The sequence below is a fragment of the Bos javanicus genome, chromosome 25, assembly GCF_032452875.1.
Source record: "Bos javanicus breed banteng chromosome 25, ARS-OSU_banteng_1.0, whole genome shotgun sequence".
NCBI classification, from domain to species: Eukaryota; Metazoa; Chordata; class Mammalia; order Artiodactyla; family Bovidae; genus Bos; species Bos javanicus.
The window spans coordinates 20707778-20828111 of record NC_083892.1 but is presented as its reverse complement, the minus strand read 5'-3'; the positions used below and the strand labels follow the sequence as shown (position 1 = coordinate 20828111).

The following is a 120334-nucleotide window of genomic DNA, read 5'->3' as shown; positions in this document are numbered from 1 at the left end:
GCACACCAGGCCTCCCTGTCCATCACTCTGAGAGTTCACTCAAACTCATGTCCATCGAGTCGGTGATGCCATCCAGCCATCTCATCCTCTGTCGTCCCCTTCTCCTCCTGCCCCCAATCCCTCCCTGCAATGAGTCAACTCTTCGCATGAGGTGGCCAAAGCATTGGAGTTTCAGCTTTAGCATCAGTCCTTCCAAAGAACACCCAGGACTGATCTCCTTTGGAATGGACTGGTTGGATCTCCTTGCAGTCCAAGGAACTCTCAAGAGTCTTCTCCAACACCACAGTTCAAAAGCATCAATTCTTCAGCGCTCAACTTTCTTCACAGTCCAACTCTCACATCCATACATGACCACTGGAAAAACCATAGCCTTGACTAGACGGACCTTTGTTGGCAAAGTAATGTCTCTGCTTTTCAGTATGCTATCTAGGTTGGTCATAACTTTCCTTCCAAGGTGTAAGTGTCTTTTACTTACTGCAATCATGGCTGCAATCACCATCTGCAGTGATTTTGGAGCCCAGAAAAACAAAGTCTGACACTGTTTCCATTGTTTCCCCATCTATTTCCCATGAAGTGATGGAACCAGATGCCATGATCTTAGTTTTCTGAATGTTGAGCTTTAAGCCAACTTTTTTGCTCTCCACTTTCACTTTCATCAAGAGGCTTTTTAGTTCCTCTTCACTTTCTGCCATAAGGGTGGTGTCATCTGCATATCTGAGGTTATTGATATTTCTCCTGGCAATCTTGATTCCAGCTTGTGTTTCTTCCAGTCCAGTGTTTCTCATGATGTACTCTGCATATAAGTTAAATAAGCAGGGTGACAATATACAGCCTTGACGTACTCCTTTTCCTATTTGGAACCAGTCTGCTGTTCCATGTCCAGTTCTAACTTTTGCTTCCTGACCTGCATATAGGTTTCTCAAGAGGCAGGTCAGGTGGTCTGGTATTCCCATCTCTTTCAGAATTTTCCACAGTTTATTGTGATCCACACAGTCAAAGGCTTTGGCATAGTCAATAATGCAGAAGTAGATGTTTTTCTGGAACTCTCTTGCTTTTTCCATGATCCAGTGGATGTTGGCAATTTGATCTCTGGTTCCTCTGCCTTTTCTAAAACCAGCTTGAACATCTGGAAGTTCACGGTTCACGTATTGCTTAAGCCTGGCTTGGAGAATTTTGAGCATTATGTTACTAGCGTGTGAGATAAGTGCAATTGTGGATATAGTTAATTTAGGCTAGATTGCCTTCTTTTTAAAAATCCAGTTGAATGTATATACAATGAAATGCACAGATTTTATGGTTGCCATGAATTTTGGTAAGTTATATGCACTATGTAAGCTTCACTCAAATCAACATATAGTGCATTGCCCCAGAGAGTTCCCTCAGCCCATTTTTACTCGCTTACCACAGACAGCCAACATTTCTTAGGGCAAATAATAGATTCACTTTTTTGGTTCTTAAACTTCATATAAAGAGAGTCACACAGTACGTGTGTCTTTTTGTGTCTGGTTTTCCCCCTGAATTCAGTTGTGACTTTTGTTTTTCTACTATGCTATCGCTGCCTCTGCTTATGGAATTATTATTACCCCAGTTTTACAGATGAAGGAACTGAGACTCGGAAAGCTGAAGTTTACCATTTGTAAGTGGCGGAGCCAATATCTGCATACAAGTCTGCTTTATAGAATACAAAACCTACACACTTACCCCCAAGTCTGCATAAGAATCTTGCTGTGAGTAGGACCAAGCTTCATCCTTCCAGGTTCCACGTGAAGGATGATAAAACATCCTTGGAACGGCTGAGATGGAGAGAAGCCCCTCACTTCCTAGGCCATGGGACTGCAAGCCTTCTGTCAAGGTGCTTGCATAAGGTGGCATGGTTAATCAAAGTTATAAAAACTGAAACAACTCTATCATCATTAGACCATGCATGCATGTGTGCTAAGTCATTTCAGTCATGTCTGACTCTTCATAACCCCGTGGACTGTAGCCTATCAGGCTCCTCTGTCCATGGGATTCTCCAGGTAAGAATACTTGAGCGGGTTGCCATGTCATCCTCCAGGGGGTCTTCCCAACCCAGGGATGGAGCCGTGTCTCTTTGTCCCCTGCCTTGGCAAGTGAATTCTTTACCATTAGTGCCACCTGGGAAGCCCTTATTAGACCATAATCCACTTCTTTTCCCCCTGAAAGCATATTCATGAATAGTATCTACAGTCTACTTCTCACTACCTCTGGGGCCACCACTGTGCTCCAATCCATCATCTTTCTCCTGTGGATCGTTACCATAGCCTCCCAACTAGTCTGGATGAGTCCATCCTCTACAGCCTGATGTCAGTACACTGCCCACTGGGATGCTGTTATATTAGCTGTATCATATCACCTTCTGTTTAAATCCATTCGGTGGCTTTTTACTTCATTCAGGGTAAAAGCCAGTCTTCACGACACCTACAAGGTCCTCCATGACCTGACTCCTGTTATCAAGCGTCCTTTAACTCCTAAGGCTTATACTCTGGTTTATTCTGCTTCTTTCTCATTGACCTCCAATTGTTTCTTGTATATGATGGACACACTGCTGTTTCAGGCCTTGTGACAGGTGTCCACTCTATCTGAACTCCTCTCTCTCTCTCTACATATCTCTATACACACACACACACACACACACACACACACAGAGTCATTCAGATAATTCCATGGATTATCCCCTTGCCTCCTTCAAGTTTTTGAATTATTATTATTCTATCGGCTACAACTTCCCTGGTTGCCCTATTTTAAATCACAGTGTTTCCTATCATCCCAAATGCCTCATACCCCCTTCCTTTGTTATTTTTCGATATGACAGGCCCAATCAAGATCAGGAGGACTGTCACACTTCCTCCCCTCCCCAGCTGATTCCAGCTGCACCAGTCATTCAACATTGATGTGGCAATTGATAACTGGTATAACTTCACTCATACAGAAGCTTTGAACGACCCAAGCATCTCAGGACTATTGGGACTAGTGTCAGGCTCAGTAGCCAGAGCTTGGAGCCTAGAAAATGCGACCATAGGGGCCAAGTTCAGAGAAGAGTGAAATTGCTTACACCCAAAACCAGCTACTCCTTTCTCAATGGTACTGGAAAACTTGTGAGTGGAATTAGTCTCAGTAAAGTCACTGTTTAAGTGAACAGAAATAGATTTAAATTAGTATCAGCAAAACCAAGAAATTATTAAATGATGCAGGCAGAAGTCTTTTAAATAGGATCCAAAGAAACATAAATAAGGCCTCAGGAGAATGGGAACCAGGAACTTTCTGGATCTCTCAGCAGGAGGATTTTGTGGGCTTTTTTTGGAGTTCCCCAACCCCTCTCAGTCTCAGGGGAGCCCATGAAGAATTTGATTGTCCACTATTATGTCAATGACCTAGATTTTGGGGGTCAGGTGTCTTCATGTCCAATAAGCCAGCAGCATGAGAGTAAGATTAAACATGACAGCGGATGTCCACCACTGTGGGAGAATGGGCAATTTTCAGAGCGTGTGGTTATGAGTAAAGAAGAAATCCTAAAATGAAGTGAACCAACACTTCCTTTTGAGTTAGTAGTACTACTTCCAGGCCACTTAGGAAAAGATACATTTAGATAAGACTCCCCTGCTTCCTTGATGCCTGCTTCCTCGTGGCTCAGATGGCAAAGAATCTGCCTACAATGCAGGTAGACCTAGGTTCAGTCCCTGGGTTTGGAAGATCTCTTGGAGAAGGGAATGGCAACCCACTCCCGTATTTTTGCCTGGAGAATTCCATGGACAAATGATCCTGGTTGGACTATAGTTCATGGGGTCTCGAAGAGTCAAACATGACTGAGTGACTAATGGTACTACTACACTGTCCCCTGGGCTTCCCCAGTGGCTCAGTGGTTAAAAGAATCTGCCTGCAATGCAGGAGATGCAGGAGACACTGCTTCAACCCCTGGGTCGGGAAGATCACCTGGAGGAGGGCATGGAAACCCACCCCAGTATTCTTGCCTTGGAGAATCCAATGGAAAGAGGAGCCTGGTGTGTTACAGTCTATAGAGTCACACAGAATTGGACGTGACTGAGCCAACTGAGCATGCATGCACACACATTGTCCCTTAAATGCACAGATTTTATAGATTTGCTTGCCCAAAGCACAGGTGTAGTGGTCATCTGTTTCTTCTATTTTTTAATCAACATTTATTTCCTCTTGTTCTGGGGACATCCTGAATTTCCTTTGGAGAACAACTCAGCCGCCTTTCCTAATACTTGAACTGTGGTTCAAGCTGGGTTGATCCCACCTCTGGCTCTGGGCCTGGCCAATCAGCTTATCTTACCATACAGGTCACAGTGTTTTGTTCAGGAGTGGGTATGGGCCCCAATTCAATCCAGTGAGGGTCAGGCCTACCCAGGATGTTTTCTGAAAGATGGAAATGGAGAACTTTCTTTACTGTTGGAGCTAGTAGCAGAAAGGACTGTGTAGTCTAAGAAGTGCTGGGAAAATCACATGAGACCTGGAAGCAATGCCAGAATAAAGAAAAGGAGAGCTAAGAGATGGAAGGTGTTCCAGCCCTGATGATAACATGTGAGTCTCAGGACCCAGCACAACCCAAAGCTGGGTTTACCTTCTAAATTTTTCAGTCGTGTTAGTTAATACATTGGCTATTGTGCTTAAGATATTTTGAGTTCAGTTTCTCTCACTAGAAATCAAAGGAGTTTCAACCAACAATCTACTTGGTTAGGGTAATGCCATCTTCTGCTCCTTAAAGTAAGTGTATTCCATATCCAGTAGCAGATGCAGGATCTACAAACTTTCTGGGGAACATTATTTTTATGTCAAATCACTCCAGTGAGGGCCATCTTCCACAACTTGAGCTCATGAAAAGTGGTGACATAATAGAAAATCAGGGCTTCCCTAGTGGCTCAGACAATAAAGAATCCACCTGCAATGTGGAAGACCTGGGTTCAATCCTTGGGTTGTGAAGATCCCCTGGAGGAGGGCATGGCAACCCACTCCAGTATTCTTGCCTGGAGAATCGCCATGGATAGAGGATCCTGGTGGGTTACTGTCCATGAGGTTGCAAAGAATTGGGACATGACTGAGTGACTAAGCACACATGCACACATGTGTGCGTGTGCACACACACAACAATCATTCTTATTTCTTAATCCAACCCTAGCTTCCCGTGACCTGAATACTGTTTCTGTACATTGACTTACCTTGGGCCAATAGCATTACTTTTCATAATAAGAAAGAAATGCAAATCTGGTTACATTAATTTTCTATGACATTTTTTTCTCCAAGGGACATAAATGCTTTTAACAAAAGTTAGCATCATTTTCTAGTATAAGAAACATTATTTTGTTAATCAGATTCTTTAAGGCTCAAGAGACATGCTTATGAGGGGACTTATTGAAAGCATTTACAAGACAACTATTTCAGGAGAGTTCTTGATGGAATCTATTTCTCCTGCCTGCATGGAATCCATTCCACTTTCTACTGGCAACAGAGCCTGTATTTTCCTTTGGGAAATCATCTTCCCCTAGCTTATAGCCATATGATTCTGGTAGGAGCCCCCCCACCCCACTTCAACACCAACCACAGCATTTTTCTCTCTGGCCATCATTTGTTCAGGAAGTGTGTGCTTCCTGAGCCAGGTGATAAAAACCATCCCCTTAAGAGAATTTAATCAGCATTTTGCTAACAGGAGAAAAGGTTTACCAACTTAATAGCTATGTCAAAAGGGTTTTCACTGCCCTGTATCCAACTTACTTGGCCTTCATGAATTTCACATTTTATCATACATCACCTAAAATATTTTAGTCCACTTCTAGTACTTATTTGTAATCTAAGTAGAACTCTGTATTTTGAAAGTATCTGAAACAAACAACTCTCAACTAGTTTAGTTTTAAGATGGAACAAATCATCTCATATACTGAGGAATTTGGTTTCAGCTTAGCATAAGCCTGGATTCGAAAGATGTCACACACACAAAAAGATGTCACCAGGACCTGTTTTTTCTTTGATTAAGTCTTGGCTCTACTTTCTCAGTGTTCATGCCATTTTCTGTCCAGTTTGATCATAAGAGGATTGCATTAGCTTCAGTCTCTAATGTACATAACTGAGTCCAGGAAGACTTGTGGCTCCAGAATAGATTGTAGAATTTGTTTTGAATTGTCCTTGCTGTTCAGTCACTCAGTCATGCCTGACTCTTTGTGACCCCATGGACTTCATCATGATCTCTTTGATCGTGAAGGAGTAGAGGACAGGATCCTTAGGTTTACTCATGCTAATTTCATAATGATTTTTCTGATGCTTCTTCTCTTGCAGCACGCTTGCTTTAGATGATCAGCACCATGGACAGCAGCTATGGGTGCAGTTGTGGGTTCTCCCTGTATGCAGGAGGTCTCTTATGATACGTTCCTCTCCCCCAAAATGCCACTTGCAGCTTTGAGATGGAAACTGCAAGAAGAATGAAATAGTGAGTGACCTCCTCTAGCCAGCACATGACTGATAAGAGATGTCACAGTCAGATTACCTTTAGAACTAAAAACGTAGAGTTTTTCTTGATATTTGCACTTGAAACTACGAAGTCATCACAAACACTGAATTAGCAAATACTGAACCATTACTCTTAGGAGAAACTGAGAGCTAAGTTCCTGTGAGCCTCTGGTCACAGTGTATTCATCAACTGATCAATAAATACATTTTAAAAATGTGTGTTTCTGTTTTAAAATATCTTATTTAATATATATTGTTGGGGCTTCCCTGGTGGTCCAGTGGTTGAGACTCTGCTTTCCAAGACAATGTACATGGATTCTATCCCTGGTTGGGGAACTAAGATCCAACATTCAGTGGGGCAAGTAAGCCCACACGCCACAGCTAGAGAGTCTGCATGCCAAAACTACTGAGCCTGTGCACTCTGGAGCCCACGCATTGCAATGAAAAGCCTATGTGCAGCAACTAAGATCTGACACAGCCCAAATAAATAAATAAATATATAAAATATTATATATATATAGTTAGTTCATCAGCATTGATGGACATTGTTCACCTATGGCATATGTCTCATGCATGAACAAAGCTTATCTAACGCACATCTTTTCTTTGAAAGGCATATCACAGCCTTCTTGTGGGTAGGAACAGTGGACAGCACATCAGCACTACACTTGGAGGCCATCTTAAACAGCAAGATCACCAACAAAAGGCACAAAAGTGTGAAAAACTGGCACTAAATAGGCTCCAAAAACAGTAGTTATTTACAGCATGGGTGCTCAAAGGCAGAGAAGATGGACATCCCAGCTCAAGAAGAGAGAAACACCCCCCCCTCCTCTTTCTTGTCCTTCTCTTTGGGTCCTCAGCAGATTAAATGATGCCTGCCTACCCTGGTGAGGATGGTCTTTACTTGGGCTACTGCTTCAAATGCTAATGTCTCAGAAAGCTTACTCAGAAATCATGTTTTATCAGGTGTGTGGGCATCCCTTAGCCCAGTCAAGTTGATACATAAAATTAACCATCTCAGGATACAAAAGGTACTCAAAAGTTATAGACACCAAATCCCATATGGCTGTCCATGATTTAGTTTGCTCTCCTTTTTCTGTGTCTTAGGGTGGAAAGTTAGATTACTGATTTGATGTGTGTGTGTGTGTGTGTGTGCGTGCTCAATCATGTCTGACTCTATGGACCCCATGGGCTGTTAACCACTAGGCTCCTCTGTCCATGGAATTTTCCAGGCAAGAATACTGGAGCGGGTTGACATTTCCTCCTCCAGGGGATCTTCCTGACCCAGGGATTGAGCCCACCTCTCTTGTGTCTCCTGCATTGGCAGGCAGATTCTTCACCACTGAACCATCTGGGAAGCCCTTGAATTGATATCTTTCTTTTTTTTTTTTTAATATGGGTGTTTAAGGCTATACATTTTCCTCTAAGAACTACTTGAGCTACGTCCCATAATTTTTGATATGTTGTGTCTTCATTTTCACTCATCTCAAAGTACTTTCTAATTTTCCTTGTGGTTTCTTCTTGATCATTAGTTATTTAGAAGTGTCTTGTTGGGACTTTCCTAATGGTACAGCGGCTAGACTCTGTGCTTCCAATGCAGGGGGCCTGGTTTCAATTTCTAGTCAGGGAACTAGATACCACAGGCTTCAACTAAGAGTTCACGTGCCACAACTAGAGATCCCATCCATTGCAACTAAGACCCAGCACAGCCAAATAAAAGAAAAAAATTTTAAGTGTCTTGTTTAATTTCCACACTTCATTTTCCACAATTCATGTGTGAATTTCCCACATTTATTTCTGTTACTGATCTCTAATTTCACTCAACTGTGGTCGGAGAACATATGACATATGATTTCAATCCTTTTAAACATATTGAGGTCAGCTTTATAGCCTCCCATATGGTCTTTCCTGGATCCCTGCATGCTTTAGTGCCACTAAAACCATTACCATACTGACCTCATATCCCACTACTTTCTGCTCATTCACTCGCTTCCAAACTGCCTTCAGCATCACTGTTTCTCAAAGAACCCAGACACATATGTATCTCAAAGCCTTTGCATTTGTGCTCCCCTCTGCCTGAAATGCCCGTCTTCCTAATCTTTCCTAGCTCATTGCTTCACTGCTTTGAGCTTTGCTCAAAATTCACCTTTCCAGCAAGTCTTTCATGGCCACTCCATTTAAATCAGGTTTGTTCCTCCTAACTGAATTCTAGATGTATACTAGAAGCTTTCATTTTTTTTTCTAATTGTATATTTTATTGGTTTTTGAAGACAAATCGTCAACCTGTATTGTCATCAGTTAACCTATTTTACACTCATTTCAGAATTGCTAGTGCTTATTACAAAACTCTAGACCATGAGGTTAATAACGGCCCCCTGGAGTTGCACAGGGCAGAACTGATTAAGATTTCATTCAGCTTTGAGTATTAGAAGAACTGATTAACAGTGGCTTAAACAACTGAGTCTCGAAAATCCAACCAAAGCAGTGCTCAGATGGAAATGTGTAACTCTAATGCGTGTATTTTAAAAGAATACTTCTTGGCGAAGATGCAGAGAAACTGGATCTCTCATACATTGCTGGTGGCAATGTAAACTGGTACTCTGGAAAACAGTTTGGCAGTTCCTTATAAAACCAAATGTGCACTTACCATAAAGCTTAGCAATCACATCCTTGGGCATTTTCCCCAGAGAAACGAAAGCTTATGTCCAGACAAATATCTTAATGGAAACATTCATTACAGCTCTATTTGTAAGAGTCAAAAACTGGGACTAACTCAAAAGTTCTTCAGAAAGTGAATGGTTAAACAAAGTGATACATCCATACAGTGGACTCGCCCTCAGTAATAAAAGAATGAATGTTGACAAATGTAACAACGTGGGTGGATCTCAAGGGCATTATGTTTAATGCACAAATCTAATTTCAAAAGATCATACATTAGAGGATCCCATTTATATAGCATTCTCAATTGACAAAACTATGGAAAAGGAGGACAGACTGATGGTTGCTAAGAAGCAGGGATGGGGGTAAGAGAGGGTGAGTGGGAATATAGCTGGGCAGTGGGAGCGAGTTGTTCTGTGGTGGTAGACCAGTTCTGTGTCTTTATCGTAGCATGGTCACTTAAGTCTACCCATGGGATTGAACTGCACAGAATTCCCTCCTCTCACATATACAAATGAGCACATTTGAAGCTCATTGAAAACCAAATGAGGTTTGTGGTCATTCAACGATGTACCAATATCAGTTTCCCGGTTTTGATATTGCACTTTAGTTCTATAAGACGTAATCATAGGTCGAAGCTGACCAAAGGGATCAAGGAACTCTGTGTACTAGTTTTACAACTCCTTGGAAGTCTTGTACTATTATTCCTTTTGGAAAATATAAATATATTTACTTATTTGGCTGTGTCGGGTCTTAGTTGTGGTGCGTGGAATTATCAATCTTCGTGTCAGCACGTGAGATCTTTAGTTGCAACATGAGGATCTAGTTCCTTGACCAGGGATCAAACCCCGCTGTCTTCACTGGGGGCACAGAGTCGTAGCCACCGGATCACCAGAGAAGTCCCTTGTATTATTATTTCAAAGTAAAAAGTTAAAAAAATTTTTAAAGACTATCTGAAAATCAACACTCTATGCTACCATCTCAAGAAGCTAGAAGAAGAACAGCAAAGTAAAACCCAAAGAAAGTAGAAGGAAGGAATGATAAAGAGCAGATAACAATGAAGTAATGCAAACAAGCTAATTATAGAAAGGTCATAATTACTCTGATGGTGTAAAGCCTCATTCTTCAAGGTGTTTTTGGTAATTCTAGGTCTTTTGCATGTTCTTATAAAATTCAGAGTTAGCTTGTCAAATTCTGTGAAGAAATCTTGCTGTGATTTTGATAGGGAATGTGTTGAATCTATAGACCAATTTTAAGAGAATTATAATATTGAGAAATTGACATTACAATTGACATTGTAATGATAATGTAATTACAATTTTGTCATTACAATTGACAAAATTGACATTACAATATTGAGTCTAACTGTGAATTTGGTATATCCTTTCCTTTATTTGGATTTTCTTAATTTCTTTCAACTGTATTTTGTAGTTTTTAGTGTAGAGGTCTTATGTTTCTTGTCTGATTTATTCCCAGGTATTTGATGGGTTTTGTCATAAGTGACAAAAATTTATTTTAAATTTCATTTTCTGCTTGTGTTACCAGTACCTAGGAGTTAATACAACTTCTCAAGGGTGTCAAGATCCAGCCTTCTGTTTTCTTTGACTCCATCATCTTTAGGATCTCAGGGTTGAAAGATGACCTCTTCATCTCTTGGTCTGGAATATACTTTCCTGGGTGGAAGAAGGAAGTGACAATGTGGAAGGGTGAGCACCTAGATTGGTAGAGAAAACTCTTCCAAGAAATCTCTACCGAGACGTTAGGCATGAGAATGCTATCTGGCTACTTTCCGGAGGTGAAAATGGTATTTTTAAACCAGCTTCATTGCTAACGCCCCAAAAATCAGAATTTTATTGTTATATCATGAAGGGAGGGCTTCCTTGGTTACTCAGTGGTTAAAAAACAACAGCAAAAAATCTGCCTGCTGGTGTGGTAGACATGGATTCAATCCCTGATCCAGGAAGATCCCACTTGCTGTGGAGCAACTAAGCCCTTGCACCAAAACTACTGAGCCTGTGCTCTCAAGCCCATGAGCTGCAACTACCAAAGGCCCACACCCTAGAGCCTGTGCTCTGCAACAAGAGAAGCCACCACCATGAGAAGCCTGTGCACCACAGCTAGAGAGTAGCCGCTGCTCAAGGCAACTAGAGAAAGCCCACACGCAGCAATGAAGATGCAGTATAGCCAAAAAATAAATAAATAAAACATTTAAAGGAGAAAAAATCATAAGGGGAGAATAGATATTAGGTAGTCAACTGGCACTGACAACCATATATTTAGCATCTTCATGCTAAATCACTGGGTATTCTTACCAGCCTCTCAATATGGCTAATGGACAGTCTTTTTTATTGTTGTTGTTTTTTAAATTTTTATTGGCTTATAGTTGCTTTACAGTGTGTGTGAGTTTCTGCCGAACAGCAAAGGGTGTCAGTTATCTGTATACATATATTCACACTTTTTTAGATTTCCTTCTAAGGGAAATTAGGGACAGTTTAACTCAGTGTTTTGTGTTATTTGGTGTATGTAAATATTACTCCATGCTGGCCTGTAATTTTACTCCTTCTGAACTAGCCCCCTAAACCCCAAACTCCTTAAAGGATATCAGCAAAGCATTTTTAAAGAACAGGTGAGGGAGGGATGTCCCAGAGTCTGTGATCAGCTCATACACAATTCTCTGATTGGGTGATGGTGGGATGATGTTACTGGGTGAGGTCACAGGGTTGAACATTATCAGCCCTTAGGCTTCAGGAGGCTATGTGTTCATGGTCATCAAGAAGTTAATATCTTCCATTTGGTGGCAGTTTCCACCTCTGTAAAACAATTCAGGAAATTGGCATCCGATATTAATACTATTATCTAGCTACTTCAGAAAGGAGCTAAAGCAGAGAATATGGGGGAAGGGTTTGTCTCAAGAAGGCCCCACAGAGTCTTGTTTGGTAACAATTCAACTTCCTAGGAAATTTCTGCAACTTTATCTTCCAACACTTATGTTAAGTTTTAAAATTACCAAAACTTTAATTCCCCAAAGTAATTTATATTCTAATTAAAAAAAATCATGTTATTGTTTCATAGATGCAATATCTTTTCTTATCTCTTTGAGTATGTTAAGTGCAATTTAAACATTTTTTTCTTTAGCTCTCCGCTTTGTCTCAATTCCCTCCAAAGGAAGGAAAATATCCTACTTACATGTCTGATGATCCTGAATTATTTATCTATTTAAAAAATGTTTTTACCTATGGTCACCTTATCTTTGACAAAGGAGGCAAGAATATACAATGGATTAAAGACAATCTCTTTAACAAGTGGTGCTGGGAAAACTGGTCAACCACTTGTAAAACAATGAAACTAGAACATTTTCTAACACCATACACAATAAACTCAAAATGGATTAAAGATCTAAATGTAAGACCAGAAACTATAAAACTCCTAGAGGAGAATGTAGGCAAAACACTCTCCGATATACATCACAGCAGGATCCTCTATGACCCACCTCCCAGAATATTGGAAATAAAAGCAAAAATAAACAAATGGGACCTAATTAAACTTAAAAGCTTCTGCACATCAAAGGAAACTATAAGCAAGGTGAAAAGACAGCCTTCAGAATGGGAGAAAATAATAGCAAATGAAGCAACTGACAAACAACTAATCTCAAAAATATACAAGCAACTCCTACAGCTCAACTCCAGAAAAATAAATGACCCAATCAAAAAATGGGCCAAAGAACTAAATAGACATTTCTCCAAAGAAGACATACAGATGGCTAACAAACACATGAAAAGATGCTCAACATCACTCATTATCAGAGAAATGCAAATCAAAACTACTATGAGGTACCATTTCATACCAGTCAGAATGGCTGCGATCCAAAAGTCTACAAATAATAAATGCTGGAGAGGATGAGGAGAAATGGGAACCCTCTTACACTGTTGGTGGGAATGCAAACTAGTACAGCCACTATGGAGAACACTGTGGAGATTCCTTAAAAAACTGGAAATAGAACTGCCTTATGATCCAGCAATCCCACTGCTGGGTATACACACTGAGGAAACCAGAAGGGAAAGAGACACGTGTACCCCAATGTTCATCGCAGCACTGTTTATAATAGCCAGGACATGGAAGCAACCTAGATGTCCATCAGCAGATGAATGGGTAAGAAAGCTGTGGTACATATACACAATGGAGTCTTACTCAGCCATTAAAAAGAATACATTTGAATCAGTTCTAATGCGGTGGATGAAACTGGAGCCTATTATACAGAGTGAAGTAAGCCAGAAAGAAAAACACCAATACAGTATACTAACGCATATATATGGAATTTAGAAAGATGGTAACGATAACCCTGTATGCGAGACAGCAAAAGAGACACAGATGTATAGAACAGTCTTTTGGACTCTGTGGGAGAGGGAGAGGGTGGGATGATTTGGGAGAATGGCATTGAAACATGTATAATATCATATATGAAACGAGTCACCAGCCCAGGTTCGATGCACGATACTGGATGCTTGGGGCTGGTGCACTGGGACGACCCAGAGGGATGGTATGGGGAGGGAGGAGGGAGGAGGGTTCAGGATGGGGAACACAGGTATACCTGTGGCAGATTCATGTTGATATATGGCAAAACCAATACAATATTGTAAAGTTAAATAATAAAATAAAATTTATAAAAATAAATAAAATAAAAAATGTTTTTAAAATGAATTTTTAAATTTTTGGCTGAGCTGGATCTTCATTGATGTGCACAGGCTTTCTCTAATTTTGGCGAGTGGGGGCTACTGTTGGTTGACCTGCCCAGGCTTCTTCATTGCGGTGGCTTCTCTTATTGCAGAGCGCTAGGAACACAGGCTTTAGTTGTGACTCAGGCTCAGCAGTTGTGGTGCATGGACTCAGCTGCTCTGTGGCATGTGGAATCCTCCTGGACCAGGGATAACCTGGATCCCTTGCATTGGCAGACAAATTCTTATTCACTGTACCACCAGGGAGATCCCTGAGCTATTTACCTTTAACAGTAAGATATTAAAGAGTTGTGAATGTGAGGTGTGACTTGTCAACTCAGAGGGCTTCCATGTTGGGTAGGAATCTACCAGCCCTTTGTGTCAGACTCCCCAAGGTCACTGCATGCAGAGCTTTTTCAGAGCCCTTCTTCTCTAAAAAAGCATGCTAATTTCCTGCTGATGGTCCCCTGTACCAGTCTGGGACCAAAAGTGGGTTAGGTTAGGGATGGTTTCACAGTTTTTAGGTGGCTGTCTCTTGTGTGGTTCCCTACTTCTCAGAAGAGTTCCTCTTGCCTGCCCTGTACTGGGCCTTGTTTCTCTGAATTTGGAATCTCTCTTGTTTAATGTCTTTGTCAAATATACTTCATGCTGAAAGTTGGAGCTAGAAGCATCTTTGCTTTGACTGTGAGTGATAAGTGAGGGTACCTAAGGATCTAAATACACAGTCTTCATCCAGGCTCTCTATTTTAAGCCCCATGTGAAAGTCACTCAGGCGTGTCCAACTCTTTGTGAGCCCATGGAATAGACCATGGAATCTTCCAGACCAGAAGAATGAAGTAGGTCAACGTTCCCTTCTCCAGAGGATCTTCCCAACAGAGGGACTGAACCCAGGTCTACCACATTGCAGGTGGATTCTTTACCACCTGAGCTACCAGGGAAGTCCTTACGCCCCATGCTTTACCCCATCTTTTGTTATGTCTGATGCCCCTCAATCCTAACTCTATTAGTTTGCTAGGGCTGGTACAACAAATTACCCCAGGCTGGAGGGCTTGAACAACAGACATTTATTTTCTCACATTTTTGGAGGCTGGAAGTCCAGGATCAAGGTGTTGGTGGGGTTGGTTTCTTCTGAGGTCTCTCTCCTTGGCTTGTAGGTGGCTGTCTTCTCCCTGTGCCTTCACATGATCTTCCCTTCGTGTGTCTGTGTCCTAATCGCTTCTTACAAGGATATCAGCTGTATTGGACTAGGGCTTACCCTAAAGATCTTGTTCGAACTTAATTACCTCTTTAAAGAGCCTATCTCTAAGTATGGTCACATTCTGAAGTCCTGGGGTTAGGACTTAGGAAGTGAGGAGAGGGGCAATTCAACCCATAACACTGAGCTTGTAGAACTGTAGAATCTCTAAGATTCGGCAGTTTCGTTTGCTTATTGTTTTCTTCCTCTCTTTAATGCATGTGTGCTCAGTCGTGTCTGACTCTTTGTGACCCCATGGACTGTAATCCGCCAGGCTCTTCTGTTCATGGGATTTTCCAGGCAAGAATACTGGAGAGGGTTGCCATTTCCTCCTCCAGGGGATCTTCCTAACCCAGGGATTGAACCCAGGTCTCTTACATTTGCAGGCAGATTCTTTACCACCTGAGCTACCAGGGAAGCCCAGAGGTGTGTGTTCGTGAAGTTGCTTCAGTTGTATCTGACTCTTTGTGACCCTATGGACTATAGTCCACTAGGCTCCTCTGTTCATGGGATTCTCCAGGCAAGAACACTGGAGTGGGTTGCCATGCCCTTCTCCAGGGGATCTTCCAGACCTAGGGACTGAACCTACAGCTCTCCTGTGTCTCCCATCTCCTGCACTGGCAGGCGCGTTCTTTACCACTTGGAGAAGGAAATGGCAACCCACTCCAGTACTCTTGCCTGGAAAATCCCACGGATGGAGGAACCTGGTAGGCTATACAGTCCATGGGGTCACAAAGAGTCGGACTCGACTCAGCGACTTCACTTTCACTTCTTTACCACTAGCGCCATGGTATTTCTCAGTTCTGCTAATAGCTTTACCTGATTTACAGCTATTGAAACATCCTCACATCTCTCTGCTGGGTTATCTGTTAGTAACTTGACAGCACCACCTCTCTTTTATGGTTTCCTCTGCACCACAGGGAAGAAACCTAGAATTACATTTCCAAGAATCACTTTCATAATGTTTGCTCACGAGAGGTACCAACAAAGAATTCAGAAGATAAAAGAGAAATTGCTATTCTCTGTCAACATTTATGGGCAGACGGGTGAGCTGACAGTAGACATGAAGTTCTCAGTATCTTCCTGGTAGGGACAATAAATCACTCCTCTTAATATTATGGGTAGCTGAGCAGACTGCAGGTCCTCCCAGAGCTACTGAGCAGGGCTGGGAAGAGGGTGAAGTGGGCAAGGCAGGATTGTGTAAATGCAGGACCAGATGTTTTCTGTTAAAATGTTTTTGATGAAAAAAAATTAAAAAAAATTCTGTTGTGAAATTTTGACATTTTACTCATGATAGATTTTTTTTTCTTGCATTGTTTGGCTTTTAAAAAAATATGGTAAAAAAACACTCTTCATTTTGCTAAATGAGTTGTGATGGTTAATTTTAAGTGTCAAGTTGACTGGGCTAAGAGCTGCCCAGGTAGCTGGTAAAACATGATTTCTGGGTGTGCCCGTAAGGATTAGCATTTAAATCAGTAGACTGAGTAAAGATCCACCTTACCAGGGCAGTTGGGCATCACCTGCTCCATCAAGGACCTGATTGGAACAAAAAGGTGGAGGAAGGGTAACCTGGATATTTTTTTGCTTGAGCCAGGCTATTTAACGTCTCCTGCCCTTGGACATCAGCACCCTGGTTCTTGGGCCTTCAGATTTAGACTGGGAGTTAAACCATTGGCCCCTGAGATTCTCCAGCATTTGGACTCAAACTGAATCATGCCACCAACTTTCCTGGTTCTCTGGCTCACAGACAGCAGATTGCAGGACTTTTCAGCCTCCGCAACCATGTGAGGCAAATCCGACAATAAATCTTCTTATACACACATATCTATTCCGTTGGTTCTGTTTCTCTGGCGACCCCCTAATACATGAGTGTTTTGGTACCCTCTTAAAGCTGGTGTCCAAGGTGACTGTCTCACTAGTTCCACCCTATGCCCGGCCCTGCCTTTGGGATGCACAGAGCTGTCAGATTGTTCCAGAGAGTCACTCACTCTTGTGCCAAGGGGTGAGGTTGATGACAATGGCTTGCCTGTCCTGTGTTCCCCAGCCTTACATTGGTGGGGTAACTGCTACATTTCCACTTTCCAATCAAAACACTCAGAGTGGCTTCTGTTCTTCTGATGGAACTTTGATTTACACAGTCTATCACTGAGTGTATGCTCTTGTTTTTTTTTTTTTTCTAGTTAGAGTATAACTGCATTGCAATGTTGTGTTAGTTTCTGCTATACAACAAAGTGAATAAGCTATATGTTTACATATCTTAACCTCTCTTTTGTAGGTTTATATCTTTTTTATTTTCTTTATTCCCTTTCTCTCCCCTCACCTCCCTCCACACACACACACAGACACACACACACATATCCTACTTATTGGTTATGATTCTCTAGTATCCTGAGTAATACAAAGCATTACTTGATATCAACATGACTTATCTGAGTGGTGTTAACCTTCATCACTTGGTTTAGGAAGTGTCTGCCGGGTCTCTCCATCACAAATTTACTATTTTCCCCTTCCCACATTTTGTTCTTTGGAAGCAAGTTATTAAGTCTAGCCCACACTCAAGAAGTACATGTGCTTAAAAAGAAAACCTCATATCATTGCAGCAAGTCGAAAATTAGTGTTGCCACAAACAGAAAGTGAATGTAAAAACAAATGGAGGAAAACAAAATGATGCAATTGAAATCTATCTAGACAGGTGTTCAGTTATCCAGTCATAACAAATCACCCCACAACTTAATGGATTAAAAACACATAACAATTTATTTTGCTTGTGAATCTGTAGTCTGGGCAGGGCTTGGCAGGTAAGACTTGTCTTTGTTCCATGTGTCTCAATGGGTGGAAGGACAGAAGGGTGGGGGACCCTTTTCTGAGTGCTCACTTATGTGGCTGGCAAATTGGTGCTGGTTGCCAGCTGGAGTTCAGCCAAGGCCCAGGGCTCAGGGTCTCAGGCATGATCACTTTCCATGTGACCCTGCCAGTGTGGCTTGGGCTTCCTCACAGCATGGTGGCTGGGTTCCCAGGGTGAGCATTCTGAGAGAGAGAGAGACAAGAGGAAGGTATATAGCTTTTATGATATGGCCTCAGAGTCCCATAGTTTCACTTCTGCTGAACTCTCTTAGTCAAGGCTGTCACAAAAGTCATCAGGTTTCAAAAGGGAGGGGACGTAGATTCTACCCTTGATGGGGAATAGCGAGGTTCTCAAAGAGCGTGTGGAATAAGAACCACAAACTACCCGAACTGTGCTGCCTGCTGAAGGCTCTGAACTTGTTTCAAAAGGGAGAGAAAGAAAGAGATTAGCAAGTGGTGGAGGGGTTTACAAAATGTACTAGTACCATGGGGAGACTTTTCCTTTCAAAAGGAAATGAGTAACAGGAACATACTTTCTTATCATGTATTTCTGAGTCGGTAGAGCTACCTTGAACTGGCATTTCCTTGACACACGAAGACTTTTCATGCCTTTGTGTCATTACACGTGTGACCATGACCTTTTTTAATTAATAAAGATGTGCTTGAGCCTAGTTACAATGATTTAAAATTCCCTGTCGAAAACTGTAATTATGTTTGTTGTTGTTGTTCAGTCGCTGAGTCGAGTCAGACTCTTTGCAACCCCATGGACTGCAGCACGCCAGGCTTCCCTGTCTCTCACTATCTCCTGGAGTTTGCTCAAACTCATGTCCATTGAGTTGATGATGCCATGCAATCAACTCATCCTCTGTTACCGCCTTCTCCTCCTGCCCTCAATCTTTCCCAGCATCATGGTCTTTTCTAATGAGTTGACTCTTCACCTAGGTGACCAAAGCTGGAGCTTCAGCTTCAGCATCAGTGCTTGCAATGAATATTCAGGGTTGATTTCCTTTAGGATTGACTGGTTTGATCTCCTTGCAGTCCAAGGGACTCTCTAGCGTCTTCTGCAGCACCACAATTCAAAAGCATCAATTCTTTGGTGCTCAGCCTTCTTCATCATCTAGTTCTCACATCTCTACATGACTATTGGAAAAACCATCACTTTGACTCTACAGACCTTTGTTGACAAAATGATGTCTCTGCTCTTTCATACACTATCTAGGTTTGTCACAGTTTTCCTTTCAAGGAGCAAGCATCTTTTGATTTCATGGCTGCAGTCACCATCTGCAGTGATTTTGGAGCCCAAGAAAATAAAATCTGCCTCTGTTTTCATTTTTTCCCCCATTTATTTGCCATGAAGTGATGGGACTGGATGCCATGATATTAATTTTTTGAATGTTGACTTTTAAGCCAGCTTTTTAACTCTCCTCTTTCACCTTTATCAAGAGGCTCTTTCATTCCTCCTTACTTTCTGCCATTAGAGTGATATCATCTGTATATCTGAGGTTATTGATATTTCTCCTGGCAATCTTGATTCCAGATTGTGCTTCAACCAGCCTGGAATTTCACATAGCGTACTCTGCATATAAGTTAAAGAAACAGAGTGATGATATACAGTCTTGACATACTCCTTTCCTAATTTTGAAGCAGTCCATTGTTCCATGTCTGGTTCTAACTGTTGCTTCTTGACCTGCATGCACATTTATCAGGATGCAGGTAAGGTGGTCTGATGTTCCCATCTCTTTAAGATTTTTCCACAGTTTGTTGTGATCCACACAGTCAAAGACTTTAGCATAGTCAATGAAGCAGATGTTTTTCTGGAATTTCCTTGCTTTTTCTATGATCCAGCTGCTGCTGCTGCTAAGTCACTTCAGTCATGTCTGACTCCGTGTGACCCCATAGATGACAGCCCGCCAGGCTCCACCATCCCTGGGATTTGCCAGGCAAGAACACTGGAGTGGGTTGCCATTTCCTTCTCCAATGTGTGACAGTGAAAAGTGAAAGGGAAGTTGCTCAGTCGTGTCTGACTCTTAGCGAGCCCATGGACTGCAGCCTACCAGGCTCCTTGGTCCATGGGATTTTTCCAAGCAAGAGTACTGGAGTGGGTTGCCATTGCCTTCTCTGATGATCCAGCAGATGTTGGCAATTTGATCTCTGGTTCCTCTGCCTTTTTAAATCCAACTTGTACATTTGGAAGTTCTCAGTTCATGTACTGTTGAAGTCTAGGTTGAGGGATTTTTGAGCATTACCTAGCTAGCATGTCAAATGAATGTAATTGTATGATAATTTGAATATTCTTTGGTATTGACCTTCTTAGGATTGAAATGAGAACTGACCTTTTCCAGTCTTGTGGCCATTGCTGAATTTTCCAGATTTGCTAACATATTGAGTGCAGCACTTTAAGAGCATCATCTTTTAGGATTTTAAATAGCTCAGCTGGAATTCCATCACTTCCACTAGCTTTGTTCATAGCAATGCATCAATCTAATACTTCACTCTGTATGACAATCTTTACATCTATCTGTGTCTCTGCAAATGGCATTATTTGTTTTTATGGCTGAGTAATATTCCATTATATATATACACCACGTATCACATATATACCACAGCTTCTTTATCCATTTCTATGCCAATAGACATTTAGGTTACTTCTATGTCCTGGCTATTGTAAGTACTGCTGCAATGAATAATCAGGATGAATGCATCCTTCAAATTATTGATTTCCCCAGATCTATGTCTAGGAATGGGATTGCTGGGTCATATGATAGCTCTATTTTTAGTTTTTTAAGGAATCTGCTTACTGTTCTCCATAGTGGCTGTACCAATTTACATTCTCAACAACAGTAGGAATCCTTTTCACCACACCCTCCTCAGCATTTTCTCTGTGACCTGTTTGGCTTCCCGACTTCATTCACTACATTCTGAATTCCTAAAGCATAGGAGCCAGGTGTTGCTTGTAATGGTAAGTTTTTGGCTACTTTTATCTCTGCTTGTAACACCCCATCTTCACACTGTATTTCCTATCTGTCCAATTCCTATTCATCCTTAAAAACCCAGGTTTGCAGAACTTCCCTGGCAGTCCAGTGGTTATGGCTCCATGCTTCCAATGCAGGGGGTGCAAGTTGAATCCCTCATTGGGTAACTAAGCCCCCACATGCTGTGGGTCTGACAAAAACAACAACAACAACAACGAACAACCCAGATTGCCTAACACTTTCTATGTGCTCTGTTTTACTTTCTCCTCCCAATTGAATTATTAACTTCCTCTCTGCTGTCACAGGTATGTCCATGACAATGTCCAGGTGTTATCGTATAATTTATTGGATGGTATATCAGTCTTTAAAGGCAGGGAATAAGTCAAATTATCTTTGCTTTAAGCCAGTTCCCCAGAACCAGACCAGAGATGAGAACTCACGTCTAAGTTTTTGAGGAAGGGCTCTTACAAGAAACTCATAAGGTATGAGGGATCAGGTCATGGAAAAGGAAGACATGGAGCAAAGATGGGATTTGGAGCATGGTCTCAGAAAGGGTGGGTTTCCTTGGTGGCTCAGTAGTAAAGAATCCACCTACCAATGCAGGAGACTCAGGTTGGATCCCTGAGTTGGGAAGATCTCCTGGAGGAGGAAATGACAACCCACTCCTGTATTGTTGCCTGGGAAAGCCAAATGGACAAAGGAGCCTTGTGTGCTATGGTCCATGGGGTCGCAAAAATGTCGGACTTAGTGACTTAAAAAAAACAACCTGGAACGGGCACTTTCATCCTAATCCTGCAGGAAACTTTGGATGTAAGTTATGTCTCAGAATTCATGATGATGAAGGCAGAAAAGCTGGCTTCCATACTGCTGCACTCAACAGTCACTGGCTAAGGGCCATCCTGGCTCCAGGCACGTCCTCTCTCTATGCATGCAGATGGGGCAGGGACAGTAACCCGAAGGCAGAGGTCAGAAGAGAGTCCCAGGTGCAGCCATTCAGGGCAGAGCACACAGGTGGGGGGACTGGCACACAGAAAGGGCCAAAGCATCCCGTGCATCTGGGTGGGGCACTAATAGTGCCTGCCACAACCCTGGAGCTTAGCGACTGTCCGGGCAAAGAAGGACTGGGGCAGTGGAGGCCATTGCCACACACCAGTGATAAGAGAGTCACAAATGGAGGTTCCATGGTTCTGAGCCAAAAAAAAAAAAAAAAAGACTCTTAAGATAATCTTTGTAAGACTGTGCTAGGAAATTGGAAAACAAGTGTGATTTTCTAGCAAAATAAAATGACTAAAATTAATTATTCAAGAGAAGAAAATTTAGACAGACTAATATTTTTGTTGAAGTATAGTTGATTTACAATGCTGTGTTAATTACTGCTGTACAGCAAACTCATTCAATTATATGGATATATACATTCTTTTCAAAATATTCCTTTTCAAATGGTTTATTATAGATATTGAATATATTCCTTTGTGCTTTACAGTAAGATCTTGTTGTTTATCCATTCTATATATAAAAGCTTACATCTGCTAATTCCAATATCTCACTCCATCCTTCCCCAACCCCCTCACCCTTAGCAACCATCAGTCTGTAACTCAATGTCTGTGATTCTGTTTCTGTTTAATAGATGGGTTTATTTGTATTATATTTTAGATTCCACTTGTAAGTGATATCATACGGTATTTGTCTTTCTCTTTCTTACTTCCCTTAGTATGATAATATCTGGCTGTCTCCATGTTGCTGCAAATGCATTATTTTGCTCTTTTTTAGTGGGTGAGTATATATGCATTACATCTTCTTTATCCATTCATCTACACAGAGCAATATTAATGGATGGAAACTAAAAACTATTTCAAAGAACTCTCCACCCTACTAGATCCAGAGAGTAAATGGGAGAATTCTTAAAACCTTTGAAAACAAACACATCATTTAAATTGTTTCAGAGCCTAAGGAAAGTAAAGCTGCTTCGTGGTTGTTTTTTTTTTTTTTTTAAGCTGGTAAAGGTGAAACCTGACCAGGATAGTCCACACACACACATACACAGACTGCAGGCTGGCTTTCTTACAAAAATAGATTTAAAATTCTATGTAAAATAGTAGCAAGTAGATAAAGCAAGATATTTAATGCTGTCAGCAAGACATACCATGAGTAGGTTACAGTGGACATCTGTCACTTTTGCTGCCTAGATTTGAGTAGTCCTCCTTTTGGAGGAAATCTCAAGATGAACAGAAGGCAGCTCTTTATCCCACTATGGAAGCTGTAGGAAGATACGGTCCTCTTCCTAATTTCCAGGAGCTAGTAATCAGACGTAGGATTTAACCCAGCCAAATGGATACTTTCACTTCAGGCTTAGAATTTTCAAGATATGATAGCAAAAGTTCAAGACAATCAGAAATTATTCAGGATTGTTTGTATCTGGTATAGCAGAACCAGGACTTCCCAGGTGGCTCAGAGAGTAAAGAATCCACCTGCCAATTCAGGAGATGCATCCGATCCCATAACTTCATGGGAAATAGATGGGGAAACAGTGGAAACAGTGTCAGACTTTATTTTTTGGGCTCCAAAATCACTGCAGATGGTGACTGCAGCCATGAAATTAAAAGACGCTTGCTCCTTGGAAGGAAAGTTATGACCAACCTAGATAGCATATTCAAAAGCAGAGACATTACTTTGCCAACAAAGGTTCGTCTAGTCAAGGCTATGGTTTTTCCTGTGGTCATGTATGGATGTGAGAGTTGGACTGTGAAGAAGGCTGAGTGCTGAAGAATCGATGCTTTTGAACTGTGGTGTTGGAGAAGACTCTTGAGAGTCCCTTGGAGATCCAACCAATCCATTCTGAAGGAGATCAGCCCTGGGATTTCCTTTTTTTTTTTTTTTTTTACATTTTATTTTATTTTTAAACTTTACATAATTGTATTAGTTTTGCCAAATATCAAAATGAATCCGCCACAGGTATACACGTGTTCCCCATCCTGAACCCTCCTCCATCCTCCCTCCCCATACCATCCCTCTGGGTCGTCCCAGTGCACTAGCCCCAAGCATCCAGTATCGTGCATCGAACCTGGACTGGCAACTCATTTCATACATGATATTTTACACGTTTCAATGCCATTCTCCCAAATCTTCCCACCCTCTCCCTCTCCCACAGAGTCCATAAGACTGTTGTATACATCAGTGTCTCTTTTGCTGTCTCGTACACAGGGTTATTGTTACCATCTTTCTAAATTCCATATATATGCGTTAGTATACTGTATTGGTGTTTTTCTTTCTGGCTTACTTCACTCTGTATAATAGGCTCCAGTTTCATCCACCTCATTAGAACTGATTCAAATGTATTCTTTTTAATGGCTGAGTAAGACTCCATTGTGTATATGTACCACAGCTTTCTTACCCATTCATCTGCTGATGGACATCTAGGTTGCTTCCATGTCCTGGCTATTATAAACAGTGCTGCGATGAACATTGGGGTACACGTGTCTCTTTCCCTTCTGGTTTCCTCAGTGTGTATACCCAGCAGTGGGATTGCTGGATCATAAGGCAGTTCTATTTCCAGTTTTTTAAGGAATCTCCACAGTGTTCTCCATAGTGGCTATACTAGTTTGCATTCCCACCAACAGTGTAAGAGGGTTCCCTTTTCTCCACACCCTCTCCAGCATTTATTATTTGTAGACTTTTGGATCGCAGCCATTCTGACTGGTGTGAAATGGTACCTCATAGTGGTTTTGATTTGCATTTCTCTGATAATGAGTGATGTTGAGCATCTTTTCATGTGTTTGTTAGCCATCTGTATGTCTTCTTTGGAGAAATGTCTATTTAGTTCTTTGGCCCATTTTTTGATTGGGTCATTTATTTTTCTGGAGTTGAGCTGTAGGAGTTGCTTGTATATTTTTGAGATTAGTTGTTTGTCAGTTGCTTCATTTGCTATTATTTTCTCCCATTCTGAAGGCTGTCTTTTCACCTTGCTAATAGTTTCCTTTGATGTGCAGAAGCTTTTAAGATTAATTAGGTCCCATTTGTTTATTTTTGCTTTTATTTCCAATATTCTGGGAGGTGGGTCATAGAGGATCCTGCTGTGATGTATGTCGAAGAGTGTTTTGCCTACATTCTCCTCTAGGAGTTTTATAGTTTCTGGTCTTACATTTAGATATTTAATCCATTTTGAGTTTATTTTTGTGTATGGTGTTAGAAAGTGTTCTAGTTTCATTCTTTTACAAGTGGTTGACCAGATTTCCCAGCACCACTTGTTAAAGAGATTGTCTTTAATCCATTGTATATTCTTGCCTCCTTTGTCAAAGATAAGGGGTCCATATGTGCGTGGATTTATCTCTGGGCTTTCTATTTTGTTCCTTTGATCTATATTTCTGTCTTTGTGTCAGTACCACACTGTCTTGATAACTGTGGCTTTGTAGTAGAGCCTGAAGTCAGGTAGGTTGATTCCACCAGTTCCATTCTTCTTTCTCAAGATCGCTTTGGTTATTCAAGGTTTTTTGTATTTCCATACAAATTGTGAAATTATTTGTTCTAGCTCTGTGAAGAATACTGTTGGTAGCTTGATAGGGATTGCATTGAATCTATAAATTGCTTTGGGTAGTATACTCATTTTCACCAGCCCTGGGATTTCTTTGGAAGGAATGATGCTAAAGCTGAAACTCCAGTACTTTGGCCACCTCATGCGAAGAGTTGACTCATTGGAAAAGACTCTGATGCTGGGAGGGATTGGGGGCAAGAGGAGAAGGGGACGACAGAGGATGAGATGGCTGGATGGCATCACTGACTCGATGGACGTGAGTCTGAGTGAACTCTGGGAGTTGGTGATGGACAGGGAGGCCTGGCGTGCTGCGGTTCATGGGGTCGCAAAGAGTTGGACACGACTGAGCGACTGATATGATCTGATCTTTCCCAGCTGAGCCACCAGGAAAGCCCAAGAATACTGGAGTGGGTAGCCTATCCCTTCTCCAGCAGATCTTCCTGACCCAGGAATTGAACCAGGGTCTCCTGCATTGCAGGCAGATTCTTTACCAACTGAGCTACCAGGGAAGCCCCTCTTTTTTAAGTTAGCTGAAAGTAGTTTGTATTGTTTGCTACTAAGAACTTTTGATGGGTATACAGGTCAAAGGTAAAAACAGCATATGCTCATTTCTGTGGACGCCCAGAGGCATTTGGTAAGCTTCAAGACCCATTTCTGATAATAACTTTTTCTGAAGTAGAAATAAATGGATACCACTTTAATGCAATAAATAATATATATCTCAAACCAAAAGCAAGCATCATGCTTAATGGTGAAGCATAATGTCAGGAACAATGCAGGCTTTCCCACTCTCATTGCTATTACTTAACAGAGTTCTAGAAGGGCAATTAGACAAGAGAAAGGAAAAGATGAGGTACAAATATTTTAAAGGAAGAGGCCAGGTTATTATTTCATGCACTGATATGAATTCCTGAAAAGCCCAAGAGAATCAGTTGAAAATTATCAGAAACAACTAAAGTACATCAAGATGGATGGTTACAAAAATAATTTTTCCCTAGAGATGAAAAGCAGAAAATATAATGGCACAAAAATATCCTATTCATAATAGCAACAAACAGGTACAAACTTCTTAATGTTATGCAAACCTATGGAAGGAAACTAGTACTCTGAGAGCCCTTGTCTAACTTCTAAAAGATATATTTTATTCTCAGGAAAGATGATAAATATTATGATAATGTCAATTTCCCTCTAAATTAACCTATATAAATTAACCCCCCAAATAATTAAATTCATTTGAGAGAATAAGTGAACAAACAATAAAATACTAGGAGATATTACCCTACCAAATATTTCAATACATTCTGTATCTATATTATCATGGAATATAAAGACACCTCAACAAGAAGAGAATTTTAAAAATTTAAATGCACTGGGTCTCCGTCATGGTATGTGAGATTTTTTTTTTAGTTGCAGCAGGCAAATGCTTAGTGAGGCATGTGAGATCTAGTTCCCTGACTGGGAATTGAACCTGCATTGGGAGCACGGAGGCTTAGCCACTGGACCACTAAGGATGTCCTGAGAAGAGAATTTTTTAAAAACCCTACATGTATGTGGAGTTTGACATGTGATAAAAAGTGATATTTCAAAGATCATAAAAAAAAATGGTACTTGGACAACTGGCTAGCCATGTGGGTGGGAGAAAAGGCAAGATCCCTACCTCATTTCTTATACAAAAATAAATTCCAGATGGAGCCAACATTAAGAAAAAGGAAAAAAATAGAAACCATAAAGTACTAAATGAAAACACAGATGAGTAATCTTTTGATTTTAGTGTTCCTAAGCATGTAAAAAACTTAGACATCTTTAGAGCAATAACTGATCAATCTAACTTAGATAAGGTAATTTAAACTCACTATTTGATATAAAAACACTGCAAAGATGGTAAAAGATAAATAACCAAACGAAATTGCTTAGACTAAGGAATAACTCATATACAAAGGGCTTTCACTAATGACTATTTATTAAAACACCAAAGAAAAATAGGCAAAAAATGCATCCAGGTAAATCACAGCAGCAAAAATACAAATTGCTGATAAAAAGGCACAACTACTCATTTTTTGGTTGCAAACGATGGAAGCTGATAATGGTTAGTTTCAGCAAGGAAGAAATTTATAGGAAGCCTATCAGCTTAGCTTACAGAATCAACAGAACTGGAGAAACAGGCTTGGGCAGAAATGCAGGGAGGCAGATTCCAGTAAGAACTTGCCACTAGAGCAGTCAGCTGGACACTCACCGCCACCATTCCAGGCACTGCCACCACCAGATCTTTTGTAGACTATAGAGCCGCTGCTGCTGCTGCTGCTAAGTCGCTTCAGTTGTGTCCAACTCTGCGATCCCATAGACAGCAGCCCACCAGGCTCCCCCGTCCCTGAGATTCTCCAGGCAAGAACACTGGAGTGGGTTGCCATTTCCCTCTCCAATGCGTGAAAGTGAAAAGTGAAAGTGAAGTCGCTCAGTCGTGTCTGATTCTTAGCGACCCCATGGGGTGCAGCCTACCAGGCTCCTCTATCCATGGGATTTTCCAGGCAAGGGTACTGGAGTGGGGTGTCACTGCCTTCTCCAAAGGAGGTGCTATGGTTCCCTAATTTCTTCAAAGCACATGACAGCCATGGGATTCCAAGTGGTCGGACAAGCAAGGAGAACCAAAAGGAGGGCCCAGGCAAAGTGTCGCATTTTGCCCAAGAATGCAGTATAAAGAAGGGGGGCAGGTGGTACACTTCCTCTGGTCTTTGACTACTCTCCGTTTTATACACTGAAAAAAAGAACTCGTTAATACTCACAGTCTGCTAGGCATGCATGGCAGTAAAGGAAGGAATGATGTTCCGGAAAGCAACTCTCAGGACAGTCACGTGGACAAAGTTCATTGGTGGAGAAGGCCAATGGTTGTTTGCAGCAATCCAGTCTGGACCAATTCCGGAGCTGTCTTGGGTATGAATTCTCCAGCTCTATTTAAAGTAGCTCAGTGTCTCAGTTCGGGTTCCCCTTAGATTAGAGCCTGAGACAAAGACCTGGGTGCAAATAGTCTGTTTGGGAGCTGATTCTGGAAGCAGGACTGTGAGATTAGGAAGAGTGAGACGGGGAAGTAAACAAATCCAGAAAAGGGAGCCTCACGGAACCAGCTAATATGGAGGACAATTGGGCTCAATCTTGCTGGAGACTCTGAAGAACTCTGTTGGATGCACCCCACAGCTGCCCATTCAGAGGACGGGAGGCGGGGGTGTTTTCCCACCAGCAGGTAGTTCCCACTGGTTGAAGGTTGCCCCTGCTCAGGGGAAGAAGGCTTATTAATTCAACTCCACCTTGCGAGTTCCCTGGCTTTAGGGAGACCTCTCAAGCAGACAAACAAAGGAACAGCAGGTGTCTGAAGTGTGGTGGTTGGGGTGTGTGTGTGTGTGTGTGTGTGTGTGTATGTGTGTGTGTGTGCTGTCACATGGCAATGACTTACACAGTTTATAGCTGTGGCTGAAATTAGAGCTGGGCTCAGGGCATAAGATGTGAGGGATGAAAAGCTGTTGCTATGCTCAGTTTCATTCTAAAGCAGTTTATTCATTCAACCAAACATTTATTAGAACCATGGTCAGTGCTGGGTTATCTATGGTCAATAAAACAGAGCTAGTCCCTGCCTTAAAAGCTGACAGTCTTTTGCAAATTTTGAGCAAGTGTGATTTGTGCTATGCACGTGAGTTCAAAATGGAGATGTGCTTTAAAATAAAAAACCAAAGCAGCAGCATAGGGAAGTAACCTAACTTCCAAGTTAGATTGACATCTACAGAGACCAAAACACCAAGACCACTCCCATATACTAGAAACAAGCAAGCAAGCAAACAAACCTTCAACATACTGGCCCAATATTGTGATACAATGCTGTCAAACTGCTTGAAATTCCACCACAAGCTACTTCCCCCCTCATTTTTGGTCCCTCCCTGGTTTGAGGGCTATTGTGTTCACACTTTAGTGTGAACGATCAGACTGCTTTCTTCCTGATGTCCAGATGAGCTCAAGATGCAGTGGGAATGGAGGTGATTTGGGGACTAGGGGGACTAGTGCGAAGAACCCACTGAGTGTCACCATAAGAGTCCTGCTTAATACTAGTGGGAGGTCAGAGGCAAAAGCCATTTACTCCAAAACATGGTGTAAGGTGGGATTTAGGTTTTACGAAGGGGACAGGCTCTCCTTTTCCTGATTTCTCCCTTCTGCAGTAACCAGGACTCGGGCGAAGAGTTAGCAAAGAGGAGAATCTACAGAGGTCATAAACCAGTGTACTGGGCATCACAAAGATGTACTTTTTTTTTTGCATTGTTTTTTTCCTTTATATATATATTTTTTTAAAGTAAAAAAACAATCTACATAGAAAATGGACAAGACACATGGAAACATTTCACCCAGGATGGCAAATAGGCACCTGAAAAGATATTCAGCAGTACCAGGTAGGAGGACAATGAGATACACACCTATTACAACAGTTAAAAGGAAAAACAGTGACGGTACCAAATACAGGCAAGAATGTGGAGAAACTTGTTCTCATATATTGCTGGTGGGCAGGTAAAAGGGTACAGTCACTCTGGAAAAAAAGCTAAACATACACTTATTATGTGATCCAGCAAATGCATTCCTGGATATTATCCCAGAGAAATGAAAACAAGTGTTCACACAAAAACCTGTGTATGATTATTCATAGCACTATTATTCAGTTCAGTCACTCAGTCGTGTCTGACTCTTTGGGACCGCAAGAACTGCAGCACGCCAGGCTTCCCTGTCTATCACTGACTCCTGGAGCTTGCTCAAACCCACCTCCATCAAGTCAGTGATGTCATCCAACCATCTCATCCTCTGTCGTCCCCGTCGCCTCCTGCCTTCAATCTTTCCCAGCATCAGGGTCTTTTCCAGTGAGTCAGTTCTTTGCATCAGGTGGCCAAAGGATTGGAGTTCAGCATCAGTCCTTCCAATGAATGCTTAGGACTGATTTCCTTTAGGATTGACAGGTTTGATTTCCTTGCTGTCCAAGGGACTCTCAAGCGTCTTCTCCAACACCACAGTTCTAAAGCATCAATTCCTTGGTGCTCAGCTTTCTTTATAGTCCAACTCTCACATCCATACATGACTACTAGAAAAATCATAGCTTTGACTAGATGGTCCTTTGTTGGCAAAGTAATGACTCTGCTTTTTTTTTTTTTAATTTTAAAAGTAGACTTTTCACCTTCCTTTAAAGAATCATATGATCTGAGCCCTCATTTCTGCATGGAAACAACTGGCTGGAGGTGAGTGGCAGTCACCCCTTTAGAAGGATGTTGATTTGCAATTTGCCAGTGTCCCCACCGTTTCTTATATTCTCTCCAACACTGAGTTAAGTCACTTAAAGTAGTAATGGTCAATATGATGATTGAAACGCCAAAATTCTTTACTCACTGATATGCCCTTCTGATATTTGTGTCTGTGACCTTTTGTTTAGAGGTCAAGTCTAGGGGCTTTGGAACATACTTGGGTTTGAAATGGGTTAAGACTCTACCAAACTCAAAGGGGACAACAGAGGATGAGATGGTTGGATAGCAACACCATCCAACCAATGGACATGAATTTGAGCAACTTCGGGAGATAATGAAGGACAGGGAAGTCTGGTCCCTTTTGCAGTCCATGGGGTCACATAGAGTCAGGCACGACTTACTGACTGAACAACAACAACAATCTCAAAGCAACTGAATGGAAGATTGAAGGAGATACTGCACTGCTTAGCACAATGCTTGTAACAGCAGCTACTCTCAGCACCCACTAATAAGAGAGCAAGCAGAAACCGTGTTAGCTTCACACGTCGTACTCCCAGTGTCTAGCACGGTGCCTGGCATATAGAGCTCAACGGGGTCTGGGAAGAAAGGTAAGTGGCGCCGTAAGACATGCCTGCAGAAAGGTGTTAGGCTCTGCGATGGCGTTCGAGGGGCATGCAGACGGTCGGGGTCCCTCGGGAGCCGGGCGGGGCTGGCTTGCCCAGGATCCGTCAGGACCATGTCCATCAGCTCTTTCAGGATCTAGTTAAGAAACGGCATTCTCATCCATCCACTTTCCCAAGGCCTTCACCATCACAGCAGCCAAGACCGAGACCCGCCCCGAGGGTCCACCACGCTGCGCGAGCCGCGCGCTCCCCGGCGGCGCCTGGACCTTGCCCACACTAGACATGGCCTCTCTCGGGCTTCATGCAGAAGGACCGCGCCCGGAGCCGCCAGTCATTGCATTTGACTGAGGAGGCAGCTCCGTTCCCTCAGTCAACATGGCGGCCGCAGCGGCTTCAGCGCAGGGCGGGCAGCGCTGGAGGCGGGTCACGTGAGCGACCCAGCTGGGCGGATCTCGCGCGCACCCGCCCGCCCCGCCGGCCGCGGCTGGCTAGCTGGCTCGCTGGCTTGCTCGGCGGCGCTCTGAGGTGTGTGGGGCATCGAGTCCCCCGGCCCGGTGAGGCGCGGCGCGGCGGGATGCGGCGGCGGCCGTGGCGGGGCCGCGGGCCGGGCGGGCGGGCGCGGTGATGAGCGTCGGCGGCCACCGCCATGTCCAAGGTAACGGCGCCCGGGCCCGGGCCGCCGGCGGCGGCGGCGGGCGGGAAGGAGAAGCGCTCCTTCAGCAAGCGGCTGTTCCGGAGCGGCCGCGCGGGCGGCAGCGGCGGCGCCGGGGGCCCCGGGCCGGCCGCGCCCTCCTCGCCCTCGTCGGCGCGCTCGGTGGGCAGCTTCATGAGCCGCGTCCTCAAGACGCTGTCCACGCTCTCGCACCTTAGCTCCGAGGGCGCCGCCCCGGACCGCGGTGGCCTCCGCAGCTGCTTCCCGCCCGGGCCGGCCGCCGCGCCCACGCCGCCGCCGCCGTGCCCGCCGCCTCCCGCCTCGCCCGCTCCGCCCGCCTGCGCCGCGGAGCCGGTGCCCGGGGTGGCGGGGCTCCGGAACCACGGCAACACGTGCTTCATGAACGCCACGCTGCAGTGTCTCAGCAACACGGAGCTCTTCGCCGAGTACCTGGCGCTCGGCCAGTACCGGGCGGGGCGGCCCGAGCCCTCGCCTGACCCCGAGCAGCCCTCGGGCCGCGGCGAGCAGGGCCAGGGCGAGGTCACCGAGCAGCTGGCGCACCTGGTGCGGGCCCTCTGGACCTTGGAGTACACCCCGCAGCACAGCCGCGACTTCAAGGTGAGCCCTTGGGCAGCCGCCCGCCCAGGGCTTCCTTCCCCGCTTCCGTCGCGGCCGAAGGACTGATGCTCTGGGTGCCTAAAGAAAGAGGAGTGGGCGCGAGTCCGGGCATATGGTGCGGATTGCAAGGAGAGCCGTTCACTCATTGATTCATCGCGCATTTAAGGGCTTGCTGCGTGCGGTGGGCCCAGGGGAAGGATGGAACAATGGGCAAGACCGTCCGGTTTCCTGGGAATTTATATTCTTGGGGATGGGAATGTTGAGCTTGGGTTCAGATAGATCCTTGTTTTGCCAGTTTCAAGCGGTTGACCTCGGGCAGGTTTCTCAGCCTCTCTGGGCCACAGTTTTCTGCTCTGGTACCTACTTCATAGATGGTCGTGAGCGGCTTACAAGTTGGTTTGTTGGGTTGAACCCTATGAAGTTACCCATTGTTGACCGTTCTGTCTTACAGATTGGCAGTTTTATAGGGTTCAACCTGGTACGTAAAGTGTTTCCATTGTGTGTAGTACTATGAGTGCTGCCATTATTATTTTTATTATTAAAAAGTTTTATTATTAATAAGTTAACGAGGTAATGTCAGATAGTGGTTTGAAGGAGGTACAAGCTGGCGATGTGACTCATGTGCTGGCGGGGTACATTACATGGGAAGGGGAAAGGATTAGGGCGACTTCTAGGAGGAAGTGACTTTCTGAGACTTGAGTAACCACAGGGAGAGCCCTCCTTGAGGAGCTCCGGGGAGAGCCGTTCCCAGGAGTAAGGAAAGTGCGGACGTCCTGAGATGGGAAAGAACTTGGTGCACTTGATCGAGAGGGTAGCTCTGGGATGGGCGCACTCTTTCTGTAAAGGGCTGCATAGCAAGTGTTTTAGGCTCTGCTGGTCAAAATGCAAAATCAGGGATAGGAGGTAGTTACTTATATAACAACAGAAAACACATTTCTACTCTTTTTTTTTTTTTAACTGCCTAAAATAAAAAAAACATGATAATTGAATACAGTATTTTGTGATACAGCTCTACCAAGGAAAAGAATGGGACTTTTTTTTTTTTCCGGAGAGGACAATGATTAGCTTAATTGGAGTTCAAAATTAATGTTCCCTGTCATCAAATTGATTGCAAATATTCATCTCTACAAACTATTCTTCGCTCGTGGGCTGTACAGAAACAGGCAGTGGGCTCGATGTGGCCCTTGGATCTTTTGGGTGCGTGAGACCCGAGAGCAGAGTGAGTGGAGGGCTGGGGCCAGATGGTGTAGGATCATTTAGGCTGTAATAGGAAATGGATTCTTATTCTAAGCAAAAGGGAAAGATGATTTGGGATTGTTGGGATGATTTGGGATTCAGGTGAGAAACGGATGTAAATAGAAGGAAAGCACACAGTAAGAAAGTTAATTCCTTTTCTGTTCTCTTTCTTTTTTGATCATGCCAAAGAGAAGGTCTCAGCTTGGTGATAGCACGTCTTTAACAGTTCTTGCTCACTCCCCCATCCTTTTTTTTTTTTTTTTAAATAACAGAACAAGCTTCCAGTTTAAAGACTTGAGTAGGCAACAGTAGCTAGAATTGAATATGTTTTCATTGGATTTGTTTTACATTTGTCTTCTATTTATGGCAGATGGTACTGGCTTTCCGTTGGTGCTATGAAGTTTCTTTCTAAAATACATCTATTTAAGCAAATGATTTGATTAAAATATAAAAGGGTCAGCTATCTAAGGAATCAGCTCTTGGTTGAGGACCTACTTTCTTGCTTTGAAACGACACTCTCCTCCTCTTTTAATACATTTTACTTACATTTTATTTATGTTTCTCTGCCCTGTTTTACTTTAAAAAAGTGGTCGCTATTTGATCTTGGAAATTTGAATGGAAATACTTGACAGGGATAGGGACTGGAAAAAAAAGAGATTCATGTCAGAGATCTCAAAATAAGAAAATAGGAGGGAACTCCAGCCCACCAGCTACTATCAGTCTTTTTCTTTTTGCATGTGCCTGAAAGTAGCCACAGCAGTTGCCAACTTTGCAAGGTCATGGCCCAGTGTCTTAAATTTGGTTTTCTATTCCAAAATGTGAAAATCAACTTATACAGCGTTTTTGTATGTGAACATTTTCATTGCTTTTTAAGAGGTTGTGTTCACTTTTTTATCCATTAAGAAGCGATCACTAAATGGGTCAATAATTCTGGAAAAGTATGCTTTGGCAAAGTTGAACAGATTCTTAGAGACCCTATTTTAAAAAAATGTAATCTTCTGAGCCCGTAGTAGATTTCACTTTGCATGCATTCATTCTCCTCCGTCTTTTGAAGGTTTATTCAGTGAGTTAGGAATGCGTTTAGCCTAGAAAGAGCGAACCCCAATGAGGGTTCCTTAAGCAGTGTGTGCTGTGCTTAGTTGCTCAGTTGTATCTGGCTCTTTGCTACCCCATGGACTACAGCCTGCCAGGCTTCCTTGTCTATCAGCACCTCCCGGAGCTTGCACAAACTCATGTGTCCATGGGGATTCTCCAGACAAGAATACTAGAGTGGGTTGCCATGCCCACGTCTAGGGTATCTTCCCAACCCAGGGATTGAACCCAGGTCTCCCGCATTACAGGCGAATTCTTGACCGTCTGAGTCACCAGGCAAGCCCAAGAATACTGGAGTGGTTAGCCTATCCCTTCTCCAGGGGATCTTCCCGACCTAGAAATCGAACCAGGGTCTCCTGCATTGCAGGTGGATTCTTAACCAATTGAGCTACCAGGGAAGCCCTTGCCTTACGCAATAAAGATGCTGAATTAGCTCACCTGTGAAAAGTCTAGAGCTAGGTGGTTCTCAGGTGGTGCAGTGACTTTATGGGCCCACTTAGAACCCAGACTGCTTCTGTGTTTCCATTCTGTTGTTCTTACTGGCTGTTTTTCCTTAATGTTTGTCACCTCAGGGCATTCTACCCTGGCAAGGCAGGAAGTCATTAGGGAAATAAAAGTTCCTCCAGAAGCCCCCTCCACAGGCTTCTGCTGACATCTCATTAACTATAATCATGTTGCTTGACTGCCCCTGGCTGCCATGGAGGCAGGAAGGTGGAATGTGATTTTCCTGGCATAATAGAAGAGAGGAGTAAAGGAGGGGGTTTTCTCTTAGGCGGCCTACCAAAGTGGCTCACCTGCCTCATGCCAGGCACTCTCACTTGCGGAAGACTCTGCACCTGTGAAAAACAAAGACCGTGGAACAGGAAGCCAGTGGATGCTGACATACCAGTCACCACGCCCCCCTCACCTGTTGGTGGCAGACATCGCTATTTGAGGCCGATTCGTTTCTCTCGAACTCACATTCAGAATCCTGCTGAATTCTGGGCTCCAGGCAGCCACTACCAGTTGACAGAGGAGATAAAAAACAATTTACCATCTTGAGATAATTTGCCTTGCGAGTGCAAAAAAAAATGCTTAATATGTCTTTGAATGTATTTTTGTTGACTTACGATTTCAAGTTACTAACAATTTTGTTTGTAAGATTTTCAATTAGGAGTCTAACTACATTGATTTCAGCCTTAGGAGCTTGCCAGGAAAACAGATTTTTGGTTTTGGGTAAGCTGGATGGTTGTTAAGGTTGGATTTCATTTTCCAGAATGACAGAAGTTGAGTGGTCCAGTCTTGGTAAGCTTTAAGAGACTTCTCTAGCAGCCACTTATATCTTTTTCTCTTTTTGCGCAGACATTTTTCTCCTGCTCTTACAGTAGTGGTTCTCAGCCAGGGCACTTCTGCCTCCCCTGTCCCCCCAGTCCTGGGGACATTTGGTGATGTCTGGAGACCCATACTTGGGTGTCACAGCTGGGGTGGGGCTGCTGCTGGCAACTAATGGGGTGATTCCAGGTTTGGGGCTGTCATACAACATGGGTTTCCCAGGTGGCTCAGTGGTAAAGAATCCACCTGCCAGTGCAGGAGACACGAGAGACACAGGTTCAATCCATGGGTCAGAAGGAGCCCCTGGAGTAGGAAGCAGCAACCACTCCAGTATTCTTGCTTGAAAAATTCTGTGGATAGAGGAGTCTGGCAGACTACAGTCCTGCTGCTGCTGCTGCTAAGTCACGTCAGTCGTGTCCGACTCTGTGCGACCCCAGAGACGGCAGCCCATCAGGCTACCCCGTCCCTGGGGTTCTCCAGGCAAGAACACTGGAGTGGGTTGCCATTTCCTTTTCCAATTCATGAAAGTGAAAAGTGAAAGTGAAGTCGCTCAGTCGTGTTCCACCCTCAGCGACCCCATGGACTTCAGCCTTCCAGGCTCCTCCATCCATGGGATTCTCCAGGCAAGAGTACTGGAGTGGGGTGCCATTGCCTTCTCCTGGGCTACAGTCCATGGGATGGCAAAAAGTTAGACATGAATGAGCACACACAAACACACACATCATACAACATGTAGGACAGTATCCCTCAAAAAGGATTATCCAGCCCCACATGTTAATAGTGCTGAGGTTAAGAAACTGTTGGAGAAGTATTTTGAATTTCCTTAGTGCAAGTTTTCCTTCCTTTCCCAGCCTTTAATGTTGTCTTGTTACTTTTTCTTCTCTGTTTGCTGCAGCTCTAGAGTAAAAGTTAGACTTTACTGGCAGGATCCTTGGATCACTGTCTTCTTAGTAAAACTGTGAGGGTAAGTAAATCATTTTGAAACTTGAGTGCTCAGTGTTCTAAGAGAAAATAAGTGTATTGTCCTAACTTTCATAGGATGCTCACTTGGGTGTTCCAGGTTTGTACAGATGCTCTCTGATTTCTAGTACTCACTGCCCTTTTGCAGTAAGTGAAAGGCGGATGGTCATCTTTCAAGTAACAAAGATAGGTTTTATAGCAGCAGTTTTCAAATTGTGCTTCCAAAGAACAACTGGAACAGAGTGATCTACTGATAAAAGAACTATGGGGGACTCCTTCCAAATCTGCTGTAAAACAAAAAGTAATTGATAAATCGAATTTTCTCTCCTACATTTTTCCCCTTGAACTTTGGTGCCTGGTGGTGCTTATTTATTAGTGAGAGTTCTTGGGTTACAAAGGGAGTATATGTGTATAAATGGTTACAAATGGAGTGTATGTGTATAAACAAGTCGTGGCAGACAAGCTAGCCATCAGGCTTCACTGGCTCAGATTCACAACTTACTTTGTCACAGACTTATACTAGGGAGCTCTGATTTTACGTACAGACCTATGGTGAAAGTTTTCCTGGTTGTATGGAGTGGTTTAGTACCTTGACATCTCACAGTGGTTCCTAAGAAGTAATCTGACTTCAGGGTGTCCCTCAAATTGATTTGAAAAGTAGGAAACAAAATGAAATTGTGTTGATCACCTTCCGATTTATGTCAGTATTAAATAGAAAGACTGTCTCTTCCTGGCCTGTTTCCTTGTCTGTCAAACGCGGTCACCTCTGTTTATGAATTCCAAAGCTTTGAAGGAGAAAGGCACTGAGATTGTCATCAAATTGTAGACTTGGAAGAAGACGCGGGTGAGGTGTGAGGGATCCTCAGCCTTTCTGGGTGAAGAGACTGAGGCTCACCTGCTGGCTAGAGGCTGGGGGAGAGTTCTGACTGCGAGTTTGTCACCACCCGCCACCCCCCATGCCGGTCGGAGCTCTGGTTCTGTGTCTCTTTATCAGCACAGCCACTGAAACAACAGGTCTCAACGTAAAATGTACCAACAGGCCGGGTGGACGTGCTGAAACATGTAGCATTTTTTCCCTCTAAGCTTGCAGTGCCAAATCGTAGTGAAAATAAGGTCAGCTGCAGCTAGCTGTATGCATGTGCTCTTGCTCCTGAGGCTTCGGTACTTTTGGAAGTCTTCCTTAAAAAATTGGCCTCTCAGACCATTTAAATGCATATAACAGACACATCTTCTGGTGGATGGGCTCGAAGTCCCCATAGAGTCCTGCAGCTTACTTTCCTCTATGTCCCTATCCTGGACTTGAAATTATATCACAGATAGCATAGCTTTTATTGTTTTTTGTTAATAACATCCAGGTCCTTGTTATTCTTTTTAACAGTTGTATAGATGCCCTGGTGGCTCAGATGGTAAAAAATCTGCCTGCAGTGCGGGAGACCTGAGTTCAATCCCTGGGTCAGGAAGATCCCCTGGAGGAGGGCACAGCAATCCACTCCAGTGTTCTTGCCTGGAGAATTCCACGGACAGAGGAGCCTGGCCCGCTGTAGCGGGTCCATGGGGTTGAAAAGAGCCGGACATGACTTCATGGCTGGCACACACAATGGAAGCCCACTCATGTGTTTTGGTTGTATAGTTTTTAGCCAGTCTAGCCAGTCCTTCACCATGGATCTAGTCTCCCTTTCTAAGGAGTAAGTCTTGGCTGTGGTGTTGCTGAGACAAAGGAAACGTGCGTTTACACTGATGATGGCCCTCTCCAGACTGCCCAGTCAAAGCCTGTGCAGGACAAGACTGACCCATCCATGCTACATGCTAGGGCCTCGCCCCTGATATATGCTTCCTCTTACAAGTGGCTGCCCTATTCATCAATTTTCAAACTTACTTTCTTTCACGTGGGTTAGGCTTGTTTTCTGGGTATGCCTATTCTCCACGCTTCTTCAGCATGTGGCTCTCTCTCCAGTACATGCCCAGCTGATGTGTGCAGCTTCATGAGAAAGTGCAAGGAAAGCGTAAAGACGACTAGTTGGGGAACAGAGATACACAGGGCAGCTGTGGAATTTGCTGACTTACACCATGTTTACTGAGCAGTTATTGTGTACAAAGGGACTGGTTTAGGGGAGGGGTTGGGAATAGAGGATTAAGTGTGAGGATTCTGGGACAGAGTTCTAGCCATCAGAGACCTTACCAGTATTATAGGGAAATTTTTAAAAAATTGTATTGACTGGTAAAGTTCGGGGGGCGGTTCAGAGAATGGTGAAATCGTGGTGAGCAGAAGTGTAAGTAGAAGATTCATTCATTCATTGCCGGCTGTTAAGCTTCTGCGAATGTATGAATGTATGGAGCTCCTAACTCATGTCACATGCTGCGCTAGTCATTGGGTACACGTGCATGTTCTGTTGTGTCTGACTCTTTGCGACTCCATGGACTGGAGCCAGGCTCCTCTGTCCATGTGATTATCCAGGCAAGAGTACTGTTGTGGGTTGCTGTTTCTTTCTTCAGGGGATCTTTCTGACCCAGGGATGGAACCCTCATATCCTGCATTAGCAGGCAGATTCTATACCACTGAGCCACCTGGGAGCCCCAGTCATTGGGTATATAGGGGTAAACCAAACAGCGTAGTAATGTAAAAAACGGTGCCGGATCCCATGGTCCATTCCTTCCTGAAACTGTTATTGTTACAGAGGAGGCAGATGTATTCATCAGCACACACTGGTAAATGTGAAATTTAAAATTTATTAGAGGACTTCCGTGGTGGTTCAGTGGTTCAGAGTCCGCCTGCCAGTGCAGAGGATACAAGTTTGATCCCTGTTCCAGGAAGATCCTACGTGCAGCGGAGCAACTATGCCTGTGCACCATGTCTGTTGAGTCTCCTCTGGAGCCTGGGAACTGCAGGTCCAGAAACCTGTGTGCTCTAGAGCCTGTGCTCTGCAGCAGGAGAGGCACCCCAGTGAGTGCATCTAGAGAGCAACCCCTGCTCACTGCAGCTAGAGAGAGCTCTCACACAGCAGCATAGACCAAGCACAACCAAAAATAAATACAAAAGTAAAATAATTAGAGCTAAGAAGATAAAGCTAAGGTGTATGAGAGAGAGTAATGACCAGGTAGGGAGATTAAAATGTATTCAAAAGGCCCTGCAGGGGCAGGGCTGGGGGTACATTTGAAAGTCTTGACAGGCCTTTTTCATGGCTTAGAGAGCTGGGTGGGGCATCTGATAGATGAAGCTGGAAAAGGGGGCTGGGTGTGCAGAGGTGGGGCCTATAGGACCCCCTTGTAGGGCAAGAGGAAAGGATTAGGTTTGATTCTAAGAGCAGTGGGGAGCTGTTGCAGATTTTAAGCAGAGTTCTGGCATGATCTTGAAATGTAAAGTGATCACGTTCTGAGTCTGAATAGTTAACACAGACTGGAAGCAGGGAGGCCAGTTAGGAGGCTTTGCAAAGGTAAAGCTACCTACCGGTGGGGCATAGGATGGAGAACCAGGTGGAGTTGAGATGTATCTGGAGGTAGACTCGACGGGACTTGCTAAAGGATTGATTCCAGGGAAGGCGCTGAGGCAGAGGGGAGCAGTCAGGGTAAGTCCCTGGCATTTGTTTTGAGCAACAGGGTGATTACTGGTGCTGTGCACTTACTTGAGGAGCAGCAGCTCTGGAGTTCAGTTTCAGATGGGTTAAATAGGACACTCGAGAGGTGTCTAGTTGGCAGGTGGATAAGGGAGTCTGGTGTTCAGAAGATCGGGGCTGGCTAGAGATAAAGATTTGGGACTCATTGGTCTGTAGGTGATATTTAAAACTGTGGGAAGTAGCTTAGAAATGGGATTTGAAGATAAATAAAGCTTGGTCCATTAAAGGAGAGAGAGATGCCATTTCAGACTGTTGGGGAATAATCTGAGTAAAGGCACAGCGTCTGGGGTCAGGAGGCCCTGGGCTCTCTGCTGCAGGGGCCTGGGGTTTGGAGCGGTTTTCCCAGCCTTGGCCCTGTTGACATACCTGGCATTATTGGCTGGGTGAGTCTTTGCTGTGGGGGCTGTCCTGGTGTTGCAGGATGCTGAGCAGCGTACCGGTCCTCTCCCCACTAGGCGCAGGTAGTACTCTCCTGCCCCCACCCCAGTCGTGACAATCTAAACTGTCTCCAGACTTTGCCAGATGTCCCCTGGGGGGCAAAATTGCCCCTGGTTGAGAACCACTGATTTGGTGACAAGGGGAATTAACTGTAGATGGCTGAGGAGGTGAAAGGGGACAGATTAGGTGTGGCCATGAAAGCCTGCCACAACTATTTAGCCTTGAGGCAGTAGTCAGCAGTGATTCAGTGGAGGCTTCTTGAGCTGGGCAGACTCTGGTATGATGGAAAAAGAGGTTTCAGAAAAATGGGTCTGATGGTGAGCAAAATTGAATACAATGGAGGAGAAGGTAAGGGTTTGGAGAAGGCAGTCACAGAAGCGACGTGAGGTGGAGGAAAGGGTGAATCCAGAGACATTTTGGAGGATGTCGTGACATCATTAAGGAGACTCCATTAGGGCTTCCCTGGTGGCTCAAATGGTAAAGAATCCACCTGCAGTGCAGGAGACCTGGGTTTGATCCCTGGGTCCAGAAGATCCCCTGGAGAAGGGACTGGCTGCCCTCTCCAGTATTCTTGCCTAGAGAATGCCATGGACAGAGGAGCCTGGCAGGCTGCATTTCTTTAAAATACAGAGTGTGACACGACTGAGCGATTAACACCAGCTAAGAGATGGAGAGGCAAAGGAAACACCAGGCTCAGACCTGGGTGATGGAGACAGTAAGGGGAGCGCTGGCAGAGATGGAGCAGTCTAAAAAGGGGCACTGAGGGCAGAGAAGATCATGACTGTAATTTGAACATGTGGGGTTGGGGTCATGGGATATCTAAGAAGGAATCTTGATAGCTTGAATTCAGCTGCATAGAGGTGATAACTAAAGCCAGGAGTATTGAGTGTGTAGTCCGAAGCCCACAGCCAGCCCCTTGGGGGAAACTAAAAATAAGGGGATAGGAGGAGGGAAGGACTTGTTGGACTTGTTAAAGGGGCAGAGAGAGAGGCAGAAAACCAAGAAAGCTGAGTCATGAAGCTTGTCTTATTTTGGTTGACTTCCTGCTCTTAGCCCTGAATACAGCTCTGTACAGAGCTGCAGAAACATCAGTTTATATCCATTAAGAGTCAAATTCAGGTTGAAGTATTGTAGACATAATTCATTAAGCCTGCAGATTTATTGAGCACATTGCTTGGGCTGGTCCTGTGTTGGGAGGCACCGGGCTGTACGAGGATGAGTGAGATGGTCCATGCCTGTAGGGAATTCTGGGTCTAGAAGGGAAGGCAGGGGTAAAGAATCAATTGCAGTAGGTTTGGATGAGTGTTGTGATAGAGGTGTATACAGAAGTGCCGTGTAAACCTAAAAGGGGAATCTGAGAGTGGTGGGGGACTGAAGACATGCCCCCTGGGCTGAGTCTGGAAGGATTTGGTAGGAATCCTCTTGGTGGATAAAGGGAGAGGTGGGAAAGGCCTGTTGGAAACAGGGTGGAAAACCCATCATGTTCAAAGACTTAGAACCTCAAACAACTTGGTTTATTCAAAAAATTTCAAGGTCTAGTGTGGTTGGAGCAGAAGGGTAGGGTGGTGGATGGGTGGGGAGCAGGTCACTGAGTAATGCTTTAGGCAAGGTTAGATCTCTGACCTTGATGTAGTTTGGTTCTCTACATGTTCCCAGAGACAGAACTTGAACTTCAGCTCAGGGCAGTGTGATGATAACATTCATGTTCTCACTCTACTTACTGAACACATTGCCTTGAAGTGCCATCAGTCTACATTTTTGTACTTGTCTACATTTTGTACTTGTCTACGTATATGGTACACATTTTACGTAGCTTCTGGCCAAGCTGCTTTGGATTATGATTTTTTTTTTTCATGCAATCTATAAAACTTTTCCCCATGTTTCTAAATTGTAGTCGTTACACTGTTTAAAGTTTAATGATACATACGGTGTCATACTGCTAAGTGATAATTTAATCATCCAGTCCTCTTTTATTGGGCAATTTGCCCTGTGAAAATGAAAGTTGCTCAGCTGTGTCTGACTGTTTTCAACCCCCTTTTTGAGAAACTGTAAAACTGTTTCCCGCGGTGACCACACCTTTGTACATCGCCACCAGCAAAGCATGAAGGTTCCAATTTCTCCACATCCTTGCCAACACTTGCTGTTTTCCATTTTTTTTCAAATAATAACCATGTTATGCATGTGTGAAGTGTTACCTAATTGTTGTTTTTATTTGCATTTCTCTATGACCTAAATCAAATCCCTTGTGACTACAGTGGAAGTGAGAAATAGATTGAAGGGACTAAATCTGATAGAGTACCTGATGAACTATGGATGGAGGTTCATGACATTGTACAGGAGACAGGGATCAAGACCATCCCCATGGAAAAGAAATGCAAAAAAGCTGTCTGAGGAGGCCTTACAAATAGCTGCGAAAAGAAGAAAAGAAGAGAAGCAAAAAGCAAAGGAGAAAAGGAAAGATATAAACATCTGAATGCAGAGTTCCAAAGAATAGCAAGGAGAGATAAAAAAGCCTTCCTCAGCGATGAATGCAAAGAAATAGAGGAAAACAACGGAACAGGAAAGACTAGAGATCTCTTCAAGAAAATTAGAGCTACCAAGGGAACATTTCATGCAAAGATGGGCTCGATAAAGGACAGAAATGGTATGGACCTAACAGAAGCAGAAGATATTAAGAAGAGGTGGCAAGAATACACAGAAGAACTGTACAAAAAAGATCTTCACGATCAAGATAATCACAGTGGTGTGATCACTCACCTAGAGCCAGACATCCTGGAATGTGAAGTCAAGTGGCCCTTAGAAAGCATCGCTATGAACAAAGCTAGTGGAGGTGATGGAATTCCAGTTGAGCTATTTCAAATCCTGAAAGATGATGCTGTGAAAGTGCTGCACTCAATATGCCAACAAATTTGGAAAACTCAGCAGTGGCCACAGGACTGGAAAAGGGCAGTTTTCATTCCAATCCCAAAGAAAGGCAATGCCAAAGAATGCTCAAACTACCACACAGTTGACTCATCTCACACGCTAGTAAGGTAATGCTCAAAATTCTCCAAGTCAGGCTTCAGCAATACATGAACCGTGAACTTCCTGATGTTCAACCGCATTTTAGAAAAGGCAGAGGAACCAGAGATCAAATTGCCAACATCTGCTGGATCATAGAAAAAGCAAGAGAGTTCCAGAAAAACACCTATTTCTGCTTTATTGACTATGCCAAAGCCTTTGACTTTCCACAATAAACTGTGGAAAATTCTGTAAGAGATGGGAATACCAGACCACCTAACCTGCCTCTTGAGAAACCTATATAGGTCAGGAAGCAACAGTTAGAACTGGACATGGAACAACAGACTGTTTCCAAATAGGAAAAGGAGTACGTCAGGGCTGTATATTGTCACCCTGCTTATTTAACTTACATGCAGAGTACATCATGAGAAACGCTGGACTGGAAGAAGCACAAGCTGGAACCAGGATTGCTGGGAGAAATATCAGTAACCTCATATATGCAGATGACACCACCCTTATGGCAGAAAGTGAAGAGGAACTAAAAAGCCTCTTGATGAAAGTGAAAGAGGAGAGTGAAAAGGTTGGCTTAAAGCTCAACATTCAGAAAATGAAGATCATGGCATCCGGTCCCATCACTTCATGGGAAGTAGATGGGGAAACAGTGGAAGCAGTGTCAGACTTTATTTTTTTGGACTCCAAAATCACTGCAGATGGTGACTGCAGCCATGAAATTAAAAGATGCTTACTCCTTGGAAGGAAAGTTATGACCAACCTGAAGTGAAGTGAAGTCGCTCAGTGGACCCCTTGGACTGTAGCCCACCAGTCTCCTCCGTCCATGGGATTTTCCAGGCAAGAATACTGGAGTAGGTTGCCATTTCCTTCTCTAACCTAGACAGCATATTAAAAAGTAAGTCTCTGACCTTACTTTGCCAACAAAGGTCCGTCTAGTCAAGGCTATGGTTTTTCCAGTGGTCATGTATGGGTGTGAGAGTTGGACTGTGAAGAAAGCTGAGCGCCGAAGAATTGATGCTTTTAAAGTGTGGTGTTGGAGAAGACTCCTGAGAGTTCCTTGGACTGCAAGGAGATCCAACCAGTCCATGCTAAAGGAGATCAGTCCTGGGTGTTCATTGGAAAGACTGATGCTGAAGCTGAAACTCCCAGTACTTTGTCCACCTCACATGAAGAGTTGGCTCATTGGAAAAGACCCTGCTGCTGGGAGGGATTGCGGGCAGGAGGAGAAGGGGACGACAGAGGATGAGATGGCTGGATGCCATCACCAACTCGATGGACTTGAGTTTGGGTGAACTCCGGGAGTTGGTGATGGACAGGGAGGCCTGGCGTGCTGCGATTCATGGGGTTGCAAAGGGTCGGACACGACTGAGCAACTGAACTGAACTGAACTGAATGACTAAGGATCATTAGTCATTAATGACTTAACTATTGACTTGGATTATCTTATCAAGTGCTTCTTGGCATTTGTATATCTTCTTTGGAGAAATGTCTGTCCAAGGACTTTCCTCATTTTTGAACTGGATTGTTGTTATTGTTGAGTTGTAGGAGTTCTTTATATATTATGGATGTTAATCCCTCATGATATATGATTAGCAAGTATTTTCTCCCATTCTGTGGGTTGTTTCACTCTCTTAATAACTGTCCCTTGGTGTACAAAGGTTTTAATTGTGATGAAGTCCAGTTCATCTTTGTTTTTTCTTTTGTTACCTTTGCTTTTGGCATCATATCCAAGTAATCATTGCCAAATTTAATGTCATCAAGTTTTCCCTGTTTTCTACTAAAAAGTGTGTATTTTAGCTCTTATATTTAGACCTTTGATGCATTTTGAATTAACCTTTGTGTATGGTGTAAGGTTCTTTGGTCTGTGGGTATTTAGTTTTCCCAGCACCATTGTTGGAAGGACTGCTGTTTTTTCTTTGTTGAATGGTCTTGGGGCCCTTGTGAAAAGCCAGTTGTATAGAGGAGGGTTTATTTCTGGGCTCTCTGTTCTGCCCCATGCGTCTGTATATCTGTCTTTGTCTCCTATCAGTTTTCAGCACACTGTTTTGTTTACTGCAGCTGTGTAGTAGGTTTTGAAATCAGAAGTTTGAGTCCTTCAGATTTGTTCTTCTTTTTCAAGATTGTTTTGGCTTTGGAGTCCCTGAAGATTCCATATGAACTTCAGAATAGGCTTTTATTTTTGCAGAAAATGGCAGTGGGATTGTTATAGGGATTGCACTGAAGTCTGTAGGTTGCTTTGTGTAGAATCAGTATCGCAACACTATTCTTTCAATCCATGAACTGCAGTGTCTTTTATAAATGTGTTGTCTTTAATTTTTGTCACTTAAGGTTTACAGTTTTCAATGTATAAGTTTTTCACATCCTTGGTTAAATTTATTCCTAATTATTTTATCCTTTTTGATGTTGTTATATACTTGAAACTGTTTTCATAGTTTCCTTTTTGGATTGTTCATTGCTAGTGTATAGAAATGGAACTAATTTTTTTTTAATGTTGATATTATATCCTGCACTTTGCTGAATTCATCTATTAGCTGTCTCAGTCTTCTGTGAATCCTCAGGGTTTTCTACATATAAGACCATTTTCTTTGCAAACAGAATTTCATATCTTTCTCTCTAGTTAGGATACCTTTTATATATATATATATATTTTTTTTTTAAATAAAGCTTAGTTGATTTACTTTAGTTTCTGGTGTACAGCAAAGTGGTTGTTACATATATATGTTCTTTTTCATTTCCTTTTCATTATAGTTTACTATAAGATATTGAATATAGTTCTCTGTGCTATACAATAGGATCTTGTTATTTATCTGTTTGTAACTGCCAATCCCAGGCTCTTAATTTATTCCCCCTTCCACTTTCTTGCCTAGTTGTTCTGGCTAGAAATTCTAATATTCTATTTAATAGAGGTGGTGAAAATGGGCATCCTTGTCTTGTTTCTTCATCTCAGGGGAAAGGCTTTCAGTGTTTCACAATTGAGTATAACGTTAGCTGTGCACTTTTTAGATACTGGTTTTATCACATTAAGTTTTCTTCTTAGTTTGAGTGTCTTTGTCATGGGAGAGAGTTGAGTTTTGTCATGTGCTGTCTCTGAATCAATTGAGATGATTGTGTGGTAGTTTTCTTTCATTCTATTGATGTGGCATTTTGAAGTGAAGTGAAGTTGCTCAGTAGTGTCCATGGAATTCTCCAGGCCAGAATACTGGAGTGGGTAGCCTTTCCCTTCTCCAGGAGATCTTCCCAACCCAGGGATCGAACCCAGGTCTCCCACATTGCAGGCGGATTCTTTATTAGCTGAGCCATAAGGAAAGCCCAAGAATACTGGAGTGGGTAGCCTATGCCTTCTCCAGAGCATCTTCCTGACCCAGGAATTGAACTGGGGTCTCCTGCATTGCAGGTGGATTCTTTACCAACTGAGCTATTGATGTGGTGTATTACATTGACTGATTTTTGTATGTTGAACCCCCCTCATTCCAGAAATAAATCCTGCTTGATGGTCATGGTGTCCCTTGGGATTTTGAAGGTTCTTTTCTTTTGGGAAACTTTATAATAGCTCTTTATAGAATAGTGTAATGTGTGTAAGGCAACACCTTCATAAACCTTGAGACATTTGATACAGACACTTCTCTCAGTCTATTGCTCTTTTAGTTTTGTTACTTTTGTATATTACAGAAGGTTTTAATGTTTTTGAACCTGTCCTTTTTCCTTATTGTTTTTGTTACTATATAGCTGAAAAGTTACGCTTTCATACAGGATAATTTTTCTGTTTTATTTTTTGTTTTTTCCATTGTGTTCTGAAATATTTCTCTTCCAGTAGTTTGGGGTTTGGTTTAGTTTAGTGCATGTGGAAGGTGGGGATTTATTTTCAGGTTTGAGATTTCCCATCTTATATAGTGTAGTGAGTGGTTGAGAACCTGGACTGAGGAGCCAGAGAGCCTGTGTTTCAGTCATGGCTGCACCACTTACTAGCTACGGGACCTCGAGCACTTAACTCTAGGCTTAGTTTCGTTATTTGTAAAATGTGGATAAGAATATATCTACCTCATTTTTAAAAAAAAAAAAAGAGAAAAACTTGGCCGAGGGCCTGACATGTCGTCAATGCTAGTGAGTGTTAACTGGTATTGTTACCCCAACCTTATTATCACCCTGCTTATTTATAGAGGTCTTCTCCGTATTTAGAGTTTTATGGTCTATTTTGGAATTCTGTATTCTGTTTCATCAGTACTTTTATTGGTACCACATGGCATTGTTGTTGCTTGTTCTTTTCATGCTATTCTTTTTTCCCTCCCACTGTGGAACATTTATTTTTGTTCTGCAATAATAGACATGATTAAAACCAGTGCAGAGAAGTACTGAGTTTATTGGGTAAGAAGTGTTATCTTGCTCTTTACAAGTTCTCCAGAAAGATTTTTGAATCATTTTTGTCAAGTTTCAGAAACTAATCCTGTGTGAATTTTAGGGTAAAGTATCTATATTAATTCGGGGGAAAAAACCGTTTTTGCTGGATGTCTGCCTGTCACTGATAAAATCCACAACTTTAAACAAAACAAACTAATAATAATGTTACAGTAAGAAAACCTGGCTGACTGATAACTGAGGGAGAAATTGAAATAGTTATTAAAAGAACTGCCTGTTCCCCCAGAAGATAACAGAATTGGATGAATTTAGTCATACATTCTTCCAAGGATCAGATAATCCTCATATTGCATAACTGTCAAAAGGGTAGAAAAATTTCCTCTCAGAGGCAAGAGGATTCTGTTTCCTAAACCTGTTCATGTCTGTCTCCTCCACGCCACTGAGAGACCCTCTAGGGCAGCGAGTCTGTCTTGCCCAGCACCTCTTGGAGGTGCTTGGTTAATCTGAACTGAAAGCGCCTCAGCAAGGAAGGACAGCTTGCAGACCCGCCTCAGCTGTAAACATCGAGGTGCCGGTGATGGGTCATTTCTGTTGTACACAGATGGGCCAGACCTCTGAGGACTGTGAGTTAACACTTAGGCTTTAGGCCTTGAGAGAGAAGGGGAGAAATTGGAGAAGGGGGTGGTATACCTCAGTATACAGAATTTTTTGAGCAAGTTGTCTGAAAACGGAATGAACTGCCTCATCTCAGTGTATTTTTATTATTGGACAGGTTTCACCAGAGGCCCAGGTGGTCTTGTAAGGGAGAGTTACATACCCCATAATAGACTGGATTGCATTCAGTTTATTTCTCATTCCTTGTCTCCTGCTCCTTTCCTCTAACTTTTGAACATATTAAAAAAAATGCATATTAAAGCAGAGTTGACAGTGTTTGGCAGCTTAACATGAAGGGTAGAGAGATGGAGAGATGAAGATAAGGTGGATGATTTGTAAGTGCGCCTTAGGACGGTGCTTTTCAAGACTGAAAGCCCAGTGGAAAACCATTCTGCAGGTGGATGGGTAAGTTCAGTTTTAGACAGTTCACATAGTATTGGAGTTTCAGCTTTAGCATCAGTGAGCATAAGAGCCCTAGGAAGTCTCGTGTGGTGGTTTTACATTTGTTGAATGTCTGTCATCTATCAGGCGGGGACATAAATTGAATCACCTTAAGTTTTCAGTGACCCATGTAGAAAGGCGCTGATATGGTCTGAATTGGAAATCTCTCTGAAATTGATACAGATGTAGTACTGCAGATGCTTGTCCCGAGCTAGCTGTTTTCTGTCTTCCTTGGTGGGGTGTAGAGTGTTGCGGTTGCCTCTGCCACTTCTGTTTTGTTATTGGTGTGTGGTTCGGTGGATTCTTCCTGTGGCCATCTGTGCGCTCGTCACAGTGCGGGGCTGCTGAATGGGACAGTGAGCTCTGTGCCCTTCTCCACAGCTGTTTCCTATAGTGAAGACTGGAAAACAATGACCTCATGATTTCCACAAAAAAACCTTTTATATATAGTCACGGAAAAGAAACCATTCAAAATGGAGTAATTTAAAGTTCTGTCCTCTGTAGCTTTTTCCTTCAAAATGATTCTTGTTTGTTCTGCTAATTAGTTGTTCATTGGCGGTTCCTCAAATGACCTTTTATGTTTCACAAACAATGTTTGCAGTGGAGCACATCGGGATATCTTGTTTTTTTGTTTGATTGTGATCTTTCTCTGTTTAGAAACCATTGTTTTATGCCACAAATTGTGGCAGTTCCTAGAGGAACTGGCCAGTCACCCGACATCTGTTGCTTCTTCCCTCCAGTTGTTGAGCTTGGATGGTAGCAAGCAGTGTGTCCACAAACAAACAGTTCACGCTTCAGAAGACTGTGTAGGACTGGTCAGGAAATGCCCTTATTGCTATTCCATTTAAAACATTAGGATACAGGGCTTCAGTGCTAGTAAGTAGCAGAGCCAGGACTCAAGTCTTGGGTGGTTTTTATGAAGTTAAAGGAAAAGATGTAAAGTAAGTATTGTAAGTATTCCAGAAGTAGAAGGTGCTCATTCCAAGTCTGTGGACACCCAAATTACCCTTTCCCATTTCTAAAGTCTGTCCTGTTGACAGTTTTTATTGCTGCCAGATTAATCTTAAAGGTTACCTTTAATTACATTATTTCTGTTTTCAAAAGTTGCCTTAGTTTTTCTTTTGTATACAAAATGTATAAGTTTCTTAGCTTTGCATTTAAACTTTTTTTCACCAGCCCAAGATGAGAGAAGTACAAAATTTTCCAGGAAAAAGGCATACCAGGTGCATAAAAAAATTTGTTATAAAGTTTCTAATGCTTACTTTGAATTCTGCACCTGTCTGTGGACCACACTTTGAAGAGCACTGCTGTGCAGCTTCTCAGGGTCTGATTTTGTTTGTTTATTCCTTTAGTTTCAGTGAAAATATAGTCTATGCTTTTCATGTAAAATGGTAGTTAGATCTAGAGGCTTATTTTTTTCTGGTAAAGCTAGTTTCTGAAAAGTGTTATGTTAATTTTGACTTTAAGAGCAAGGCAAAGCTGTCTGGTTCTCAGGAATTTAAGAAACTGAGCCTCACAAAACCAAAAAAATAAAAAATAAAAAGAGAAAAAAGAAAAATGTTGCTCAGTACACATGCATTTATGTTATCAGCTCCATCAGGAAGCCTGTCCTATCTGGTTGTGTCCCTCTCAAAGTTAGCAGTCACTGATGGTTGGTCCTTGGTCCATTTGTTCATTAAGGGTTGAAAAATGGCGGTTTTAATTTTAACATGTCTCTGGAATACTTCTGTAGAGACTCTTGCCCTTGTTAGTGATTTGGTTACTTCAAAGTAACTTTTGAGAAGAAAGACAAGATAAATATTTGGTGGGTTTTCCCCCCTTATTTTCTAGTTTTCAAAATAATTAGTGGGTTTTTTGTTGTTGTTGTAACTGTGTGGAGTTAGATACATGTTTGAAAGGTGTGTATAGTCAAAGCTATGGTTTTTCCAGTAGTCATGTACAGATGTGAGAGTTGGACCATAAAGAAAGCTGAGTGCCAGAAGAATTGATGCTTTTGAACTGTGGTGTTGGAGACTCTTGAGAGTCCCTTGGATGGCAAGGAGATGAAACTAGTCCATCCTAAAGGAGATCAGTCCTGAATATTCATTGGAAGGACTGATACTGAAGCTGAAGCTCCAATACTTCCGATGAGGTGGCCCAAGTATTGGAGTTTCAGCTTTAGCATCAGTCCTTCCAAAGAACACCCAGGACTGATCTCCTTTAGGATGGACTGGTTGGATCTCCTTGCAGTCCAAGGGACTCTCAAGAGTCTTCTCCAACACCACAGTTCGAAAGCATCAATTCTTCGGCCATCTGATGCAAAGGGCTGACTCATTGGAAAAGACTCTGAGGCTGGGAAAGACTGGCAGGAGGAGATGGGGACGACAGAGGATGAGATGGTTGGATGGCGTCACTGAGTCGATGGACATGAGTTTGAGCAAGCTCCAGGAGTTGTGGATGGATAGGGAAGCTGGAGTGCTGCAGTCCATGGGGTCACAAAGAGTTGGATACAGCTGAGCAACTGAACTGGACTGAGTCAGTTATTAACCTTATTATGCCCAACTTGTCCTGTTTTTGGCCATTGGGATAAGTTGCCTACCGAGTCCTTTTGGCACTATACTAGTAGTCTGTGATGTCAACCCAAAATACAGGAAGTTAAGATTTTCCAGGCTTATCTTACATGTTTCCTGCTCCAGATGTGGAATCAGTCATTTCTTTAAGGAGACTTAGTTCCTTTTAGTAGCAGATGGTTCTGAGAGGCCACAGTCGAGGCCATAGGGGTCTACCTGGTTTCCTGGGTCTCAGTAGACAGAGTGAGGAAACGTGTGATTTATAAGTCAAGAATTCATATTGATAATTTCATTCTTGATAAAAGTGAAAGAAGAGAGTGAAAAAGTTGGTTTAAAGCTCAACATTCAGAAAACTTAGATCATGGCATCTGGCCCCATCACTTCATGGGAAATAGATGGGGAAACAGTGGAAACAGTGTCAAGACTATTTTTTGGAGCTCCAAAATCACTGCAGATGGTGACTGCAGCCATGAAATGAAAAGACGTTTACTCCTTGGAAGGAAAGTTATGACCAACCTAGATAGCATATTCAAAAGCAGAGATATTATTTTACCAACAAAGGTCTGTCTAGTCAAAGCTATGGTTTTTCCAGTAGTCATGTATGGATGTGGGAGTTGGACTGTGAAGAAAGCTGAGTGCCAAAGAATTGATGCTTTTGAAGTGTAGTGTTGTAGAAGGCTCTTTGAGAGTCCCTTGGACTGCAAGGAGATCCAACCAGTCCATTCTAAAGGAGATCAGTCCTGGGATTTCTTTGGAAGGACTGATGCTGAGACTGAAACTCCAATACTTTGGCCACCTCATGTGAAGAGCTGACTCACTGGAAAAAACCCTGCTGCTGGGAGGGATTGGGGGCAGGAGGAGAAGGGGATGACAGAGGATGAGATGGCTGGATGGCATCACCGACTCAATGCACATGAGTTGGGTGAACTCCGGGAGATGGTGATGGACAGGGAGGCCTGGCGTGCTGCGATTCATGGGGTCGCAAAGAGTCAGACACGACTGAGCAACTGAACTGAACTGAACTGAATTTCATTCAGGAATTCAGGGTTTTTCTTTAACCTCATTGATCGTATGTCTATATTTCTCCTAAGCTGAAAATCGTATTCTTAACCCTAGTGTAAATTCTTGTTTACATTATCTCACAATGCATTTATAGTCTCATCACAATAATCTCAATATTAGCACCAAACAGGATGAATATTTAAAAGTTTAATTTTTGTCCCTAGGATATGTCCTACTAGGACTGTGCAGTCATATTTTAGTTTTAAAGTTTCTTGGAATAGTTCTCAAGTGTGACTTAGTCACCAGTGTGATATATACATTCGTTTGTTCTTTCTGCTTTTGGTTTTGAGGAATTGTTTTTTAGAATTTAGTTTTGTTGTGTAATTATATAAAAAATAAAATTCATTTGCCTGAGTCAGATATACAAAACAAGATCTGTTCAAAAAAGTCTAGTTTCTTTTTTTTTTCATTTCTTTTTTTTTAAATTTTATTTTATTTTTAAACTTTACAATATTGTATTAGTTTTGCCAAATATCAAAGAAGTCTAGTTTCTGATGACTGTATTCTATTCCCTTCCTCTGTAAATTTTATGATTTATTCTTTCAGTGTTTTAGTAGAAGCAAATATGTGTATTCATAATCTCTCTGACTTAAATAAATGTTAACACACATACATACATGATTTTCTTTATCTTGTTTTCTTCTTGTAGGTAACATGGGTGCTTAGCAGTTGCCCTGCATAGCGGGTTATTTTGTGTACTCCTAACAGTGTAAGGTGGATATACATATTTTTTTCTGTTTTGTGGATGAAGAAACAGGCGTTTCTCCAGACCTTTCATCCTCTAATTCTCGTTATTCCCATAGTGTCAGGTGCTGTCCTTCATGTGTATATTCATGAGCGAGTGAATGAGCAGGGGACTAACTTTTGTATCTTCTCTGCTTTGAGCAATAATGGGAGCAGAGAAAGGACTGTTTTTAAACTGTAGGAAAGGAAATTCAGCCTTTTCTTTGAGGTCAATAGCTCTCTATAACTGGATAAGAACACATTGGTAGAAAGAATCTTTTTCCTGATTAGAGGTGGTCCCAGCATATTATAATGATATGTTTACTTGAAACATTATTTAATGTTACCCTAAAATAAGACTTCCTTTTTGACAGTGCAGTGACAGCTTGGTAATTGTCCCTCATTTTAGAGTCTTTTATGAAAATTATAATAAAGTAGGATAGCTAAAGAAAATGCCTTTAAAAGCAACAGCTCATGGGAAATAGCTACTAGTTAATGATTTCAGGATTTTAATAGTGACAGGAAGGAAGGAGGGTAGCCTCATTTCCCTGCAGGCAGGAGAGATCGAGGAGCATTGGCAGCTTTTTATCTCATATCCAGTAGGAGGAAGGGTTAGCTGAGTTAGAGACCTGTTGGTCGCTGCCCTTTGAGCCTTTATTGTGACGTCAGGCAGCTGGTTAGGCTGTAGTTACCGCCCCACCCGCTTTCTGACGTCTCTCTCCGGCTTCAGTGTCCGAGGTCAGTGCTGGGAGGAGGGTAAGGGCAGCCAGGGTACAGGTCTGCTTCTTTCTTTTTTTTCAGTTTTCCAACCAGGGATCAAACCTGTGCTCCCTGCATTGGAAGCACGAAGTCTTAACCACTGGATTGCCAGGGAGGTCCCTACTCCTTTCCTTTAGAAAAATCTATGAACCCATGGATTTTGAGTTTAGTCAGAATCCTGATATGGTTGAGATGTTGGGGTAAGCACTGAGCCTCAGCTTCCTTATTTTCCTTTTTGTTGCCATGTGATCGTATCAGTCTCACAGACTGTGGTGTTTAACAACCTTTGGTTCCTTTACACCTGAGTGATGGAAACACTTTAGCAGGAAAACCCCACCAACCCAGCTTGTGAAAGCAAGCCTCAATTCACTTCAGTCGCTCAGTCGTGTCCGACTCTTTGCGACCCCTTGAATCGCAGCAGGCCAGGCCTCCCTGTCCATCACCAACTCCCGGAGTTCACTCAGACTCAAGTCCATCGAGTCGGTGATGCCATCCAGCCATCTCATCCTCTGTCATCCCCTTCTCCTCCTGCCCCCAATCCGTCCCAGCATCAGAGTCTTTTCCAATGAGTCAACTCTCTGCATGAGGTGGCCAAAGTACTGGAGTTTCAGCTTTAGCATCATTCCTTCCAAAGAAATCCCAGGGCTGATCTCCTTCAGAATGGACTGGTTGGGTCTCCTTGCAGTCAAGGGACTCTCAAGAGTCTTCTCCAACACCACAGTTCAAAAGCATCAATTCTTCGGCACTCAGCCTTCTTCACAGTCCAACTCTCGCATCCATACATGACCACTGGAAAAACCATAGCCTTGACTAGACAAACCTTTGTTGGCAAAGTAATGTCTCTGCTTTTCAATATGCTGTCTAGGTTGGTCATAACTTTCCTTCCAAGGAGTAAGCATCTTTTAATTTCATGGCTGCAGTCACCATCTGCAGTGATTTTGGAGCTCCAAAAAATAAAGTCTGACACTGTTTCCACTGTTTCCCCATCTATTTCCCATGAAGTGATGGAACCAGATGCCATGATCTTAGTTTTCTGAATGTTGAGCTTTAAGCCAACTTTTTCACTCTCCATTTTCACTTTCATCAAGAGGCTTTTTAGTTCCTCTTCGCTTTCTGCCATAAGGGTGTTGTTATCTGCATATTTGAGGTTATTGATATTTCTCCCGGCAATCTTGATTCCAGCTTGTGTTTTTTCCAGTCCAGCGTTTCTCATGATGTACTCTGCATATAAGTTAAATAAGCAGGGTGACAATATACAGCCTTGACATACTCCTTTTCCTATTTGGAACCAGTCTGTTGTTCCATGTCCAGTTCTAACTGTTGCTTCCATGGGAAAGGGAGCTTGGTAGGAAGAAGATGTTGATGCTTTCCAACTGTGGTCTGGAGAAGACTCTTGAGAGTCCCTTGGATAGCAAGGAGATCAAATCAGTGAATCCTAAAGGAAATCAACCCTGATCATTCCGCTGGCATACTTTGGCCACCTGATGTGAGGAGCCAACTCAGTAGAAAAAACCCGGATGCTGGGAAAGATTGACGGCATAATGAGAAGGGGATGACAGAAGATGAGATGGTTGGATGGCGTCACTGATTCAAAGGACATGAGTTTGAGCAAACTCCAGGAGATAGTGAAGGACAGGGAAGCCTGGTGTGCTGTAGTCCATGGGGTCGCAAAGAGTCAGACACAACTGAGTGACTGAACAACAACAAGGAAGAAGATGTGGAGACTTCTTCAAAAGGCCACTATAGTTAAGTGCTGAGGAAAAATAAATGTGTTCCACATAAAATTTTCTCTGGGTCTGGCCTTGTGACTCTGATTGTTTTGAGCTCACCTTTGATGATGTGTGCTGACCTCTTGAATTGTGGGTCGTTTTTGAAGGCGTGATATTTAAATCTCCAGTGTAACAATGCTGGATGATTCGCTGAAGTGTCTGTTCCCCAGAGGGACTCTCTCTGTGTGATATATTCTGCAACATTTTGTTGTCACCCTATGATCTTTTTTGAGTAACAGTAATAACCCATTCATCTGACTTTTTGAGGGAATAAGTGTTTTATGTAGGTTATTTCCTGGATAATTATTTAAATATCAAGTCTTTAAAAGGTAAGTTTTCCCTTTTTGATAAATGGCTTGATAGCATGTTTTACATACTCACTTTTTCAGGGAGGGAGTCCTGGACATAGTTTACTCTCTGGTGATTTAGAGTATTATGACTTCATCTGTTGCACTCTTCTGTAACATGGAGATATCTTTGGGGACAGTGGGACTGTGCAGGAATTGATAAATGGTCCAGAATTGCTTAGATTGTTTGAATTCTTTCTTCTGCTTTTGGTAATACTCCTTCTTGCTCTCTCTCATCCTCTGTCACGGTCCTTCCTTAGTTTTCTCTTGCTTTATCTGGTTTTACTTTATCCTGGGCATCTGTACATTCCCCTTCCTCATTCCTGTGTCTTGCAGTTTCTAATCTGCTTTTAGTTAACTAACCAGATAAATAGAATGGACTCAAGTAACACTAAATATTCTGCATTAGGGCCTGGGATCTGGCTAAATTAAGAAATCTTAGTATTTCCTTTTTGAAGTCATTAAAAAAAAACCTTTTTAGTGAAGTATGGCATACATACGGAAAAATGCATAACATCATTAGTGTACAACTCAATGAATATTAAATTCTAAAGTGATATTGAAAGACAGAAATGGTATGGACCTAACAGAAGCAGAAGATATTAAGAGGTGGCAAGAATACATAGAAGAACTATACAAAAAAGATCTTAATGACTCAGATAACCACAATGGTGTGATCACTGCCCTAGAGCCAGACATCCTGGAGTACGAAGTCAAGTGGGCCTTAGGAAGCATCTCTATGGAAAAAGCTAGTGGAGGTGATGAAATTCCAGCTGAACTATTTCAAATCCTAAAAGATGATGCTGTGATGGTGCTGCACTCAGTATGGCAGCAAATTTGGAAAACTCAGCAGTGGCTACACGACTGGAAAAGGTCAGTTTTCATTCCAATCCCAAAGAAAGGCAATGCCAAACAATGTTCAGACTACCACACAATTGCCCTTATTTCACACACTAACAAAGTAATGCTGAAAATTCACCAAGCTAGGATTCAACAGTATGTGAACTGAGAACTTCCAGATGTTCAAACTGGATCTAGAAAGGCAGAGGAACCAGAGATCAAATTGCCAGCATCCATTGGATCATCGAAAAAGCAAAAGAGTTCCAGAAAAACATCTACTTCATTGACTACGCTAAAGCTTTTGACCATGTGGATCACAACAAACTGGAAAATTCTTCAAGAGATGGGAATACAAGACCACCTTACCTGCCTCCTGAGAAATCTGTATGCAGGCCAAGAAACAACAGTTAGAACCAGACGTGAAACAGCGGACTGGTTCCAAATTGGGAAAGGAGGATGTCAAGGTTGTATATTGTTACCTTGCTTATTTAACTTATATGCAGAGTACATCTTTTGAAATGCCAGGCTGGATGAAGCACAAGCTGGAATCAAGATTGCCAGGAGAAATGTCAATAACCTCAGATATGCAGATGATACCACCCTTATGGCAGAAAGCGAAGAGGAACTAAAGGGCATCTTGATGAAACTGAAAGAGGAGAATGAAAAAGCTGGCTTAAAACTCAGCATACAAAAAATGAAGATCATGGCATCTGGTTCCATCACTTCATGGCAGTTAAATGGGGAAACAGTGGAAACAGTGAGAGACTTTATTTTCTTAGGCTCCAAAATCACTGCAGATGGTGATTGCAGCCGTGAAATTAAAAGACGCTTACTCCTTGGAAGAGAAGTTATGACCAACCTAGACAGCATATTAAAAAACAGACACATTACCTTATCGACCAAGGTCCATCTAGTCAAAGCTATGGTTTTTCCAGTGGTCATGTATGGATGTGAGAGTTGGACCATAAAGCTGAGCGCCAAAGAATTGATGCTTTTGACCTGTGGTGTTGGAGAAGACTCGAAGGTCCCTTGGACTGCAGGGAGATCAAACCAGTCAATCCTAAAGGAAATCAGTCCTGAATATTCTTTGGAAGGACTAATGTTGAAGCTGAAGCTCCTATACTTTGGCCACCTGATGTGAACACCTGACTCGTTTGACAAGACCCTGATGCTGGGAAAGACTGAAGGCAGGAGGAGAAGGGGATGACAGAGGATGAGATGGTTGGATGGCATCACCGACTGGATGGACATGAGTTTGAGCAAGTTCTGGAAGTTGGTGATGGACAGGGAAGCCTGGCGTGCTGTGGTCCATGGGGTCACAAAGAGTTGGACCCGACTGAACTGACTGAACTGAAAGTGATATTATCAACCAGATCAAGAAATGGGTTGTCACTAGCTGTCCAGAAGCTCCCTTTTTTGGCCCCTCCCAAAACCTATCCCCTCCCTCCTCCCCAAAGGTAACCACTTTCCTGGCTTCTAACATCATTGATTAGTTTTGCCTGATTTTGAATTTTACTATAAGTGAAATAAAAATATGTTTTTATTAAAGACACTTTACTGAGATATAATTTATATACTGTGTACTTGCCCATAAAGTGTAGATAGAATTCAGTGATTTTGAATATATTCACTGAGTTGTGCATCTAGCATCTCAATTTTAGGAGATTTTTATTATCCCCAAAGAAACCCCATATCGATTAGCAGTCATTGTTCGTTGCCCCCAACCTCCCAGTGCTAAATGTTCACTAATCTGGTTTTCCTATTCTGAACATTTCATAGAAATGGAATCATTCAACACATGGCCCTTATATTTGACTTCTCTCACCTAACCTGATGCTTTTCAAAGTTATGTTGTACCATGAATCGTAACTTCATTCCCTATGATGGCTGAAAAATACTCCATTATATGAATACACTATGTTCTGTTTATGACACTTGTTGATTGACATTTAGATTGTCTCTTCTCTTTGACTATTAATGAGTAATGAGGCTGTGGTAAAGAATCCACCTGCCAGTGCAGGAGACACAAGAGACTCGAGTTCGACCCCTGGGTCAGGAAGATCCCCTGAAGTAAGAAATGGCAACGTACTGCAGTATTCTTGCCTGGAAAAGCCCATGGACAGAGGAGCCTGGTGGGCTACAGTCCATGGGGTTACAGAGAGTTGGACAAAACTGAGCGACTGAGTGCACACACACACAAATACTTAACTACAAATTTTTGTGTGGAAATATGTTTTCATTTCTCTTGGATGTACACCTGGGAATAAAATTTCAGGGTCATATGGCAACTCCAAGTTTAACTTTTTGAGCACCTACCCAACTGTTTCCACAGCATCTGCACCATTTTACATTCCCACCATCCCTTGTGTAAGGGTTCCAACTTCTCTACATCCTCGTCAATATTTGTTATTGTCTGTCTTCTAGTATAGCTATCTTAGTGGGTGTGAAGTGGTATCTCATGTGGCTTTTATTTGCAGTAGGGAGTCTTTTGTGTCTGGTTTCTTTCGCCAGAATTCATTATGAGTAACCTCTCTTCTGGTAAGCGTAATATCTAAAATATTGTAGAAAACTTGGAAAATATGTAACAGTTGAAAAAGGAAAATTGAAAATGTATAAAAGTTGTTTAGCATGTAACTTTTTCCCCCCTTTTTTATGTGTTTTAACGTAATTGAGATCAAACTATAATTTTGCACTGTGTGATTGTCTTCATATTGTATTATGTGAGTCATTTTTTTTAAACAACTCTTTAGATGAAGGTTCTAGTACCTATTTTTGGATTGTTTCTGGTTGCAGCAAACGTATTTTTAACATAAATTTTTGTTTTTACTTTTTTTTCAGGATATTTAGAAGTGAAATTCCTGTCAGGGATTATCTATTTTGAAGGTTCTTAAATCATGTTGTTCCTTCATTTTTGGAAGGGTTGTGCCATTAGCAGTGTAAGAATGTCTGTCATACCCCACTTTTGCAGGAAAGAAATCCTGAAGTTGATAAGTGGGAAAGAGCATTGTATTGTTTTAATTTGCATTTCTTCATTGATAGTGAAGGTCACACAGCTTCATGTTCTTTAAAGTGGGAGGACGCCTATATGAGAGTGACACTGAGAGAATTTAGGGAATTACCCGGTTTGAATTTCACAGACTTCTTTTGTTTGCTCTGTGTCTTCACATACTCTTTGAGTTAGCTTTCCTGTTCTACAGGTAGATGAACGAGTCCTGTACCGACTGTGCGTGCGTGCATGTGTGCTGAGTCCCTTCAGTCATGTCTGACTCTCTGCGACCCCATCCAATGTAGCCTGCCAGGCTCCTCTGTCTGTGGGATTCTCCAGGAAAGCATACTGAAGTGGGTTGCCATGCCCTCCTCCAGGGGAATCTTCTTGACCCAGGAATCAACCCTTGTCTCTGGCATCTCCTGCATTGGCAGGCGGGGACGCCTCCCTGTACTGACTAGCATTGGCTGAAATTGGGGCATGTCAGACCAGGTCTAGACTGGAAAGGTTCTAGCACTTTCCCCGGGAAAGCACAGAGCCCGAATAAGCTGGAGGCTGCCCCTGTGGTGGTTGTGTGCTGCCTGCTTCCCGAAGTGAGGTTGAAGGAACCCGCGGAGGCTGGCCAGATCTGGAGGCTACAGCCGTGTGTGGCTTCCTAGTCAGCCTGGTTTAGCTGTCAGGCGTGCACAGTGCTGGGCGTGGAGGAGAGTGATATGGCAGGTCCGTGACTTGAAAGCCTCTTTAGCCAGTTAAAATTTATTTGGAGTGCTCTAGGTTTATGGCAATATGAATGTGTAATTCATAGTGAAATTTACTGGGTCTCTGCTTATGAATAACATCTCTTGATTACTAGTAATTGATGTTTTAGTTATCAAAATGCAATCAGAATATTGATTCAAAGCAAGATTATTTCCAGAATAGTTTGAATCCCTTTATAAAATTGTCTGTTTGGTGAAAAACATTTGAGATCTGATTATCATCAAATACCAACATATTCAAAACCAAGAGGACGTATACTTTGCTAGTGAACACACACACTGATTATGGAGGAAGTTTATTTGGCCTTGGAGTAGTTCAGGGCCGCGTGCCTCCCCCACTCTTGTCTTTCCCACACTATTCCACCTCCAATTACGTGTAGGTCTCGTTGTTGTTGTTGTTCAGTCACTAAGTCATATCCGATGCTCGTGACCCCATGAACCATATGGCATACCAGGCAAGAATACTGGAGTGTTCAAGAATACTTCTCTGTTCATGGGGATTTCCAGGCAAGAATACTAGAGTGGGTTGCCAGTTCCTTCTCCAGGGGATCTTCCTGGATCAGGGATCGAACCCCTGTCTCCTGCATTGACAGGTGGATTCCTCACCACTGAGCCACTAGGGAAACCCATAGGTCTCTTTACTTCCACCCCAAAGGGGAGTGACACTCGGTTGAGAACATCACTGGCCTCTGTGAAGGTGAGCAGGGCCATGTGCTGAGTTCGTAAGCCAAGCCCCTGTTGCCTCCTTGTCTTCCCACCACTTCATCAGGAAGCTGCGGCTGCTGCTCTTTTTTTCTCTTCTTAGAGCTGAGCTTTCACCTCCCACCCCGCAAGCCGGGAGGCCTAAAAAGGCCCCTGGTGGGTGGCTGGAGGCATAAATTCTTTTTTTTCCTTTCTCTTTCCCTCATTTTTCCTTGGTCCTGGTTGCTTTTACCCCCACTGGTAAGATCCAAAGGTTGATTTTGGTTTTGGGTTTATGATTAATCAGGCAGGAAACTTTAATTTAAAACTCCCAAGATCTGTCTAGCCGAGAAAAAAATTCTTAGCATAGTGCAGCCTGACTGTCAGGGATTTGGGGCCAAAACCTCAGCTAGATGTAAGGTCTGTGTTTGTTTTGTTGTTGGTGTGTTTTTTTTTTTTTTCTTGCCAGCCCTTTCTGTGAATGAGAGTTGGTTCCTTGGCCAAAATACTAGGGTGTACTAAGATCACCCTGTGTACCACTTGGTTATCGTTATCAACAAATTCATTTAGAAAATGTGGAAAGCGGTGAAATATGTAAAGGAAAAATCATTCCAAACTTGCTCCTTTATATTTACAAGGATAAAAAGCTAAAAGGTCTTTAAAAAATGTTTTTTCAGAGTTTGAAATCAAACTCATATGTAGTTTTGTATCTTCTTTCTACTTAATTTTATTATATATTTACATTTTTGTATTTTCTAAAACTTTGAAACGTTTGTAATGTTCTGCAGGAGAAATATATAGTAACTTCTTGGATATTTAGATGGCTTTTCCAGTTTCTGTTTTGAGTGCATTGATTTATTTTGGTTGTGCTGGGTCTCTGTTGCTGCGAGAGGGCTTTCTCTGGTTCTGAGCGGGCGCCCCTCTCTAGTTGCAGTGTGCAGGCTTCTCAGCTGTGGCTTCTCTTACTGTGGAGCATGGACTCAGGGCCCGTGAGCTTCCATAGCTGTCGGCACAGGGGCTCAGTAGTTGTGGCTTGCCCGGTTTAGTTGCCCATAGCGTACGGAATCTTCCCAGACCAGAGGTCAGACCTGTGTCCTCTTCACTGGCAGATGGATTCGCCTCCACTCTACCACTAGGGAAGTCCCTGTTTTGAATTTTAGCTGTTGAAGATTATTGCATTTCCCATATGATGACCTTTTAGTCACATCAGGGCTTGGGTGTTTCCTTTTTTGATTGTGTTGATAGTTAGCTAAAATTCTCCCTCTTCCTTCTTCTTCTTCTTTTTTTGTTAAGTTTTTTAAAAAGTTCTATTTTACTATAGTTGGGAAGAATCTTAGATTGTGTAGGAAAATGTCGAGGAGACTAAAAACAAGACACTTGAGTTTCTTGAGTTAGTTGATCGGATGCATAAACACATTTTGGTGACCCAAGTTGACTTTGGAGTTGGCTCGGCTTGGCCAGTTAGAGGGTCCTAGGACGGATGGAATGACGACATCAGAATCATCTCCATCAGCAGACCAGCCTGAGCGTTATAAGGTGAACGCTTCCCTTTATATTTGCTATTGACAGACAGATGCAGCTCTCCCAGGGCAGATGGTCGACTCTCTGGTTTGCTTTCTGTAGCAACCGGGGATTCTCATGCAGGGCATATTTCTTCACATGCTGCAAGCTGATCTGCTGACATAGTCCGAATTCCTCCTTACTCCTTAAATAATAACATTTCAATTAGATAGACTGCATTTTTGTTTCTGGGCCATATTTCAGTCATAGGAAAAAAATGCTAATTAGAACAAAACAGACACTGATTAATACAGATTTATTTAAAAGCAAAGAAGCTCCCAGAAGCCTCAGGCTTGGTGCAACTGTAGGTCAGTCTCCAGCACATGTTTTGTCTGCATTGAGACTGGCGCTCAGAATGAAGAACCGTAAACCCTACATGATCCTGAGTTGTATAAGGGAAGAAACCATTCATTGGAAAAAATAATTATGGGCAAAAATGTTTCAAGGCCATTTTAATCATATGTGGGCTTCCCTGGTGGCTCAGCTAGTAAAGAATCCACTTGCAATGTGGGAGACCTGGGTTTAGTCCCTGGGTTGGGAAGATCCCCTGGAGAAGGGAAAGGTTACCCACTCCAGTACTCTGGCCTGGAGAATTCCATGGACTGTGTAGTCCACGGGGTTGCAAAGAGTTGGACAGGACTGAGCGACTTGCACTTTAATCATATGAGGCTGGAGAATAGTGATAACATTGGACAAGTTACTTTACTGAGCCCAAGGTTTTTTGTCTGTAAATAATGATGTTAATATTGTACTTAACAGCCTAGGGAATTTCTGGGGATTAATTTTTATAGGAAATAACACCTATAAAACAATTAGTACAAAGCCTGATACATTAAAGGCTCTCTAGTATTAACTTGTTATTATTCTTTGTGTCACATACTGTATTTGCTAGGTTTCTAGGAAATAATATTGAATAAGACATCCCCGAGCAGTCTAGTGGTAGAGACAGATATGAGATTATGTATCCCGGTGTTTTGAATAAAATGCAGTAATTGATATAATGCAGTTAGGACAGAAGAGCCTCCCGTAAGTTTTTAATGCTTTTGGGACTGAAAATTTAGTGTTTTTTTTAGCATGGCATGCTCTTTCTCAGTCTTGGCTTCACATTAGAAATAGAATTGTTAAATCACATTTGAAAAACAAAACTGTTGATGAACAGGCCCCACCATTATCCTATGGCTGCTGCCACTTACGGTTTTTATTTGTTAAATAAATTTTCCCAGGTGATTCTATTGTACCGCCATGGGTCAAGAGCCAGTGCCTTAGGTATTTCCTTCTCTTTTTCTTTGGCATTTTCCGGGATTATACTATACCATAGGCTAATTCTTTGCTTTTTTCTTGACTTTTAAAACTTACATGATGATAGGTATTTAGAGTTTAAAGTGCTTTTGTGATTTCATGGAAGCCTCACAATGGTAAATTTAAAAAAGTATTATCATCCCCGTTTTGCAGAAAAGATAGTCAAGGCTCAGAAAAACTACACATTAAGTAAAAGTTGGGCTTAAACCCAGGTATTCAGAATCCAGTCTTTCTGTTTCTACTGCATTTCTACCAGAAATATTCAACCAGTGTTTAAATACTTGAAGGTGTTCTCTTGCTGCTGTGTTTTCTATTGATACAGCTTTATGATCTGTTGAAAAATCTTGCTCATTGTTCATCTAGCTGAACCACTTGTGGTCTATTTCTTTTATTCTGGCTCTAATGCTCTCGACCATACTTCCAGCCTTAGCTATAATTTCTTGAAATGCACTAGCCATTTCTCAGTCCTTCTATTACAACTTTTTCTTTTATAAAAGAATAATAAACCCTTTCCTAATTTTTATTTCATCAGTGAGTCCCTGCCACCAAGTTGTTCTGGTATATATTAATTTAATACTGAAAACTGGTAACTATAAGTATCCCTTGCTGTCCAAATCTGTTTTCGTTTCTAAATTTGGAACTTGAGAACTTGGACATAGGGTACACCTGTGCTTGAGCTACGCTTTGTTTGGCTGTCAGTCTGGAAGGATCAAGGAGCTCTGTACCAGAATAACTCACTCTTCCTTATGGCCAAACGTGAGCACGTGAACAAGTGGTATGTGGTGGTCTCTACAATTCTCCCCGAGTTGTCTTTCCATCCTAGAAGGAAACTCCTTTCCCGTCGCCTCCTTCCTCCTCTTCTCCACAGGGTCCCAGCTCCATCTTTCTGAGGAAGGAGAGGGAGCAGAGAGAGACCTTGTGGGGGTGGGAGTGGAGGGCATTCCAGGTGTAGGGACCATGGAGGCCGTCCAGTCTCTTTCAAGGGTGGTAGTTGCCCCGGCTGGCTTAGTCCTGAGGGCCTCTCTGCCTCGTTTGCGCTGTTATGTGAATAGACCTCCCCACCAAAGGTGAAGACACAAGGAGGAAGGGCTGGATGAAGGTCACAGAGAGCCCTGTTGAGTGTGGCTGTGTCCTATACCCTGGCATGGAACACTGTTTTTTTAATGGGTCGTATCTGCTTTTACGGTTTTCATCAATTTGTACCAATTGCATCCCCTATGTTTTTAGTTTGTTTTTCATCAGCTTAAGTGTCCAGAAGGTCAGATATAAGAGCTGAAACTTTTCTCAGGACAAGTGCTTATCGTTCTGTTCTTTCCAGCACAGCCCAGAAACCAAGTTTCAGTTTTAGATCTTTCTCTTAAAATGTAAATATATTGTCCTCCCAAGTTTTTCTGTTCTTTTCCAGAATCACTGAAAGTAAATTCTATGTTCCTTCTGGCATAGAACCAAGGAATGTGAGTGGTGATTTGGTTTGATGAGTTTTGGCAAACTACCTTTTCTCCAAAAGAGTAAGCCAACTCCTAATCGTTCATGTCAGATATTGCCACATCCATTCCCCATGGAAGGAAGTCACTAATAGCCATTGCTTTGTCATCTTTTTGGAGTCAGTTAAAGGATGTCTTAAACCAGTTACTGTCTTTTCCCTGGAGCCCAGGATTCTGCTGCTTCAGTCCTACGGCTATATGGAATGAAAGAACCTCATGTCTAATTTTTTTTTTTTTTAACTCCAATTGGATAGACTTCATTCTTTTTCTTTTCTGGGCCATGCTTCCAACTCATTTTTCCCCCCCTTTAAGGGAGAAAAAACATTCTCTGTAGTTCTAGACCTTAAGGTTTTATTTGAAGGGTGAAGAAAATTTTTAAGAGGTTTGAAGGCCCTAAAAATGTGTTTTGACTTTTACTCATTGTTTAGTAACTAGATGTTAGGGATCTTCTAGAATGAAAAATAGGAGTGATGGTTAGATTTATTTATAGTGGTACATAAATATTTAAAGCAGCAGTTTCCAGTTTAATGTTTTTACAAATCAGCCTCATACCCAGATTCTGCAAAGTAGACACAGATGTGTAAGGTTAATTTTAAGAAGGTTCATACTCTGTCATAGAAGTGGCAAATTTATGTGATTTCTCAGATGGTAGAAATATTTACAGATGACATATTCTAGTGATAATCAACTTTTAAAAAACCTGCAAAACTAGGGAAGGATTAATTTTATGACATCAAATAAACTAAGACTTAATTAGGAAAAAAAATGATAAAAGACAAACCAAAACAGTGTCAGATGAGGCCCCAAAGAAAAACCAAATCACTTGCTGGTATTCTAGGGGCAGAGTTTGGGTGAAGATGTGAGATGCCAGGGTCTCTCTGCTGGTGCAGCTCAACTGCTTCATTGTGTGACCAGCAGTCAGCTTCAGTGAGTTCCCCAAGATAGCCAGCGGTGTGGGGCAGAGCCGTGCTGGAGCCCAGGCTCCTTGACCCCTATTGTGTTTCTTCTTCTGTAACACACGTCAAAGGATGGTTACTAGATTATTCTGTGTTTTGGTTTGTCTGGGGAAGAAGTGAAATGGTCCCAGCAGTCCCTTGGGTCTCTGCAGTGGGAAGAAGTCACCACTGTGAAGGGGGAAAGGAGCCTTTATGTTGTGTTTGTTCAGTGAGGTTTCCTGTAAAATCCCCTTTAATTTGAGATGCAGTGATTTAGGATGGGCTTGGCCCTAGAGCAGTTTTGGCTGTAGTTAGAGAGGGCTGTTGCTTGTCGAGTCGTGCCCAACAAGAATCTTGCTGAGCAGCTTCAGCACGGCACCTTTTACGCAGTGATTGGAGAAGTGCTGGATGAGTCGAAGTGATAATGGCAGGAAGCGTAAATCAAGTTTCATGCAATCTTGATAAAGAATTGAATGTTGTCCCCACCCTGAATTTGATGGACACTGTGCATAAAATATCTGTTTTGACACATAGAGAAGCGTTTTATTTCCGCTAATTTGTCTCTTAGGACGCATATGCTGGGAACTACCCCTCCTCTACTTTGGAAGTAAATAAAGGAGAGGGTCTTGAGCAGAAGCTGGTTATGCTGCCAGCATTTTGTGTGCCTCATCTATATGCCAGGAGGCTTGTCTTTATCCCTGCTGAACCTAAAAGTTCCTCTTGGCAGTTGGCCTCTGCTTCCTCCACAAAACAAAAACAACGTTCCGTGCCGCCCTGTCTATAACGTCTCTGAATCCGTAACTATCCTTGCCTCCTCTGCTGTCTCTCCCCACTCCTGTTTAAGGCAATTCCTCTGCCTCTTTTCTGAGTCCTTCCTTCTCCCCTTCCTGGAGAATCCTTGCTTCAAGTATGTCCTTTCTGTTAGCTTCTTCCCTCAGCACTTAAGTCCCTCCATCCCGTTAGTGCCCCCTCTGGAGAACTAGAGCAGCTTTCTTCCTTCCTTTTATAATGAAGCTTCTTGGATACGAAGAGTGGTATTCTTGATACTGTTCGGATGCCTTACCTTTTCTTCTCCTTGACCCTCTCTGATCTGTGTCACTGAAATGGAGCAGGAATCAGTCTCTCAATTTGCTGTTCCGAAGTGTCCCCCTCTGTGTTTGTCGTACTTGGCTTTCCTTCGGTGGTTTGAGTCGTTTCCATCTCCTTTAGGGTTTCTTCTCCCTCAGCTTGTGTGGTGCCACTCTCTTCTGGCTGCTCCCTCTGATCATCTTCTTGGGCTTCTTTTCTGGGACTTGTCTGTTCTATAATATTTGGTCCCAGCTGCCCACCTTTTCTCATTAAATGTTCCCTGGGTTATTTCTTCCATGCTCATAGGATAGGATGTCTTCCCTGTGGCTCAGATGGTAAAGAACATGCCTGCAACATGGGAGACCCAGGTTCGATCCCTGAGTCGGGAAGATCCCCCTGGAGAAGGGAATAACAACCCACTCCAGTATTCTTGCCTGGAGAATCCCATGGCCAGAGGAGCCTGGAGGGCTACAGTCCATGGGGTTGCAAAGAGTCGGACACGACTGAGTGACTGACACTTTCACGGGATAAGTGTACGTGCTCTGATTGAACTTACCAGCTCAGATCTTTTCCCTGAGCACCAGACCTCTCCTCACTGGGGATCCTGTGAGTCCCTCAGACTTAACTTGTTCAAAGTGCCGCAGCCCCCCGTCTCTTCCTCTGTTCCCAGTTTCTTTATCCACTGAAGTCAGAAGCGAAGAACCTGGTGTCGTCCGGGTTTCCTCTGCGTATCACCCAGTATAGTGCCATCACTCGTGGGTTTCTCTTCCTGCCTGAGCCAGCTGCAGGCTTACCTGCTGCTGCTGCTGATTCCTTTTCTTTCTTTCTTCTTTAACTGATTCATGTTTCTTTGCTAGGAGGTCTCTTTCTTCTGTGGATCACATTCTTCCACTGTCCATCACAATGACTCTAGTTTTGATTCTGCTAAATGAGAAAATAATTATGGCCACAAGCCAAACCATTTCAAAATGGAGTAAGATGTGAAGTATATGAAATGCTACGGGGGGATTGAGGAAAATGAAGACTGAGAAAGAAAGAATTAGATTCGGTGACTGGGTGGTGTCAGACCTCTGGGTGAGTTCTGTAGTGCAGTGATGTCTTTACCCACACCCACTCCCCCTTTTTTATACCTGCTTCTGAGGTGGTGTCCGCATGGTATCCTTCAGGTCACACCAATTCTTGTTTGTTACCAGGGTCCTTCCTCTTCCTTGTTCACTTTATTCAGTCAGTGAGCTTTGCCCATGACACCTCCATCTTCTCTTCATTTGTGTCCCTTTAAATTTTTTCCTCCTTAAATTCGAATTTTATAAATCATCTTTTTGTTACTCACGTTGAATTTGATCATCAGTTTGTGATGGTTCTTCTTCCTAATTAAAGATTTATCCCTTTTCATCTGTTATCATTATCTTAATTAGAAAATACAATGGACAGGTGTTCTTTGACTTACTTTGTCATTCTTCAACTTTTAACACTGTTGATCACTCTCTCCTTAGCTGTCTGCTCTTGACTCTTGGGACTTCATTATCTTGATTTTCTTGCCACATCTTTGATGGCCTTTTCTTGGTCATCTTTAAGGACCTCCTAAATAGAGCAGTCCTCTGGATTCTGTCCTCTGGCGGATGGATCTCTCATGATCTTGTCTGGACAGTGTCAGTCATATTCATGATTTCAAGGACCACTCATCCCTTCACCCTGAAATCCTTGTCCTGAGCACAGACTCTTTCATTGAGTGCAAGACCTGTTTTTTTCAGTTGCTTACCAGGTATGTCCATTTGGAGGTTCCAGATAACTTCAGATATAGTGGATTCTAATCCACTATACACATACACACATATACACTAAACACATCACTCTCTTTTCCAGACTTATTCCTTTTTTTTTTTTTTAATCTTGTCATGATGAAGGGAACCAGCAGTGGCCCATCATCCAGATAAAGACACGTGAATGACTCTAATGCCTCCTTCCTCATTTTGCACATTCGTTAGGTCACGTGCTTGTGTGTGCCAAGTCACTTCAGTCGTGTCCAACTCTTTGTGACCCTACGGACTGTAGCTGTCCAGGCTCCTCTCTCCATGGGATTCTCCAGGCAAGAATACTGGAGTGGGTTGCTGTGCTGTCCTCCAGGGGATCTTCCTGACCCAGGGATCAAAGCCCACGACTCCTGTGTCTCCTGCATTGGCAGGCGGGTTCTTTACCACTTGCACCACCTGGGAAACCCTCATTAGGTCACAAGTCTTATCAATTCTGCTGCCCCAGTTTTGAAATCTCTCTCTAATTTGCCCTCACAAACTTAGCTTAGACCCGTATTCTCGTCTCGTCGCTTCATTTGTCTTCTGACTGTGCTTCCTTTGTGCAGTTGTCTCCCCTTCTTTCTCCCTGCTTTCAAATCCATTACTGATAGCTCACATTTGAGTGCTTACTATATGTCACTTATTTGTGAAATGTTTTGCATGTATTCACACTTAACCATCACACTAAACATTTATTATCCTTTTTACTTTGGAGCAAAGTAGGCCCGGCCTCACCAATAGTGAGCGGCAGGACAGAGATTGAATTCAGGCTATATGCTTCAGAGCCCGTGATCTTAATTTTACTTCACTGCTTTACCTGCAGCCTTTCACTGGCTACTCCTCTTTGCAAAGACTAGAATCTTTGGAAGCAAGTCACTGTCATGGTCCATATTCAAGGTGGTAGGGTTGGGGTTGTGGGGGTTAAGGTCCAGCTCCTGGAGGAGAGATTCTTGACACATTATTTAGAATTCTTCTTTAAGGGAGATTTGTCTCTTCCTACTTATTTACTCAGTCATTTACCTTATGTGGACTTACTTTATACTTTGGCTTATCATCCAACACTGTAATACTTTTACCAATTCTCATTTTTTCTTCTACTTTTTAAAAAATTGAAGTTATAATTGGCATATAACATATTAGTTGCAAGTTAACAATGATTTGGTATTTGTAACAGTTCTTATATTTAAGATGTTCAGGTTTTAACCATGTTTTTTTTTTCTGTTAGTGGATTAGAAGTGAATTTTTTTTCTATTAAAAGTCTTAGCATGCTGTTTTGATGGTTTCCTTTAGATCCATGTTCCTAAAAGTAGGATTGTTGGGTTGGTGCATTTAAAAGTTTTTGGTGCACAGGTGGGGCTTTTATGAGTGTCTGGTTTCATATTTACTGTCTTTACAGGAAGTACTCACTAACACCCTTGAGATCTTGCATTCCTCTTTGGGATTATGGATGCTTTATCTTTAAAGCCAGAAACTCACTATTCATTCTGATTTATCTACCCGTGTAGAGTATTGTGTCAAAGAATGCACTGCAGTATCGGGGAAATTCCCAGCACGATGCCCAGGAGTTTCTGCTGTGGCTTTTGGACCGAGTTCACGAAGACCTCAATCACGCTGTGAAGCAGAGTGGCCAGCCTCCTCTGAAGGTAAGGGCACGCCCCCGGGGCAGTCAGGGAGTGCTGAGCTGAATGGAGGAAGGAGTGAGTGCAAATTCTTCCAAACCTCTTCTGAGTAGTTGTAGCAGTTTGTATTTAGTTAATACTGTGAAATTGACTGAGTTTCGTGGATACTTAGAGGTTGTCTCCCCCTGCGCCGCCGCCACCACCACCGCTGCTGGCAGTTGTCAGGAACGAGAGTCACTGTCTCCAAGGAGCTTACATTCACGAGAGGGGACACATGTGCCTGTATATCTTTAGACTGACATTAAACTCAGTAAACTGTCTTTAAACTGTCTTTAAAGCAAAAATTTGCCTTCTATTCCAGTGAGACATAGTCTGTAGATCACTGGAATGTGATCTCCACACAATCAAAGAGGAAATGTATGGATGTCTCTGCTGTTAGGATTAGATTTGAGTGTCGGAACTGAACCCTTAGAATCTTCTTACTGAAAATCAGTGATTCATTATCAGTTTTTTTTTTAATGTAGTCTTAATATGACAGACAAAATGATTTATGTAATGGAAATAAAGTGAAAGTGTTGTTCTCCTCTCATAGCTTTAAAAAACTTTTGATAATTCTATTCTGTACCTCAAATTTTAAATTTCTAGTTTTGGTGAGCTGTCAGATTATTCTGATTCAAGGTCCTTTGTCCCTGAACATTCTGTACTGTCGTATGACTGTGCGCTTGTGGCTGCCTCTCCCTCCAGACAGAGACGCACCCAAGATCAGGCGCTGTGTCTTACCTCTCTTTGTATCCTTATGCCTTTTGCAGCGCTCTCTGCACGTGGTACCTGATGCTCAGTAACTAACTGTGGTGGCAGGGAGGGGGATGAAAAGCTTAGGTAAAATGTGAGTAGAATGATTAGGCCTAAGTAGGCAGCAGAGCTAATAGGTGCTAGAGAGCAAATTCCCTTTAGGCAGGAATTGGTACTTTTGAATGGTTGAGATTATTCCCTGGATGAGGTTGGAGGGAGCCTGTTGAGCGCCGGAGGAGGATTGCAGCGCTCGGGGGAAGGACTGCCCAAGGGCCTGGATGGTGTGGCGAGACGGACAAGTGCTGTGTCTGGGAGAGCCTTGTGAGGCCATGAGTCCATGTGACCCACGTCCTGGCAGCTGTGTTCTGGTTCCTTGAGCAGATGCCTTTCCCTGAAACATCTGGATCTGATGCAGATCTGGTAAAGGAGGTCTGGGACATTTGTGACATCATCAGTCAAGACCTGGCGCTTCTAGTCTGTGAAGTTGTACTTTACTTTTTTTTTTAGCCACCATCAGAGACTGATATGATGCCTGAGGGACCATCTTTTCCTGTCTGTAGCACTTTTGTACAAGAACTTTTTCAAGCCCAATACAGGTATGAGCAAATTAAATTTCCCTTATGTTGTCTGCTTATATAGTTCGAGGTGATCTTAATGGGAGTGTCTTACATTCTTATTTTTGAAGATCTTCTTTGACGTGTCCTCATTGTCAGAAGCAGAGCAACACTTTTGATCCTTTCCTCTGCATTTCTTTGCCAATTCCTCTACCCCACACAAGGTAAGAACAGAGTTAATCAAATTAAAACTGTGTTCCTATATGTTCCTTTTCTTCCGTAGCCGCCTCTATTGGGGCTTCTTATGTATTTAGACAAGTAATAGCATTAGTGATAAATTGAATACAGGCATTATTAAGGCCTTGCAGAAATTTATAAATGCCAGTCTGAGCCAGTAGGGTCGACAGGTACACGGGACAGGCAAGTCTTTTTGGTTGGTCTGGTTGTACTCTGTTCAGCTGGTCGTCCACCTATAGGATGGGAGCTGGAGAAGGTTGTCGAGTGCCTCCTAGAGCCTCTAGAGACCTTGCGTTACACTTTTAAATTAGCTGTTTTATTTGAACTGTTCCTCAAAATTTCTAGGAGTTAGGCTGTTTTAAAGAAACCGCAAAGCACAGGACCAAGTATTGGTACGCTGTATGGTTGTTTTATAAATACTGCCCTTTCCAAAGCATTCTTTGGTGCTCTCACAGGAGTCCGTGGGCACACGTCCATCTCCTCCACCATTGTGAGCCAGTTCTCTCGAGTTATTGATTATCGCTGGATAGTTCTGCATAGGTCCAGCTGAAGGTGTGGGTTTGCTTTAGTGTTGTTGATTTTATGTCAAAGTTGTTTTGCTCGTTCATTTTAGTTGAAGTAAGCGACTAATGAGAAGATCTGACTTTGATCTGCACAGGCCTCTCTATGTCACCGTAGTGTATCAGGGGAAATGCTCTCACTGCATGCGGGTTGGCGTGGCCGTGCCTCTGTCTGGGACTGTCGCCAGACTTCGGGAAGCAGTGTCCGTGGAAACAAAGATCCCCACTGATCAGGTAATAAGCTTGCTAAGGCCGATGACACAGGAGCCACAAAAATGTTGCTTTCTCTTCTTCTGGAACTTTTTTTTTTTAACAGTTCTCAGTCAAACATGATTGGATAGAAATTTAAAACTATGTTGCTTCTACTGTTAAAGGAAAGATAAAAACATCAAGATCCAAAGGAGAAAAATACACACAAAAACTTTTAATTCTTCATTTAATTGTATATATATATATTTAAAAGGAAAAGCTGTGACTTTACACCAAGACCTTCTTTCAGCTTTGTTTATAGAGTATAATTAATTAAACCAACACCACCTTAAATCATTCTGTGGATGCTCATGTGGGCCACAGGAAGAGCATCCTGTGGTATTTGAAGGTCAGAGAGGCTTAGAAAACCCAGCCAGTTGTTCTTGAAAATTCCTTCCCATTATGGTGAAAAGAATGAGCCTATTGCTAGTACTGTACGTACAGGGGTCAGTGTGGTTTATTTTCTGATTAGAGTGTTTCACCTTGTTTAGATAAGAGAAAGGAAAGTTGTAACCCCCTCCAACCCCCCACCTTTCTTTTTTGAGTGAATATTTGATACACAGTTGTATTGACCCAGAATAATTTGGCCTGTTTGTGACTTGACATACTTTTACATACCTCTTTTACTCAATTCACTGTTAAGAGTTTTATTGGGGTAAAAAATTCCCTATTTAATATTTACCAAGGAAAGATAATTCAGTGGCTGAATGGCTTTTCGCTAGATAACTTCTGAATGCTGCTATGTAATCATGTAAATAATGAAGGTGTTTTGTATTTTGGCCTCCTGTGACCTCATCTGGGAAGTATTGCAGTAAAACAGATACCACCAGCAGTGTTGCCCTGATGCAGCAAGTATTTCATATTTTCATAGGCCAAGTCCTCGCAGATTGATAAAATGTTCGTGATTTTCCTTACTTTGAAATGCTCGTTCATTCTTTCTTTTTGTTGTAAATTCAAGATGAGGGGAGAGAGAGAGAGGGAGGCTTCGGTGTGTGTCTGAGGCTAATCTGGTTGTATCTTTAAAGCCTCCAGTGCTGTCTGGCTCTTTTTGCATTGTTTAAGTGAGTGATATAATTACAGATTTGTTTTGACCTCAGCTTGCTGGAGAAAGTGAAGTGTACTTGTGTGTTCACCTGCAGGAAGACAGTGTGTTCATTAAAATTGTTAGAAGAAAAATACGAGAGGACTGTTTTTCCTGGATTGTGGACTATGCCACCAAGCCCTTTTCACCTCACTGACTCCTAGTATATTTGTGATAGTAGAGGGGGCCTTAGGAGCCCAGTCCAACCTCCTCATCTGAAGGAGGCCCAGAGAAACCATGTGACTTGTTCAGGGTCACGGGGCTGGTTGGTGGCAGGCCGGAACTGGAACCTCTTGAGGCCTGGCCCAGTACTTTTTCACTGGACGGGGCTGCTGAGCATGTCATGAGGTCTCTACATGTCTCCATTGTCTTTTTCCCCATCTTTTATTTTTCTTTCTTTATGAAGTAGTCAGCCATTTCAGAAGCTTAATAAAAGTTAGTAAAAGTGAAAGTACCTTGTATTAGGATCTTAGAACTAAGGCTTATTAACTTTAATACTGTGTTGTATATTCATTTATATTTTGTCTTGTGCATATACTTTATTTACTATTTTATGAAAATGGAACCGTGTACTCATACTTTTCTTTTCTGACTTTCACTATTTACTTAGGAGATCTTTCCATGTTAGTGCAAATATATGTAGCTTATTCTTTGAAAGAACTTTATAATTCCAGTAGAACTATAGTATAGTTAACTAGTTCCTTTTGTTGGGCATTTGAGTCGATTTACTTTTTTTTCCAGTACAAATCTCCATGGTTATTTGACATTTTTTAATCTGAAAAGAAGAAAATTTAATGGTAGAAAATCTCAGAATCAGATGTAGACTCTTATTGCTATGAGGCTGGATAGTTGTATAACCTTAGGCAAGTCACTCCATCTCTCTTTAGTTTCTTCTCCCTGTGAAACAAGGGCTTTAGACTTTGTAAGCGCTGACTCTCTTCACCAAAGCTGGATTTAGTGCCCCAGCACTCTGAAATCAGTTTGTTGTTATAAAACCACAGAGGATATTGTGCTTCCAAGATTCTCTTATTAAAGGCAGATCGCCCGGGCGTGATGAGATGTTTCCAAGCCCTCAACTCCCCTGCAGGCCTGCTGATCTGGAGAAGTTCACAGCTGGATTAGGAGATCAATTCTTACTGACTTTCCAGTTACCCAACTATTTGCATTTTTCCCGTTTTTAGATTGTGTTAACAGAAATGTACTATGATGGGTTCCATCGTTCCTTTTGTGACACAGACGACCTGGAAACAGTCCATGAAAGTGACTGCATTTTTGCCTTTGAGACTCCAGAAATATTTAGGCCTGAAGGAATTCTCAGTCAAAGAGGTAAATGAGCATCTGTTTCCATAATACCACCTGGGTTTGCAGGTTTAACAACTGTCTACTCTTTTAGCTTATTGTATGATGGTATAATTTTTTGAAATTGTGGTGAAATACACTTAACATATCTTTTTATGATGGTATCCATTTTAGGTTACATATTTCCCTGGAAGAAGGTAATTCTTGAAAAGAACTTTGTTCCTGGCCTTAGGTTCTTCAGCTCCTAGGGCTTCTGTTCTTTTTACTCTACTCCAGTGGTTGTCAAGGCATCAGTGTCACCTGGGAACTGATGAGAAATGTAAATTCTTAGGTGCCCCTCCAGACCTACTGAGTGACAGACGCTGGGGGCAGAGCCCGGCAGTCAGTTAACAGGTGATTCTGGTGCAGGTGAGAGTTGGAGAGCTGCTGCTCTACCCAGTCTTACCAGTTTTTTGCACTGGTGATTTTTAGAACTAAACTCTCCTCTAGCCCCTACTCATCTTCTGGTTGCGTACCCTGACTTTCAGCGGCCCACTGGAATCTCTGCTTGGAGCCCCACGGCCATCTCACACTGAGCGTTTCTTTCTTGCTCCTCTTGTGTTTTTTCTGTGGAGTATCACTGTCCTTCTTCTCACCCAAGCTTGGCCCAAGCACTTTTCTCTTGGATTTTGACTTAAATTCATAACTGATCAAATACTCTGTAGTTTTCCTGTTCATTCTACTGCTGCTGACACAGTGCAGACCAGTCTCAACTGGGCTTTTCTAGAAATTTCTTTACCCCTGGGCTTTCTCCTGTTCAATTATTTCTTCACAGTGCTACCAGGCTTATTCTTACATAGAGTTCTGATCATGTTACATGCTTATTGATGTCCCAGTGGTTCCCCTTTGTCTGCAGTTAAATCTAAATACCTTGGAAGAATGCCTGGTCCCTTTTGTCTGCATTTAAATCTAAATATCTTGGATGAATGCTTTGCTTTTTTTCTAGCCTCTCTACTATTAGGTTGGTGCAACAGTAACCACAGTTTTTGCATTGTTGAAATTGTCCATTTGATAAATTGGAATACATTCTAAATAAATGTGGTGGTTACTTTATACATCATTTTAATATGTGTTTCTTGCTTTGTGTTTTTTTGTTTGCTGTTTATTTTATATTTATTTTAGACTATGGAAAGCATGTTAGACAAAAAGCAAATTTGAGCAATTTTCTTATTTGAGGTCAAAATGGGTTGTAAAGCAGCAGAGACAATTTGCAACACCAACAGCACATTTGGCCCAGGAACTGCTAACAAATGAATAGTGCAGTAGTGGTTCAAGGTGTTTCGCAAAGAGGATGAGAGCCTAGAAGATGAGCCTAGTGGTCAGCCATCGGAAGTTGACAGTGACGATTGAGAGCCATCATCAAAGCTGATCTTCTTACGACTACATGAGAAGTTGCTGAAGAACTCAGTGTTGACCATTCTATGGTCATTGAGCATATGAAGCAAATTGGAAAGGTGAAAAAGTGCAATAAGTGGGTACCTCATGAGCTGCCTGGAAATCAAAAACATCGTTTTGAAGTATTGTCTTCTCTTATTCTACACAGCAATAACGAGCCATTTCTTGATCAGATTGTGACTTACGACGAAAAGTGGATTGTAAATGACAGCTGGTGACGACCAGCCAGCTCAGTGGTTGGACTGAGAAGAAGCTCCAAAGCACTTCCCAAGGCCAAACTTGCTCCAAAAAAAGGTCATGGTCACTGTGTGGTGGTCTGCTGCCCATCTGAGCCACTTGAGCTTTTTGAATCCCGGCGAAACCAGTACATCTGAGAAGTATGCCCAGCAATTGATGAAAACTACAATCCCTGCAGCCAGTATTGGTCAACAGAAAGGGCCCAGTTCTTCTCCACAGCAACAACTGACCACACTTCGCACAATCAACGCTTCAAAAGTTGAACGAATTGGTCTACAAACTTTTGCCTCATCCACCACATTCACTTGACCTCTCGCCAACCAGCTACCACTCGACAAGCATCTCAACAGCTGTTTGCAGGGAAAATGCTTCCACAACCAACAGGATGCAGAAAATGCTTTCCAAGAGTTTTTATGCTACAAGAATAAACAAACTTATTTCTTGTTGGCAAAATGTGTTGATTATAATGGTTCCTATTTTGACTAATAAAGATATATTTGAGCCTAGTTATAATGATTTAAAATTCATGCTGCTGTTGCTGCTGCTGCTAAGTCACTTCAGTCATGTCCAACTCTGTGCGACCCCATAGACGGCAGCCCACCAGGCCCACTGGAGTGGGTTGCCATTTCCTCCTCCAATGCATGAAAGTGAAAAGTGAAAGTGAAGTCGCTCAGTCATGCCCGACTCTTAGCGACCCCATGGACTGCAGCCTACCAGGCTCCTCCGTCCACGGATCTGCCAGGCAAGAGTGCTGGAGTGGGTTGCCATTGCCTTCTCGCAAATTCATGCTACAAACCCTTAATTATGTTTGCACCAACCTAATATATTCCATCTTCTTTCCCATGTACCCTATCCAGATTTACTCTTTATTTCTTGAACATGCCACATGCTTTTATACTTTCCCTCCTGTTTGCTCTGCTGAAAATTCATTTCTGCAGCTCTCATTAACACCTACTCTGTCTCCCCTAAGCACACATTCCGATCTCCTCATCCCACTCGTCCTAAGCAGCCACTATTCTGCTTTCTGTCTCTGTAGATTTTTTTAGTCTAGATGTTCATATGAGTGGAATCATATAATACGTGGCCTTTTGTGACTTGTCTCTTTCACTTAGCATAATGTTTCCAGGTTCATCCATTATAGCATATATCAGTCCTTCAGTTCTTTTTATGACTGAATATTATTCTGTTATGTGTATATACCACATTTCCTTGATCCATTCGTCTGTCGATGGGCATTTGAATTTCCACCTTTTGTCTGTTACGAAGTAGTGCTGCTGTGACCGTTCGTGTACAAGTATTTGAATACCTATTTTCAGTTTTTTTTGGGGGGGGTATATACCTAGAAGTGTAAATGCTGGGTCATATGATAATTCTGTGTTTAACTTTCTGAGAAATTGCCAGACTGTTTTTAATAGAAACTGCATCATTTTTTCCTTCCCACCAGCAATATATGAAGGTTACAGTTTCTCCACATTCTTACCAATAGCTGTTATTTTAGCCATCCTGGTGAGTGTGAGGTGATACGTCATTGTGATTTTTTATTTGCATTTTCCTAATGATAAATGATGTTGGTCATCTTTTCATGCAGCTTTAGGCCATTTCTTCTTTAGAGAAATGTCTATTCAAGACCTTTCCCTCCTTTAAACTTGGCTTGCTTACCTTTTTGTTTTTGAGTTATGTGTTCTTTATGTTTGCTGGGTACTAGACCCTTGTCAGATACATGATGCAGATATTTCCTCCCATTCTGTGGGTTATCTTTTCACTTCCTTGATACTATCTTTTGAGGCATAAAAGTCCTTAATTTTGATGAAGTCTAGTTTTTCTTTTCCTTCTTTTGTTGCTTTTGCTTTTGATGTCATTTCCAAGAATCCAACACTAAGGCCAAGACCATGAAGATTCATCTGTTTTCTTCTAAGAAAGTTTTAGCTCTTAGATTTAGGTCTTAGATTCTTTTGAAGTTAATCTTTGTGTGTGGTGTGAAGTGCCATTCTTTTGCGTGTGAATGTTCAGTAGCTCCGGTACCATTTGTTGAAGAGATTTTTCTTTGCTATTGAGCCGCCTTGGCGCCCCTGTTGGCGATTCTCTTGTTCCTCTTTTCTTTAGCTCTACTTCCACAGGTCTCTGGGGCCTTTAGTCTCTGAACCTGTGGTGATTCTGTATTGTGGGTTGCTCAGCTTTCCCCACTGCCAGCTTAGGATCCAGTTTTCTCTCTTTATTTTCAGGCATATGCTTTTTTTTTTTTTTTTAATTGTTTTCTAATTTTAATTGCATTATAGTAAAATGCTGAAAGCCTGTCCTCACTTCCCCAACCCCAGATTGGCTGACTGACTCCTGCTCTTCCATGTTCCAGTGTGGCTTCTGCTAATCTCTGACACTAGCGTGTTGTGTGGAAATGCTGGTTTCTTCTCTGTCCTTCCTACCACACTGTGAAATTCTTTGTAGCTGGGACTGTATTTTGCTTCATCTTTCTGTACCCAGAAAGATGAGTATAATTCCTAATACATGGTCAGAGCCTTTCCGCAAATCCCCCTTCATCTCCCAGTTGCTTAGGGTTAACACTGTTTCTATTTATAAGTGAATTTGGTGAGGTCCATGGTTATATAAGTGCCTTTGTTGGAAGAGTATAGCACTTAGCGAATATGGTAAGCCTCTGCTCTTTACAAAGGCCTCATCAGTATTTCGTTGATGCCTGTGAGGCTATTCTTTTCCCCATTTTACAGGGGAGGGAGCTGAGACTTAGAGAGGTAAGGTCAGGGGCCCAGGTCACACAGCTGGTAATGGTGGGCCTAGACTTTGAATGTGGAGCTTGATTTTTCAGCAGCTGAGTGTTTCCTCTCATCTCATTAGGAATCCTGATCACTTTTAGCAGAATAGGTCTTCCCAACCTTACCTCTGCTAAGAACCTAGGAAATGAGCCCATTAATTGTCTCAAATTCAGTATTTTCTCATACCAAAGTTTAAAATGGTTATGAAGTGAAACCTGCTGCTCTTTTGTGATTTCTTTATGGTATTTAAGCTTAAAAGGTTTTCTTTCCTCTACTAGCTTGGTGAAGATTCAATTCTTCCTTATTTCTAGTTTCTATGTTCTCTAATTAATTTGGAATTTATTTTGGTATTAACTAGATTCAACAAATGCATAGTTAATACCAAAATAAATTTGTTGAATGCTTACTGCTGGGTATTTAGCTTATTGCTGGAGTTTTGCCATGAATACCTTTGTGTAAAGCAGCTTTTATTTTATTCTCCTTCTGGTAATACTGTTATTTCTTTGGTGTGGTGGCAGTGGAAGGCTTTTTTTCTCCAGTTGGTGTATCATTTCCTTAGGCTATCCTTCCAAAGGATTAAGGAAATGAGCAGTTATTGAGCTAAGTGTAAGACCTTGGCTAGATGCTAAATTCCTTAGCACCTCTGATTGACAGATAGCTCTGCCTTGGGGCATGTTCGAAGACCTGGATTTTGAAGACCTGCACAGGCCAGCACTGTGCCTGTCAAACATATATTTTTGTTCACTTCATTGTAGGTCAATCCAGTCTAGTTGATTAAAGTTCTATAATGGCTGTGAGCCTTAGACCCCTGGGTCTAAATCAAAGAAAAGGAACTACCTTTGGAATATTGAAGATTGTTCCACATATACTTGTCTTTATTAAAAAAAATTTGGTTGCTGGTTGTATGGACTCATTTTAAGTCTGTCCTGGAGGGTCATCCTGCAGACTTGCCATTCTAAAACCAATATTCACTGGAGTGAATCATTTTAATTTTCAGTTTTTAAGGTAGGTAAGGCTAGTTTAAATGATATAATGGATGCCAAGAATTTTTTTAAGGGCTGGATGAGTAATCTCAAAGTCAATCATTTGTTCCTCATTCAGTTGCAGTGTAAATAACATAATGACAACTTAACTTCTCTGATGCGTAAATTTTTTATAATGAAATAATAAAGACATTTGAAGAGATAAAGTAAGTTTTCATTTTATTTTAGGAATTCACTTAAACAACAACCTAAACCACTTGAAGTTTGGCTTGGATCACTGTAGACTGTCTTCTACACAAGCCGCAGCAAAGCAGGGGAAAGCGGACTTGCCCCCCTCAAGAGCAGGAAGCGACAAGATCGTTCTGTTAGTCTGTAACCGAGCCTGCACGGGGCAGCAAGGGAAAAGGTGACAAGCAACTTACTTTCCAATGAGTATTGAGACTTTAAAAGCCTAACATTTTCAAATATTTTATAAAGTAGGGATTAAAAAATCCTTACTCTTGAGTACTTAATTTTTGATTCTGATATTTTAGGAAGAGCATGTGTATAAGTTGACCTGATCTGAGGGGTTGACACGGGGAGAATATAAAATTAGGATGATAAGATCTGAGTTAGGATGGCTTTCAAGCTCACATAGTTTTCAGGGGCACATTTCTTATCTGTATTTTCAGCTCAAGATCCTCCTGGAGCTCTAGACTTCTAGACCTGTATCCAGCTACTTTCTTTACAGCTTAAAAAAAAATCTTAACCAAGCTGCTTGGATGGCATGTGCACCTCAGTCTTGTGTTCCAAGCTGAACTCATTGTCTTTGCCTATAAACCTGACCCCTCCCATCATTTCCTGTCTCGGCAAATGGCACCACTATTCATTCAGCTGTATTTAGTCAGACATTTGGAAGTTAGAAATCTCTGTTAAATCTGTTTCCCTCTCTAAGGATTTATGGGAGTTTTAGACTGTCTTTTTAAAGTAACTTTATCACACTAGTAATGTAACTTGAGTAATAACAACATATGGATGTGTTTCAGGGAGGAAGGATACAGTGTTTCTAATATTAGAGTAGCATTTATATTAACCTTTTAAAATGTTGCTTTGAAATAAGTTTCTTATTTAAGAATGGAAAATAACATAAATGCAAAATGTGTTGATTTGTATATTTATGATGTTCATTAGCGAGTGTTTGTTGTGTGTTGGGCACTATTCTAAACACTAGGGGTACAGCAGGATCTGTGTTCTCTTGGTGCTTGCAACCTAGTTAGGCCAGAGCCACTAAAGACAAGTAAGCATTTAATTTCAGACAGTCACTGTTACTTTGAAGATATTAAAACATGCTGGTATGATAGAATGCACTGGTGGGGGTCTGGCTGCTGCTGCTAAGTCGCTTCAGTCGTGTCCGACTCTGTGCGACCCCATAGACGGCAGCCCACCAGGCTCCCCCGTCCCTGGGATTCTCCAGGCAATAATACTGGAGTGGGTTGCCATTTCCTTTTCCAATGCATGAAAGTGAAAAGTGAAAGTGAAGTCACTCAGTCGTGTCCGACTCTTAGCCACCCCATGGGCTGCAGCCCACCAGGCTCCTCCGTCCATGGGATTTTCCAGGCAAGAGTACTGGAGTGGGGTGCCATCTGGCAAAACTACATTAATGAGGAAAGTGAGGGAGGGCCTCCCTGAGGAGGCGGTAGCTGGGCCAAGCCAAGTGAGAAGTTGTGAGCTATGTGAGCCTCTGGGGAAAGGATCGCATGAAGAGGGGACATTGAGTACAAAGGTGCTGAGATTATGGCTGAGTAATATTCCATTGTATGCATATACTACATCTTTATCCAGTCCATGGACATTTAAATTGCTTCCATTCTTGGCTATTGCAGATGTGCTGCAATGAATATTGGGGTGCATGCATCTTTTTGGATTAGAGTTTTCTCCAGGTATTACTGGCTGAAAGGGAAGGGGAGGAATAAATTGGGAGATTGGGATTGACATACACATACAACTATCAATATGTTTATAAAATAGATAGCTAATAAGGACCTACTGTGTAACACAGAGTTCTACTCAATACTCTAGCCTATGTGGGAAAAGGATTCAAAACTGAGTGGATATATGCATATGTAAAACTGATTCATTTTGCTGTACACCTGAAACACAACATTGTTAATTAACTATACTGGAATAAAAATTTTTTTGAAAAGATGCTGAGATTAGGAGGAGCTTGGCATGTTTAAGGACAGAAGGAAAGGCAGCTCATCAGATTTATATAAAATAAAGGACTTATGGAATCCCTTTCATGATGCTGGTCTCTTAAAAGTAGAGACATCGTCATATGAACAATATGGCTGCCGATTTACACATCATGCTTATAATGTATTTCACATCACAGTTGTTTTTAGGCAGGTAGGCTTACTGTTGAGTACTACTGTGAATAAACTGGTACTTGTTAGGAGCAGGTTTCTCAGTGACATTAGCACCTCTGCTTTGGCCTAAGTCAGGGTCAGTCTGTGTATTCATTTGTTCATTCATTCATTCAGCATCTACTGTTTTCTAGGCATCGGCTCTTTGGGCTAGTAAGATAAGTCAGTCATAGTGCCTGCTATCAGATAACACAGTCTGTTGGTGGAGGCAGAATAAGCAGGTGGTATTTGCAATGCAGTAGTGCCTGGAGAATCCCAGGGACGGGGAAGCCTGGTGGGCTGCCATCTATGGGGTCGCACAGAGTCGGACACGACTGAAGCGACTTAGCAGCAGCAGCAGCAGCAGTGCTTGGTCCACAGAGCTCAGGGAATGCAGCCACGGGTGCCACTGAGTCCTTATATGGTTGAGTAGGAAATAGCTTAAGAGTGACAAGGCTTTTCCAGGCTGAGGGAATTGACTGCCTGTTCAGGGTGTGAATTGGATGCATTCAGGGCAACAGCAAGTAGATCTGAACGGCTGAGGCTTGGGTGAGAGTTAAGGCTAGACCAGTGCTCCCCACCGTGGCTGCATCTTAGAACTACCTGGGGGGGGGTGCCCTAAAACAGTCTCAGTACTTAAACCACAGACCAGAGTGATTACAGCAGAATCTCATGGGCATCACTGTATTTTAAAGTTCCCTTGCTGATACCAGCCTGTACGCATGGCTGAGAACCACAGCTCTGTCTCTCATTCTCTAACACCTGTGAGTTCAGCGTGGGATAGGAAACCTGGCAGGGGCCACGTGGCTTCTCCCCTTGACTGGAGCTGACTTTTAGTGTCACTTGCTTGCCAGTGTCTTCCTCGTCAGACCACCAGGATATGGCCGTCCCTGCTAGACCTCCCAGCCCTCTCTGTCTATTCCTCTGGCACCTAACCCCTTACGCGTTTGATCCATGCTATTTGCCAGACACACGTCCACACCCACCTGCCTTCCTCACTGTCTCCACTAATTCTGTCATCTTACTACCTAATATCATGGTACCATACTTTTTTGGAAGCATTTTGGTGTGTAAGTTGTTAAATTTCATTTACAAATCTCAGTTTCTCTTCTGACTCTTTTCATCCACTTAAGAGTGTTAAATTTCCTATTTGCTTTCTTTTGAAAACTGCCCTAAAACTAATTGTGTTGTGATTCTATTTAAAAAGATCGTGAAAAAGGAGTTACAGTATTGAGAGAATTGTCATACTTTTTAAGGTGATGACAGTTGTTTATGTATGTCAGATTTGGACTTCCTTTTGTGCTGCACTTAGAGAAGACAATAGCATGGGACCTTCTGCAGAAGGAAATCTTGGAGAAGATGAAGTACTTCTTGAGGCCCACAGTTTGCATTCAGGTGTGTAAGCCTTTTGACACTCCAGAACAGCGTGTGTGTACCCCCTGCAGAAACAGTCACCACAGTGAGATGGGGAGTTCAGACCTTTGACCTTAGGGAAGACTAGCCACTGTGCTGGAGTGTTGGGGAGCCCCGGAGAAAAGCTCCTTAGCAGAATCTACATTCAGGTTTTCCAGACTGAGAACTTATCCCTCATTTTATGAAGGGAGCTGGCTCTTGCAAGGTTTTCTGTGAACTGCCGGGTATTCCTTTACGTTTGTCTAATAAAGTTTAGCACGTGACCCGCTTTTGTAGAGAGAGAGATTTTGTAGACAAACTATATATTTTCAAAATTCTGACTACTTTGTTAAGGTATCTGTGGAAAACTTAATGTTAAGCTAAAGCAGCATGTTACTTGTCTTGCATAACATTTGATATGTAAATTGCATTTGGGTCAGTCATATATAAAGTGTGTTAGAGTGGCTCGGCAACCTCACGGAATATCGCAGAGAAGTGTTTTGTAGAACAGTTTGCTTTCCCGCTAACCTGGTTGGGAAATGCCCCTGTGAATCGCATGCCCTGGAGGAGAAACCCAACCTGACTCGCCTTTGCCGTTTGATGCAGGTGTGTCCGTTCAGTTTGCGTGTGGTCAGTGTTGTGGGAATAACGTACTTGCTGCCCCAGGAGGAGCAACCTCTGTGCCACCCGACAGTAGAAAGGTAAAAAAAAAAAAAAATTACCTTCTAGGATTTCAGGTATGCTTGTGTGTAAATTTCTAGTGATGTCTGATGTAATTTCCATAGAAGAGTGGTAGGTTCTTCAGGCTCATTTAGAAAGTAAACCCTTACTTTACTTTTGATTCATATTTGAGTGGAATATGTCTTATGATCATTTTTAGAATCAGGAAAACCTAGAATACTTATGTTAGGAAACTAAATTGGTCTAAGTCTCAGGATGATAGATGAATTACACTTGCATATTCACCATGATTGAAGTTTTCCAAAGTAGAATTCTAATCATAACAGTTTCCTCCTTGAAATCCTTAAATGATAAGCCCAGTTTCTCTACAGTTTCAACCCTGACTGCTTCTGTTCTGTCAGGCCTCATCCTTCTCCCCACTGTCTCAGACCTTCGGCAGCATCAAAGTGCTGAGGGTTGATTGAACGTAACAGCACGGGTTTACATACGCCTTCCCACATGCAGCCTCTCTGTTGATAATTCCTTCCCTTTGGCCTCTCTTCACACTGTCCCCTCCCCCTGTTTGCCCCCAGAATTAGTCTCTTCCCGTGCTACTTCTGTGCTTTCTATACACTTCTGTCCTCTTGCAACACTCTACTGTATTAATAAAATAATAGACATATGTGTACATAGACACACTACACATATATGGATACATATAAAACACAGTACTGCCTCTATTATAATGCCTTTTCCAATAAATATTGAAGTGCCTGCATTTCAGGATTCCAAAAAAGTATACAACATAGTTCTGTTCGAAAGGAATTCACTGTTTGGCTTTAGAAATTAGAGTTAACAGATTATATAATGATCTAAAACATTGCAAAAAATAAAAAGTACTTGAGAAGTAATATTGACTGTTAATGCTGAGTGTTTCAGAAGATGACTGAGGAGCCAAGGAGCTCAGGGGCAATAAATGAGGTAAAACTTGAGGGGTCCCTTGCAGGAAGGCACAGTTTACATCGGTGTGGGCACAGTCCCGGGACCAGCCACGGTGTATGGAGGGAGGTGGAGAGAGGCAGACTTGGTTCTCAAAGAGGTTGTTGTCTAGTCTCTGGTTTGATGAAAAATTAGACAAAAATTGGAAAGGTCATACCCTCTAAGAGTTACATGGATAACCTTATAGTGTGGTACTAAATTTCTTGCCGTATCTTTATTTCCATGTTGAATATTTTAATTTAAGGATTTTTCAGTCCAGTTGTAGTCAAATCATTAAATATGAGGTTATAAAACCTTTTCTGATGGGAACCAATGACAAAGATTTTCAGCAATCACACTATGATTTCAGACGGTTTGAATATTTAATTAAAATCATTTATTTAGAAAGTAATGTGTGACTCTCTTCTCTATCCTATAGGGCACTAAAATCTTGTGGACCAGGCGGTACTGCTCATGTGAAATTAGTAGTAGAATGGGACAAGGAGACAAAAGATTTGTAAGTATTTTCTGACTTAGTGTTTATATAGTCAGTTGTCTTGATGGTTATTTTAATAGCATACGTTTGAGCTTTCAAATTAGCTGAAACACAAACCTCTGTTTTCTTTAGCTAACTATCCAAGTGTGTTGCTAATCCTTTATTTAAGCGATGTATTATTTCTCTCCTATACATTCTGTTGTCTGGATCCCCAAATCTTAGAACATTTATTTACTGCTAATGAGACAGAAGGTATATATTCAAATTACTTTGATTATTATTACAGGCCCATTAACTCTAGCAAGTTACACCAAAGGCATGCCCTTTAATACAAAAGGATAAGAATATATGAATTAATCAGCATAGTGTGTGGCCAGGCCCAGAAAAACCAACTGCAAATTATTTCTTGAAAATGATGTTTTAGATTGAGAACTTTTCAAGAACGTTTTGGATCCTAGAAGAGTTGGATTGCCCCTTTGCTGTCTTACATAGTGATCTTTTCAGTTTTGAGTTAGAGTCGTGCTGTGCAGCCGCTGATTTTGTTCTTGTGTCAGTTTCGCCTGACCGCCTGGCACATGCTCTTCCGCCCCTCGTTGCAGTTTGTTTGTAAATACTGAGGATGAGTATATCCCTGATGCAGAGAGCGTCCGGCTGCAGAAGGAGCGTCACCACCAGCCTCAGACCTGCACTTTATCCCAGTGTTTCCAACTCTACACCAAAGAGGAGCGGGTAAGGGTGGGCAGCGTCTGCTGGGTGATGGGGGTAGTAGGGAGGCACCAGGCTGGGATGGCCCTGGAGAAGAGCAGATTGCGCCCGAGAGGCCTCAGGAAGTGGTTGCATTTATGTAGGTTCTGCACATGTGATGCGTCTTAGTGTTAATCCTTTTACGGCTTTAACAAAAAGCAGTATAAATTTCTGGAGTTTCTGGAAAAAAATGCTCTAGACACCAACCTTTGTATAGTTCTTTTTTTCCTCCTTTTTAATGGTTAATGATTAAGTTATTTTTTGGTTTTAACTTTGACATTAAATTATTTTCCTTTGTAACTAGATCAGTGGTTCTCAACTTTTTGGTAGTGAGAACATGGATGCCAGGACTTATTAAAATTAATTAAAATTGAAAATTCATTTCACGGGCTCAGGAAACACTGTGGCTGGTTGCTCTTGCTTTGGACAGTGTAGATACAGATGTAAATCTGCACAGTGTAGAACAGCATGGTTTAGACCACTTAGCATGGTGCTTTGCAGGTTATAGGGATTCGGTAATTGAGAGAGTGGATGGGACCCTTGACTGTGTGTGTGTTTTCAACAGGAATATTTAATAGCAAGGTAGATAACATATGCTTATCTAACATTTTTATGTAACTAAGTTAAGCTAAACATCCTGTTCATTGGATAAATATAGCCTGCTGTATGTGTGTATAATTCAGAGCAGTTTAAAATACACTGTAATTTCAAAACTTCAGAATTTGAATAGGTGCCAGTGTTGTCTTATTTTTTCATATGAAAAAAGAAAATTCCTTTCATTTGAGGCTTGGATCAAAATTCCATACCTATATTCTTAGGATCACTCTATAGAGTCTTCATGATTCAGATGATACAAGGGAAGCTTCAGTTCTACTTTGCTTTTAGAGGAGACATCTCAGCTCTCACAAACTCATCAACCAGGAGAATGTTGGTGGCAGTTACAGTGCAGGAGTGATGAAGCTGATTCTTTACATAGCGGTCATCTCATATGCCTTCCATTGGCTCGTCTGCATTCAAGTCCGCACCCACAAGCTGACCTGATTCTGAATATTCTGGTTGAACTTAAACTGGTGTTTCCTGAAGGTCAAAACCCAAGTTCTGAGCAGGAACCTCGTGAATAGTGAGCAATTCATCAGCAATACTTGGACTCCCGAGTTGGGCCCTGCCCCTTACACACTGGACTTGTACACAATTAAGGCTGTCATCTGCCATTGCCACGCCCACTGCACCAGCACTGGGGGTGACACAGCCATCATCGACAGCCTTTGTAACAGCCCTCCAGCCATCTTTTATTGCCTCTTTGATTTGCATGAGTGTGTGCTTATTTTGTCCTTTGACCGGTAATGTCACAGATGTTGCATTTCTCAATAAAGGCGAACTTGTCTTCTCCCAGTGTGTAGTCATGGACAAGTTCAGCATGTCCCAAACAGTCAGGATTCGGGTCATCAAAAGAATTTAGAGCTATCCCACCACAGGCCAGAGTCAGCTTTTCCACCTTGCTCTTAGCTCTGTGCAAAGCTACTAGGCCTTCTTTTGCAAGAGCATTTAAGGCAAAGGAGTCAGTTCCCTTTTGATTAACAATAGTATACCCTTTAAGTCACAGCCACACTATTTTGTAAAGTTTTATTACTTTTAAAACTCCATCTTTAGTGAATTTTCTTTCAGCCTTTACTATTTTCTCTCTCCCCTGCACTCTTATTTTTAAAAAGCCAGAATTCACTTCTGAATTTTTGTATTCTAATGGCACATTGCATATAAGGATATATGCATCTTTTTCTTTTCTTTTTCCACGTCAGGATGGCATGTCCCATCATCCAAAACAAGACCTCTGATTAAGCTTACGTAGTTTCGGGTTTATGTTTCATCTCCATGGTCTCAACCATGAAGGGGTCACTATGTTTATCTTTTTTGTTAATGACCAAGAGGAATCTACTGCTGCTTCTGTTAAACATCAGCAAGTTTAGCATGAATCTTAGTATATAGAGATGTTTTGGCCATGTCAGTAAGTGTTTCCCTGTCCATCTCTGTGTATTTTGATTCGTTGACAAAGCTAAAGTGCCTTTTCCTTTGCAGTTTGGTAAAAATCCTTCTGTTATTATTCTGGGATGAAAACCCTGTATTAAACACACAGTTAGAAAACTACCACTAACTTGGAGATCTTTAGTTAGGTGCGACTGTAGTTCATGATAAAGCAAATTTATGGAGGGATATTCTGGATCATTCATTCCCTTTCATGCAGCTAATATAATGTGCTGACTTTCTCAATACTTTTAAAAGGATACATCAATAGCCCTTTCAGTGTAGAGGAAAAGAACAGACATTACAGTAGCAGTCAGAACCAAGGAACTGAAGCACTCTTGCTGCTCACCGTGCAACAGTGCTGTGTGGTTTTTAAGCCTTTTCAGGTTTAGACACCTTGAGAAACCTTGATGAGAGCACTTAGAGTTCATCTGATTTTGAGTTGATGTTTAGGATCATAATTCCAACTACTGATTGTTACTACTCATTCTTGCATGTAGGGAATCATGGAATTTCAGAGTTGGAGGGGACTTTAAAGCTTTTTTCTAATGATTGAGTTCTTCTGCTAATTTCAAATAGATGATTGTCCAGCTGCTGTTTGTCAGAGACACTATTTCTTCTTTGGATATCTCTGATGGTGACTGATGTTACCTTGAAATACGTCCTCAGTTGCTACAACGCACAGGCAAACTCTCAGGTCATTAAGAACAATTGAGAATGGGTCTTCGTTTTCTTCTACTTGTTTATCCTTCAGATGTTTGAAAATAGTTTTCATCTTCTTACTAAGCCTTTTCTCCTCCACTCAGTTAATAGCTAGTTCCTTTACTATTTTTTCATTAGACATATTAATCTTGGGCGTATATAAAACGATTGACATTGAACCTGACTGATTACATGCTCTGTGTAGCCCCTTATCCTATTTACCTTTTTTTTTTGGGGGGGGGGGAGATGTTCAAAGCTTAAAGTCGGAGAAGGCAATGGCACCCCACTCCAGTACTCTTGCCTGGAACATCCCGTGGACGGAGGAGCCTGGTAGGCTGCAGTCCATGAGGTCGCTAAGAGTCGGACACGACTGAGTGACTTCACTTTCACTTTTCACTTTCATGCATTGGAGAAGGAAATGGCAACCCACTCCAGTGTTCTTGCCTGGAGAATCCCAGGGACAGAGGAGCCTGGTGGGAGGCCGTCCATGGGGTCACACAGAGTCGGATTCGACTGAAGTGACGTAGCAGCAGCAGCAGCAGCAGCAAAGCTTAAAGTTGGGCAGATCTACTAGATGGGGACTTCCCTGGTGGCTCAGACGGTAAACCATCTGTCTACAATGCAGGAGACCCGGGTTCAATCCCTGGGTTGGGAAGATCCCCTGGAGAATGAAAGGGCAATCCATTCCAGTACTATTGCCTGGAAAATCCCATGGACATAGGAGCCTGGTGGGCTGTAGTCCATGGGCTCGCAAAGAGTTGGACATAACTTCACTTTCACTTTCAGTAGATGACAACGAATCGAACCAAGTCTCCTGCATTGCAGGCGGATTCTTTACCAACTGAGCTATCAGGGAAGCCCAGATGACAACATTGGTATTCTACAAAACATCTCACTGATCTTGTAATCAGGATTTGTTCATTCAGTACCTGTTTGTTGAGTGCATACTATGTGCCAGGTCCTGTGCTTGGCCTGGGGTTATAGCAGGGACCAAGACAGACAGCAGTTTTGCCCTCAGGCTGTTACAGTGTAGTGGGGATAAACAAGTAAATAAAGAAGCTAAGGCCCTGGGGTAGAAGAAAGGTTGAGAAACAGAAATGAGGCCGATGTGGTGGGGCATGGCAGGTAAGAGACTTTGTCCTGGTCGTAAAATAACCCTAGCAAGTACTGCAGGATCCAGCGCTTCCACAGAAGGCTTTCAATAAATATATCCTGCAATGAATGAGTGAGTGTTCCTTGGGAAGCTCAGTCATTGGGTCCAGAAATAACAGTTCAGATAGGAAAGAGGAGCAGGTCAAACTTAGGCTGTGTGGTGATAATTTTGGGGTCAGGCTGTCTGCAAGCTCAGTAGTGATGGTCAACAGCATTTGCGAATGTCAGTGCTGTTGGCTGCCTAAGGATGCTTTGGAAACAGTGTCCAGGTCTCAGGTGGTGACAGCCCTTCTCTCCTCATCACCTTGGATGTTCACTGTTAAGAGACTGACATCGAGGGGCACAGGCAGAGAGTGTGGATTGTGGATGGTGCATCTGGAAATCCTGGCACGGCTGAATGTGTTTTGACAAAGGAGACCTAAAGTGAAGATCTGATAGGTATTTTCATCCATTTCATCTTGTGGATGAGGATTTGGACTTCTTTTAACTAAAAAGCAGAATTAGAGACTGGAAATTGCAGGGAGAGTAATTTCATCTTAATCTGAGGACGAACTCTATAACAGACTGAAAGTGGAGCAGCTGCCTCCTGAGCCAGCGCCTTCCCTGCCAGGAGTTCGTGAGGCCGGCCGTGCTCCAGCTGTGCTCCATAGACCTGGCAGCTTTGTGGCAGTTTATGACGCGCTCAGTACAGGAACAGAGCGTTGCTGTAGAAACTGTCAAAACTATTGGATATTGTCATGACGTTCTTGCTGTATCTTATAAAAGAGTATCTGTTCACGATGTGTTGAAAATGAAAAAACAAACAGCCTGCTTCTTTACCAGGAGTGCTGGGCTGGGTGGCCATGTACTTAGGTGGACAGTTTGCATGTTGCCAAGATGTGGACTTGCCAGATGACAGCATAGGTCCCTCCTGTCTAGCGTTCTCACTCAGCTCCAGCCACTCAGACGCCTGTCCCTCCGCATCTTTCCTGCACACACAGCTGGGTCTTCCTGTCGTGAAAGAAATCTCCTGACCTCTGCTTCCCCTTCAGGCTGTCCTGCCAGTCTTTCTCTTCTTTTCTGCCCAACTTGATCATTAGTGGTTTCAGCGCGTTCTCCTTCCTCCCTCCCAGATCCCTCGTCATCTCTCTGATTTGGCTTTCTGACAGCTGTCCAGGATTCTTTGGGCCCCTCCTGGGCTCAGTTCAGTGGCCTTTGCTCAGTCTGCATTCAGTTCTTTCCATGGGATGTGGTTCTGATAACCAGCCTGTTCTTGCCACTCTTAACTTGGTCTGCATGAAAGAAATGCTGCTGACTTGTCTGAGTTTCTGACTGTATCCTCAGCTTTCGGTGATTTCTCAATCTTTGTTTCCCTTAAAAATATGCATCCCCCCAGGTTCTGTCCTTGGCTTCTCTGACGTCTCAGAGGGCATGGCTATCTGTTCTGTTCCCATGGCTGCCCTCACTTCATCATGTTAATGGTTCCAGATCTGAGGCATCTTCTGAAATCCAGAATGAAATTTAAAAAACCTCTCTCACCAGACATGTCCTGTTAGCACTTCTATGTCCCCTTCCTGAAATCCTTCCCTGCAGATGGGACACCCAGGGATTTGAGGCCTCAGACTGGTGTTGAGAAAGATCTTGGTGGTAAGCAGGAGGGGGAGGATTGTCTGGAGCAGTTTGATGTTTGGGGGAGGAAGAACAATTAAGAGACTAGAGGAAGAAGGGATAAGAGTGAATGAGGACTTTGAATTAAGCTGGGTTGAGGGGGATGGAGAAGAAAGGAGACAGGTGTGAGGAATGTTAGAGGGGTGTTATCTTGGATGGACGAGTGGAGGAAGAGGGAAGGATTTGAGGCTTTGGGATGACCCCTGTGTTCTGCTCTTAACAGGTGGTAGTGATATTTGCTGGGGTAGGACATACAGGAGGAGAAAGGGGAACTGTATTGACAGAAAGGTGACGAGTTTGGGAGTATGACGAGCTTCTGTGACATTTAACATCTTTCTGTAGGATTTACTTCATTGGTCGTTCCTTTTTAAGAGAGTCTATTCAGAAATCATTGGAAAAGACCCTGGTGCTGGGAAAGATTGAAGGTAAAAGGAGAACAGGGCAACAGAGGATGAGATGGCTACATAGCATCACCGACTCAATGGACCTGAGTTTGAGCAAACTCCAGGAGCTGGTGAAGGACAGGGAACCCTGGCGTGCTGCAGTCCATGGGGCCACAGAGTCGGACACAACTTAGCGAGTGAACAACAACAGCAGCAGCAGCTATTCAGCCAGTGTTTGGGTGCCAACCGTAGCCCTTTGATTGTGTTTTTCCATTGACTCCCATTAAACGTAGTTTGTAGAGGGATTCAGAGTTGTGCCATGCCTTGGCCCAGAAGTGAGGAGACAAGGCTTTCTCCTCTAGGGGTCCTGCTTAAGTGGCGCTAACAGCGTCGTGCTCCTTGTTTCCAGCTCGCCCCTGACGACGCCTGGCGGTGCCCGCACTGTAAGCAGCTGCAGCAAGGCAGCATTACATTGAGCCTCTGGACTCTGCCCGATGTGCTGATTATCCATCTGAAGAGATTTCGACAGGTAAGGAGAGCCTCTGGCCCAGGGAAGAGCACTGTGACCAGGTGTCTTACGCCCCCTACTGGCGGGCTGTTGGGGATGGTTCTCTGGTGTCCCTGTGAGAGCCCACGATCTTGTGTTGTTACAGACCCACATTTTCCCTGTGTTTGGGGCCCTGTTTTGTTCTTTCCCAAAGCAAAGTTCAAGTGTCCTGTGACCTTTGAATCCCAACCATTTTAGTTCATACGGCAGATATTTTACTTTGTTCCTGAGGATTTGCTTTAGATTTGTAAATGTTGTGCTCATGTAAGTGTGCCTTGGGATTAAAAAAAAAATTGAGCTCCTTTCTGGGGGCGGGAAGAATTCTGTTTCTACCTAAATTAATAACGGGTGTTGTCCTGCTTCCAAGGAGCTGTTGTACAGTTGGGGAGATGAGTCATACATGTATACGAAGAAAATCTGCTTTGCATTGTATGGCTTTGTGAGTCAGTTTTCCCAAAAAGGTTGTCTGTTCCTGAGGTTAGAGCTGTCCTGGGCGGCCCCCTTGTAAGGGAGGTAAATGAAAGGTAGATGCTGGAGGAGTCTCTGAGCCTGGCTGCAAGAAGGTGTGGATCTGAAAGATCAGCAGGAGGCCTGCAGCAGGTGAGGGAGGGGCACGCACATAGTGCCTGGACACAGCGGGTGCAGAGCAGGGCAGGGGGCTGAGAGCCGAGGCCAGTGTGGCTGGAGGTCTGGGGGGTCAGGGAGAAAGGCGAGCGTTGAAGTAGAAGAGGCCGGCTGTGGCTGGCCATCCAAGCCTGGTAGGCAGAGTGGGGTTCTGAACCACTGAAGCAACATGACCAAAGGCGTGATTTGAAGAGAGGCTACAAGGATGCAGACAGGGAGGTCTGAAGGAGGCCGTTTATCCAGGGCAGGCCCGGCTGATGGCTGGCATTGGAGTTGCGGCAGCGGAGGTGGAGAGACCCGGATAGATTGGGAGATGTCTAAGATTCGCTGATGAAGTGAAGATGTTGGGGGCGCACACAAGGTCGCCGGGGCGGGGCTTAGTGCATGGAGGTTTGGAGTCCAGCCCCTGTGTTAGTGAGGAGTGAGCATTTGCCTTGAGTGTCTCAGCTGCACGCCTCCATTGGGGTCTGCGGGTGGACGGCCTGTTGAGGGTTTGCCCAGCCCTCTGTCTCTTTCCACACACACAGACTGATGTCCTTTGCTTTCTGTTTCTTTTGAAGACATATAGTCACGCCTCCAGCGCCCCAGCTCAAAACTGTAGTGTCATCTTTGACTATTCTTTCTTGTCTCTAACACCTGGGCTTGGTTGTCCTCCCCACTTCCTTCTGTATGTGTCCTCTTCTCCCCATTCTTGCTGTCATCCTGCCAGTTCCAACTTTCTGCTCCTTCCCAGCAGGTTGCAGTTGCGGTGTCTTTTTATTGGTTTTGTAACCTACGCTGCTCTTCCCTCTGGAGCACATTTTGGGCACTACTTCATGGCAGCTCTGATGACATCATGTCCTGCCTCAGAGCGTCCCTTTGACTTCCCCCAAGCTTCCTCCCCAAGCTTCCCCCTTGACTACAGAGCAGGATCCAGGTTCTTTAGCCTGATCCTGCAGGACCGCCTGCCTTTCTCTTAGGAACTTTTTTTTTCCCTTAGAATTGGCATTATCTATACCTGATTCATTTTTTTAAAGCCCCCATAGACACAGGAGGGCTTCCCTTATGGCTCAATTGGTAAAGAATCCGCCTGCAATGTGGAAGACCTGGGTTTGATCCCTGGGTTGGGAAGATCCCCTGGAGAAGGGAAAGGCTACCCACTCCAATATTCTGGCCTGGAGAATTCCATGGACATGACTGAGTGACTTTCACTATAGACACAGGAAACATTCAGTAGATATCTTTCAACTGATGGCAAGATTTCCAGGTTGCCTAAGGTTGTCAGCTCAGTGAATGTAGCAAGCTGAGTCACTGTTAACTTTGAATGTACTTCCTGGAGGAAGGGCCGGGAAGAGGCCCTGTTCCGTGAGTTCGGTGCCAACACCATGCTGTCCCTTGACATATGTTGTTACTCCATTCCTTTTCATGCCTCTGGATGAACCACCGGAAATTGTCATTTTGCACGTTAAAAACTTTTATTAGGTAAGGACCAGAAAGCTCATTATCCTCTTACATGTAGTTAATCGTGGGTTCCATTTTTGGTGATATTAAAACCCTCCAGGTATTGGGTTGGCCAGAAAGTTCGTTCAGGTTAGTCTATAGCATCTTACGGGAAAATGTGAATGAACTTTTTGGCCAACCCCAGAAGTTAACAGTATTAACCTGTTCCCTGTGTCGTATGTCTTTGGAAACATCAGATAGGAAACTCAAACCTACTTTAGCCAATAGAGTCTGCCTTTCACGCTGAACTGGCCTACCCTCTGCTCGCATGAATGTGCCATCAGGACTTGTTTTTCTTCTTGCAACAGGAAGGAGACAAGCGTATGAAACTTCAGAACATGGTCAAGTTCCCTTTGACCGGCTTGGACATGACACCTCACGTGGTTAAGCGAAGCCAGAGCAGCTGGAGTCTGCCATCCCACTGGTCTCCATGGAGACGGCCCTACGGACTCGGGAGGGACCCTGAGGACTACATCTATGACCTGTATGCCGTGTGCAATCATCATGGCACCATGCAAGGGGGGCACTACACAGGTCTGCAGCGCGAGAGGCCGGGCGCCTGTGCTGACGATCCCCCGACGTGTTGTGCTTGCGACAGGGTGGCTGTGCTTTAGAACCTTGCTTTCTCTTCCAGCGGGAAGTGTGCCGACCACGAGGGCAGCTTTCACCTTCCAGCTCTCTGTTCCCTGGCCTCATCTGGTCAGGCTCTGACCCGAGCAGGGAGAGTGGTGGCCTGTGCAGAGGGGTGGCCTCATTTGGCTCACCCAGGACTTGCCTTCTTGACCTCACCTGCACAGCCCCATTTAAGGTTCTGCTCTGCTTCCTTCAGGGCCTAGCATCTCCCTGATTTGGAGTGGTTGTGGACCACTTTTTTTAATAGTGTCTTTAAAGTGACTTGTAAGGGTTTTTCTTTTTGCTTTGTGTTCAAATTAATTTTTTTGATTTGTCAAAGCAGTAGTGCTCGTCTTGAAATTTAGAGACTAGAAAGAGGCAAAAAGAATAGTGCCATCAACCCATGAGGATGCCGCTCCAAAATAATCCCTGAGATCATTACTCAGAAAACGGTGGTGGGAGTTCCTGGAGTCCAGAGATCAAGACTTGCACTTCCACTGTAGGGGGTGAGAGTTCAGTCCCTGGTTGGGGAACTAAGAGCCCACATCTCTGTGGCATGGCCAAAAGCTTTAAAAGAAAAAAAAAAAATTTTTAGAAACTGTGATAAATAACACACAACAGAATTTTCCTTTTTAACTATTTTTAAGAATACGGTTCCGGAGAAGGCAATGGCACCCCACTCCAGTACTCTTGCCTGGAAAATCCCATGGACAGCGGAGCCTGGTAGGCTGCAGTCCATGGGGTCGCTAAGAGTCGGACTTGACTGAGCGACTTCACTTTCACTTTTCACTTTCCTGCATTGGAGAAGGAAATGGCAACCCACTCCAGTGTTCTTGCCTGGAGAATCCCAGGGACGGGGAGCCTGGTGGGCTGCCGTCTATGGGGTCGCACAGAGTCGGACATGACTGAAGTGACTTAGCAGCAAGCATACAGTTCAGTGTCATTAAGTTCATTCATATCTTCGTGCAGTCATGACCACTGTCCATCTCGAGTTTCTTTCATCTTCCCAAATTGAAACCCTGCATCCATTAAGCAGTAACTCCCTGTTGACCCCTCCCCCATCCCTGGCAGCCACCGTTCTTTCTATGAAACTGATTACTCTGGGTACCTCGTGTAAGTGAATCATACAGTATTTGTCCTTTTGTGTCTGGCTTACTTCACTTAGCGTAATGTATTCAGGAGTCACCCATGTTGTACTGTGTGTCAAAATGTCCTTCTTTTTTAAGGCTGAATAATATCCCATTGTAAGTAGGCAACATTTCGATAAGTGGTGTTAACCTCCAATGTTTTCTGTACGTTTGGCCGTTACTTTATACTGTGGTGGTTTGTGCTGATGTGCTCTGTACAGGTGAACCGCTATGGAGCACCTCCTCTGTTTCTTGCTTGCCATGGGCCATAACATATCAGAGACATGTTGGAAACGAAAAAAATCTCAGCCTCTGTCTTCCGAGAGTGTAAACAAGTGGTTGGGACAGCGTAGGCACACGTAATATGAAAGAGCGAAGTGTGTATTAGGTTCTGTGATTGAAGTGTGGACTGTGGGTAGAACAGGGGCCAGGAGAAGAGAGTGGCCAGAGCACCCCCTTCCTGGAGGGTCAGGGGAAGCTGCGATTAGTAACCTGCCACCTACCCTCACGGGGCAGACACTTAACTTTTGGTAAACGTTATTTTTAATGACTGCAGGATATTCTGATGATGAAACTCTAGTCTGATATATAACCATGTCCTTTGAAGATGACACTGGTGAACATCTTTGTGCATCGTCCCCTTTTCTCTGTGTTAATTCTGTATCTCTTTGAGATTGAGTCTCAGAAATGGAGTGATGGGGTTCAGGGCATGCATGCATGCTGGGGAGGCACGTATATTGGGGGCTTCTTGCCTGGACATCTGTGTATGGGGGAACTTGATGTATGGGTGGCCAGGACTCGGGTTTCTATGTCCTTCCGACTCAGCCTGTTTGGCAGAAACACTTCTCTGGGACTTTCTTGCATCCTCAGTTCAGTGGTTTCCACCACAGGCCCCAACAGGGTGCTGTTGGTTCGTAAACGTGGGGGGAGGTAGAGGAGGGTTGGCCCTGCCGGTTGGTCTTTCAGGCTTTCTGAGACTCCTCCCTGGCAGTTAGCCCCATAACACGGTGAATGAGCCTGTCGGGTCCTAGACCCCCTCCTTGGCCTTGCACACTTCCTCTCTTACCTCCAGGAGGCAAGAGCTTGAGTGTGACTGGACACAATCTTTTGTTCTTGAAACCCATTAAGTTCAAATTCTTTCAATATTTAGATGCCGCAAGCTGCAGTCACTTGTGAAAGGAATGATGGAACTTGGAGTGTATCTCAGTGGAGCGCTTTGGATGGCCTCTACTTTGCCCTAGGAAGCACTTTCTAGGAGAAGAAGGAGATAGAGGATCTACTGAAAAATCTATTAAAGCCAGATTTTAATACTAGATTTTGTATCTTACATATTTTATATTTATATTCTATGGGAACCACTTTGTGTATCTAGTTGTATTTTTCCTCTTGGGGCATTCCTGGTCATATCTCCATTCTTTGATACTAAGTCACAGAGTTATATACTCAGGGACTCTGAGAATTGAAAGGGACTTAGAGGGAATTTAATTTCACACATTAGCTGGTGAAGTAATACTTTGTCCAGCATCCCTGGTTGGTGTTTGTGTAGCTTCAGCTTTGGTAAAGAATCTTCCATGTGGAAGACTGTTTCTCAGGAAAATATGGACAAGCATGTTGTGTGGTTTCTAGCTAGAAACTGTTGAGGAAATAGGACAGTGCTAGCCTCATGTTGCTCTGTTTATGGAACAGACTGGAAAGTGCCTGGAAACCATAGCTACCTCGGAGGCAGTACAGTTAGTTAGAGGAGTGTGGGCTAGAAGCCAGACACATCTCCTAGCTCCGTGACCTTAGGTGAAGAACCTTATTCTAACCTGGTGGCCATGCAAGGGAGCTGAAAGTGCTCATGTCTGCTTCTTGGGGCCTGGTACCTAGGAGTGACTCAGATATTTTCTGCATTTATTTCCCCTTTCCCATGCTTAGACGGTAAAGCGTCTGCCTACAATGCGGGAGACCCGGGTTCAATCCCTGGGTCAGGAAGACCTCCTGGAGAAGGAAATGGCAACCCACTCCAGTATTCTTGCCTGGAAAATCCCATGGATGGAGAAGCCTGGTGGGCTATAGTCCATGGGGTCGCAAAGAGTCGGACACGACTGAGCGACTTGACTTGACTTACTTTACTTCCCATGCTTAGACCATACCACTGCTTTTCTCATAAGAACATTTAAGTACTTGAGCATTGTTAAGTTGAAGATACCTTACTTCTGAGCTTTCACTTGGAACGTTTATTTTAATGTGTTCTTTATTTTGCGCTGGTTCTGCCTATAGTTACATGGTATATGTATGCCTGACTTGTAGTGATTCTAGAACAGCGCTGCTTAAACGATCTGCGATGAAGAACCTTTTAAAAGATTTCTTAAATCTTTTTAAAAATTTCCAATCCTTCGCGAGCCAGCACTTACACAAAAATGCAATAAAAACATCAGACTACTATGAATGTTTTTAAATGCTTACCCCGTTTTGGTGCTTCTCTTTTGGACTGGCACCAGTCTGTGAGACACAATTTGCATAGCACTGGTCTAGAAAACAATTTAGAAAACAGCGCTGGGAAGAAAAGCACACAGAATTATTTTATAAATACATCATTAACCCGTTGGTGAGCCCCTGAGAGTTTCCATGCTGTGGCTGAGGACAGAGCATCCCGAGGAGAAGCAGACTGGAGCTGGTACACGGTTGCTCAGCCACCTTCTCTCAGGCACGCTCCTCAGTACCGTTTTCCTCCCACCCCTTCTCCCACTCCCGAACCGCATCCCCTCTCCAGCTGGGCCATAGCGCATCAAGCCTGACCGCGCCGCTGACCAAACAGTTGCTGTTTTACCAGCTCCATCTGCCTTTCCCCTCTGGTTCCAGTGAGTCCACAGCTGCAGACACCTTCCTACCCTGCAGTCATAGATTCTTCGCTTGCTCTTCTTTGTTGGCACTGTCTGGTGTAGCCCTGCCTCGCCGGGTCCCTTTCATCTCCTCGGAGTCCACACTTACCCAGTGGTTGTGGCCTGTCAAGGCTGTCACTCCTGGTGCCACTCGGGGACCTTATGTGTCCTGCCCCCGGGGCCCTACTGAGTCCGTCCCGGCGTTCAGCCAAATATTGTAGCTCTCATTTATGCCCACCCCAGTAAGTCAGAAAGCACTGGTACGCACACAGCTTTCCGGATCCAGCTCATCACACTCCCTGATCGATTCCCAGCACAGTAAGCTGTGTCTGTCTGTCCTTGCTGGTGCTTCAGCGCTCTTGATTCTTATCTCAGGCTTAGAATTTGATCTGGAGAGAAGGCCGCATGCATTCACGAGCCCCCGTTCTCAGTTTGTCGGGGGACTTCCATGAGGCACCGTTCTGCTGCCTCTGAGGGAGGCAGGGTAGGGTGGGGGTCTAAGAACAAGCTCAAGGACTAGATAATTCTGAAACGAACTCGGCCCCCTGCTTTACCAGCTGTGTGGTCTTGGGCAGGCGGGTTAATCGTTTTGAGCCTCTGTAAAATGGGAGTAATAATAGAACAAATTTCATAGGATCAAATGAGATACATAACAAGTGTTAAACAAGTATTAGCTGCTGCTATTATTAATATCATTATTTCTAGTTCCCGAAAGACTAAAATGTTACAGCATCCTTAAAACAGAGCTGCTCAGTCCTGGCACATTAGCATGTTTGCTGGTGACTCTTCATTGTGGGGCTGTCCTGTGCACGGTAGCATGTTCAGCAGCAGCCCTGGTCTCTACCCCCGACTCATCACTAGTATCCTACCTGCCCTGCCGCCCCCCAAGTTGTGACAGTCAAAAAGGTCTCCATTCATTACCACGTGTCCCCTGGGGCAAAAGCATTTCTGTCTGAAAGCCATTGGTTTAACTAAATACTCATTTTCTAAGATTAAGTAGAATTTCATCCATTTGAAATAGGTTGGAATTTCATGAAACATCTTGCCTGTGTATGATTTGGAATTTGGCTTTTTTTTTTTTAACGCTTTCTCTGCATTACTACCTGCGACCTTAAAAAGTTATTGAATTATGTGAGGCAAGGAAACAGTGTCTGTGGGTGGAGCGGAGCGGCCAGGGTGGCCACCCCAGTGCTGATGGCTGGTGGGCTCTCTTTGGCAGCGTTCTGCAAGAACTCCGTGGACGGTCTCTGGTACTGCTTCGACGACAGTGACGTGCAGCAGCTTTCGGAAGATGAGGTCTGCACGCAGACGGCGTACATCCTCTTCTACCAGAGGCGGACGGCTATACCGTCGTGGTCGGCCAACAGCTCGGTGGCGGGTAAGGCCATTCCACTCCAGGTGCGGTTTTTCTGAGAACAGAAGGTGGTGCTTGATGATCCAGAGGACTTCTCCAGAAGGTCCTCTGATTCTGCTGGTTGGATCAGGTTAATTGTCACATTTGCATTTAATCTGGAAGGCAGAATGGTTGCAGTCAAGGAAACGGGGCTGGAATGCGCAAGCAACTGTGATACCAGGAGTTGGCATGGAGGTAGAGTGGAGCCCAGCTCAGAGCACGATCGTGTGTTTACTTGTGGAGTCAGTGAGCGAGGGAGCTGAAGAGCACCACCAGGCGCTCGCAGAGTAGAGGGACCGCGTGATTTGGAAGCAGAACCAGACTTGACTTTGCCACCCCTTGCTCGGGTTATCGTGGAGCATGTCCCATCTAAGCCACGTATTTGTCAGCCGTAACATGGGTGTAATAATGCTACCTGTCTCATGAGGTCGTTGTGTCCAGCAGATCAGGTGAACTTGGGTTAAAGCCCTTTGCAAAGGGTAAAGCACCGTTACAAATTATTCTTTTTTTCCAGTAAGGTTGGCCTGTTCTGTTAGGGGAAGGATTGAAGGCTGTACTAATCTTAGAGGGCTTGGGTTTAGTTTGAGGAGATCTACTCTGTTGTGTTAAACAAACACAAGAACACTATCCACACTTGATGCAGCCACACACAATCCAGACGGGGAGAAGGCGTCTTAGTGCCACGTTGCAGTTGAGAGAATAGGACAGAGTTGTGGGACGTGGTCGTGTGTGAGCAGTTATTCATCCCTGCACCCCTCGAAGCTTGTGAGGGATAAGCCGGAAGCTGCTCAAAGGAAGCATCGCTGAGGCACAGAGACCCCTGGTGCATCACGCCCCACGCAGTACAGCACTCAGTCTGTAGCTGCTCTCTTCGTTCACAGAAGGCGGGAACTCCAGGGCTCTAGTACCGTCCCGCAGTGCTTTCCAGAGTCTGAGATGTGCTCGGACCTGACACCCCCTTGAGGTCTCCTCGAGATAGTCATGCTGCTGCATGCTCTCCATCTCAGGAGTGGCTTCTATTGTCCTAACTCATATTTAAGGGCCTTCCTGGAACAGACAAGACAGAATGGCACGTGGCCCTGTGTATGTGTGCTTGCTTGTTGTATATTAATACTGTGGTTTAAATGATTTAAAAATTTCACCAAAGGCCAAGAAAGTAACAGTACACCGCTGCTTGCTTTCGTCTCTCTGTCTGGCTTATTACTGCAGGTGCTTAGAACGCTCTCTGGGCTGTCGTGCTCAGTAAACGTGTATAGGGTGGATGGAAGGTATGAACAGTTGTGTCTGTTCATTCTGTTGCCGGCACTTAAGACTTTGCTTTATGAAGTGTCCATCCCTGTACTTGGATTTTACAGCTGCAGACGTGAGTGGGAGTCTGCCCTCTTTTTCATCCTCACAGGGGGCATTCGAGTGGGCATGGTGTGGGGTCTGGGAGTTAGCGCTGGCCCGGCAATGAGGTCCCCGGGCTTCTGGCCTGACCTCGGTGCCCGCTTCCTTTCCTGCAGGCTCCACGAGTTCCTCCTTGTGCGAACACTGGGTGAGCCGACTCCCGGGGAGCAAGCAAGCCAGCGTGACCTCTGCGGCTTCCTCCAGACGCACCTCCCTGGCCTCGCTGTCAGAGTCTGTGGAGATGACCGGGGAGAGGAGTGAAGACGATGGTAGGTCTGGGTTTCGGTGACAGATTTCCGAAACAGTGACTCGTGGACACGCGCACAGGCTTCCTCGTGTTGAGGAGCCAAGTCCCAAGAAGGAAGTGGGGGGACATAAAAGTGGGTGACAGTGAGGGGCCTGCGTGGCTGTGGTCACCATCGCACGTAACCTTTTATATCACCAGGCCTTTTGCTTCTCGTCTGGGATCCAGGACTTTTTCCTTCCACTGTCGTTTTTCACTTTTAAAGTGTAAACGTGGAGGCTAGAGCTTTAACTCTGTACAGTAACTGGTACAGTTTAATCAGAGTGCTTTTTAAACTCTTCAGAGTAGCTATGAGGGGACTCAGCGAGCTTGCGATTTGCTGAGGGTTTTGCGGGAGGCTGCCTGGGAATGAGCTGCTATGCGGGGCCTGGTGTGGGAGCGCCTGACTTGCTCGGCTTCTCACCTTCCCACCACGCTGCCTCCCTGGAGGGACTTGTGGTGTGTGCTTGGGGAGTGCAGGAGCAGCTAGAACAGAAGCCATTGCCTTTGCATAAAGCTGTTTTGGGGAATTTGGGAAACAGTCACAGTATGGAAGCTTGGCAGAGCTGATAAAAATTGAGCTCTGGTGTTTTTGCCTTCAGCTCCCGCTGGACTAGTGGCAACACAGCCCCCCGCTCCACCCGGGACCCAAGCTGGGGGGAGGCAATGAGGCAGCTGGAGTCCTGAGCGTTGGGAGGGGGAGAGGGTGAGCTCAGCCTCTGTGGGATACCACGAGCCCGGTGACTCACCCCGGCAGGCCTCAGTCAGTCTGTGGGCGGCATTTCCATCGCTTCTAGTAAAGTGCTGCTTGCTAGTGGTGATGGTAAACCTGAACGCAAACTGCAGGAAGGAAACAGGAGTAGGGAGGAAGGCCCGACGTGGAGAGCTCCGTCTCACCTCCAGCTCTGCCCCTTCTTCCAACTGTTGCGTCGTCTTCTGTAGCGTAAGAGTCTTGGGCTGTAACCACCAAGCTCCTGGCTGGCACTCCTGACATTTTGTGAAAAACTGGCAGTTCCCCTTGGCTTGTTTATTATTTGGAGGTGGTTTTCAGCAAAGCCTTTAAACTTCGAGCTCACTGTTGTTTCAACAGGGAGCCTAGATATGGTTTGCGCCCAGTCTGTTTAAATAGTGGAGTCGGGGGGATCGATATCTCTTCAGGGTCATCATCATACAGTCTGCTGGGTGGTGCCCATGGACCAGGGCCTGTCTCTCAGGGTCTCATCCAGACGGAGTTGTATTAATACCACAGCTCCAGTAGTGGAGGATTTCATTTAGAATATTTTCTTTGGAAGTTCAAAGTCACTTACTGCTCTAATCATGAATATTTTTCTTGAAAGTTTTAAGGCACTCAGGGTAGAAGCGTGTTGTCTCTAGTTCCTTCCACTGATGGCTTTCACAGTCAGCGATCACAGCCCGCCTGCCTGTGATGTTGAGTTGGGGGAAGGGGTTGTGGTTCTGGTGCTGGCTCTGCCTCTAATTACCTGTGTGGTCATGGGCACAGACCTCACTGCTGTGGGTCCCAGTGTCCTTAGTAAGATGAAGAAGCCGTAAATGAAGTAGCTCACGTTTATTGAGCAGTGTGCAATGTCAGGTACCTTGCTGGGCACAGGACTTTGAAGATTTTATTTCATTCTCCTAGTAGCTCTGTGAGTTACAAGGGTCAGGAAATTATGGCCCACAGGCCAAAATATGGCCCCTGTCTTTATTTGTTAACAAAAAAAAGTTTTGTTGGAACACAGCCATGCCTGTTTATTTGTTGCCTGTGGCTGCTTTTGCACTAAGGTGTCAGAGTTGAACAGCTGCCCCACGAAGCCTAAAATATTTACTGTCTTGGCCGTTAGAGGAAAAGTCTGCTGAGCCCTGATGTTGAGCAAGAAGGTGCTTTGCCGGTCCCCAAGTTAGAATGCCCCTATGTTATAGGTGAAGGCTCAGAAAAGTTAAAATCGCGTGATGACTCCCTGACCCCAGACGCACTGGCTCTGAAGGTCACACTCCCGTCATCCCCTGATGCTGGCCTTCTTTGTTCTGTAGATGTTACTAGCACATCTTGTTGGCTTGGCTTAACGGTAATCTCTTTGCTGCATTCAGGAGGCTTCTCAACTCGTCCGTTCGTGAGAAGTGTCCAGCGCCAGAGCTTGTCATCCAGACCGTCTGTCACCAGCCCCTTGGCCGTCAATGAAAACTGCATGCGGCCTTCCTGGTCCCTGTCTGCCAAGCTGCAGATGCGCTCCAGTTCCCCTTCCCGCTACTCAGGGGACTCTCCAATTCACACCTCTGCATCCACCCTGGAGAAGATCGGGGAGGCCGTGGATGACAAGGTCTCCATCTCCTGCTTCGGTAGCTTGAGGAACCTGTCCAGCAGCCACCAGGACTCGAGCGACAGTCACAGTCGGCGGGAGCACAAGGCTGTGGGTCGGGCCCCTCTGGCCGTCATGGAAGGTGTGTTCAAAGACGAGTCGGACACCCGCAAGTTGAACTCCAGTGTGGTGGACACACAGAGCAGAAGCTCAGCACATGGGGATCACTTGCCCCCCGTCTCTGATCCATTTGATAACAATAACCAGATTGCTTATGTGGATCAGAGCGATTCTGTAGACAGCTCTCCTGTCAAAGAGGTGAAATCCCCAAGCCACCCAGGCTCCCTCGCAAAGAAACCAGAGAGCACAACCAAGAGATCCCCCAGCGCCAAAGGCGCTTCTGAGCCGGAGCGAAGCTTGCGGAAGGGGAGACCAGCCTTGGCCAGCCAGGAGTCCTCTCTTTCCAGTACCTCCCCTTCTTCTCCCGTTCCCGTGAAAGCGTCCGTAAAGCCCTCCCGCTCCCGAAGCAAAGCCGATTCTTCCTCCAGGGCCAGTGGACGGCATTCCTCCCCTGCCCCTGCCCCAAAGAAGGAGTCCTCCCCCAAGTCCCACGAGTCTGTGTCGTCCCCTTTGCTCCAGAAGCAGAAGTCGGCTTCTTCCCTCGCTTATACTGCTTCCTCCACGTCTGCCAAGAAAGCCTCAGGCCCCGCCCCGAGGGGCCCCTTCCCTCCTGGGAAGAGCAGGACTTCAGACAGGAGCTTAAGCCGAGAGGGCTCCAGACACAGCCTGGTTTCCGACAGGGCCAGCGTCACCTCCAGCTCCAAACCCAACTCCCCGCGCGTGAGCCAGGCCAGGGCCGGGGACAGCAGGCACGTGCGGAGCTCCTCCATGGCCAGCCTGCGCTCCCCCAGCACGAGCGTGAGGGCCGGCCTGAAGAGGGACAGCAAGTCCGAGGACAAGGGGCTGTCCTTCTTCAAGTCGGCCTTGAGACAGAAGGAGACCCGGCGGTCGACGGATCTGGGCAAGACCAGCTTGCTGTCCAAGAAGGCGGGCGGGGGCTCCGTCAAGTCAGTCTGTAAGAGCGCGGTGGATGACAAGGCAGAGAAAGGCTCCCAGGCGCCAGGCTCCCAGCAGCCAAATGCCATTGCAGTTGGGAAAGAGCCGCTTGCCTCCAAGGACCCCTCTTCTGGTAAACATTCCCTGCTGTCCACTCGCAAGTCCAAGACTTCCCAGCTCGATTCTGCAGCGCCCTCGTCTCCTGGGTGCAGGCAGTCTGCTGAGAAATCCTCCAAAAAGTTACCTTCTAGCATGCAAACCTCTGCACGGCCTTCTCAGAAACCTCAGTGATACTTCTGCAGTCCAAGTGTTTTATCTGTAAAGATGTTAATTTATTTAGAACCCCTTCCCTCCCACCAAAGCCCTTTATGCTTCTGTTTTGTATTTTTTGGGGGTCATGTGCCTGCCGTGTGTGTGTGTGTGTGTTTGTGTGTGTGTGTGTGTTTGTGTGGTGTGTGTGCGTGCGTGTGTGTATGTGGAGAATTCAATTGCAAATTGTTAAAAGCGTCGCCTTATTCTGCCATTGAACCAAATAACAGCCATAGGCAAAGCATTGACACCAAGCTAACTGAAATAATTATAGATGATACCCTGGATGGTCCCTTTAGTAACTGTACATATTTCTTTCTAGAGAACTCTTAATGACTTTCATTGGACACTAGGGATTTGAAACCTGTGAAACCAGTTAAGCTATCACTAGTGTGCTCTGTAGAAGGATGAATTACTTGACTCTCGTTTCATCTGAGCGGAATTTGTCGTCAACTGTGGATTGTCACGTGGCACCAGGAACTCTTATAAACTGTGACACTTAACAGAGAAATAAACCGAGGGAAAAACTGTCGCTTTCTGCACTTTGGCCCCATCTTACCAGTCTTTGTCAAGGGCAATATTTTAACACTAATGTTTCTCAGGTATATACTCAGCTAGTGTAGGACGGTTGCGCATCCGTGAAAGGATCAAAGAAGGTGGCCTGTGGGTTGCTGTCATTTCTCCTACTGCCACAGAGAGTTTTTAGAGGTAGAAATGAAGTCTTTCACCACCTTCCTATCTGCAAAGACGTGCGTTGCCATAAGCTGTCTTGACCTGTGGGATGTGTTCTAAGAGATGGCAAGTCGGATAGCCAGAAAGCCAGTCACTAGTAGTTAAATTTTTTTTTTCCCCTTGTAAATTTGCTCACTAAGGTCACTGCGGTTTTGAAATGGACTAGAGAAAATTCCTGGAAAAAAAGAAATGAATTCTAGACTGGATGCATAAATCTGTGCCATTTCCTTCTCTGGTGTGGCTTTTTTTCCTATGTTAGAAATTGAAAGCTCCATGCTGCCCCAAGAACGCACACCTGTGTTTCCTCGTCTTGTAACTTGGAGAGGAAAGAAGTTGCCTGATGCCAGCAGCCAGTGATGGTATTTTCGAGCGATGTGTGACAGTGTTATGTGCATAATGTCTGCCTGTCAGGCTTCGCTGGGATTGTTTTTCAGGAATGCATTTATTTCTTCTTTGTGCTGAAGATGTAGTGAAACTCACAAGCAGGATGGAGCCTGCTTCATCTGGCATTGTCAGTGAAAATTCCATTTCTTGTTTAGAGAAAAAGGGAACCTCAAGAAATTCACAGATAAGCAAGATATGTATATAGATTATTTCAAGCTTTTAGGAGGTGTTCTGGGATTTTTAGCCTTTTTTTTTTTTTTCCATTTTTTAAAAATGTCGAAGAGAGTCATGGTTCTGATTCTCTTTGAATAGCATTTGTCACTTTGCTGTGAAATATAGCATGCTAAGTTTATATGCGTTTACATATTAACTTTTTTTTTTTTTTAAGTCATGGACTCTTCAGGTTCTTCCTGAACACCTTGTACACAGATCCATTTATATAATCTCCCTTTTCAGTATTGCCGTGTGTGAAGTAACTAGAACATACATTACGTGCATAGCTATGGATTCTGCACTGTCCTGTTTTTCTTTTTTCCCCTTTCTTTGCTATGAATACCTCTAGGGAAATGCTTCTAGTAGGTTGCTTTATTTTGCTGCTAATTTGAGCACGAGCAGGTTAACCTGCAAGTCTGGAGGCCATGTGTGTTGAGGGTAAGCTGGAATTGTAGACCCCTGCCATGTTTAAGACAACACATCTGGCCTTGTGAGAGTTAGGCTAGTGCTGTGTGAAATCCACTTACTCTGAGCCTGTTGTGCTTGATCCTGACTCCACCACTCTGCCAGGAGTCCTCATCTCACCGTGCAGGCGTCTGGCTCCCCAGAGCAGCCTCACTCTCCCCTGCCGGGCTGTGACTGCCTTCCATCTTGATCTTGTTGCTTCGAGCAGCACATTGACAGCTCCATCAGTGTTCAGCCACTGTGAGTTTTCCAGTATCACTTTGATTTCCTAAAAAGATTGCACCAGATGTGGGGTTGTCATTATCTGGAATTGAGTGTTTGTCTAATTTGAACTTCTAATCGTTATTTAATAGGTAAATCTCATTTGAAATCTTTTATCTGAAGCTCTGAAACAGTCTTAGAATCATAGTTGGACTACTCAGTGTTTTAATAACACTTTTTTGGGGGGAGAGGTGGGGAATATAAACAGTTAAGCATTAACAGAATGTAATTTAATTTTCCCAGTGGTAAATATTTTTATTCCGGAGTTCTCCAAGAATGGATTTTCTGTTGTGTTTAGTGTCTTTATAATAAAAAAAAAACCCAAATCTATGAAGTATATTAAAGTTCCATGGGATCTAAAAATAAACTTGGCATATCTATAAACTGTATGTCTATGGAATTTAGTTCCTGTTTCAGATTTTAATGGTAAAAATAATCAGGAAGTATGGCACTGTCTAGGCATCTTGGTAAGCAATGAAAATTTCATCCTTAGTTATTAGGTTGCAACCTTTAAGCCACAGAAAAAGGATGTTTTGCCTAAAAGTGTGGAGATGCTCTTTGTGGTGTGAAGTATCTTATAGAAAAATTACACTTGGTTCAGTTCAATTCTTTGGTGGAGTTAGGGACTTGGTGTTCTGTTTTTTCTCTTCTCAGTGATGTTTGGCACAGTGAGCTTATATGTGTTTGGGGGTTAAAAATCATCTGCTGACGATGGTAGCCCTGGGTTCCTGGTTGACAACCAGGTGGGCCCGATTAGAGCAGCCGTATTTCCTGATAGGCACAAAATAACCACCGACAGTAGTGCTGCATCTGTCGTGTTTGTTTGCGTTTTAAAACCTTTATTCTTGATTTCTTTTCCTGTGAACGTCGGGTGCGCGGAGTCCTCGTCATTCCTTCCAACAGCCCTACACCTTGCCTTTGTAACCCCTAATGCGATGTGGAAGCACAAAGAGACTGTTAAGCTCGTGGCACCTCCAGACCATCTCCCACCTTTGCTGTGTATTTTCTCACGCTAAAAGCAGCCTAACGGAAAGGAAGTAGTGCTCCACTGGACCAATAGAAATGGGTGTGGGGGTGTTTGTGGTGCAGCAAAATACTGTTATTGTCTGTGAGGCTGCCGCGACCTCTTCTGTAATCCTCCTTTCATCATTCATTCCGCAAACATTCGTTGAGGGCCTGCTTTGCTTGTAAAGGCAAGCTGAGAGCTTCAGGAGTTTGCTGTAGCTGAGGATCCCTGGGAGCACAGCTGATGAACCAGGGGTGCCAGTCCTTCCAAGCAGAAAGATCAGGTGGATCCTGGTGATCGGCCGAGGCCTGTGGGCCTCTTGAACAAGTCTGTTCTGTTCTGGAAACCAAAAGTGCCCTTCTTCATCTTTGGAGATACTTTACTGTCACATCCTCTGTTTCAGACTGTGCTGTCTCTACTACTTAGTGGTTGGAAATCCGATCTGAAGTCACTCTTCATTAGAATTTGGTCATTTGCATTTGTGTGAGGTGGATGTGGGAATTTCTGTGGGTGGGTGGGGAGAAAAATGGTCATCCCTCTAAAATAACCTATCGTGAAGAAAACAGGACAGAATGTGAAGGAAACAGAAGTGGCAGCCTTTATAAAAAAAGGAACAGAAGAGCTGTGAACAAAGCTCATCTATTTCAAATAAACGTGTTTTAAAAAGTAGATTGACATCCGACGTTAAATTTCGTTCTGACAAATTACTGAGCAGCTGGAGATACTGTTTTCCTGTGTAGGTTATAATAATTATTGGATGCAAAGATTATTAGTGTTTCCGGGTTGGATTTTTGAGATAGTATGCAAATCACAAGCACAGTTTCAATAAAACGTATTCTATGAGGCACACTGAACTTTGTATTACTTGGAATTGAGAAGAGCAAATTTGCGGACAAACCAGTGCCTATATCATAAACATAAACACAAAAAATAGCTGTTACTGTGCAGGCTGTCTGTCTTCAATTTCTTAAAGGGTAATGTTATTGCTAACTCCATATTTTCGGGGGGAAATCCCATGGTTTTATTCAAATGAACAGTCCATACTGACTTTTGATCAACTCTCAAAGTGTTTTTGCATCTGCATTTTGAGCATGACCAATCATTTTTTTTCCCCCAAGTAATGGAAATAATTTTGCATGGCCTCCGTCTAACCCAGAAAGCATGCTCTTACTACCTATGCAAACAACTAAGAAAAAATACAGACTACTTACACTCAGTGTAAGTTTGAAAAAAAAAAGACATCTCTTAGATTATGGAGCTCTATTTTTGGATTTGTAATTCTATAATCAGTATTGAAAAGCATGAATGTGATTTTTTGTTTTGCTTTGCATGTGTTTCTCTTTGCCGGTTTTTTTTTTTTTTTTTAATCATTGGCAAGATTGTGTGTAAAATAAGTATTTTGCAAGCAGGAGTGGAAATGGGTGTGTTGAACACACAGTGGTTTATATACTGTATTTAGCCAGAAGACTTTCCTAAAGTATTTTGTTCTAAAAATAACCTGCCATTTTCTATAGATCTTAATTTTTTATATCTTCTAGGGTTCTATCGTGGTCACAAGGAAAGAATGTGACTCCTAACAGTGCTAACAATTTTCAGACACTTTTGTAGAGACTTAGAGCTGTTCTGGAAAGCTTTGGCGCTTTCCCCACCACTGGTCACAATGAGACTGAGCTGTGAGGTGTACAGTAGTGTCCACCGTGGGTTAGGTTCTAGAGCTGCTCACAGTCGTCTTAAGACTGGTGTTTCCCAGTTGAGGGAGAAGGGAGATCCAGACTCGGGAGGCTTTTTTCAGATCTCACGTACTCTCCCGAATTCCATCAAGCCTCTTGTGAAGAACTTGTCTGAGGTTTGGATACCCAGCACTCACTAGAATCGTCTGGGGAACTTTTAAAAATGCCTCAGTCCCACTCCTCAGCTTTTGATCTAATTAGTGTAGTGGCAGGTCCCAGGAGCTACCATCAATATATTTAAAGCTCTGAAGTGTTTCTAATTTGCAGAATTGAGAAGCACTGTGATACACCTTCCCTTTGCTGAGAACTATGGCGAGAATCACTGCCGTGTGAAGTACTCACAAATGACTCAGAGTCCTCTGTTGCTTTGGAGAGACAAGGGAAAAAAAAAAAGTTACTGATCAACCTCCTGTTTGAGATAAGGGGGGGTGCCTTTCTGATGTGAGGAGCTCGGAGCATCGTGTGCCTCAGCCCTTGCCCGTCTGGTGGGAGCTGGGGGTCTTTAGTTCACTGGAGCAGTTGGTGTCCCGTGGGGCTTGCCTCCTTCCCACAGCCTCTCCTCCGGAGGCCACAGCAGGGCCAGACCTTGGCAGGGAGCAGGACGGTCACTCTGAGTTAGAAAATGCTAAAGTAAAGCCTCCAGTGGCTTTGCAAAACCTGTCCCTGATTCTGATAGACCATGGTCACCTGTAATAGTTACAGTAGCAAACCTGAGGCTGCTGCCCAATTTCCTGTTAAGGAATATTTAGCTCACTCTCTCACTATCCAGAATGTAGTTTCAGGATTTTTTTTTTTTTTTAATGAATGTGAAGCATTTTATTTGGGTTTTTTTGGGGGGTGGGTGGGTGAGTAACCGTCAGTATTTTTTTCATGTAACTAAAAAAATGAATATGCATCCAAAAATTTGGCAGTACATGTTACCTATGGAGGCAAATGAAATTTAGTTTTAATCTGTGGTGGGCTGAATGCACTATGAATATATTCAAAATAAGCTGCTGTGCTTCTCAGGTGGTTTCTTCCTGTTAAGCATGATGCTGCCTACAGAAAAAGAAAACACAGTTTACTGGAGGTTTTCAACATTTCAAGGAATAAGTTAGAAGTAAAAACCCAAGTTGGAAATGCTCCTTTAGAAAGGCTGCCCTGAGCAGTGATACCTGTTGTAATGGTGAAAATGCAATATGAAATCCCCTAGGTGCTATTCTAAATGGTGAGGTGTCATTATACCAAATGGGGAAGCAGTTACTGTGTTTCTGGAGCTGAAGTTCTCTTTGTAGGCCTTTCAAATATGCATTTATGTTCCCTTTGGTTTTGCTCACCAACTGTGCCTCTCACCACTGGTTAAAATTGAATTCAAGCCCCATTACAAAAGCAGTTTCTTGATTGAACTCTTAAGTTTTTACAGTGGAATTTCTATAGTTGTCTTAAAAGCTGCATGTCATATCACTGTATAACAAAATGCTTTGGTGGTGGTCATGCACCATTCATAGTGATTTGTGTTATGATTTTCTTTTTTAGTTGTACAGTAATATGGAAGGCAGGATGTCTTTCCTTGAGGCTGGAAACAAAGTGTATCATACATTTTAAATTATTTTAGAACAAGTGCATGAGATGTGTCACTGACTTCTGTTATTTATTTGTATGTTTTATTATTCAAAGTGTATGCACTTTTAAGAAGCAAAATTTATATTTTTATGTTTAAAATGTTTTATTTCTGGAACAGCAGTTGATTATATAGTATACAGTTGGAATTTAAGAGAAAAGTGGAAAAATGTAATGAAATATAATAAATTTATTACATGATGCCCTCTTCAAGCCATATTCCTCTTTCTCCCCTTGCCAACCTCCATATTTTTGGTGTTAACTTTTTTTTTTTTTTGGTGTTAACTAACTTTGGAAATTAAACAGGTACTTGTACTATGCTGATGTATACAAAATGCTTTAAAGTTGTAGTATTAAGTGAAAACAAGTTACAGAAGGATACATACATTTTGTAAGTAACATTTTAAAGCAAAAAAAAAAAAAATCACATCCATGCTTATTTAATCTTCATAACCAAGAGTAAATGCAGCCGTTTCCTTCAAGAGGCAGTTTTTCCTGGGCCATGGAAGTAGATAAAAACTCACATTTTAACTCAATTCCAGTGGGCTTTCAAACTTTTGTATTTTTTCTCTCTTCTACCAAGATTTTATGATAGGAGGCGACAGCGGTATAAAAGGAACCATATTTTCTGGACCCTCTTGCCCTTGATACCTTCTTTTTCAGCCATCCTGTTGTGATAAAAATGCCCCGATGGCAAAGATTTTGCCACCTCTCAGGATGACTCCCTATTGAGGATGTCACATCACTTACGACCACTTGGGGGCACTAGAGATCACCATTATCAAAGGTGTTTTACAAGTCCGTCCTTCAGGTTCATAGCCTATGTGGGAATGCTTATTCGATATGAGTTGAGGAGCATTGTAAGTGGACAGGGGTTTCAATTTAGATAAGTACCACCAGCCATTATTTTTCCTAACAATTGTTGGATACAGACCACAGGACACATATTTTCCTATGGCACAGCATTATGGTTTAGGGTTAGGGTTAGGCTGTTCCTAACCAAGGATGAGTGAACCATAAAACCTAAAGTACAGCACCATAAACCTAATTTTAACTGGTAAGATTGCGCTTTAGGTTGTAGGGGAGAGTGTAACCATGTAGTACACTGATCATTTGAGAGGCGTCTTTATGTCTGAAAATGTTCACATGTTGTAAAATACATAGATGCTGTAGTCATTTTGATAATAAGGCGAGTATTGAAAGATCACTGTCTCCTTAGAATTTGGAAGATGATTTTCAAATATTTGAATGATCAGTATCTCCGCACGTTTCCCTTCTGTGTCGGTCTTCCTGGAAGAAGCAAAGGCCTGATAAATTCCCTCTCCCTGGCCCACGTATTCCTGTGGGTCCCATGACTGATTCCAGGTCACTGTCACTCCACAGGGTGTGGCTTGAAGCCACCCTCCACCCCTCAGCCCCCAGGATGCCCTTTCTTCTTCCCTGGCACCTCCTGAATTCTCCCAGGTGGACGTCTCGGGTTTTCTTTTCGTGGCTCTGTTCTCTGTCTGAGACGGGTTATTTGGTAGGTGTGCCCTCTGGGTGGTTTGGGTCTTACTCATTTAGAACCCTCTGCAGCTCAGTCCTGACTTGGTTTGGCCTCAGCCGTGTTTCTCACCCCCTCCCCACATTTCCGCACAGAGGACCAGAGCTCTCCTCTCCCAGACAGGTTTTTGTCTGATGCTGCGTAACCCATCAGCTTGGTACCCCGTTTCTTAGCATGTGCAGGAGGCTGACATTAGTTTGACTTGCTGTTTGGATTTAAAACAGCTCAGTTTTTCTTAAAGAAAGTGGGAAGACAACATGAGTGAAACCAGTGTTGCGGTGAGAATTGGGCCTCCCTGCTGCCGGCAGGCTCTCCTGTAGCTTTCCTTGGTTTAGGAAGGTTTCACAGAGGCCCGCAGTGTACAGATCCAGTTCTCAGGACAGAGGGGCGTTGTGTCAGAGTCCTCATCTCCAGAGAGCAGGGAAGGGAAGGCACAGGGTGGGCGATGATGCTGTGTGGTCAGCGCCAGCCTCAGGATTCCAGATCCATAAAAGGGTGTGTCGGGGAAAGCGCCCCTTTAATTGTCTGATTCAAAATTAAAGTCCAAGCTTCCCTGGTGGCTCAGATGGTAAAGAGTATGCCTGCAGTGTGGGAGACCCAGGTTCGATTCCTGGATCGGGAAGATCCCCTGGAGAAGGAAACAGCAAACCACTCCAGTATTCTTGCCTGGAAAATCCCATGGACGGAGGAGCCTGGCAGTCTACAGCCCATGGGGTCCCAAAGGGTAGGGCACAACTGAGTGACTTCACTTTCACTTTTCTTTGTTTAGCAAAGCCTCCTGTCTGTCTGGAGATAGGACCATTCTCCGAGGAACTCGCTGTCTAGTCGGGGTCAGGTTGGTGGATAGATAATGAAGATTTCAGCATATACTTTCTGCTTCTCCTCCCTCAAGGCACCTCCACATTCCCACCCCATCTCCAGCCACTTCCTGCTATTGTGCTCAGAAGCCTTTTCTCTTGCGATGCCCCACGGCTCACTCCCTTATCTCCTAATGTCTTTCATCAGATGTCAGCCTCTTAGCTAGGTGTGCCCTGGCCACCTTTTAAAACAGTGCAGCCAGCTTCACATTCTCTCCCTCCTCCCTACTTTGCTTCATGTCCCTTAGTACCAACAGCCACTATCTGTACATTATATATGCAACATACAGTCGTGTGTGTGCCAGCTCGCTCTAGTCATGTCTGACTCCATGGCCCTACAGACAGTAGCCCACCAGGCTCTTCTGTCCACATGGGTTCTCCAGGCAAGAGTACTGGAGTGGGTTGCCGTGCCCTCCTCCAGGGGATCTTCCCCACCCAAGCATCAAACCTGCGTCTCCTGCGTTGGCAGGCGGGTTCTTTACCTTTAGAGCTGTGTGTGGGATACAGTGTGTATACCTAAAATAGTTTGTGTGCTCACAGGAGGGCAGGGCTGTTTGTTCTGTTCTTTTCCCACCACCTAGGAGAGTGTCAGGCACAAGTAAGTAACTACTAAGTAGTTACTAAGTAAATATTTACCAACTGGAGGAGTGGATTTGCTTGGATAATCCACTTAGCCTTTCTGCATTTGGCTTTCTGTCTAGAAGATGAAAAGTGATGGTACTTCGTGGAATTAAACGGGAAAGATGCCCTAAGCATTCAGCACGGGGCGTGGCACAGAGAAAGGGCTCGGGATGGGGAGGAGGGGCTGACCCCGACCTTCAGGGGACCTCTACAGAGGAGCAGGCATAGAAGCATAACTGCATCGGAGCATCCCAGGCTGGGGAAACTGCTTGTGCTTTCTGGAAATCCCAGGAGTCTGGTCTTCCTGGAATGTAGGGCAGGAAAGCAGGAAGCAGTGGATGAAGGAGGAGGGAGTTTGCCAGAGGCTTCATCTGGAAGGACCTTTTATGACCATGTGCATTTGTCCTGAAGTAAATGAGAATCCAGGAAGAGATTTTAATTTGGAGGAGAGAGGAGATCTACTTTGTGACTTAGCATGGTCACCATGGCAACGATGTGGCACCAGCAAGCCCTGGTTAGGAACTTGTTACAGGCATCTGGGTAGAGTCCTGTGGCAGGGCTGACCTAAAGCAGTGTTGGGTGAACAGAGAGGAGGTGGCGTGCTCAGGCCTCGGGGGCAGGCTGCTAGGTGTGAACCCTGGTACCATGACTTCCTAGCTGGACAATCTTGGGCAGCTTAGTTCTCTGTGCCTCGAATTCTTTACCTGTAAGCTGTCGCCAACAGTATCTATATGATGGTTGGGAGGCTTAATTGATGTGCTTGGTTTATTTACTTTTAATATGATCACTAGTGTATTTAGTTTTACCCCATCTGTTTTGTATTTCTTTTCCCCTTCTTTCTTTTAGATCAATCAACCATTTTTTAAACTCCAGTTTTCACTTCTGTTATTCATTCCTTTGCTCTTCTTTCAGTGGTTATCCTTGTGATTTCAATATGCATTTCTTGATTTTTCAGAGTATAAGAAAAACTAGTAATTTTTACCCCTTCAGCGTTTTAGAACACTTTAACCCCATTGTACCCTCTCTGCCATTTGCTATTTGTTGTGTATTCAGATTCAATGTGTATTTAGCATATATATGCAGTCAGCCCTCCCTTCTGTGGGTTCTACACCGTGATTGGTTGAATCCACAGATGGGGGACCTGTGAATATGGAGGACTGACAGTACTATGCCATCCTTGGACTTGAGCATCCTTGGATTTTGGTATTCACGAGGCGGAGGTGGGGGTCCTGGAACCAATCTCCCATGATCCTGAGAGATGGCTGTATATATAACTTATACAACTAACATTACTATTATTTTATTTTTCTATCCTGTTTTTGCATTTATTTATTTTTGGCCGCGCTGGGCCTTTGTTGCTTTGGGGTGGACTTTTCTGTAGTAGCAGGGGGCAGGGGCTCCTCTCTAGTTGCAGTGGGTAGGCTCAGTAGTTGTGGCACCCGGGCTCTAGAGCACAGGCTTAGTAGTTGTAGTTCAGTTGCTCCTTGGCATGTGGGATCTTCCTAGACCAGGGATCGAACCTGTGCCCCTTGCATTGGCAGGCGGATTCTCATCCACTGTGCCACCAAGGAAGTCCTCACTGACATTATCATAATTGATACGAGAATCCAGTATTCACTTAGACTTACCAAGATATTTACAGTCCATCGCTCTTCTTTCCTTCCTGCATTTCAGTGTTCCTTCTTTGGTCAATTTCCTTCTTCCTGAAGAATTCCTTTCGTGTTTCTTTTTTAAGCCCATGCTAATGATGCATTCTCTTAGTGTTTATGTGATTGAAATGTCTTTATTTTGCCTTTGCTTTTGAAGGGTATTTTCAGTGGGGATAGAATTCTATGTTGGAAGTTATTTTCTTGCATTTTCATTCCATGGTCTTTTGCTTTTATAGATAAGTCAGTTCCTTTGAAGGTGGGTATTTATTTTCTAAATGAAGATGCCTCTCTTTGTTTTTCTTCAGTTTCATCACGTTGGGCCTGGTGTGGGGTTATTTTTTGGTTTGTTTCTATCCTGCACTTCATGAATCAGACTTGGGAAAGTTTTCAGGCATTATTGCTTTAAATATTGCTTCTGACCCATTTTTCCATCTGCTTCTAGGGCTCAGTAAATGGCATCACCATCCACTCCAGGTGATCAGTCCAGAAACCAGGGATCCATCCTTGACTCTGCTTTTCCCCTCAGACCCTATCTTTACATCTAATCCATCTGCAAGCCCTGTCTAAGCCTGATTGTTTTCAGTTGCTAAGTTGTGTTCGACTCTTTGCAACCCCATGGACTGCAGCACG

At 43.4% G+C, this 120334-nt stretch overlaps 1 protein-coding gene, 1 long non-coding RNA gene and 1 pseudogene across 3 annotated transcripts; 1 reads left to right on the top strand and 2 right to left on the bottom strand.

Moving 5' to 3' along the window:
- Nucleotides 1–17818: 17818 nt before the first annotated feature.
- Nucleotides 17819–31852, bottom strand: LOC133238384 (uncharacterized). Its single transcript, XR_009733518.1, has 2 exons — nucleotides 27662–31852; nucleotides 17819–18111 (listed from the first exon to the last, which is right to left on the bottom strand). It is a non-coding gene; the product is annotated as an uncharacterized LOC133238384 (long non-coding RNA).
- Nucleotides 31771–115247, top strand: USP31 (ubiquitin specific peptidase 31). Of its 2 annotated transcripts, none has more exons than XM_061401410.1 (16): nucleotides 31771–32582; nucleotides 71806–71943; nucleotides 73219–73307; nucleotides 73397–73489; nucleotides 74161–74296; nucleotides 76574–76718; nucleotides 82339–82516; nucleotides 85775–85886; nucleotides 86490–86584; nucleotides 87961–88038; nucleotides 88617–88746; nucleotides 95074–95193; nucleotides 97623–97848; nucleotides 103137–103295; nucleotides 104816–104968; nucleotides 107071–115247. In XM_061401410.1, the coding sequence occupies exons 1-16, from the start codon at nucleotides 31959–31961 to the stop codon at nucleotides 108624–108626; spliced, it is 4032 nt and encodes a 1343-aa protein (XP_061257394.1). In that variant the 5' UTR covers nucleotides 31771–31958; the 3' UTR covers nucleotides 108627–115247. The 2 variants fall into 2 exon arrangements, with proteins under 2 accessions (XP_061257394.1, XP_061257396.1); XM_061401412.1 differs by lacking the exon at nucleotides 31771–32582 and adding an exon at nucleotides 36676–41578.
- On the bottom strand, nucleotides 89632–90798 carry LOC133237967 (T-complex protein 1 subunit zeta-like; annotated as a pseudogene).
- Nucleotides 115248–120334: the final 5087 nt, after the last annotated feature.

Excerpts from the sequence above, each read along its gene's own strand:
- USP31 (XM_061401410.1), top strand. The coding sequence starts at position 31,959 with ATGTCCAAGGTAACGGCGCCCGGGCCCGGGCCGCCGGCGGCGGCGGCG. Across the intron at positions 71,944-73,218 it reads GTGGCCAGCCTCCTCTGAAG|CCACCATCAGAGACTGATAT; the intron begins GTAAGGGCACGC and ends TTTTTTTTTTAG. Across the intron at positions 74,297-76,573 it reads CAAAGATCCCCACTGATCAG|ATTGTGTTAACAGAAATGTA; the intron begins GTAATAAGCTTG and ends TCCCGTTTTTAG.